This window comes from Mytilus californianus, unplaced genomic scaffold (genome assembly GCF_021869535.1).
Source record: "Mytilus californianus isolate M0D057914Y unplaced genomic scaffold, xbMytCali1.0.p SCAF_3, whole genome shotgun sequence".
NCBI classification, from domain to species: domain Eukaryota; kingdom Metazoa; phylum Mollusca; class Bivalvia; order Mytilida; family Mytilidae; genus Mytilus; species Mytilus californianus.
In genome coordinates this window covers 44,972,245-45,106,839 of record NW_026262679.1, presented here as the reverse complement: position 1 = coordinate 45,106,839, position 134,595 = coordinate 44,972,245, and the positions used below count along the sequence as shown (strand labels likewise).

Below are 134,595 nucleotides of genomic sequence, written 5' to 3'. Positions count from 1 at the left end.
TTCATGGACATGAGCAGCTATAGGTCACTGTATGGCCTTTAGCACTGAGCAAAACCAGTACCATAATGGAAGCAATGAGATGCCCCTACATGGCAAAATTTAAGGGCCTCTTCAAATGAGAAAACCAACAGCCTGATTTATGTACAAAACCATAAAAGAAAAAAAAAACTAATATATAAAGCAACCAACAGCAACCACTGAATTACAGACACATACAAAATGTGGGGTTAAACATGATTGTGGATGCTCAACACTCATCTAACCTAGGAAAGTGATATACCAGCACAACATAAAGAACAAAAGTGGATTGATGAAATTGCAATAATTAATCTTGCATTTTTGTCCAATCCTACAAAAATAGCAATAAGAAATGCATGCAATAATTTCTGAATTTACAGTAACCAAAAGACTAAATGAACCCTGCTTTGTACTTAACTGACACACTGATCCAGAATTTTAACATACTAGTTCACAACAGTCCTCATGAAGACCTCTGGTAGTGTAGATTGACCCTTATTTCTAGTGAGGCATACGTTTCGAGGCTAGGGAGTCTAGCCTTATATATACAAGTTTGAGCTTTCTAAAAAGCTGTGGACTGCTTCGCTCTATCCTAATTTAAGGTAATATGTGTGCATGTGGTTGTTAAATTAGTATTCTGGAGGTGTGCCTAGATTGGCAGAAGGTTATAAAATACAGATAATGCATTTTTGTTAACATTGTATAGAAACATATGCATATTGCAGATTAACAAAGCAAATAAACACCTATTAATAATTGATATTTCAATATTGAATTTCAGTGTGCAATATATGCATAATAAAACGAACATGAATTAATGACAGTTGATCGGATCTGAAATACACATAGTTAATTTTCCGGCATTTGATGTCTTATCCCGAGACGAGAAAAGTCTGTAATTCTTTATATCATTTAAGCCAATAGCTGTTGCTGTATTTCAGCCGCATCATAAAGCAACCAATCAGAATCTATATGTGATTAGTAATTATTTCAAGATGGCGTGTATATCGAGTGAAACTAATATCTCCGCACCGTGATGCGAAGCAAATACAGGGATGAATGGAGTTTTTGGCTTGTATCTCAAAAATTTCGGAGACAAAGAAGCTGTGAAATATCTATCATCTCTTCATGATACATATGTTGTTGTTCCTGCGGACAAAGCTTCAACTAATATTGTCTTTGTATGTAAATTGTACTACTACTAGTGTCTTGTAAAAGAATTAGATATAAATGAGCACTCAGGTAATCCCACATACAAAAACATATCATTTTGACAAGGATGAGATCTTGGCAAATCATAAGTCCTTCATGGCTTCAATGAACATTACATTGAATCGCAAATCTGAGGACTTACCTTGTTTGTATTGGATACCTAAGCTTCACAAAATTCCGTACAAACAACGGTACATTGCCGGCTCATCTGCATGTTCTACAAGGGAATTGTCCATTACATTGACAAAAATTCTGTCCGCAGTGAAAGAGGGTCTTCAGAAATACTGTGGAACTGTTTACTCGCGTAGTGGTATTAACCATATGTGGATTCTAAATTTCTCTAAAGAACTTCTGGATAATTTTAAATCTCGATCTTTCTCTGGAATTAATTCTATCAAACCTTTTGATTTTTCAACCCTGTATACCACCATTCCACATGTGAAATTAAAAAATCGTCTAAAAGAAATAATCCATAATGCTTTTCAATATAAAAATGGTAGCATACGCTATAAATTACTTTGGGATACCATACGGTATATTTTGTTAATAGTGAACAAAAAGGTAAAACATGCTACACAGAGGAACAAGTGATCAGTATGCTGGAGTTTCTTATGGACAACATATTTGTTGAATTTGGAGGTCGACTTTTTCAACAAATTGTCGGCATTCCTATGGGGATGAACTGTGCGCCTCTCCTTGCCGACCTCTCCTTATTTTCATATGAGTCGAAGTTCCTTTAGACACTTGTCAAAAACAAGAAGATCAAAGAAGCCAGATTATTTAATTTCACGTACAGATATATTAATGATGTTCTTTCGATTAACAATCCAAACTTTTCTGATTGGGTTCCATTAATATATTCTCCAGAACTAGAAATAAAAGAAACAACAGACACGGCTTCATCCGTCTCATTTTTGTCGAGCCTTCGACTTTTGTCGAAAAAGCGAGACATAGCGATCCTACATTCCGTCGGCGTCGTCGTCGTCGGCGTCGTCGTCGTCGTCGTCGTCGGCGTCGTCGTCGTCGTCGTCGGCGGCGTCCACAAATATTCACTCTGGTTAAAGTTTTTGAAATTTTAATAACTTTCTTAAACTATCCTGGATTTCTACCAAACTTGGACAGAAGCTTGTTTATGATCATAAGATAATATTCAAAAGTAAATTTTGTAAAAAAAAAATTCCATTTTTTCCGTATTTTACTTATAAATGGACTTAGTTTTTCTACCAAGAAACATTACATTCACTCTGTGGTTAAAGTTTTTGAAATTTTAATAACTTTCTTAAACGATCCTGGATTTCTACCAAACTTGGAAAGAAGCTTGTTTATGATCATAAGATAGTATCCAGAAGTAAATTTTGTAAAAAAAAATCCATTTTTTCCCGTATTTTACTTATAAATGGACTTAGTTTTTCTGCCAGTTAACATTACATTCACTCTGTGGTTAAAGTTTTTAAAATTTTAACAACTTTCTTAAACTATCCTGGATTTGTACCAAACTTGGACAGAAGCTTGTTTATGATTAAAAGCTAGTATCTAGAAGGAAATTTTGTTAAAATTTTGTTCGATTTTTTTCTGTATTTTACTTATAAATGGACTTGGTTTTTCTTCCAGTTAACATTACATACAGTCTGCAGTTTAAGTTTTTAAAACATTTATTAGATTCAGAAACTATCCTGGATTTTTACCAAACTTGGACAGAAGCTACTTACAATCAAAAGATAGTATAGAGAGGAATATTTTTATTTATTTTTTTCCTCATTTTTGTTGAGCCTGCGATTAACAGCAAAAGTAGGCGAGACACTGGGTTCCGCGGAAGCCTTACGAATTTTTAGACTTATACCTCAAATTTGACATAAGCGGTCATCTCAGTACCAGAATCTATGACAAACGAGACGATTTTAATTTTGAAAATATCAATTTCCCTCACCTTAGTAGCAATATACCAACTTCACATGCATATGGGATATACATTTCCCAACTCATTCCAGTGGCGGATCCAGGGGGGGGGGGGGGGTCCGGGAGTTGGACCCCCCTTTTTTTGACGATCAATGCATTTGAATGGGGACATATAGTTAGAACACCCCTGCATTCGGTATTCAAGAGCTTGCAGCTGCTACTCAGACTTTATAAAACGTCACCAGTGTCTGAGCAGCAAGTTGATGAACCAGGGTTATGTCAAAGAACGTCTCGTCCTTTTTCTTAAAAAGTTCATCGGTAGATACCAAGATCTTGTTGATAAATATTCCGTATCAACTTCACAAATAATGCATGATGGTCTTAAAGTATAGATTCTAGGTACTGACGTTGTTTATCATCTTAATTACGTGTTATAGTGTTCTTTTATTTGTCTTTGTAAATTATAAACCTTTACTGTTTAGTCCATTTTTGGTAATATCCTTTTGGCGTGGCTCGGTACTTATACATCCCGCCATTGTGTTATTGTGCTATGGTCATTTTTTGTATTCCTGTCTTTCATTTTTGCTTATGTGCTTTGTCTATATGCCTTTTTGTTTTGCTTTGTTGACATACTTGTTTGTTTTTATAGTGATTAAGATCATAACACAATGTTGACTGCAGTTCCCCTATTTTTGACATCATTACCGATTATATCTGTTTGTTTTGTTCACACATTGTTGTCAATATAATGGAATTATATGCGACTGTCATACAAGTGAGAGGTTAAGCTAGCTATAAAACCATTTTTTACATAAAGAAATGCCTGTTGCAAGTAAGGAATATGACAGTTGTTTTCCATTCGTTTGATGTGTTTGAGCTTTTGATTTTGCCATTTGATAAGGGACTTTCCGTTTTGAATTTTCCTTGGAGTTCGGTATTTTTGTTATTTTACTTTTTGATGTATTTTTTTTGTAGAAACTAATAGATAGAGAGAAACAATTTATTGAAACTACAAATAAGTCAACATGTGGGAAATAGTTACTTTATCCCTTAGTGGAGTTATTGCCCTTGAAAGATGATGTTTACCAATTTAGTATTTTTTGCAGAAAGTATAATAGATAAAGAGAAACAATAATTAGCAAAAAATTTCAGCACAAAAAGATCTACAATGAAGTCAATATTGCCGATATTGTCGATGGACTCTAGCCTGGGGTCCTGGCTCAACTTGTCAGTATTGCGACGCGAAGATAGATTGGACCGGGATGCCAGGCTAAATGGACTCCCGATAGGAACTATCTCCCCTGAATGATGAATTTTATCGTTTTTGCATTTTTGTCAAAAACATTAGTAGATAGAGACGATTTTTTAAGAGGGAATTAAGATCTACAAGTAATTCAATATGGCTCCATTCTTCAGAGGGGGTCTCATTGGGGTGGGGGAGAGGGGGGTGAAACCGGACCCCGCTTATTGTTTTGTCAGAATCCCGTTTCCCGCTTATCATTTTAATAATAGCGTTTGTAATTTCACGTGTCCCGCCCGACTTCGTTTCCCGTTTTCACGCAAAAATAATTTGACTTTCACGTGTCACGCTTGTCACGCTTACAAAAAATCGGCCAATCCCAGATCACGCTTACACCCCAATGAGACCCACTTCAGAAAACTAACAGGATTTATTGCCCTTTAATGATGATTTTTTATTGTCGAGCCTGCGACTTTTGTCGCAGAAAGCTCGACATAGGGATAGTGATCCGGCGGCGGCGGCGGCGGCGTTAGCTAACTTCTTAAAAGCTTTATATTTTAGAAGGTAGAAGATCTGGATGCTTCATACTTTGTATATGGATGCCTCATGTTACGAAGTTTCCGTCAGTCACATGTCCAATGTCCTTGACCTCATTTTCATGGTTCAGTGACTACTTGAAAAAAAAGTTAAGATTTATTGTAATGTTAAATTCTCTCTTATTATAAGTAATATGATAACTATATTTGGTATGTGCGTACCTTGCAAGGTCCTCATGCCCGTCAGACAGTTTTCACTTGACCTCGACCTCATTTCATGGATCAGTGAACAAGGTTAAGTTTTCGTGGTCAAGTCCATATCTCAGATACTATAAGCAATAGGTCTAGTATATTCAGTGTATGGAAGGACTGTAAGGTGTACATGTCCAACTGGCAGGTGTCATCTGACCTTGACCTCATTTTCATGGTTCAGTGGTTATAGTTAAGTTTTTGTGTTTTGGTCTGTTTTTCTTATACTGTATGCAATAGGTCTACTATATTTGGTGTATGGAATGATTGTAAGGTGTACATGTCCAACTGGCAGGTGTCATCTGACCTTGACCTCATTTTCATGGTTCAGTGGTTATAGTTAAGTTTTTGTGTTTTGGTCTGTTTTTCTTATACTGTATGCAATAGGTCTACTATATTTGGTGTATGGAATGATTGTAAAGTGTACATGTCTAGCTGGCAGGTGTCATCTGACCTTGACCTCATTTTCATGGTTCAGTGGTCAAAGTTAAGTTTTTGAGTTTTGGTCTTTTTTTCTAATACTATATATGCAATAGTTCAACTATATTTGGTGCATGGAAATATTTTATGATCTATATGTCAGTCACGCAGGTTTTATTTGACCTTGACCTCATTTTCAAGGTTCATTGCTCAGTGTTAAGTTTTTGTGTTTTGGTCTGTTTTTCTTAAACTATAAGCAATAGGTCAACTATATTTGTTGTATGGAAGATTTGTTAGCTGTACATGCCTGCCTAGCATGGTTTATCTGACCTTGACCTCATTTTCATGGTTCATTGGTCAATGTTTAGTTTACTTGGTTAATGTTAAGTTTATGTGGCAGTTGTAATAAAGCTTTATATTTAGGACTATCAACATAATATCAATGATAAGTAAAGAAGGCGAGACATTTCAGCGTGTGCACTCTTGTTAATTTTTATATTTATGACAATTATCTTGAAAACATTAATGGATAGGTATCAACTGTTAACAGAGACAATGGTCAACAGATTAAGACCTACAAAAATAGCACTAAATAAGATTTACAATTAGCAAACAAAACTGATTGCAGTAAAGGTAAAAATACATAGTGTTACCAAGTGGGCCTCTTGATTGACAATGTGTTGTCTGTCGACTTGTAATTATGATTGACCCTTTAGTATCTTCTGAATATTTTCAAAATAGACTTATAATTCAAGCATTTGTAAAATAGTCAATTCGTCAGTTTTTAGTTCTCTTTCACGGATAAAGATAAAAAGAATTAAAAGAATGGAAAAATTTGGGTTTTGTTCGCTGTTTATGACAATTATATCAAATATTAAAGGGAGGAAAGACTCTCACAGTAAAGAAGCTTGGTAATGACTTAAGCACACACACATAAATATATATGAATGAATAATATCATAATATATAATAAGCAACATGATTTAATATAAAAATGTGGACTGAAATCTTAAATTATACGAAATAGGCTATTAAATTTCATTTTATTTACACAGTTTCAAATTTCTCAGATGTAATTGCTGAATGAAATTTTTCTATTAACAGAGTTGTATATGTTAAACAGTTTCAATTGAATAAAGGGCGAACAACTTCACCGGAGTGTGATACCTAATTCTTTTGATTTATACCTAAAATTTTAACAACTTTCTTAAACTATCCTGGATTTGTACCAAACTTGGACAGAAGCTTGTTTATGATTAAAAGCTAGTATCTAGAAGGAAATTTTGTTAAAATTTTGTTCGATTTTTTTCTGTATTTTACTTATAAATGGACTTGGTTTTTCTTCCAGTTAACATTACATACAGTCTGCAGTTTAAGTTTTTAAAACATTTATTAGATTCAGAAACTATCCTGGATTTTTACCAAACTTGGACAGAAGCTACTTACAATCAAAAGATAGTATAGAGAGGAATATTTTTATTTATTTTTTTCCTCATTTTTGTTGAGCCTGCGATTAACAGCAAAAGTAGGCGAGACACTGGGTTCCGCGGAAGCCTTACGAATTTTTAGACTTATACCTCAAATTTGACATAAGCGGTCATCTCAGTACCAGAATCTATGACAAACGAGACGATTTTAATTTTGAAAATATCAATTTCCCTCACCTTAGTAGCAATATACCAACTTCACATGCATATGGGATATACATTTCCCAACTCATTCCAGTGGCGGATCCAGGGGGGGGGGGGGGGGTCCGGGAGTTGGACCCCCCTTTTTTTGACGATCAATGCATTTGAATGGGGACATATAGTAAGAACACCCCTGCATTCGGTATTCAAGAGCTTGCAGCTGCTACTCAGACTTTATAAAACGTCACCAGTGTCTGAGCAGCAAGTTGATGAACCAGGGTTATGTCAAAGAACGTCTCGTCCTTTTTCTTAAAAAGTTCATCGGTAGATACCAAGATCTTGTTGATAAATATTCCGTATCAACTTCACAAATAATGCATGATGGTCTTAAAGTATAGATTCTAGGTACTGACGTTGTTTATCATCTTAATTACGTGTTATAGTGTTCTTTTATTTGTCTTTGTAAATTATAAACCTTTACTGTTTAGTCCATTTTTGGTAATATCCTTTTGGCGTGGCTCGGTACTTATACATCCCGCCATTGTGTTATTGTGCTATGGTCATTTTTTGTATTCCTGTCTTTCATTTTTGCTTATGTGCTTTGTCTATATGCCTTTTTGTTTTGCTTTGTTGACATATTTGTTTGTTTTTATAGTGATTAAGATCATAACACAATGTTGACTGCAGTTCCCCTATTTTTGACATCATTACCGATTATATCTGTTTGTTTTGTTCACACATTGTTGTCAATATAATGGAATTATATGCGACTGTCATACAAGTGAGAGGTTAAGCTAGCTATAAAACCATTTTTTACATAAAGAAATGCCTGTTGCAAGTAAGGAATATGACAGTTGTTTTCCATTCGTTTGATGTGTTTGAGCTTTTGATTTTGCCATTTGATAAGGGACTTTCCGTTTTGAATTTTCCTTGGAGTTCGGTATTTTTGTTATTTTACTTTTTGATGTATTTTTTTTGTAGAAACTAATAGATAGAGAGAAACAATTTATTGAAACTACAAATAAGTCAACATGTGGGAAATAGTTACTTTATCCCTTAGTGGAGTTATTGCCCTTGAAAGATGATGTTTACCAATTTAGTATTTTTTGCAGAAAGTATAATAGATAAAGAGAAACAATAATTAGCAAAAAATTTCAGCACAAAAAGATCTACAATGAAGTCAATATTGCCGATATTGTCGATGGACTCTAGCCTGGGGTCCTGGCTCAACTTGTCAGTATTGCGACGCGAAGATAGATTGGACCGGGATGCCAGGCTAAATGGACTCCCGATAGGAACTATCTCCCCTGAATGATGAATTTTATCGTTTTTGCATTTTTGTCAAAAACATTAGTAGATAGAGACGATTTTTTAAGAGGGAATTAAGATCTACAAGTAATTCAATATGGCTCCATTCTTCAGAGGGGGTCTCATTGGGGTGGGGGAGAGGGGGGTGAAACCGGACCCCGCTTATTGTTTTGTCAGAATCCCGTTTCCCGCTTATCATTTTAATAATAGCGTTTGTAATTTCACGTGTCCCGCCCGACTTCGTTTCCCGTTTTCACGCAAAAATAATTTGACTTTCACGTGTCACGCTTGTCACGCTTACAAAAAATCGGCCAATCCCAGATCACGCTTACACCCCAATGCGACCCACTTCAGAAAACTAACAGGATTTATTGCCCTTTAATGATGATTTTTTATTGTCGAGCCTGCGACTTTTGTCGCAGAAAGCTCGACATAGGGATAGTGATCCGGCGGCGGCGGCGGCGGCGTTAGCTAACTTCTTAAAAGCTTTATATTTTAGAAGGTAGAAGATCTGGATGCTTCATACTTTGTATATGGATGCCTCATGTTACGAAGTTTCCGTCAGTCACATGTCCAATGTCCTTGACCTCATTTTCATGGTTCAGTGACTACTTGAAAAAAAAGTTAAGATTTATTGTAATGTTAAATTCTCTCTTATTATAAGTAATATGATAACTATATTTGGTATGTGCGTACCTTGCAAGGTCCTCATGCCCGTCAGACAGTTTTCACTTGACCTCGACCTCATTTCATGGATCAGTGAACAAGGTTAAGTTTTCGTGGTCAAGTCCATATCTCAGATACTATAAGCAATAGGTCTAGTATATTCAGTGTATGGAAGGACTGTAAGGTGTACATGTCCAACTGGCAGGTGTCATCTGACCTTGACCTCATTTTCATGGTTCAGTGGTTATAGTTAAGTTTTTGTGTTTTGGTCTGTTTTTCTTATACTGTATGCAATAGGTCTACTATATTTGGTGTATGGAATGATTGTAAGGTGTACATGTCCAACTGGCAGGTGTCATCTGACCTTGACCTCATTTTCATGGTTCAGTGGTTATAGTTAAGTTTTTGTGTTTTGGTCTGTTTTTCTTATACTGTATGCAATAGGTCTACTATATTTGGTGTATGGAATGATTGTAAAGTGTACATGTCTAGCTGGCAGGTGTCATCTGACCTTGACCTCATTTTCATGGTTCAGTGGTCAAAGTTAAGTTTTTGAGTTTTGGTCTTTTTTTCTAATACTATATATGCAATAGTTCAACTATATTTGGTGCATGGAAATATTTTATGATCTATATGTCAGTCACGCAGGTTTTATTTGACCTTGACCTCATTTTCAAGGTTCATTGCTCAGTGTTAAGTTTTTGTGTTTTGGTCTGTTTTTCTTAAACTATAAGCAATAGGTCAACTATATTTGTTGTATGGAAGATTTGTTAGCTGTACATGCCTGCCTAGCATGGTTTATCTGACCTTGACCTCATTTTCATGGTTCATTGGTCAATGTTTAGTTTACTTGGTTAATGTTAAGTTTATGTGGCAGTTGTAATAAAGCTTTATATTTAGGACTATCAACATAATATCAATGATAAGTAAAGAAGGCGAGACATTTCAGCGTGTGCACTCTTGTTAATTTTTATATTTATGACAATTATCTTGAAAACATTAATGGATAGGTATCAACTGTTAACAGAGACAATGGTCAACAGATTAAGACCTACAAAAATAGCACTAAATAAGATTTACAATTAGCAAACAAAACTGATTGCAGTAAAGGTAAAAATACATAGTGTTACCAAGTGGGCCTCTTGATTGACAATGTGTTGTCTGTCGACTTGTAATTATGATTGACCCTTTAGTATCTTCTGAATATTTTCAAAATAGACTTATAATTCAAGCATTTGTAAAATAGTCAATTCGTCAGTTTTTAGTTCTCTTTCACGGATAAAGATAAAAAGAATTAAAAGAATGGAAAAATTTGGGTTTTGTTCGCTGTTTATGACAATTATATCAAATATTAAAGGGAGGAAAGACTCTCACAGTAAAGAAGCTTGGTAATGACTTAAGCACACACACATAAATATATATGAATGAATAATATCATAATATATAATTAGCAACATGATTTAATATAAAAATGTGGACTGAAATCTTAAATTATACGAAATAGGCTATTAAATTTCATTTTATTTACACAGTTTCAAATTTCTCAGATGTAATTGTTGAATGAAATTTTTCTATTAACAGAGTTGTATATGTTAAACAGTTTCAATTGAATAAAGGGCGAACAACTTCACCGGAGTGTGATACCTAATTCTTTTGATTTATACCTAAAATTTTAACAACTTTCTTAAACTATCCTGGATTTGTACCAAACTTGGACAGAAGCTTGTTTATGATTAAAAGCTAGTATCTAGAAGGAAATTTTGTTAAAATTTTGTTCGATTTTTTTCTGTATTTTACTTATAAATGGACTTGGTTTTTCTTCCAGTTAACATTACATACAGTCTGCAGTTTAAGTTTTTAAAACATTTATTAGATTCAGAAACTATCCTGGATTTTTACCAAACTTGGACAGAAGCTACTTACAATCAAAAGATAGTATAGAGAGGAATATTTTTATTTATTTTTTTGCTCATTTTTGTTGAGCCTGCGATTAACAGCAAAAGTAGGCGAGACACTGGGTTCCGCGGAAGCCTTACGAATTTTTAGACTTATACCTCAAATTTGACATAAGCGGTCATCTCAGTACCAGAATCTATGACAAACGAGACGATTTTAATTTTGAAAATATCAATTTCCCTCACCTTAGTAGCAATATACCAACTTCACATGCATATGGGATATACATTTCCCAACTCATTCCAGTGGCGGATCCAGGGGAGGGGGGGGGGGGTCCGGGAGTTGGACCCCCCTTTTTTTGACGATCAATGCATTTGAATGGGGACATATAGTAAGAACACCCCTGCATTCGGTATTCAAGAGCTTGCAGCTGCTACTCAGACTTTATAAAACGTCACCAGTGTCTGAGCAGCAAGTTGATGAACCAGGGTTATGTCAAAGAACGTCTCGTCCTTTTTCTTAAAAAGTTCATCGGTAGATACCAAGATCTTGTTGATAAATATTCCGTATCAACTTCACAAATAATGCATGATGGTCTTAAAGTATAGATTCTAGGTACTGACGTTGTTTATCATCTTAATTACGTGTTATAGTGTTCTTTTATTTGTCTTTGTAAATTATAAACCTTTACTGTTTAGTCCATTTTTGGTAATATCCTTTTGGCGTGGCTCGGTACTTATACATCCCGCCATTGTGTTATTGTGCTATGGTCATTTTTTGTATTCCTGTCTTTCATTTTTGCTTATGTGCTTTGTCTATATGCCTTTTTGTTTTGCTTTGTTGACATATTTGTTTGTTTTTATAGTGATTAAGATCATAACACAATGTTGACTGCAGTTCCCCTATTTTTGACATCATTACCGATTATATCTGTTTGTTTTGTTCACACATTGTTGTCAATATAATGGAATTATATGCGACTGTCATACAAGTGAGAGGTTAAGCTAGCTATAAAACCATTTTTTACATAAAGAAATGCCTGTTGCAAGTAAGGAATATGACAGTTGTTTTCCATTCGTTTGATGTGTTTGAGCTTTTGATTTTGCCATTTGATAAGGGACTTTCCGTTTTGAATTTTCCTTGGAGTTCGGTATTTTTGTTATTTTACTTTTTGATGTATTTTTTTTGTAGAAACTAATAGATAGAGAGAAACAATTTATTGAAACTACAAATAAGTCAACATGTGGGAAATAGTTACTTTATCCCTTAGTGGAGTTATTGCCCTTGAAAGATGATGTTTACCAATTTAGTATTTTTTGCAGAAAGTATAATAGATAAAGAGAAACAATAATTAGCAAAAAATTTCAGCACAAAAAGATCTACAATGAAGTCAATATTGCCGATATTGTCGATGGACTCTAGCCTGGGGTCCTGGCTCAACTTGTCAGTATTGCGACGCGAAGATAGATTGGACCGGGATGCCAGGCTAAATGGACTCCCGATAGGAACTATCTCCCCTGAATGATGAATTTTATCGTTTTTGCATTTTTGTCAAAAACATTAGTAGATAGAGACGATTTTTTAAGAGGGAATTAAGATCTACAAGTAATTCAATATGGCTCCATTCTTCAGAGGGGGTCTCATTGGGGTGGGGGAGAGGGGGGTGAAACCGGACCCCGCTTATTGTTTTGTCAGAATCCCGTTTCCCGCTTATCATTTTAATAATAGCGTTTGTAATTTCACGTGTCCCGCCCGACTTCGTTTCCCGTTTTCACGCAAAAATAATTTGACTTTCACGTGTCACGCTTGTCACGCTTACAAAAAATCGGCCAATCCCAGATCACGCTTACACCCCAATGAGACCCACTTCAGAAAACTAACAGGATTTATTGCCCTTTAATGATGATTTTTTATTGTCGAGCCTGCGACTTTTGTCGCAGAAAGCTCGACATAGGGATAGTGATCCGGCGGCGGCGGCGGCGGCGTTAGCTAACTTCTTAAAAGCTTTATATTTTAGAAGGTAGAAGATCTGGATGCTTCATACTTTGTATATGGATGCCTCATGTTACGAAGTTTCCGTCAGTCACATGTCCAATGTCCTTGACCTCATTTTCATGGTTCAGTGACTACTTGAAAAAAAAGTTAAGATTTATTGTAATGTTAAATTCTCTCTTATTATAAGTAATATGATAACTATATTTGGTATGTGCGTACCTTGCAAGGTCCTCATGCCCGTCAGACAGTTTTCACTTGACCTCGACCTCATTTCATGGATCAGTGAACAAGGTTAAGTTTTCGTGGTCAAGTCCATATCTCAGATACTATAAGCAATAGGTCTAGTATATTCAGTGTATGGAAGGACTGTAAGGTGTACATGTCCAACTGGCAGGTGTCATCTGACCTTGACCTCATTTTCATGGTTCAGTGGTTATAGTTAAGTTTTTGTGTTTTGGTCTGTTTTTCTTATACTGTATGCAATAGGTCTACCATATTTGGTGTATGGAATGATTGTAAGGTGTACATGTCCAACTGGCAGGTGTCATCTGACCTTGACCTCATTTTCATGGTTCAGTGGTTATAGTTAAGTTTTTGTGTTTTGGTCTGTTTTTCTTATACTGTATGCAATAGGTCTACTATATTTGGTGTATGGAATGATTGTAAAGTGTACATGTCTAGCTGGCAGGTGTCATCTGACCTTGACCTCATTTTCATGGTTCAGTGGTCAAAGTTAAGTTTTTGAGTTTTGGTCTTTTTTTCTAATACTATATATGCAATAGTTCAACTATATTTGGTGCATGGAAATATTTTATGATCTATATGTCAGTCACGCAGGTTTTATTTGACCTTGACCTCATTTTCAAGGTTCATTGCTCAGTGTTAAGTTTTTGTGTTTTGGTCTGTTTTTCTTAAACTATAAGCAATAGGTCAACTATATTTGTTGTATGGAAGATTTGTTAGCTGTACATGCCTGCCTAGCATGGTTTATCTGACCTTGACCTCATTTTCATGGTTCATTGGTCAATGTTTAGTTTACTTGGTTAATGTTAAGTTTATGTGGCAGTTGTAATAAAGCTTTATATTTAGGACTATCAACATAATATCAATGATAAGTAAAGAAGGCGAGACATTTCAGCGTGTGCACTCTTGTTAATTTTTATATTTATGACAATTATCTTGAAAACATTAATGGATAGGTATCAACTGTTAACAGAGACAATGGTCAACAGATTAAGACCTACAAAAATAGCACTAAATAAGATTTACAATTAGCAAACAAAACTGATTGCAGTAAAGGTAAAAATACATAGTGTTACCAAGTGGGCCTCTTGATTGACAATGTGTTGTCTGTCGACTTGTAATTATGATTGACCCTTTAGTATCTTCTGAATATTTTCAAAATAGACTTATAATTCAAGCATTTGTAAAATAGTCAATTCGTCAGTTTTTAGTTCTCTTTCACGGATAAAGATAAAAAGAATTAAAAGAATGGAAAAATTTGGGTTTTGTTCGCTGTTTATGACAATTATATCAAATATTAAAGGGAGGAAAGACTCTCACAGTAAAGAAGCTTGGTAATGACTTAAGCACACACACATAAATATATATGAATGAATGAATATTTTATTGCAGAAGCAAACACCGTGAATGCTATAGCAAAATAACATTCTATCAAATATATAAATTTGGTGTCACAGAAGGTTAAGATGGTCTTTAATACAGGAAATATTGGATTCAAATTCAAATTGAGTTTAATTGAAAATGTGTCCTCTTTGTCAATCTTTTAGACTATAGAATGAATAATTCTTTATAAGTCCGTGTACCATACGGTTTTGTACTTTTAATTCAGTCAAATAAAATGTGATTTATTTTATTTAATTTCATCTTTTATCGTGAACATGTGAATGACGAGATCATATAATACTAGTGAATACCCTAGTGAACTACGGAAACATTTCATTTTATTTACATAAAATCGACATATTGATTGATATGTTCACATGTTTATAGCCCCTAAAACTTTTAATACAGTTGTACCAAAATACCCGGAAATAACAAATAATATTGATTGAACTCGTTAAAACGTCCAAACATTGGTCAGGAACTGTGATCATCTATCTCAAGTGTTTGTTACGGTTAATTGAATGTGTTGTAATAGACCAACAAACGACTTGTGGATAGCTCTATCATAGAGATCTTGACAGAGGAACGGAACGTGCCCGAGATATCACTCGTAAAAACTTTATTGTGTTGACTCAACAATCCGATTATACGAATCTCAATACATTTTAAGATAATATTTACTTTCTTTACTTTATTTAAGTGTTGGTTTTACAAGAGTTACATGTGATATTTGTCCTAGGAGTATCTAGCTACTATAGCTGACACTGTGAAAATGATTTAACTTATTGTTGGATATATTATTCTATAGCTTAGTTATGTCACACAACATCGTGGCTCATCTAACTCCCACAAACTTACTCCCGAGAATACGTGCGGAACAGGAACATGTCTTAGAAGAGAACTTTCAGAGGAATAGAAATCCTAATGATTTGGATCTTACGATAATATCAGCAGAGGCTGGTCTTTCTGAAGATAATGTTAGGGTAAGGAGTGCATTTATTTATTTCAATTACAACTGACCCTCCCCCTTTTCTTTAAATGGAATAAGCAATTATAGTTAATAATATATTCAACTTAACTTAAGCAAATTGAAATTATCGATCTTCTGTTTGCTTTAGTTAATCCCCAGGTGGCCCGAATTGATTTTAATTTCATAATTTATTAACTTTCAATGTTAATGCTTGTTACGGTTTACGAAATTTTAAGGTCTATTAGTATGATGAGTTTTTCTCACTGATACACATTTTTATTAAATCCATATAAATTTTATGGACTTGTATTTACTTTGTTCTGTGCCTATCCAAACTTCAATCAACTTTAATGGCATTTCTTCTTGAAAGTATAAGTTCACACGCTTTTACGATACAGAGTTAGTGACTGGAAACATGGGAATTAAATAGTAAAATGGAAAATACATTAATGTATCTGAATTATTAAGCAACAAGCTCTGGAAAATTTCTGTTATAGTCAATTGTTTGTATTCTAATATCACATAATAGCAAACATATGTTCAACTAACATGACGAAGTCACATATAGATTGAACAAAACACACAAGCACTGGAAAATTGTTACTTTGTTTTAGATAAAACAATTTGGCATATCAGAGATTTCGTGACCAGTTATCATTTATTATGTCGACGGACAGGCGGTATTAAACGAATTAATTAATTTATTATTTATAATGAAGATAGTCAAACATATATCGCAGACAAGGACACCGGCTGTGTTAATGCAGACTTTAATTATCATTCACTTGGCTTATGTGTTGGCGGAGGACCAATACGTTTCTACAATCAATAACACACATTCTACGATAATCACCCACTATTTCCATTACGATGATAATTTTCTGGGACACTTTCTCATCATCTTTACGAACTTAAACATTAGAATCAACATATGTGTTGTTTTTTTTTTTTCTATGCGATAGTTCTATCCAATATTATTAATGTATATATTTAGTATACAAAAAAATAATTCGTTGCAATAAATTGTATTCTTGAACCTGTTGAATATGATGCCTCCGTTTGATCGTATTGCAGGGAAGGTCCAATCGATACGTCCTTAATAGAGCTTTACATTACATTACATTACAACCCCCCAATTGACGAGAAATCGGATGTATGCAAAATTTGAATGACCCGTTTAAACGAGAAAAAAAACATAATTATTTATTTATTCTGATTTCTTGATAAGTAAAGTAATATAAATGGACATTTTAGATGATACAGAAATTAATCAAAAAGATCAAATATTCATAAGAATGTTGATTTTGTTTGAACTTTTCTGAATTAATCTGAAAGTACGAATAAATTTTCTTTTTTTTTTATCAGCAAACACTCTCACTATTTTTTTTATCATGCCCCCCCCCTCCAATAGCTAGTGATTGGCCATAAGCGGATCCAGGGGGGGGGGGGCCTGGGGGGCCCGGGCCCCCCCTTTTGTGGGAAAAATTTGGTTGATTATATAGGGAATCACTGAAGCATGACTGGAGCGGGCCCCCCTTAGGTCAGTCAGTGGGTCCCCCTTATGAAACGTTCTGGATCCGCCACTATTGGCATAAGGATATAGATCCAAGAGGCAAAGCGACCAATACTTGGTTTATCTAACCTTTATTTATATCGACTGTGTTGTTTCTAACGGTTAGTGTCATCTGACCATATTTTACTGTGTTGTTTCTAACGGTTAGTCTTGTCAATCTTTTGTCCTGACAACCGGGTTTTCATTCAAATTTTCACATCGGTAGACAGGAGGATGGGGAAGGGGACCCCTCTTTTTTTTTTAAATATATATATTATTTTGTGTTTTAATTTTATTCAGTAAATATTTTTTTATATTTTTAATGTGTTCTTGCTCTTATCCATACGAAATTACGATAAGAGAAGTTTATACAAGATACCCCTCTATTCTTATTTGTGGAAAAGCATCATATTTGATTAGGTTTAAAATTTTCCTATGTCGACGGTTTATGAGTGTTGTGGTATGTAAGGGTTTTAAGAGAGACATACACCAAACTGCAATCATTAGATACATAATCACCAGATACAATTAACGCATTTAAACACAAGTAACACGGCGGGTGTCACTCCTGGAGCAGGAACTGCTTATCCTTCCGGTGTACCTGAGTTCACATCAGCTTTAGTGGGGTTTGTGTTGTCCAATCTTTTGTTTTCTGTATAGGGTTTTGTAATTGTTGTTTGTCTTTTCGTCGTTTTTCCTTTTGGCCACAGCTGTTGTCTACTTTCATTGGACTTGTGATTTATTTTTCCCTTGGTATCTTCTCTCTCTCTCTCTCTCTCTCTCTCTCTCTCTTTAACCATTAACCAACTATAGGACACGATCAGTCCTCTCTCCTAGCCACTGTCTCGTATAATTACAGATCTATTAAGAAATGCATGTTTTAAGTGGAAGTGATTTTTTTACGCAACTGAATTCACTACATATAATTTGGGGTATTTGGTGCAAATATGAACCTTGATGAAAGGTCGAAGTTGTATTGCTTGATAACAGTTGAAGCGAGGTTAGGAGAACGGTCATCCTAGTTTGTGTAGATATGCAAAATTATTTGAATCGATTTTTTATTCTGAATCCCCGTTACGGGGAGAGGGGAGAGAATATGAAACATGCTTTATTTAAAGTCCTGTATTCTTTCACCTTTTTTTTTCAAGACCAAATTCAGTCAGCGTGAACTGCAAAACATGGATTAAAGTGAACAATTTTATAATTTAATTTCTTGTGAAGTGAGAATCATAATATATAATAAGCAACATGATTTAATATAAAAATGAGGACTGAAATCTTAAATTATACGAAATAGGCTATTAAATTTCATTTTATTTACACAGTTTCAAATTTCTCAGATGTAATACTGAATGAAATTTTTCTATTAACAGAGTTGTATATGTTAAACAGTTTCAATTGAATAAAGGGCGAACAACTTCACCGGAGTGTGATACCTAATTCTTTTGATTTATACCTAAAATGTACAAAAAAAGTATGAGTTTAATGTTCCTTATCATGCTGTATTCGATGTCATTATCGTTTTTTATTCTCGTTAAATGCACATTTGAGGTCACTGATACAATCTTTGACGGTACAAATATACATGTATAGATAAAGGGTTGTAGGCATGATTTACAGTTGTACGTAATGAATTTCAAAAGTTGTGTTTCCTTTGATTATACCGTGATGAAGTTATATCAGAAATATGATATATTTTCCCAAACAGAAAAAAAAAAAATGAATACTAACAATCTACTTGAAAATGTTTACAAGTTAATGAGTATATTAAGTATACAGTTAGATTTATGACGCCTCAACCAAGTCTGAAAAAGAAATGTGATCTTTAATTAATCGAAATATACAAAAAAAATCGTCTTGAAACCATTAGTTCATAGCAGGTACACAATAAGAAGGGAAAGTATTAACCCGCAATAACTTTTGTTAAAGGGTTTGTAGGAGGTCTTTTTGAAAGTAAAATGTCTGTCTCTACCCGACTTACCCTCCTCTTTTTTAAATAATCAGTCTGTGCACTGGTTATCGTGGCTGTTTACCACCATATATTCGGCAATAGATTTTCAACAACCAAAAACGTCCTTCTAGCAAAAATAGTTGATCAACAACAAAAACCAAGACAACGAGATTCACTATGGTTTTCGTAGTAATACAAATCCATACCAGAAGACGAGAAATCGCTCCTCAAAAAGAGAGATTGGAGCGTTAGCTACGAAATAATGGCTGCGTTCATTATTATCTTACGTATCGTCATGATCATAGGTACTTGGAGACAGGACATTTTATTTTTCACCCTCCCCCTTTTTCCGAAATCCGTTATTTTTTGTTTTCTGTTAATTTCAATTATTTTCGTGTTTTTCTGTGTTTAACTTACATAAATGTAATAGAAACAACATTTGTTTACGATTTACTATATCGCTTGCTAGTTTACTATCCACAGCGGTCACTGATAAACATATGGACCCGGCGCTGTGGATAGTAAACTCAGAGCAAGTGATAGTTAATCGCAAACAAATGTTGTTTCTAGTATATGTATGGATTAAAGTATTATATAACTTCCTTGGTATAACACAGAAAAACACGAACATAATTGAAAGTAAAAAACACAACAACATAAAGAAAAGGATTATGGAAAAACGGGGATGGCGAAAAAAATTGTCCTGCCCCCAAGTACCTATTTGCGTATGGGTAAATTTTAACCACAAAAAATACGTTAACATGGTAATGTTGAAATAAAATGATTGTCACAGTTTAAAGACATTAACTGTCACGTATTAGATACATTTACATTAAACTCGCCCCTATTAACTAAAATAAATGAGTACATTTATCTTAAAATTGGCCATGCGTGTTTTCATGTCAACAAGAGCATGTTATTTCCTATTGAATTTAAATACTCCTTTCCGGAGGTCGTTTGACCTCTGATGGGATCAGCCCATAAATTAAGATCCCATTAAATAAATATCTATGCGAGGATTTAATAGTTAGTATCCGCCTAATGTATATCTCTTGATGAATTTCTGAAGGCCATGTCAGTAATATAATGTATTATGTCTTTCGTTGAGTTCACAATTGTTCATAATCCTTGAATATCATAGACCTCTATCACCATGCAGTTATGTCAGACTAAAAGACTCCAAATTTCACGTTCATGTCAGAATAGAAATTAGTCTGTGTAATATCATTCTGAAAGTTTATGAAATAGTTCTATTTCGTCTGTAAAATTACAACTAAGATTTAAAGTATACTTTTTATGGATTTTTCTATGGCTAAAGTCGACAGAACATTTAATCATCGTTTTTGCTATGATTTTAGTCAGTTTCAAAACTGATTTCAGATTTTACATAAAACAAATCAAAATAACTAATGACTACTTTGGAAGTGGTGTTAATCCTGTTTACTTTTTATTTTTTATCAGAAAAAACAAGTTTGTTCAAAAACTCATGGGGTAGCTCTGGCGTGAATCAGATGTGGATACTAACAAATTCCAAAGATCTTTTAGAGTTCATACAATCTAAGACTCTTTCATCTTGCAATAGTATTCAAACATTTGACTTTTCTACACGTTACATAAGTATTCCTCATTCCAAACTAAAAGACAAATTGAAAGAGTTAGTCCTGCTTTGTTTCATAAAAAAAGAATGACCAACGTGAATACAAGTATCTTGTCAGAGGGATAAATCGTACTTTGTAAAAAATCTGACAAAAAATTCTCTGAAACTGACATTATCAAGATGCTTGATTTCTTGATTGACAACATATTTGTTACGTTTGGAAGATATGTTTTTCAACAAACAATTGGCATTCCCATGGGAACCAACTGTGCTCCTTTTCTTGCCGACTTGGCCGCCTCCGTGGTCTCATGGTTAGCGTGTGCGCCACAAGTGCGAGATGTCGTAGGTTCGAACCCTGTTCGGGTCAAACCAAAGACCTTAAAATTTGTATTTGCTGCTTCTCCGCTAAGCACGCAATATTAAGGAGTAAGAGCAAAGACTGGTCGTCTCGGAGTCAAAATAATGTGTCCGGGTAAGGTGACATGTCTACCGGCGGACTGTTACTTTGTGAACTAGCACGTTAAAAATCCTGCTCAGTGTGTCGGTCTAGTACAAAGCATTGTAAATATATTCATTTTACATTAACATGTACTCGTCCTGAATATGCATATAGATAATTTGCCGCTGGACGTTAATCAGCCATTCATCATCATCATCTTACCGAGTTGTTCCTTTATTCATATGAGGCTGATTTCATACAGGAACTTCTTAGGTAGAAAGAAAAGAAGACAGCAGTACCCTTAACCACACTTTTCGCTATATAGATGATGTTCTCTCACTAAATAATTCAAAATTTGGTGTCTATGTTGAACGCATCTATCCCATCGAATTTGAGATAAATGATACAACAGAAACAGTTAAATCTGCCTCATATCTTGACTTACATCCAGAAAGAAATTGACAATGAGGGTCGGTTGAAAACAAAACTTTACGACAAAAGAGATTTCAGCTTCCCAATTGTGAACTTTCCATTTTTATGTATATTTAGCAATATTCCAGCAGCTCCTGCATACGAAATATACATCTCCCAGTTGATACGATATCCCAGGGCTTGTATTTCCTATCATGATTTCCTTGATAAAGGGTTGCTGCTCACATGGGAGCTATTAAACAAAGAGTTTAAGTTGAAATCATCCTTTCGTAAATTTTTTTCGGACGCCATCACGAGTTGGTTGACCGTTATGGAATATATCTGTTTCACAGATGACAACGGATATGTTCCAATTGTCGTAACTACAATCCCGTCCCCTTTTCCCCGAATGTGACCCACCGAATTAGATTTATCACCGGGTTTGTACTAACATGAGCAACACGACGGGTGCCACATGTGGAACAGGATCTGCTTACCCTTCCGGAGCACCTGAGATCACCCCCAGTTTTTGGTGGGGTTCGTGTTGCTTAGTCGTTAGTTTCCTCTGTTGTGTTTTATGTACTGTTGTTTGTCTGTTTCTTTTTTAACCATGGCGTTGTCTGTTTATTTTCGATTTGTGGGTTTGAGTATTCCTTTAGTATCTTTAGCCTCTCTTTCACTATAAATGATGAATTTCTTTAGTGGCATATCACGGTTTAAAACCATACAATCACAAGAAGATCACCATAACGTATATAGAAACATCAGATTATATCCTGCTTTACAATATATAAGTAGCACATGAGGTATATAACATAACTTCTTTGAACCCCTTATGAAGTCTAGTTAGTACATATGAATCGTGTGTTCTGCTTCACACAGAATGTACACGATTAATACGAAAACGCAATTGCAAAACTTCATTAGAAAGAACAGAACAATATTCTTAGTGATTTCTTTCAAATTTATAGGGAGATGTTCAAAAGACGGCGAACTTTTTAGAGAGCTCAATTTGTTCAAAATGAATGGTTGATTTAGAGATGACCAGCGACAAATATTACAAAAATTCAAGGATGATAAAATGTTAATGAGATATAAATATACCATCCTTTGTTCTTTTAACGTGCAAGCTCACCAGATAAGAAATCACCGATTCGGAGCCGACGCGTAAAAAATATGTCGCGCGTTTCCTCTCCGTCAAACTCAGTGGCGCTCGACTAAAAAAAAATAGAAGGCCAAAGAAAATACGAAATAAGAAAACGACTGTTGAAAACCAAAAATTCTAATAAGTTGTGACAAAAACGGCTATCTATTCCTGGGTCCGCAGAAAATCAAGTTTTTCGAATAAGTCAACATTTTTATAAACAGTAAATTTGCAGAACCGAACTTATCAATAATAATACTTTATTGTCATATAAACATATGGTTGTTTTTGACAAAGAATAAAAACAAAATGTAACAAAAAAACACCAATTCAACTAATTGATACCGGGTATTTCATGAAGTGTTGTTTCAAAAAATGACTCTGCTGGTGATACCCTCGGGACGAACCTGGAATAAAACGGCAAAATGCAATGTTATAAAAAAACACTAAAATCTATATTAACTTTGTGTTTGTATAACTGATGTAAAATAGATAATAACAATTCTGTACAGCGCAGATGCACAAAATTACACCATTACTTATGAACGTAATTACCATCTGACGAGAAAATCAGCATAATGAATGATTGCATTTGTTTTACAGACATGGTATCAACACAGATTGGCATGCTGGAGACAGCAACAAGGACTTCCTGCAAATAGTGGTTCTGTCAAGGACTAATCAAGGTCATTCAAAAGTCACACTGTCCTATATATTTACTCAGGAAAGACTGGATTGTTCTTGATACGTGTAGTGTTAATTTCCAAATTTGTTGTTGTGTTGTGAAGTTATTTCTGTCTCTGAGATTGAAATGTTTAATACTATTATAATGAAACTAATGATAGTATTGATATACATCAGTGACAACCCAGAAATGTGAGCAATGAATCAAATCTACTGTGATTTCCACACGTGGCTAAAGTCGTTCTGAATATGTGTACATTTCTTTCAAGAAATAGTTCAGAGTCATTCCAGATAAAAAAGAAGAGCTGCCCACCACAGAAAACAAGCCTTAAAAAGCTTCCAAATCTGACTTGTATACTTTCTATTCATATAATGTATATATATATATATATTTAAGGAAACGAATATAATTACCAGTCCATGAAATATCAAGCATACAAGCGAATTTTAATTCAGTTCCATGTTTAAATTCTACTATCTGTCTCATTGGTCGATCGCATTACTATTTAAAAGCTAATATTTTTGCGAGTATTTTTGCCAGACATTTATAGTGTCGTAGTAATAAAGTTACAGCATAAATCATACATGTGTTAATCAGTATTATTATTAAAGAAATGGCAGGCACCACCCCCCCTCCAAAATAAATCATTTTGGACACCTGTAAATCTTAACCATCGAATTAAGCCGGGTTTTTTTTTATTGATTTCAGTTGTTTAATAATTTAACGAATAGCACAGGGGGGAAGTTAATTTGAATTGTCCAGGGCAAGATTATTTTTAACACATATATGGTTTATGCTGCAAGACAAGAAAAAATGGCTAAGAAACTATGTATGTGCAATATATTAAATTATTTTTCTGTATACATGTTTTATATATATATTAATGTAGCAATGTAATTAATATGATTATGTTTGCTTTACAAAAAGATCAAAATTAAGGAAATATTGATTGATAACTTGATAATTTTCACAAATGTTTTGAATGGCAATTTTTAACAAATTACCATGACGTTCTTCAGCTGCATTTTAAAATGCTTTTAAATTTGCAGGGCAATAATGTTGGTTAAAAATTTGCAGAAATGAATATATGAATGTCGAGGTCTCCAGTAATTCTGCAGAGTCCAGAAGTTAGTGTATTTTTATAAATGCACATCCTCATTGTTGATCAGGGATTTGTAAAGGCATGGCAGCATATATCTATGTTGTCTTGTGAAGTTGTTTATGTATCAGCATATTCCCCATGTTGTTTTTACACTATTTTGCTTTGTGTTATTATTTCAGATATTTATTAAACTGTTATGAAAATGTATGCCTTTCTTAGTCATTTAAAATTTTCTTAGGCCACATATCTCATGGTGTAAATCAATTTTTAAAAGATAGACAATTCATTATTAAAAAAAATGCTGAAAGGGATATGAAATTGGGAGAAAAATATGACGAAAATATTTGTTGGACGAAAGGAGGGACAAGGTGATTACTATACACCGGTAGCCCCAAATTTTGGAGTGGCGGTATAATAAACTAATATCAGACGTAAGAGTATTATCAGCTAACACATACATCTGGAAAACAGTTGTTTTAAAATAAGAAGGCATGATAAGGCCACTTTTTTGGACAATATGTCTCTGGTTATACTGATTTCCTAGAATTTGAATTTAAAGTATACAAGAAGTCTTTAACAATGTTCTCACACGACACAGGTAAGTAGAGAATACCTTTCATTACATAATACTTCATGTCACATTTCTGTTTACAATTCAGAAAAAAATATTACTGTTCTATTTCTTGACCTCGTAGCAAAAGTATTTGACAAATAAGAGATAAGAAATAGTTAATATTGAAATCATACATGTCTTTATTTTCTTTATGAGATACAAAGCCCATATAAACTGACATACTTATATGAAACTAAAATCTGTAAGAGGACTTAACATGTAAGTACAAAATAAACAAAAGGATTTCATTTAATGGATAAAAGCTAGAATCAATCAACACAGAGAGGTACTTCTGGATAATAAATGTTAGAGTAAATATAAGTGATTAGAAACAATCAATAATTGAAGTTCATTTACTATAGCTAGTGTCTGCATGGGGTCCTTCATTTCTGTATTCTTCAATTTTCTAGTTAATTTTTCTCTATTCTTTATATTTTTTGCCCATGATCCTCTTTCTTTTTATCTTAGTACATGTACCCAATTATTCTCTATTCTTTATTTTTTTGCCCCATTATTATCTATTCTTTATTTTTTTGAGTCCATTTTTCTGTAGATTTGGCCCATTATTCTCTAGTCTTTAAACCCCATCCAACCCATCATTTACTTCTGTATTCTAAATACTGATTTATCTACCATGTATCCCTTTAGAAAATAGGAAGGCTAATGGGTTTCCCTTTTTTACTGTGTTCCAAATACAAGAAAGCTACTGAGCTTTCTGATTTCAAACATGTTTTTCACACAAAAACCCTATTTTATCGTTATTCTTGTTTTTATCATGGGATTGCTGACACACCCCTACATCTCCTTTTATTCATATTGATGTAGAACATATTTCAATTATTTCCAAATTTTAGTCGTTTTTCTGAATTTTTTGTATCAACATTCAAATAAAAAAACTGAAGAGTGAGTACTCTCAGATCTATACTTGGTGTCTTTTTTGTTGTGGGGATTTATAAATACCCTACCATGCCGGTCTATGTTTTTATTACTTGTTTTTCTGCTTTGTATCAATCTGATGAGTTCGGCCCTTTTCAACTGATTTTTTTTATAGTTTGTGCATATTTTGTGCTGTTACACCACGGTCCCAGGATAGGGGAGGGTTGGGTACCTGCAAACATGTTTAACAAAACTTTTTGCTGTTTACCATATTTGTTTTTCGTTAAGGGCCTTTCATAGCTGACTATGCCATATGGGTTTTTCTCATTGTTGAAGGCCGTATGGTGACCTATAGTTGTTAACTTCTATGTCATTTGGTCTGTAGTGGAGAGTTGTCTCATTGGCATTCATACCACATCTTATTTTAATAAAATAACTTAGGTAGCTTGGACATTTATATTTATATGTGTATTTGCTCTCATCCTGATCAAGTATGAAATATTTGCCTCTGGATTTTAAGCACTGTCATGAAAAAATCAATCAATATATTGTGAAAACAAAAAAATATTTTTACATCAAAATTGTCAATTTCTACAGACCAAATTGTCATAATATGGGGATAGTGGGACAAATGTTGGGATTTTCAACCAGCCAAATGGGCAATTTTAAAAACTTCCATACTGTAAGATCACTTAAATCCTTCTAAAATAATTTAAGAGTGGTCTCCTAAATAATAAGTATAAAACATTTGTGTCAATACTTTATTTCCATATTTATTCTGTATGAAAACATCAACATATGATATGATTTCACATCAATGGTTACTGATTAATGATATTTCTAGTGTAATAAAAGAGAAATTAAAAGATAAATCACAATTACATGGAAATTGGATGTAATTTTCTTCAATTACTCGCAATCCCAATTTAAAGCTGATCAATGTTTAGCATAATTATTTGAAAAAGTATGAATTTCGTTGTGCTTAAAATTGTCTATTTTGATTGACAACAATACTTATCAAAAACTGGTACTACATCAATAAAAATACTAAAAATAAGTATGTGTACCATAGCTGGATGATGAAATTGCTCATAAATAACTCGCTCTTTAAATCATGAAATTATGCTGAACGATGTATAAAAGGGATTGTTTAATGAAGAACACATGTTTTAAATGTTCATGCTTAAAACCTGCAATTTGCTATTCTGTCTGAACACTGCTTATCAAAGCAGTCGCTCATTTTCTTTTAAAAAATTGTTAAAGCCTTATTGTGATACATTAGCAAATTGTACCCTGAAGTAAACATGTGAAATACAAATGATACACAATCAACTGGTGTGGTAAATTTTTCAAGCAGAAATTTAGTTGACTAACAAATAGCATTTTCGTTAAAACATATCCAGTAATTGGTCAGGACATATCCTTTACCTTTGTCCACCATATTTAAAATAACGATAATACAAATATTCTTATACAAAATCTCATAGCCATGATCAATTGTAGATGTCAAATCATATTTCTTTCACCATGCTTCAGACAAAATATGTCAGCATTTTAGAAAAAAAACAAAACAAAGGCTTAACAATTATTTCTTTACAGAAAAGAAAGACTTAATAATATGTCTTGTAGACATGGAAGCACTGACTTTACCAAAACATGCTAAACATATTACTGATATCAAAAGGATTTCTGTAACACTGACACAAATCTTATTTTATCAAATCTAAGTTGAAGATTCATGTATCTATGTAAAGAGAGACAAGACTAAACCTACATTACAGGCCATTAAAAGGTGCAGATTCTTCATCATGAAACCTATTTCAGTCCAGTATCAATATTTATATTGTTAGCTAAAGCATCTTAATTATTTCTTTTAAACAACTCTACTATTCTAAACCAAGTCTGTGCTGCATTTAACCTTTTAAACTGACATTAATTTCAAACTTCAATAATGAATTTCTATCTTATACAATATACATCAATAAAAAAGCATCAACTTGTATAAAGTTCATCTACGACCACTTCGGCAAATAATGTCTTTCAGACAACTTTCTTAAATGAACTTTCAAATCACAAATATATCAGTATATCAGGCAGTTTGTATCAACCAATAGGTTGTGTTTCTTTCATCATCCACTTTAAGGCCTCTTGTTTTCCTTGTCGTTTCAGTTCAGCACCCACTTCATCTCTACATTGTGTATGATAATCATTAATCCAGTTTATCTGTAAAACAACAACTCAGTTACTATTTCTATATTTCAAATAATATTTGACTTACTAAATTATCTCCCCTAATGCAATATTTCAATTATTTCAACAATCAATGAACTGTAAAACTAGAGTCAAGGTCAAGCACTTTGGTGACTGACTGCGGTTTTCTACAACAGTTGGCTAAAATTTCTGACCAGTTGAAGTATTGGGTTTGATAAAAACAAATTGCAAATGGGTCAGAATTTTGAATGGACTGCAACAGGTTGAGAGAGCAACATCTACAATCAAGTCTCAGTAACATATCTATAATATTTTTTTAGATACAGATATAACTTAGTTACTTAGGAACTGAGCCAGTCCTTAAAACTTAACCTAACCAATATAGTAAGAAAATGTGGTCCAGACAATATGACAGAAATTTACATGCTTCACCAAATCCACTTACCAAATAATGTTGCCATGTCATGCATTGTTAAAGAGAATACTACTGACCACTCAAGCCCCAAAATTAGGACAAGGTCAAATGTCATATGTTAGAAGGATATGTACTTGTTAAACTTCACTTTGCCGGACTACTAGACCATGAAAATGTCCAAGGTTGCAATTACTCGCTGAAATTGGCTTATAAAAAAAATATTCCTACAAATCATTTTCAACATGAATTTTTTTGTACAGTAAAAGGAAAATAAACTGTTAACACAGAGATATGTCTTGCCTATCGGCATAAAATTCAGCCAAAAACAATCTGATGGACAGCAACATTGCTTATTAATTCAGTCACTGGACTATGATCTAGTGGGTAGGGCATACCTGCCAACCCTCCCGTTTTGAGCGGGAGACTCCCGCTCAAATGGCGAAATTCAGGAAATTTCCTACTTGCCGGTACCCTCCCGCGCGGGAGTATAGAATCTCCCGCTTTCGGATAATTTCCACCTTGAATGACAAGTCAACAATAATTACGTTTTTGTGTCACTGATGAGGGTTGTTTTTACCTGTAAATCACAGACCATGTGAAATTAAATGGCTTCACTTGACAGCTTGGGTGTCAAACATAATACTAATTAACGATCATTAACGACTTTTGCTTCAAGCTTTGTGATATACTTCAAAGAAGTTTCGGGTTACTTCCCCTGTTTAATTCTGTTTTTTTAAAAGTTATTCTTCTTAAAATAATCTGTTTTGATAAAACAATATAAACTAAATACAAATTAAACAAAGAATCATAAAGGATGGCAATTAAAAGATTTTGTATGCCTTAAGACAAAAAAATTATTATATTTTAAAAATATCTTAAAAGATCTATACTTCTATTCAATGTTTATATTGAAATTTATAAGATATGTATTGAACCAAAATTGGTGAAATATACGAATGCACACACTTAATGCACTATTTGAGACAACATGATTGCACTCAGTATCACACAGAGGTATCTGGGGTGAAAAGTTGTCCTGATGGATTCATATGTCAAAGATGATGAAATAGAAAAGAAACAAACAACACACATTCTGTAGGATATAACCATATTTAAAGAAACAAAGTGTATCTATTAAATCTTATATGTGTTTCGTAGATGAATAAATTAACATGTCATATATTTCACTTGAAAATGTCGTTCTCGCAAAATCTCCCCCTCAGCTGTCATAGCTGAGAGGGAGGTCTCCCTCTTTGAAGATTTCAGAGGTTGGCAGGTATGGGGTAGGGCCTGAAAATGGTAGACAAACTGATATGTACCGACAGTAATGTAACTTAACTGAAAATATCGTCGTTTATTGTAAGTAGATCCTATCAATATAACTTAAGCAGAAAAAATTAACATTGAAAATTGCTAATTAATTCAAAGTCACTGGACCATGTCCTAGAGGGCAGGGCCTCAAAATAGTCGTCAAACTGATATGCACTGATAGTAATGCAACTTCATACAAAATATCAATGATCTTTCACAAGTAGTTCTTACCAAACTGACTTAAGCAGAACAACTTAACATTGAAAATTGCTAATTAATTTAAAGTCACTGGACCATGAACTATAGGGCAGGGCCTTGAAATAGTCATCAAACTGATATGAACTGATAGCAATGCAACTTCATACAAAATATCATTGATCTATCACAAGTAGACTTTTGTCGCAGGCGAGACAATAAAATTAGAAATTTCATAGGTATATTCCTATGGTTTCTTGGGATATAACAAGTTGAATTGTGAACCATACTAATGTTACCCTGCTATAAGTATTTGGTAAGCTGGCAGTTAATGAGGGATGGGTGTGAAAATACATCAAATGAAGCTTATTCTGAATTTCAAAAAGCCTCTTTTTGTTGTTCCTGTAAAAAAACGAAAACCCTAACCCTAACCCTTTTCAAAAATTTCATATATGGCCATTATATATAATAATATATAAGTATTTAGTAAGCAAGAAGATGATGAGCAATGAATCTTAAAATGCATTTCAAAGTAATTTTTTATTTTGTAGTTCCTCAGAAAAATACCAACCAAAATGTTAAGGGATGGATGGATAAATGTAAACTAGTATACACTCTACCTCTGGAGTGATGGTATAAAAATATCAGACATTCTATTATGAAACTCAAATGTAATACTATACCAGATGATTATATTGACAAATTTCACACTGATCTACCATTGTAAGTTTTGTAGATATGCACTTATACACAAACCTTGTCAAATCTGGACACAAATCTCCAACACACTTTCTTGGATGAGAAGATAAAGTTAAACTACCAACCAAGGCAGTGGTGACAAATCCAAATAAATGAATAAAAAATAACTTTTGACCTGTCATCAGTTTTTTATTAACTTTACAAATATTATGAACGTGTGATCCATCATCTTCCAAGACTTGCCTAAATCTATCTTTTATTCAAAATTCCAGAAAAAGAAAGGTAAAGGGACTTAATCAGATTATAACTGTTATCACTATATCTTTTTCAGCAAGATTCTAAACATTGAAGTGTGAATGTGAACACTGACATTATTTGATAACAAGTAAATATACTGGATAATACCGGTACCTACCTCTTTTTCTGTGAGTAATGATGGAACAATCATTTTATTCTGGATTGGAACTAGGGTGATTGTTTCAAATGTTAGAAATCCTTTGTTCTTAAAGTTATGCTGAAAAAATTAAAAGGGAGTTAAGCATAGTTATTTTACATTTCTATTTTTAAAATTTAGTTACTTTTAAACAAACACAACAGAAAGTAAAAAGTAAGTAGTAAACACAATTTTGGGTGTATTTAACCCTGACAAATTGTTTAAAACTTACAATTTAAATAGTTTACCATATAATTTTTATTTCCTAACCTCCTGAAATCAATACTTTAAAGGAAAACTAGATGTGTTGGTATGACAAATTGCAGCTTAAGTTTTAAATTAAAATAACCCTTTATCAATTGTGTGCTGCTTTGAACTGAATCTGAACTGCTTTTCTGGATTTAAATCCAAACAATGTGAAGAGCTATATGGCAAAAGGGACCAAATAGATAGCCAACTTCATCTAAGGTCAACTTTGCCTGAGGTAGTTGGAACCTTAGTTTCTTCATATAGATTTATCAACAAATTATGTACATTTCTGGGAATTCAAATAAATGTGAGGTATATCAAGATGTATACTGTAAAAACTGTGTACATGGGATTATATTGTGGCTGATACCACAACAAAACTGAGAAATTCATTATGTATTTGTTAAATGGGAAAAGTTGTTAAAACCATATGGCATATATTTAACATCAAAACTGAAATTCAAACTTGAAAATCTCCAAAAAGTCAGTCAAAAGGTAAAAAATGTAAACTCAATCTGTGAGTCATCATTATTAATTATTGTACCAAAAAACACCTCAAGATCTGCAGAAGTCCAGACAAGTACAATTTTGATGATTTTCTAAAGTCCAAATGCTGGAATGCCACCAAAAAAAATTAGCCAATCATATTAAATGCAACTTCAATCAAACTCAATTGGTAAGTAATATCTACAGGCATAATGAAAAATCTGGACAAAACTATTTGTGCAATTAATTTTATTTTGGTTTCTGTAACAAATAAACAGAGATATGTATCGCCTTTATGTATTTTTGATAATTTAAAGCAATTGTTGATACTTGAACTATGCAGCACATTCAAAGTCAATAAACCATAGCTGAAGGTGCAGGGTCAAATACCCATTGTGGAAATGCCAACTGTATACTAAATACCATTGATATATCATAAGTGGGTCCCTTTAAACTGACCTTAAAGAAAAACTTAAACATGTTAACTTGCAAACGTTTCAAAGTCAATATCATAACTGAGGGGTGGGGACAAATAATCTTCATGGAAATGCTTATACAACTACAAATGTCAATGACTACCACCAGTGTTTCCCCTTAATCTGACCTTATCACAAACTTCAACATGTAAACTTAGGAAAAGTTTCAGTCAATAGACCATGTCTGAGGGGAATGGACCAAATAATCTAAATTGAAATAAGATGTGACAATGTTAATACAACTGCATACCAAATATCATTGACCTACAGTTAGTAATTCCCCTTAAACTGACCTAACAACAAACTAATACATTGTTGACGCACACACTACCGGAAACAGCATGCCTAAATCTGGATTTTTTCGACTTCCTCGAGGTGAGAGAAAAATTAAAATATGACTAAAAGTGTCCAAACCAAAAACAAAAATTGCTGAGCAACTACTTTGGTAAAACCACTAAAATATCCCAATTTACATAGCATCAGACAAAAATTGTTTTTATCTATTGTTTCTTTTATACTTTTAAAATAACAAACCTGTGTGTCTGCTTTCTTGACAAGGGCCAAGTTTTCTATTCTGACACCAAACTTTCCATCGTCATAATAACCTGGCTCTGTATGAAGAATTATAACATTTAAAGTTTAATTGCAAATAAAATGCTCCGCTGGAGCAGCTTGATACGACCGCAGAGGTTGAACCCTGAACAGTTTGGGCAAGTATGGACACAACATTCAAGCTTGATACAGCTCTGAATTTGGATTGTGATTAAATGTTTGACACAGCATAGGTTTCTGACACAGAATGAATGTGGTCTAAGAACTTAAAATTTTTTAATTTACCTACTATGGTCCAATATCCAAAATCTTAATACATACACGGTTAGATTCAGTATATCATAGAACCCCAAGAATTCAATTTTTGTTAAAATCAAACTAAGTTTAATTTTGGACCCTTTGGACCTTAATGTAGACCAATTTGAAAACAGGACCAAAAATTAAGAATCTAAATACACGGTTAAATTCAGCATATCAAAGAACCCCAATATTTCAATTTTTGATGAAATCAAACCATATCATTATTATTTGCTTTTATATATAAATAAAAAATAACCAACTTAAAATGGAAAATTTTAAAGAAAAAAAAAGGGAAAAAAAGGAAAAAAAATCCCCCCCCCCCCAATTTTTTGAACCCCCTTATGATTCATCACCCCCAAACTCAATCCCAGCCTTCCCTTTGTGGTATGGTACCTTGCAGTACAATTTCAGATAGATCCATACACTTGAACACAAGTTATTGTCTGGAAACTGTAATAAACTGCTTCGCTGAGCGCAGCTGGATACGCCCGCAGAGGTCCAACCCTGAACAGTTGGGGCAAAAATGGACACAATATTCAAGCTTGATACAGGTCTGAATTTGGATTGTATTAAAAAAGTTGACATATTATAGGTTTCTGAATAAATGTAGTCAAAGAACTTGAAATTGGTTATATGAATTGAATTTATTTTCAATTAATTATTTCTTGCTGTTGTGCAATACACTGTGCTGTTACGCAATACTTAGTAAATCTGTTGTCAGACTATAAACAAATAAAGTTCAATTTATTCTCAATGTCATATTAGAAATTTATGAAAATGTAAAGGGAGCTTACATCAATAGATATAAACAATTCACTTGCTGACAGCATTTTTGAGTTATTGTCTGAAAACATGAAAATCCCCTCTTTTTTAATGAATAAAACCCTATAACTCAGAAATGAAAAATGCAAAATTTATAAAATTCTAAATGGAGCTTACATCAATATATATAAACAATTTACCAAAGTTTCATACAAACTTCTGAAAGCATTTTTGATTTTTTGTCTGAAAACTGGAAAATCCCCCTTTTTTTATGAGTAAAACCCTGTAACTCGGAAACGTAAAATTTAAAATATATAAAAATCGAAAGGGAGCTCATGTCAACAGATATAAACAATTCACCAAAGTTTTATGCAAATTGGTTAAAGCATTTTTGAGTTAATGTCTGACATGTTGACGACAGACGGACGGACAGACGGACAGATGGACGGACGGACAGACGGACAACAGTATACCATAATACGTCCCGTAAACGGGCGTATAAAAATGCTTGTTTTTTGGCCTCTTTTTGGTCTCAATTCCTATACATTTAGGGCAATTACCCCCAAACTCAAACCCAGCTTTCCCTTTGTGATATGGAACCTTGTAGTACAATTTCAGAAAGTCCATACACTTACACACAAGTTATTGTCATGAAACTAGAAAAATGCTTGTTTTTTGCCCCTTTTTTTGCCCCTAATTCCTAAAATTTGGAGGCAATTACCCCCAAAATCAATCCCAGAATTCCCTTTGTGATATGGAACCTTGTGGTACAATGTCAGAGAGATCAATACACTAACACACAAGTTATTGTCTGGAAGTTACAAAAATGCTTATTTTTGGCCCCTTTTTGGCCCCTAATTCCTTAACTGTTGGTACCATAACCCCCAAAATCAATCCCAACCTTCCTTTTGTGGTATTGAACCTTATGGTAAAATTTCATAGAGATCCATTCACTTAAACTAAAGTTATTGTGCGAAAACCAATGTGTCTTCGGACGACGATGACGCTGGACGACGACGCCAATGTCATACCAATATATGACCGCAAAAATTTTTTACTGTCGTATAAAAAATTTGGAGAAAATTTGGGATACATTTTTTAAATTAAACTGACAAATTATTTTCTACAGAACAATTGTAATATACTTATAGCATATATAAAAGCAAATCTGTAGTTACCATGTTTGTGTTAGATTTTGGTAGTTGTTTACAGCCTCGCTCTTTGATCTCTGGTGGATAGTTGTCTCATTGGCAATTATACTAAATCTCAGAAAACACAAATACTTATAATAGGCCACCCTTAAAAAATTCTTTGTTTGATGTTGCCTACCCATGCCTTGGAAAGAGAGGGACAAAAGATACCAGAGGGACAGTCAAACTCATAGATCGAAAACAAACTGACAGCGCCATGGCCAAAAATAAAAAGACAAACAGACAAATAATAGTACAGATGACACCAAATAGAAAACTAAAGACTAAGCGACACGAACCCCACCAAAAGCTGGGGGTGATCTCAGGTGCTCCGGAAGGGTAAGCAGATCCTGCTCCACATGTGGCACCCGTCATGTTGCTTGTTATTACAAATCCGGTAAATAGTCTAATTCGGTAGGTCACATTCGTGAAAAGGGAAGGGTATTGTAGTTACGACATAAGGAACATATCCTATATCATCTGTGAAACGGTTATTCCATAATGGTCAACCAACTCGTGATGGCGTCCATAAAATTTACGAAGGGATGATTTCAACTTCACCATTTGGAACTCTTGGTTTAATAGCTTCCTTGTGAGCAGGAATCCTCTATCAAGGAAATCATGATAGGAAAAACAAGCCCGGGGATATCGTATCAATTGGGAGATATATACTCCGTATGCAGGCGCTGCTGGAATGTTGCTACATAGAAATGGAAAGTTCACAATTGGGAAGCAGAAATCATCTCTTTTGTCGTAAAGTTTTGTTTTCAACCGACCCTCATTGTCAATTTCTAGATGTAAGTCAAGATATGAGGCAGACTTAACTGTATCTGTAGTATCCTTTATCTCTAGTTCGATGGGATAGATTCGTTCAACATTGAAGGGTTGGGTAGGGAGGTAGGGATTTTTTTTGTTATTGTTTTTGGGGCAACAACATAAGTTACATGTTTTAGACAAGAAAACAACATTAGAGCAGGAAAATATCTTTAAAAAAAAAAAATTGAAATGATTTGTGTCATAAAATTTTTCTGCTAGGCTGCTTTTCAGTTGGTAGGTAGGCAACATTAAACAATTTAAGTTTTATTTTTGGCCTGAGATGTGGTGAGAGAAGATGTGGTACAGCAAAATAAGTTCCAAAATGTTCCACTTACCATCTGATAAGATCATTCCCTCTTCTAATGGCACATCTGTTAATGAAACTCTGGGACTTATACCACATGGACCTGTAATCATCACAATACAACACAGTGTAAAGGAACTACATATTTCTCAATTGCTGAAAAAGATTCTGGAATTGCACTTATCTTTTTTTGAATCTTTCATAACTTGACTGAACCATGTTAAAGTGTTGATTTTAAATAAAGAGCTGTGTCATGAGCATATGATACCCTAATTGCCCTTTTATCTCATCTTTATGCTTTAAATTCATTTACATTCATTCACTGCTTGAAAATGTATTATTCCAGAAAAAGGGAAGCTAAAAAATGAACTGCTTGTAAGAAATATACTGTCCAAGGAAAGGAAAATAAAAGAAGAAAACCAATAGATAATCACATTATTGAAATTAGCCTTAGTCCTACATTCCTCCTCTATATATAGAAGACCTTGGAATTCATGCACATTTCATGCATTTCCCGTACATTTCTGTTACAATGCTTATGTTATTACATCACAGTAAGAACCGATTGTTCAATGATGTCAACTGGTGTAACAACTTGAGATTGGTGTATAACTTTAAATGTTGAAGCATTAAAAGAGATGTGCTCCTTACAGAGATAAATGTTAGGTGATAGTTTTATAAATACTGCGTGTTATTCAGAACATTCTTTAAGAATATCTATGCTTGAAAATTCAAAAATATTTAAGAATGTTCCAAGACAATAACTTGCATCAAGTCAACAATGTACATACCTTCATGAACATTAAGGAAAGCTCCCACACCATGGCCAGTACCATGTAAATAATCTAAACCAACATTCCATAGTGATGTCCTAGCTAGTGTGTCTAACATGTGTCCTATAACAGAATATCAGTATAAAGAGAACATTTGTAAAAACACCAGAAATTATGTTATCTATTATCATAAAATATATAAACATGAAACAATATACTTCTTAAAAAAAAAAAATCTATAAATTGCATACTCTTATACTATTCACGTCAAATTTAATCAATTAACAAACAAGTGGTGCAGTACTCTTTTCTGTCAAGTTTGCTTGGTTTCTGTAAAAGTGGTTTCGGGCAGTTGCAGAAAATATGTGCATGCAACTTCTCTAAAGTCATACAAAAGCCTCTACTTGGCAAAGGGAGCCCTTATATTCATTAACAATAAAAATGTCTGTGTTATACTACACTTCATGATTATAATATATTGAGACCATAAAGAAAAGGGGACTAGTTAAAATTACTGTGTGAAATATATAAAAAGTTGAAGAAGACTGGTAAAATAAAATGTTTATATATTTCACTAACCTTTGACTCCTTGTGGGAAAACAGCTGTACACAGGTTGATATTTCCTTTCAGAACTCTTGTAAAACATTCCTACATTAATGAAATAATCATAATAAATTACTTAATAACAATAAATCAGTTTTTTAATTAGATTTAGGTTAATGCCGGGTTAATTATTCTTAGGACTTGATACTGGAAGATACACATGCAAATTCTTTAAGTAATGACATGCTTAATCTACAAAACATAACATTTTCTGAGAGAGCAATAACATTTTTCTATCAAAGACCATTGAAAAAGTTACAAATTATGTGTAAATTATAAAATTCAATATTGTGCTCCTCTATATTTTCATGCATATCATTGATTTAAAGGAAAACAAAAGACTTCATTCATTACAGAAAATTATTAATAACTTCTAAATTTGTGGATAGAATCACAAAAAAATGGTTTAATTTATATATTTTAATCTCATCTTGCTACAAAATACACATTAAATCTTAACTAGAGGTACTGTTAGCAAAAAGATCCCCAAAAACAGTTCTGCCAATGATCAGGTACCTTTTCAAAATCAGTTGGTGTTCCAAAGTGCATTGTTCTTGTAACATCTGTTGTTCCATCTCTACAACAAAGTATTCAATAATTATCAGATACAAAGGACTAGGCTTTATCAACTGAAAGGGACTTTTTAATTTGTCATCCTAATTAAAAAGAAATAATTTTTGATACAGTAAGCAATACCATATAATACTGACTCCTTTATTTCAGCTAAAATATTATAAAAATATAAAAATAATATGCATGGTTCTTGTTGATTTTGAAACTATGGCAGGAATAAAACTTTCTACAACATAATATTTTCAAAAATGTTTAGGCTATTTAAGAAAAATGTTTCCTTATGTGCCAAATCAATATATACAGCAAAACTTACTTGTACTGAGCTCCTGAGTCACATAAATATATCTCTGATGTACTCAATGGAAGATCTGTTTCTTCTGAGGGTCTGATAAAATAAGGTATTTAGATATTTAAATACATCATGTGTGTACTCACTTATTATGTATAAAAACATGTGCGTACTTATGTCTAAGAGATGACATAAAAAAATATACTCACTTTTAATGTTTGACACTGTGTGTACTTAACTGTAATGCATGACTGAATGTGTACACTCATTTCTTTTGTTTGAAAATGTGTGTGTATTCAGATGTTATGTATGACATAATGAGTGTACTCTGTTGTAATGTATATACCATATGTGTAATCCCTTGTAATGCATGACACCCTGAATGCATTTAAGTATATTGCAACAGCATGTATATACTCACTTGTAATGTATACACCATGTACTCACTTGTAATGTATGACAGCACCATGTGCCCCTGTACTGGATATGGTATCAAAACTTAAACTGATATAATCTTCCTGGCCTCTGAAATAATTCACATATCACATTAGGATATAGCTTTGTTAAGCATGCATATTTAAAAAAAATATATAAACCGAAAAATTAAATAGTAAAAAATTAGTACAAGGTTCTGCAGATACCCTGTGTCTCACCTGCAATGCTGCTGTCAATGTTAAAGTGTAATGTTGACTATAAAGTGAGACTTTTAATCAATAAAATACAGAATTTAAAAAAAAAATCTACCTTTTCTTTAGATGTTATTTCTTGGTCTTGAAAATAGCTTCTGTCCAAGTTCATAATAGTCCATGAAGGTTTATGAATTTATCATATCAAAAAATTTTAATCAAAATTTTGCTCTGGATCATGTCTTTAGGTCATAAAAAAACTTCTATCTAAATTCTATAAAATTCCATGAAGACTTGACAAAGTCATTGATGTCTAAAAAAACTTCAACCACACTCAACCTAAAAGTGGATGCCGACGACGACAATGCTGACGACAACACCTAGGTTCACTATGTCATGCTTTTGCAACATACATGTATGTCAGAGGTTCAATAAGAATGAAAATATTGAAAATTGCACTTTTTACACAACTTAAAGGGACTCTATGCCTTTCCGCCTCTACACAATTTCTTTTACCCAAAATGAAAGTTGTATTATTTATTTTTAGAAAATGTTGAATTTTTGTCCTTGAATTTTGATTGATTGATTTTTGGTGTTTAGTGCCACTTTTAGTAGACTTGGCTACATGTTAGTAGCCATTTAAGGGTGGAGGATACAACAGTACCCACAGAGAATTACCAACCTTTGACAGTATAACTGGCAACCCTTGTCAATTTGAATCCAAGTTTTTATTGGTGGAGGAAGCTGGAGTGCCCTGAGAGAACCACTGTCCTTTGGCAGGAAATATGTAATTCCTAGTTAATTGATATTGAGATGAACCCACCTGCCATGAGCAATGTTCAAAATGTTCAAAATCACAATCTCAGTGTTCATTGATTTCTGGATTGTTGGTGTTTTATGCCACTTTTAGCAATACATGTATTGACTATATTGTGGTGTTCAGTTTGTATTAATGGAGGGAGGTAGTGCCCAGAGAGAACCATGACCTTCGGTAGGAAAACTGACAATCCCAGTCAATTATAATTGGAGTCAAACACACCTGCCATGTTAGGGGTTCAAACTCACAACCTCAGTGTTGTCATGCTAGTGATACTGTTAGTGGGCTCAGCAACCGAGGCCCCATACCTTGCTGAAGCCTGGTTTGAAACTCGCAACTACAGTGTTGACCAGCCAGTGATCACTGCAGCTGAACAACTTACAACTTTCAGTCACAGAGGTCAATCCTTGCTGCTAAATTGCATTTTGAATGGTACTTATATAAAAAAACAAAAATCATACAAAAAAACAAAAATCACAGCCAGAATATTTTTTACATGTTATTCATTTTTGATATGAATAAACAGAGACATGGGATACATATTGGTGAAACAAAACAAATTGTTCAGAGTTGGGAATTGAAAGTCAGTTTATTTGACTTTTGGTATTCATCTTCACTTTTTACACTGGCACATTTTTATGGCTGTAAATTTTAATGGAGGAAACTGGACTGCCAGGGGTATACAATTAACTTTCAACCAACATGTGAAAATACTTTTAGTGTTTTATATCTTACGGACAAAAACATTATCAATCAATCAAACGTCATAGCTTTTTGTAAATTTGATATGGTGCATTCTCTTGAAATTACACAATTGAAAATTACTTTACCTTTTGATATTTTCCAATTTTTCTGCAGCAGACACTTCAGTAACTGTTCCTTTTGGGACCTAAAAAATAAAATAAACAACAATTTTGAAATATAATTGTATGATATCAATTAGTGTGCTCAACAGATGCTTCTAGAAAAAGATCATCCTTCATTGAACACACAAAGTCAGATTGTAAATGGTGTGAGACATATAAACACATTTTTAAGCATTTTTAAAAAATTGCTTCTTTCTAACATTAAGTACAAGATGTTTTTTTTTTATTTGATAATTATTGTTTAACCTTAATGCTTGAAATAACATTGCTACAAGATGGACAAGCTGTTGATATATTTAAGCAAATAATTTCCTCTTTATAAAAAATAGTTCAAGTTCTGTGGAAATCTTTCAATTTCAATTTTTTCAACTTTCTTTTTCCTGCAACAAATCCAATGGACTTTTAACTATAGTAACAACTACAATTAATACAAAAATAAACTTACTTCTGTTTCTAACCAGCAGAAATATTCACAAAGTGTAACTGCATCCTTCAGCTGCAACATAAAAAAAAACATGTTATTTCAAGGGTTTATGTTTAAGAATGTTTGATGATCTTGTTTTTGACTTTTGTCAGATATTCAGTATCCTCTGGTTTTATTCATTTTGTGCTATCAAAAAATTTTGACCGCTAACCCCTACTTTTCTTTTTATTATTTTATAACATATAGTTTAAAAAGCCATTTTTTTAAATTCTTATAAATTCTTATTTTTTCATACAATTTGAAAGAAAAAAAGTGGCAATGTAAAATGTGTGAAAAATCTAAAAAAAATTCAGTTCCCGACTGTCAATGGTCGATGATCTATTGAAACCTCGATTCATTTTAAATAATCATTGATGCTTAAAAAGATTTCAAAAGTCATATCTATGTTAAAATATAAAAAAAATGTGCTCTCTTGAATTTTAAACGTCTTAATGCCACTGACAACTTACATGTGCTCGCCTCATACCAGCTATTTCTGTAGCATTTTTGACAGCTTTCATGGCAGTAACAGGTGATGGCTGAACATATCTTCTGTTCTAAAATACATTTTATCTATCATCAAATATATATATATAAAAAAAATATATTTCATTCAATATACACTACTTAAATTTCTCTTTTGCTTTAAATAATAACATCCAAAAATGGTTCATTCTTTTTTATTGAGGAACATTGATAATGAAACTCCAGAAATTGATAGCCATATATGGAATTACTTTGGAAACTTTTCAGTTTAAACTGAAATTTGGTTTTCTCAGGGTTCAGTTTTCATAGTTTCACTGTATTTCTTTGTAAGTAAATGTTGTTAATTGATGGGTGTACATTTATCTTACCTATTTCAAAACAAAATTTCGGAGTAGTGAAAACTAAATGTTATTAACGCCTTCATTTTAGAAAGCAATAGTGTAATTTATGTAACTTTCACATTTTGTTTCATTCTATTATATTCTCATTAATATTCTCATTTGAATAGTCTTTTTTGTGATGCACTTATTTATCGAATATGTGACATTGCGATTAAACATTTATATATAGTATTGTGAGAGTCTTGAGAAAGTAACATTTTCCAAATTGTCTGCAATAGAAATTTCAGTTAACACATTAAGCTACATAGTTTTTTTTCATTTGTGTCAGAAATTAAACAAATTAATATAAAAAATTATGTTTATATTTTCTTGATCAGCTACTAAATTTTGTTCATTAAGCAAATTGATTGCAACTTACTTTTGGAACTGCATTAAACACAGCAAAACTTGACTTTGGATTGATCTACAATAATACATTATTTTTAATTTGCATGAGCATAAAATGTATATACTAAAAACTTTATATTAGAATTTATGAAAAATGATAAAGGAAATGAAAGAATATAATAATTTTAAAGAATTTTTTTTTTAAATTGACATTGGAAATGTTGTGTTTGTATTTTGCATTAAATTTTAAGAAAATAATCTTCTTTAATTGTAATTCATTTTCAAAGACAACATTTCTTGACAGCATTCTGTGTGCAATAAAATAAATCTGCAGAATGATTTTTAGGCAAAGACTTGGATCATTTTTGATTCCTTTATTAATTAAAAACTCCAGCAATCTTATAGTACTTTTTAATATACATACCCAGATTTTACCTTCCACTTTATCCACAAGCTCAGCCACAAACTTTCCTACATCTCCATATGGATGTATTGTAACAGCAACTTTACCACCAGATGAGCCATTTAGACGTAAGTGATCTTTTACACTACTTACTAACCTCTCCTCATCTATAAACAGACTGAAAAGATATCAAAAGTATAGTTATCATGTTTTAGCTTAGATCATGCTGTGATACTGAGCTATAACCTCTGACCTAGATACTAAAAAAATTATGATAAAGCTTAGGATTATACCCAGTTTGATGCAGTTTGGATGAAAGATTCAAAGTTCTACTTTTCCTATATGAATGCAATGAACACATATTTCTTATATTCTTACTTATCAGTTTTATATATTTTTTTTTGTAAAAGCTTCTAATGGGTTGCATGCAAATTTATTTAGATTTTTAAAGTAACTCCTGCAAAGTTTTGTTGTTTCATACACAAATGTTATTATAGAATACTAAAATATTCTCAATCTATACAAATAAAAAATTCAAATTCAAATCTAAAAATAACTTTCTGTGCAGTGATACACATCCTTGCCAAAAAAAACAAGCATGCAGAGCAACTTCAGGAATATTCATGATTGCTCAATTAACATTATCACAAATCTAGTGCCCAGTGAGGAAAACTTAAAACATTTCGAATAGAACAGCATTTTCATGCTAAAAAATGAACGCAAAAAAAAAACACCATGAAATTGGGAAGGACTATTTTTATAAATCCTATTCATAATCATATTGTTAGCCCTTGACACAAAACATATCAATATAATAAATATAACATGCCAATATTAAGATTTTCACTTAATATAATTTCTTTTTTTCTTTGCCTACCTCAGTATCTTCTCTGAAAGATCTACATTTTCTTTTCATTAAGAATAAATATGTAGACTGGTAGTTTATCTCCCTTATCTTACTGAAACATCACAGTTCACATTATTGCAAAGTTACTTTATTCAAGCTTCTTTCTAAAAGTGTTTTGTAAATTTCTGATGAGTCCTCAAAGTACTGAACATGGTACTTTTTTTCCCAAAGCTAGAGTAAATGTTTATTAGACCAATTAGGTGACATACTCAACTGTTTCCTTGGTAACAACAACATAACCAAAGAAAACTGGATTATACTGAATGTCTGAACCTCTCAAATTAAACAGCCCTGAAAAGAATGTATACTACAAATGAAGAAAAATCCTATCAAAGTTCAATGTTTCAATTAAGAATTGAATGCTTCTTTTTGTAACTTCATTGGGGTGTAAAAGCGCTGACCGAAGTACATTTTGTATGAAGCGCCGAAGCGCTTCATTCTAAAAATGTAGGCACGGTCAACGCTTTTACAACCCTATGAAGTTACTAAAAGAAGCATTCAATACTTATAATTACATTTTTTCGCTATGATCATGAAAATACGATTACTATCAAGTTTTTTCTTTTATTTACCTGTGCACTTTATTGTAGAAGCACATGTCATCATGAATGTTACAATTCATTTTGAAATGAAGTTGATTAAGGAATAACACAAGATTGCAGTTAGCCCATCAGAATAACGTATTATAATGAAACATACATCTAATGTAATTATTTAATCAAAAAATGTAACTTAAATATATATGTTGAGACAAAAAAGCATTAGAAAATTAGCTGTAGTTGCAATGCAAATATATAATTATAAAAATAAGTGTAAAAAGTGCAGAAGTTAACTGAATATAAAGAAGGCTAGCAATATCAACTTCATCATCTTAAATTGGCTAAAAAATATAAAAAAATATCTGACAAAAACATTTTATATTCTTGTAAATTAAAATTCAAATCAGAAAAAAGGAAAGCAGGCTTTACTCTACTCTACAATGTTGACATTTTTCTTATCATTTTGAATATGCATGTACTAATTGGCACTGAATGTTAAGCAGCTGCAACCAATCATATGTGTTTGTGTGATCAAATTTTGTGTGTTTGTTGTTCACTCCACAGAACAGCTTGTTTACCTAAATTAGATTTGCCTAGTCCATATAAAATACTTAATACTTTCTTACATGCTAATTCATCAAGAGGTGTTACAACGAAGGCACCACAGTTCTTGGACTTCATTTTTTCTCTTACTTTCAGCACTTTGTCTTCCCATTTCTGTCCTGTAACATAATTTTTCCTATGGTGATGTAGTTTGATCAAATTTACAATCAAATTTCATGTAGTTGCCTTATCTCTTTTACCATCCACACTTTACCATGTTTCCCACTTCAGAAAAAGTTAACATAGGCAAGAATTTCTCAATACATGTAATTACTGACTACTGATTTCTCTCAACAAAATAAAATATGAATTTACAATATTAAAATGCATTTTTTGCTGTCATGTGTTGCTGAACTGGTGTCACACTACATTACTTTTTTTTTTATCTATACATGAATTCAAATTAGCGAAGACTCATTTTGTGTTGTTACATCAGCCTCTAATTTCTTAAGAAACTATTACAATGACAAAAAATAGATATGAAATGAAAATTTTATACCATATGGGAACACGAAATAAATATATATACAACATTCTGGATGGTGTGAGCATACAGAAATAAAAGAACATTAATATGCAATTCACATCATTTATTTCAATTAAAAATGAAGGCCTGCAACTCATTTATAAAATCTGAGGAGAAAAGTACTTATGAGTCATGAACATTTCAGTATATGTTATATAATTCTTGTGAAGAGAGCACCTAACCTCCAAAAATGGTTGACCCTTATAAAAAACAATAGGGAAGTTTTAAGTATGGAAACTAATGTCTATCCTTTGACAGGAGGGCTTGTGTCTGTAACTGTGTAACATTTGTTTTCTCTTCGTGTCTGTTTTAATGCCATTTTGTTGTTTTCTCATTGACATTTGTTTCATTACCTTTTGTCAAAGATGTTAGTTATGGGGATTCCTGCATGCTTTTTTTTCTGTATTGTGGCCTTTTATTACTTTACTAATGATACCTGTGTACGAATCAGGAAGGACCATCAATGGATTCTGTGGAGGAGATGGTCTATCCTCCCAAGCAAGATCTACTAAGTTCTGTGATACAGGGACTAACATATGTCCAGCCTCTTTTAAAACTTTATCCATTGGTTTCCAAGTCTCTGAAAAGTTATTTTATTGTAAAAAATTATAAATTACTTTAAACTCAGGCCTGTTCAAGAAAATTTAACATATATCAATCACTGAAGACAAAACACTGAAATTACATCAATAGGTAAATGGGTTTCTAAAATACCTCTTTTTTACAAACCACCTCTGTGGTCTCATGGTAGCATGCTTGCCTCAAGTGAGGGAGTTCATGGGTTCGAACCCCAGCCAGGTCAAACCAAAGACTTGAAAATTGGTATATGCTATTTTTCCCCTAAGCAGGCGGCATTTAGAAGTAAGAGCAGACTGGTCAGCTTGGAGTCAGAATAATGTGTACGGGTAGGGTGACATGTCTTCCTGCAGACTCTTACCTTGTGAACTAGTAAATTAAAAATACAGCTCAGCATGTCAGTCTAGTACAAAGCAGGGTTTATATTCATATCATATATGTTCTTGTCCTGAATATACATTTAATTTGCCACTGGACATAAAACAGCCATCCATCCATCCATCTATTTACAAAGATGGCAAGACATCATTCTGTGGGTAATATTTATGGCAAATGGTAATCCTTCACATCATTTGTCCAAATGAAATTGTATCTGTTAAGTCAATTGAAGACATTCACTGTGGATTGTTTTGACCTTACTGATTAATTGATTGAATTTTGCTGGAATAATGTCCACTGGCAATTGTTCCTTTGACTTATGTGAATGCATTAAGTAAGGCAAAATGTGTTAAGATGACTTTCAACAGGACATTATATGATGACTTACCAGAAGACATTAGGTAAGGATCAACTCCAACTCTGCCACCAACAGGTAATTCCTATCAATATAAAGTTTTTGAATTTTCAAATGAGTTGGAATACAATTCCATATAACTATAAAGTCTAATCATTTACAATATATGATTAAACCCAGGAAATTAAATTCTGTATGCAATGCAGCTTATAAAAATGTTAATAAATGTTTATTTCAAATTACGTTCTCTTGGTCATACCATTAAGTATTAAATCCATCCGGTTAAAACATTTTTTTCTCTTGAGTGATAAAATATTTAAGAAATAATTATGTCATCCAGACCTATAATACACATTCAAAAGGCAGCCATTTTGATTTGATGAAACCAAAATGTTAAACAAAATCAACCGTTTCACGATTTGCGGTCGTATAAAAATGAACTGATACATGTAATCATACCACATCTTTTTATTTTTACAAGAATGATTTTATTTACTTTACTAGAAAGCAACACCAACACAAATGTCCATTTTGATCCCCGGCCCTGTTCAAAATACAACAGACGTTGCAATTTCAATTGTGACGTAAATCATGTGCAGCCCATGTTCTATCGGAATTAGAACATGGCTTTGTTTCCAAAGCGAAAGAAGAACGTCTTATAAAAATGGTAGTTTTTGCATATTTGTTTGTTGATCTTTTTACTTCAGCCATTTTGAGTACTAATTCATGGCAAAGTATTGTATATATAAAACTGTAAATATAAGTATCTCTCAATAATCTATATACCTTTGACAGCCATTCTGCTTGTGATAAAGTGTCTGGTAAACCTAGAATACACAAAAAACTATTACAATATTAATGTATAGACATCCAAAATTATAATATAAATCAGATTGATTATTATTTAATTCCAAACATCTGTTTAAAAAAACCTGTTACAAAATCCGGCAGAAAAAATGGTAGGTGATACTAAAATACTGGATGCAGAATTAAAAACTTCAAACTACATTGTATGTCCCCAATTTGTATATATATATAGCAAAGTTAAAATTTTGTCACAGGAAACATTAAAAATAATATAAATTGATTAAAAAATAAATAAATAATAAAAACTGCAGTATTAAATTGAGTTATAAAGATTCACTGACATATTCATTGAAATTCATGAACTGGTTAAGAAGTAGTGGTAACTATAACGTACAGAGGGACAAAGGAATGAGCAGACACATAATAAATCTTGCCTCAGCAAGTGGGGTATTAATATAAACCAAAAACTATCACGAATCTGAATAGATCATTGGGGATTTGAGTAAAGATGAGTCAGTGCCTCACAAAGATCTACCAACCACATTTAGTTTCAACTTGTTTTACATTCTAAAAAGAAAAATATATAATTCTACATACAAGTATTTCCTAAAGAAGTCTATTTAAAATGAAGTCCCCTGCTTCTGACAATATTGACTGGCTAATAAATTAGCATCACAGTAACAACTTATCATGTGACACCTTACTAAAAAATCTTTGTTACGTTTGTATTCAATTAGTGTAGTGCTTTTCAAGAAAAAGATCTTTATTTTTTACATTTCCCATACATATTCTAGTGTAAAAATAAGTCCCTAATAGTAACCATATTGGCGAGCATCAAAGTAGAAGCAAGCAATACGTACCAAATAGGGAATCTTTCTGTCATATTTGGTTTCATTCTTACTAACCAGTAACTTTATTATTCTACCCCATGCGCTCTTAATTTTGAAATTCTTGTTCATGTATCTGCCAAGTTGGTTTCTTAGCTGAGTCGATAATTTAGGTTAATATTCTTTAAAGTTCTTTGGGCAAGGTGAGCTTGAATTAAAATGGAGTAAAGGAATACCATCTTTCATAAGGATCCAGTTTGCATCAATTTGTTTCTCTGCCTGGAGATAATATCGCCCATCTGTCCAAAGTGCTGCTTTATCACTGGTTATTACAGCTGTTCCTGGTAAAATAAAAATAGAAAATCTTACATATGTATTTTATTTATATAGCCAAAACAGCTATTTAAAAAAAAACAATCAGTATAAACAGACAGTTCCATTTAGACACATGCACTCAAGTTTGTCTAGTAAAAGCAATGAATGATGCATTCATAAAATCAGCTGTTTCTACAATAACAACTAGAGGCTCTCAAGAGCCTGTGTCACTCACCTGTATTTACTGATGCTTTGGAAATCATGTAAAATAAGGTTAAAATCATAATAAATAGTATTAGATATTAGATATTATAATGATAACTAAGATATTAACAAAACACTGTAAAATTACTAGCTCAGGGGCAGCAACCCAACAATGGGTTGTCGGATTCGTCTAAAAATTTCAGGGCAGATAAATCTAAATCTGATGAACATTTTTGCCCCCTGTCAGATTTGCTCTAAATGCTTTAGTTTCAGAGATATAAACCAAAAACTGCATTTTACACTAAAAAAAAATCTGATGAACATTTTTGCCACCTGTCAGATTTGCTCTAAATGCTTTAGTTTTAGAGATATAAACCAAAAACTGCATTTTACACCTATGTTCTATTTTTAATCATGTCGGCCATGATGGTTGGAAGGCGGGGTCATCGGACAAATTTTTTAAACTAGATACCCTAATACTGATTAAGGCCAAGTATGGTTAAATTTGTCTCAGTAGTTTCAGAGAAAATTTTTGTAAAAGATTATAAAAATTTACGAAAATTGTTAAAAATTGACTATAAAGGGCAATAACTCCTAAAGGGATCGACTGACAATTTTGGTCATGGCGACTTATTTGTAGATCTTACTCTGGAGAACATTATTGCTGTTTACAGTTTATCTCTATCTATAATAATATTCAAGATAATAACCAAAAACTGCCAAATTTCCTTAAAATTACCAATTCAGGGGCAGCTACCCAACAACGGGTTGTCAGATTTGTCTGAAAATTTCAGGGCAGATAGATCTTGACCTGACAATCAGTTTTACCCTCAGATTTACTCTAAATGCTTTGGTTTCAGAGATATAAGCCAAAATCTACATTTTACCCCTATGTTCTATTTTTAGCCATGGCGGCCATCTTGATTGGTTGGCGGGGTCATCGGACACATTTTTTAAACAAGATACCCTAATGATGATTGTGGCCAAGTTTGGTTAAATTTGACCCAGTGGTTTCAGAGGAGAAGATTTTTTTAAAAGCTAACAAGTGATGAGAAAAGCTCACTTGGCCCTTCGGGCCAGGTGAGCTAAAAACAAACTTTATACCTAATCTTACATATAAAGGAGAAATATTGTTTTAATGTTTTATATTCTTTGAATAGGCAGGTAACAAATCGATGAATTCATTAAACAATATTGTATTATTATCAATCAATTCATTAAATGTTATTGTATTATTATCCATCAATTCATTAAACATTATTGTATTACTATCCATCAAATCATTAAACATTATTGTATTATTATCCATCAATTCATTAAACATTATTGTATTATTATCCATCAATTCATTAATTTCTGTATTAAAAATTAAGTGGACCTTGTCATCCCAAATCTAATAATCATACCTGCTGATCCAGAAAATCCTGATACAAATTCTCTTCTACAATCACATGGGGCTATGTATTCACTCTGAAATAAAAAAAAATGTTGTGTATCTACCAAAACTGAAACTATCAAATAAAGCTAAAAGGGAGATCAGATGACTAAGTGTTGACTCAGTACAATCAATGTTTTCACTCAGTGTTGTCAGATTTGCATGGAAGATGACTAAGGGTTAACTCAAAATAGATAAGTTGACAAGGAAGATGACTACGTATTGACTCAGTATAGTCAGGTTGACAAGGAAAATGACTATGTATTGACTCAGTATAGTCAGGTTGACAAGGAAGATGACTATGTATTGACTCAGTATAGTCAGGTTGACAAGAAATATGACTTAGTGTTGACTCAGTATAGTCATGTTGACAATGAAGATGACTTAGTGTTACCCAGTGTAGTTAGATTGACAAGTAAGATGACTTAGTGTTAACTCAGTACAGTTAAGTTTACAAGGCAGATCCATCACTTAGTGTTGACTCAGTACAGTCAAGTTGACAAGGAACATGACTTAGTGTTGACTCAGTATAGTCATGTTGACAAGGAAGCTGACTTAGTGTTACCCAGTGTAGTCAGATTGACAAGTAAGATGACTTAGTGTTAAGTCAGTACAGTTAAGTTTACAAGGCAGATCCATCACTTAGTGTTGTCTCAGTAGTCAAGTTGACAAGGAACATGACTTAGTGTTGACTCAGTATAGTCATGTTGACTAGGAAGATGACTTAGTGTTGACTCATTATAGTCAGGTTGACAAGGAAGATTACTTTGTGTTGACTCAGTGTCCGGGTTAAAAAGGGAGATGACTTAATGTTGTCTCAGTATAGTCAGGTTGACAAGGAAGATGCCTTTGTGATGACTCAGTATAGTCAGGTTGACAAGGAAGATGACTTATTATTGACTCAGTATAGTTAGGTTGACAAGGAAGATGACTTAAGTCTTAATTATTGTTGAATCAGTAGTCAGATTGACAAGGAAGATGACTAATTTTTGACTCAGTGTCCATGTTGACAAGGAGGATGACTTGAGTCTTAATTATTGTTGAATCAGTTGTCAGGTTGACAAGGAATATGACTTAGTACTGACTCAGTATAGTCAGGTTGAAAAGGAAGATAACTACGTGTTGACTCAGTGTCCAGGTTGACAAGGAGGATGACTTAATGCTGACTCAGTATAGTCAAGTTGACAAGGAAGATGACTTAGTACTGACTCAGTATAGTCAGGTTGAAAAGGAAGATAACAATGTATTGACTCAGTGTCTAGGTTGACAAGGAAGATGACTTAGATCTGACTCAGTATAGTCAGATTGACAAGGAAGATGAATAATTTTTGACTCAGTATAGTCAGGTTGACAAGGAAGATGACTAATTTTTGACTCAGTATAGTCAGGTTAACAAGGAAGATGACCTAGTGTTGATTTATTAAAGTCAGGTTGAGGAGGAAAATGTTTGTGTACCTTACATGTCCACATTTGAGCTGGGCAGCATATCTTGGATAAATGAAATGTATAACATTTTAATACTCAGGATACTCATTAAAATCTTTCCTCAAAAGTTTGCAACTAGCATGATTCCTGTTTTCTAAATTAGTTACACGCATTTCAAATAACACCCTTTACAGTCATGACATATTACTAGATTGAAGAATAAATAGTACCTGATGGGCATCTCCTGATGGTACAATATATGCATGTATTTGTTCCGTAACATATGTTGTGTTCTTCAACAGAGCTCTCAGTCTCTTGAGAATGGTTGTTGTATTTTTCACCACCATGTTTACTGCAAAACAATAACATCATGAATAACCCCAATTATACATTCTAATATTTGATACACTATATACAATGATATATTGAATATTAAATGCATTAAACTAGATGTCAAAATAAAAATGTTTTGAAATACAATATGTTATGTTCAATATACAGACATGTTTAACTTGACAATTTATTCAAATCTAGACTTTGTTTTCTTTAGGAGGCATTTGAGAATTTGAGAATGCTAATCTTTTAGAAATGAGAATTAATTTCGACCATTTGTTGATATTAAACTTGTAGACAAGGATCTATTATAAATTAAAACAAGAATGTGTCCATAGTACACGGATGCCCAACTCGCACTATCATTTTCTATGTTCAGTTGACTGTGAAATTGGGGTCAAAACTCTAATTTGGCATTAAAATTAGAAAGAACATATCACAGGGAACGTCATGTGTACTAATTTTCAAGCTGATTGGACTTGAACTTCATCAAAAACTACCTTGACCAAAAACTTACCTGAAGCGACCAAAAACTTCAACCTGAAGTGGGACAGAGGAACGGATGCACAGACCGAAAAACATAATGCCCCTAGGTGGCGCATAAAAAATATGTGTATCAAAATGAAGACCATTATTTTTAGTCAAATAGTTTTCTGTGTGGTCAAATTTGTGTTCCAACTGACAAGGTCTGTATTTAAGGAAAAAAAATGAAGAAGAAAAACATAAAAAGACTAAACACTTCCATTAAATTATGGTGAAAAATTATCTAGGCAAATTATTTTCATGATTTAAGCAATCAGAATTTTTTTATTCAAAACGATGACCAGAAAATTTAACTTCTATATACATTTGTACACTACTGCTATCTGTAAAACCTGTATGAAATCAAGGTCTTACAAACATGTACTGTTGATTAATCAAAATCAGTATAGTGATATTACCTGTATATAACAGTTATTTGTATTTCACATGTGCTATATATATGGTTCATTCATTCATTCGTAAAACCTGTATGAAATCAAGTATTTTCAAACATTATAAAAATAAAGAGATGTGGTATGATGGCCAATGAGACAACTATCCACCAATAGTACTGTTGATTAATTAAAATCTGTATAGTTCTTTTTACATATATTACCTGTTGGTTTGGGGGCAATCAATCACAGAAGAAAACAAATCTTTGACACGTACCTACATGTGTTATTGTCAAGTGATTGCTTGTTTAATTCAGAACCAGACACAAAGAGAATCCATAGCTAGAAGCAGCATTTCCTGTTGTGTCTTCCAATATTGCAAAACATTAACACTGTTGATTGCCTGTATCCCCAGTTATAAGCAAAAATTTTGCTCTATCAATATTTGATTTGATAAAGGAATGATAAAGGAATTAAATTGTAAATTAAGCCGTGTTTCTGCTAACATGCTGAAAAAATAAGGGTAGGTAGGCAAGCAAACAATTTTATCGTTTAAAATGTTTGACAGGTTTAAACAGGGGAAACAGTGCGACTTTAATAGTGCTTGTTCAAAACAGACAAATAAAAAAATTAAGGGTAGGTAGGGTTAGCAGAAACACAATTTTTTTTTTAATAGGCCTTATTTTATATAATTTACCAGCATTTCAGGTTTTTTCTTGCACTTAGGATTTTGAGTTCTATATATATGTATAGACACTGGTTTATTGTTGTTTAGTTATACTTGGCTTTGGGTTCCTGTCTCTGCACATATACCCTTCATCTGTTTTCATACACATTATTAATAAAACACAAAAAAAGAATGTTAACAAAATAAATTAAAAGTATAGAACACGTTACTCCTAATATTTTTCCAATAAAGGAAAAGTTAAATAAACTGTTAACACAGAGATATGTCTCGCCTATTTGTTATTTTGATAATGCAAATGTTGAAATTAAAATAGCAATACTTTAACATGTAAGTTATGCAAATATTCAAAGTCAATGAACCATGACTGAAGGTACAGGGCTAAACAATCTCCATGGAAATGAGATGTGCCAATGCTAATACAACTGCAAACCAAGTACCATTGACTTTTTTCATAAGTCGTTCCCTTTAAACAAACCTAAAAACAAACATTAACTTGTAAACTATGTAAAAGTTACAAAGTCAATGAACCATAATTAGGTGGTTGGGTTATATAATCTCCATGGAAATGAGATATGCCAATGCTTATACAACTGAATATCAATTATCATTGACCTACACTAACAGTTCCCCTTAAACTGACCTAATCACAAACTAATACATGTAAACTAAGCAAAGTTTCAAAGTCAATAGACCTTGACTGAGGGGGCGGGGCCAAATAATCTCCATGGAAATGAGATATGCCAATGCTTATACAACTGCATACCAAATATTATTGACCTACCACTAGTGGTTCCCAATAAACTGACCTAATCACAAACTAATACATGTATACTAAGCAAAGTTTCAAGGTCAATAGATCTTGACTGAGGGGGCGGGGCCAAATAATCTCCATGGTAATGAGATGTGCCAATGCTAATACAACTGCGTACCAAATATCATTGACTTAATATTAGTGGTTCATCTTAAACTGACCTAATCACAAACTAATACATGTAAACTAGGTAAAGTTTCAAAGTCAATAGACCTTGACTGAGGGGGCGGGGCCAAATAATAATCCGATGAGCATACAGTTCGCCGAGAGATAGTGAACAAAATGATGAAAAGCATTGCATTATTATGTGTAGTGTAAATGTATTGAGTATGAAAATGTGTATACGTCTATATACGTGTATATACGATGTCCTCTTGTACACCTATGTGTCTGAGGTTTAATAATAAAGTATTGTCTATAAAAAAAAAAAAACAAAAAAAGAAGAAAAATTTTTTAACATCGAATGTCTTTTGAATTTTGCAAAAAAAAAGTATTTCATTAAACAGAAAAAAACTCATATCAAATAAGTTTAAATAATTTTTTTTATTTTTATTTTCTGAAGAAAAATTTTATTATTTTAAATAATCAAAAATTCTTTGTGAAACAATAAAGCTTATTACACTTTTACAGAAGATATAGTTAGGAAATACATATATTGTATATAGTTGTAAATATTTATTTCTGTTCTTTTTTCTTAATTATTATTATTGGTTTTGGTAATGCAGCCTTGGTATACCAAGACAGTCACAAGCCTGTTTAATGCAGAGTGTCCATACCGTAATATAATTTCATTATCATTTAATGATTAATTATGTAATGGGCACGTGTCAGTAAACAACAATCTAATTAACAATATGATAGAATTGTAAGGTAATAAATATTTTCATTATTGGGAACTTGGCATTATCACAATTAAATTATCTAATTGGCAAAAAATATTTCATTATTAAACTTAATTTAAGGTATTAAAATGAAATTGAATATACAAATGTATATTGCCAAAGAAATTAAATATGTGAAAATTCTTAATTACGTTTCATTCAATATTGAGTAAATCGTTAAGAAAACTAATTGGTGATTGGAGTAATTGCATGGCTTTGATGTACTTGTTAACTTTTCGAAACCTTACTGAAAAACAATTATTGGACAATACTCTGTATATACAGTACATTATTTAATATTTTATTTTCATAGCTTTTCCCTTTGTATGCATATGCAATCATTCTTTTAATCTTCCCATTGTGTTTTCCTTGGTCGCCATGTTGGATGTACACACTAATATTTAAAGCGATCTTTATGAACTTACCTGCTTTCTATAAATCATTTTTAAGTTATAAAATACACTTATAATACAATATTATTTAATAATCAATGTTTAAATGTCACCAATATGTGCTAATATTAAAATTTCAAGTGTTATTCGGTGATTACAAGTGTTATTTGGCTAATAACGGTGTTATTCGGTGATTCGAGGTACCGTGTTATCGTAGGAAAAAAACCAAGGAGTCCAAACATCTGACACAAATTCCTAAACCTCACCTAAGTACATCCTCAAGTGTTTGTTTTTCTTAACTTTTGACTGGGACCAATAAATCATGTATCGGTCCAAGCTATGGAAAAGTTATTTTTTCATTTTTACAAGCATTATTAAATACTTTTTGGTACCAATGGTCTTGTTATAAGCTAAGCTACAAAAGAGAAAATTTTAAGGTAGATTAACTTTACTTATTAGAAATCGTGCAATAATATTGTGGAAGAAACAATTCCTAAGATTATTAAAGGGGGTGTTGTCCTTTCGAAGTCGAGAACTTAAACTAGTGACACAGCGGGCCAGGCAGGCTATTTGATTTTTAAACATGCTAAATATATTGTCATTCATACTTTCGTTCTACAAACAGTAATCTTTACAAACCGGCAAATCGATCGTCAACTGAAATCTTTTCTATTTGAATAATGCAGTAGCAGAAAAAATCTTAAGGTAACAGGGAACCTGTCAAGTCAATGTCAAATAAACTCTTGAAAGTGTAAAAAATTAAAGAAAACAGTTTCGTGCCCGTTTCTTTTTGCCACGATTTTGTCAGTCTTCCTTCGATTCATAATGAGTTTTGATTCCCTTTCGCCCCTTTTTTTTACAAACAACATTTTTAAATGTAATTTTTAAAAAATCATCCAGATCTGAGACTTCTATAACATATAGTAGTCTCAATCCAAATCAACGGAATAACAATCTCTTGGTCAACCCAAAATGAGCTAACGAGTTATCTCCTGTTACCAGAATTGTATATGTACAAAAGCAGTTTAAGCTTCTCTTAAATGATTAATTACCTCTAACTTCTGCAATTTTAAAATATATATTTTATATATTAAGTTATACGTTCTCTTCCCAGGATAAAGTAACTTTTCGAAATTCATACAAACTGTATCCTAGAAATAATATGTCCCCAGTCTCCTATTGCAGAACATGATTTTGGGTATAAGTTAAAGCATATCTTATATGGTCGAAGCAAAAAGGATCAACCACAAGTAAAACATACTTATGTTAAGGCCGTAAGGTTGCCTATAATTGCTTACATCCACTTTATTTGAACTTTGGTGGATAGTTGTCTCATTGGCAATCATCACGGCTGTCATTCGGTATATCGAGAAAACCGATTGAGATTGGATCGTGAAAGACCTGGTATAGGATCGTGAAGGAAATCTTATCGAGAGGACACATGCAAGGTCAATAAAAAATCTAAATTTAATGAGCTATATAATGACAAATTTCGGAAAAATAAAACTGTCTGTCAAAATGGTTCAACATTATGATCAGTATCTGAGAAAACTCAAAGTTCAAAAGTACACAGTTCTTACAACACTACAAAAGGCAAATTGCTCATCGACATTTCAATGACAAAAAAGTAAACAAACATGGTTTTTTGTCATATATTGAATGCATATACTACTTTTCTTTCAAAAATATCGTTCCATATTACTGTTTTAAATGGTTCTTTAAGTTATTTTGTTTTAGTTTAATCAGAATCTTTGAAAAAATGGGAATATTTGTAAAAGTTTGATATTTCGGATCGTGAAAGATCGGGTACCGCTTTTTGATGATCGTGAAAGATCTGTTGTCGCTCATTCGTTATTGTTAAATTCCACGAAAACGATCCAAACATTCTTTGAAGGGGTGACATGATAATTTATATTTGTAATTGGTATAACAAAAGATTGGATTTGCATGACTTATTCAGCTTCACTTTTGTTTGTGAATAGGGCTATGATGGTTCAATGCCATTGGATCTGATTATTTGATAATACCACACCGAGTAGTTGCCCTTTTAATAATATACCCGTCTACCCGTCCTGCATAAGTTTTATGTCGTATAAAAAGTTCAGATTGTTTCATCTAATTTCCATTTATTTTTATGCACAGTCATATTTATAAAACGAAGATCCTTATTGATTCAGTTTGTAAAAATTGAAAAATAAAACATTGTTTAGAAAAAAAAAAAGCAGGAAAACAACGGGCATATTCTTGACTTGGCACAGGCATTTTTCTTAGAAAATGGTGGGTTAAACAAGGTTTTCTAGCTAGCTAAAACGCCCACTTATATGACAGGTTTTTTTTTATGTTCCGTAATATTGCCAAATTGGGTGAGCAACCCAAACAGACATAATTGGTTATCGTTGCCATTACTAAGATCCATCAGCCAAAAACACCAAAGAAATACAACACAACTTAATTAAACGTTAAAACACAGTTACAATTAAATCAAACAAAGACGTCAACATAAAAGTTTTTGTTGTTGAGAATGCAGTCAGTATAGTCAAGTTTAATGACATATAATTTCCCTATAAAATACAAAATAAGTAAAATATAAATACAGCGGTACTAAACAAAATGAAAACAACACTATAATACCTCATGTGCCCGAATCGCATCTCTGGACTCACTCGCACAAGGAACACCAAAAGCAAAAAACCTGAAAGCTGGATGCACATATATCGAAACACGTCAAGAGTCATACGACCAAATGGAACATACTAGTACAAAAACAAATAAAGTTAGAACTGTAAAGTAGATAAAATTCTACACAGAGTCAGCAGCACATAGAATCTATAACTCAAGACCATCCTGTACTATTTGTGTAGTAGACACTGAGTATTTGTCTATTAGGTCTTGGTACTTTCCAATAAACTTTTTGAGAAAAAGGACGAGACATTCTTTCACAAAACCCTGGCTCATTATTTTTTTGCTCAGACACTAATGACGTTTTACAAATTATGAGAAGCAGCTGCAAGCTCCTGAATATCGTATAAATTGAAAAATGTATAATCCATACGCGAATGAAGTTGGTTAATTGCTGCTAAGATGAGGAAAATTTATAATTTCAAATTTGAAATCATCTCGTTCGTCATAGATTCAGGTATTGAGATGACTGCTGTAGTCAAATTCGGGGTATATAAGTCTAAATATGAGGCTTAGGACGATGTGGTGTCTGTAATATCTAGTTCAGGACTATTAATAGGACCCAATCAGAAAAGCTTGTATTGTTTATGGAAAAAACATCTTCAATATACCTGGATGTAAAATTAAATGACATAGCTTCTTTGATATAACCCTTACCAAAACAAAAACATACACATTAAGATATTTCCAGGGGAAGACCATCAGACCCCATCTCGCACCATACATTCTCGGGTGCATTTTCTACATAAGGAAATGCCTGCACCAAGTAAGGAATATGACAGTTGTTTTCCATTCGTTTGATGCGTTTGAGCTTTTGATTTTGTCATTTGATAAGGGACTTTCCATTTTGAATTTTCCTGGGAGTATTTTTGTTACTTAACTTTCTAGCATTATAAATACAAAGATATTTACTTAACGACAATTTGCGCTCTTGGAGGTCTTATCTTGGATTCATAGTTAGCATTGCCTCTTAAATGAAAACAGGCCTAGATATGGGTCTACATGTATACACGTATATATATTTCACAAAAAAAAAAGCATTAATTTACGTTCTTAGTAAGTGATTACACGCTTCAACCAACTACAAGTATATCAATTAGTAAAAGAAATGTTGTTTCCTGATCATTAAGCCTGGTCATGCCTTGCCTTTCACGATCAAAATAATGCGTTGCCTGATCTTTCACGATCAATTTTGATTAATAATCAACATAATTATACTTTTTTTCAAAAATAATATGATTTATTTCAAGTAATAACATACTTTTATTTACTAGACTATCTGACACACTAAAGATTTAGATAAAATATATAAAGATATATTGGAATGTGACCATTATAGATACAAAACGTGATTTTTTTCTAATGATTCTCGTTTGATCGTGTCTCGCCTTTTGTGTTTTCTTAAAAAGTACTTCATTTTTAAAGCAGTGCACAGTATTATTAAGGAAGTTGAACTATTTTGAAATGCATAATTTTTTTTCTGATTTGTTCCACCTTTTGAAAACACAGCAGATTTTTCACACATTTTGAAGTAGAATTACACTTAATTGCATTCACGGTCCAATCGCAATGCTTGACCACCGTTAGTTAGTCTTTCACGATCATTTTTCTCGATATACCGAATGACACCCGTGATCATACCTCATCTACTTATTTTTATATTACTCGGGTACAACAATGACATGCATGAATGATCAACTGTGTCCGTTTAATTCTTTTTTATATTTACATGTAAAGCTACCTAGCGGATCAGTCATGGTGTCAGAAACAGTACCAAAGGAAAAGGTAGCTAGACACGGCTGACCTGTCTCAATCTAATTAAATCCGAGATCTATATTTTAATTAGATTGGACCTGTCTATATGATTGGTTGTCGCCGGGTTGCCCTCTAGATGCATTTTTGTTATATTTGGTCGCTAGGTTGCTGTATCATTCAAGAATACATAACATCTTCTTTATTCATATGAGTAATGCCATTATATTGGTTCATTATAATCGAAAATCGACGAGTATTATGATCCTAACAAATAAAAACTTTCCAAAGTTTTGTAGACATTAGTCTGCCGATTTGATCATTGACATTTTTGAGTTGTGTCTTATACATTTGGGTCAAGGCTCCACACTTATTGCATTTAACTCGGCAAAACTGCCATGAGACCCTGTCAATAATATTTAGATATGGGCTAATAATATATATAAAAAAAGAAACAAGATGCATTTTCAAATATGAAAATCTAAGGTAACATTTTTTTTTCTGTTTGTGTAAGGCATTGACCCATAAAAAGAGTGACAAGATGCCAAGGGCCATGAAAAAAAACAGACTACAACTGGTCCATGACAAAAATAACCCAAGAAAACAAGATAAAAAAAAAACAATATTCCACTGAACAATAAAAAGAAACTAAAATAATGAGTAACACAAACAATACTAGGACCGCAGGTGAACTCGTGTACTCCGGATGGGTAAGTAGAGAGACAGCCAGTATTTGCTCCAGATGGGTAAGTAGAGAGGCAGACAGTTCAGTTCCGGATTGGTAAGTAGAGAGGCAGCCAATTCCTGTTCCGGATGGATAAGTAGAGAGACAGCCAGTTCCTGCTCCTGATGGGTAAGTAGAGAGACAGCCAGTTCATGTTCCGGATGGGTAAGTAGAGAGACAGCCAGTTCATGTTCCGGATGGGTAAGTAGAGAGGCAGCCAGTTCCTGTTCCGGATGGGTAAGTAGAGAGACAGCCAGTTCATGTTCCGGATGGGTAAGTAGAGAGACAGCCAGTTCCTGTTCCGGATGGGTAAGTAGAGAGACAGCTAGTTCCTGCTCCAACAGTGCCGTGCCACTCTTGTTAAATACGGAATGAGGCATATCCAGTGATTATGTATCTTACAATAGCGGATTGATAAATGTCTCTAAAAACCATCTAGTATATATATATACTAGTATATAAATTATCTAACCATAAATCTTGATCGAATGTTTAATATTTGTATATTTCGAAGGCCGATACTGAATATCATACGGAGGGAACCAGCCTAATTATAATACAGTCTATTTAAAAGCCCAAGAGATTTCAATCATCCTTGCTATAGAGATCCTTGAATTCAGGACAAGAAATAACTAAAAGAGAATTTCGAAAGATTTGGTAGAGTGCATTTTCAGGGTCTAAATAATGGTTTTTATCATACCTCTTAATTTATGTTAAGATTTATTTGTCACTGTTCTATATTCTGTAAATCCAAGCAAATATTTTGAACATATTGAGGTGTTTTTTTTTAACATTCTAATTTGTAACGAAACTAAAAGACTGATTACGGTACGTAAGTACATCTTTTTAAAAGCTAAACAGTCAAAGTCAGGAAAACGTTTAAGATAAATCAGGAACGATAAGCCCATACAAATTATCCAGTTTGCAGCTTGCAAAGTAGTTTTCGTTTTATCAAATGGTCCTCTTATATTGCATGATAACAATGCATAAATACAATATGAGTTAAAATTTTGTACATAATTTTCAGATTTCAAACAGAAAATTGCAGGTCAAGAAGCAATTTAACAAAAAGTTACAGGTTAAATTTAGTCCCCTCTATTGAATATCTTCAGGTTCATCAGAAGGAATTGAAAAATATGGCCGTGTTTACACCACAAAATATACCATGAATACAGACAAACCTGTGCATCTAGTAAAGTTTTAAGGCATGACAGGAACTAGATAATTACATTTCAAATGCATTTTATGTGTCAGAAAAATTATGTATATAACTTGCTTTGATTTTGAGATTCCCTTTTTTTTTGTTTCCACAGGAGTGCCAAAATAAACACACTCCTGAATTCCATTTGATACGGTTCACTCAATTACACTGTTAAAGTTTATATCGCTTATTGTTGTGCAGGTATCTATTGTCCATCTATTTTCCATGTCAATTTAAACAACTCGCTTATATTATTACATAGAGGAACACCTCAAATATTTTTTCAAACTTAGTTTATTTTGGCACCTTCTGTGGGAACGGATTCAACGGGAAAAAAAAGAATCTCAAAATCCATAAAAGTTTATAATTTTCTGAAATATAAAATGCATTTAAAATGTAATTATCTAGTTCCTGCCATGCCTTAAAACTTTACCAGGTGCACAGGTTTGTCTGTACTCAGAACAAAATTTGTGATGTAGATCCGGCCATATTTTCCAAAAATTTATGATGAACCCTCAATCAACCAAATTACCTCACTTCTGTGTTAGATAATTTAGCAGATACTTTTTTACACAATTCAATACACATCTCAACACTCTGTAATTCTTGACATCAAGAGATATAAAGAAATGATTCGATTTAATTATATATCTATTACTTTTGAATTACACTACATTCATGAATTAAAATATTCTGTAAATTACATTTCACAGAGGAACGATAAGGGCTTCATATTAAAGATGTATATTTTTCAAAGAAAAGACAAAAAATAAAATGTGTTTATTTAAAAAATGCAAGAAGAATTTGTTTTACTTGTAAAATTGATTAGTACCAAAATAATCTGTAATTAATTCATAAATTATGTTACACATTATTGATGAATTGCTTGAAACAATAGAAATTGCAAAAAAAGTTAACTTGAGCAGACTGCTTGTGTTTACTCCCATTATATTTTGATTTTTTAACTGTGTAAGGTATTTTTATTTATTTGTATACAAGAAGAGTATTTTTTACAAGAAAATCTGAAATTAAATATGAAAAAAAAACTTTGAAAATTCATCTTTTTGTTTATTATGTCCATATCAAAATCATTAATGGCAAATGTTCAGAAAAAAGATAAGCATATCAGCATGATCAGTGCACTTCAAAAATAAAAATGTTGAAAACAAATTCCTAAATTTCCTTTTCCATCTTTGGACTATTTAATAAATTTATTATGGTAAGATTATGAAACTGAAAATTTCCCTTTGCCACTTTTACAGCAATTTATCTTCATTGTCATATACTTTTTTCATTTACCAAATTCAGTAAGCAATCCTTAAGAGTTAGGAAAATAGTATACCTATGTTTGAACTTTGAACATGTAATGTCCTAAAAAAAACAGCATTTACCGAAAATCTTGAGGCAAAGTATAAGTTTCAAGTCTCTCTCTCTATTGGCTTATGGTTTACTATTAAAGGAACTAAAATGATAAAAACTTTTTTTGAGGAATCTTTATGTGGTTATTTCATCTGTTTCAAATACATGTAATATAAACTTAAAACTTGAGAACATGACTTTATGAAATTTTAAATTGTAGTTTTTAAAGAACTTGTAATTCAAATTTAGTGGTCTGACATTGGCACACATTTAGCTTGTTTAATCTATTGATAAAAAAAGCTTATCTTTCTAAATATCTGATGTAATGCAACTACAATGTATATGCAATAGTGCTATATCAAAGTTTCTTTGTCAACTACATACCCTACCTCAATGGAAGACTCAATATTTGATTGAAATTATGCACCAACTCTTCCAATCTTTCTACCAGTTATTTAAATCACTTTGATTTTCCTCTTAATCCGATATACTTTTCTTTTTATTTATAATATATTCATACACACAATTTCATATATAATAGATATAAACATATTAATATCCAAATCTTTCAAGTTGAGGTTAATAACAAAAACTTTTCAGAGATCTTAAGAGTTTTTGTTATACATTAATATATATATACATTATTGTTTGATGATAATGCACTATGTGTGTTGGCCTCAAGCATACAAGATCAGATGGTTGCTGCCTGAATGACCTAAATTTATTCCTCCCATCTGCTTTTATTAATAAGCATACACATATTAATTATGTTAAAATAAACACAACTCCAAACAATATAAAAAAAATCATAAATAATGTGGCCAAATTAATTTTTGCAGGTTGAAATGGGTGTTGCATGGTACATGACGAGGTAATAAGATGTTCATAACAGCAGGATATTTGTATTTATATGCAGTCCACTGGTTACGTCGGACACGTAAACATACACTGTATAGAAAGACAATCACTGACATTTTCCAACGAGGTTCAGTATTAGCCCATAAATATGGCACTTTTGACACGCTCACTGATCAACTGCTGAAAGATGTGTCTTATATTCAGCGTGTCAATCACATTCGTGATTCCAGGATTATTCTATCAGAAATAACTCCAAAGGTAAGGTCAGCATTGGTCACTTTATAAAAACATGACAGCGCTTACATTCACTATTAATCTCTTCCCTAAATCTAGTGTAATTAGATCCTTACAAGCATCTTATGAGGGTTTGTCTCTTTGACAACCCTAAGTAACAGTTATAAATCACTGAGGTGAAATATTCTATATATAAGTAAAACTATATTATCAAAAAATATTTTAAAAAGTTGAATTTTCTTTATCAGCTTTCGATAAATGTCCAGTATTAAATGCTAACATTTTTAAACTGAATTAAATTCGTTTATAAAAATGAAATTTTAAGAGAACTTGTATATAGGAATAAGGTGATTTGGTATGAATGATGGCCAACTTTTCACAGGAGACCAAAGTACGTGGATGTAAACAAATAAATGTTACTGTACAGCCTTCAACAATGAGAATAAACCCATATTGTAAAAGAAGCTTTCAACATGTTAAAAGATAGCGGCATGACATCGGTCTGATTTATGCTAAAAACAATAAACATAAACAAATGTAACAGACAGCAACCAACCACAATCACCGATTACAGGCTCCTGACTTGGGACAGGCACATAAAGAATGTGGCAGGATTAAAATGGTAGTGAGGGCTCAGTTTAAGTTTTGTTCTTATTACTTCTAGTAGTTACCGTAGTAGGAAAAGAAGTTCTAGAAAATAAATTCATTTTTCAGTTACTATGGTTACCAATGAAGGCTTATCAATAATCATGTTAATATTCCACCATTTCTATGTGTTTACACAACACTAATATTCCACCATTTCTATGTGTTTACACAACACTAATATTCCACCATTTCTATGTGTTTACACAACACTAATATTCCACCATTTCTATGTGTTTACACAACACTATATATAACTATAAGTAGACCTTAGAATGTCAAATATACACAAGTTCTTGTAAAAGACAAATCTTCTATACTTAATTTAATATAACCTACATTTAGTGCCTCAGTGTTTGGTTATCTATGATATTAGTACTTCATTGATATTTCACCACTGTATTCCTGAAATATAATATAAGAACATAGATCTAATATTACTTATTATACCCTGCTTTAAAAAAGTGGGGGTATACTGTTTTACCTCTGTCTGTCTATCCATCCATCCGTCTGTCCATTCATTGGTCCGTCCATCCCATGAATATTTTTTGTCACATCTTTCTCAGGAACTACACTACAAGGATTTCTGAAATTTGGCGTCAGGGTTTATATGAGTCAGCTATACCGTGTGATGCATTTTCAGATTCATCACTCAACAACTTCCTGTTTACTGAACACTTACATCATTTTACACATGACATCCAAATTGAAAATTTTTCGTCACATTTTTCTCAGGAACTACATTACAATGATTTATGAAATTTGGTTTCAAGGTTTATATGAGTCAGCTATACCGTGTGATGCATTTTCAGATTCATCACTCAACAACTTCCTGTTTACTGAACACTTCCATATTTTTACACTATTAAAATGATCCAGTTGTGGCGGGGGTATCATCAGTGAGCAGTAGCTCGCAGTTTCACTTGTTTTAAATTACCATGGTCTATATGTTAGGCTTGAGTAATTGTTAGAGCTCCAAATTCAAGATTTTCTTGTTTTTTTCTGGGACTGGTCATCTATATCACTTTTTCTAATTTTTTTTTAAATGATGGAACCCCTTGTGTGGTTTGTACAATTAGGGCCATACCACTTTTTTGCTATGGTTATAGAAATTACTATGATTACATGAAAACAATGCCACTTGTTACATCAGTGTAATTTGAGTACATAGGAAAATTTCGATGATATCTTGATACCTGTATTATATCTAGAAAAAAACATTTAGAGGAAGCCTTTTGAAAGTTTGTTTTATTCCTGCAGGTAAAAATAAACTTGAACGAATGGACTACATACTTTGCCTTAGAACCCCATCAGTATGATACAACATCAGAAGATGTGTGGGTATTAGTTGAGTCTATCAGACCTGAAAGTGCTCAAGAATATGTGGAGGAAGAAGCCAAATACCAGACCACTAATGTAAGAAAAAGAGGGCCAGTTGTATAGAAACAGCTTGGTTATTTTCTAGAAAAATATTTTTTTTTGGAGCAAGAAAATTTATTTGTGGGAAATAAAAGCTAGTAAACATTGTGTATTATTTTAAATATGCATATTTTTTTTTATATTTAGAATATGATTGCTTTGTCAACAGGGAATAGAAATTCACAATGGGTAAATATTATAGATTTGGAAAGTTTTTGTGTGGAAGTAAAATTTCAAGAATTGAATAATTGTACATGTATCTTGAATCTCCTGCTTGAATTAAGTTTTCTGATTAGATTGTATTTTATAGAAGTACTTATGATAGACTATTGATATTTATTGAATTAAGTTTCTGATTAGATTGTATTTTATAGAAGTACTCATGATATTTATTGTGTTGTTGCATTATTATTCCTACATTATAGCTTCCAGCAAAATATGAGACTGCTACCTTTTTTTGTGCTTAATTGCATGCAGACTTTTTGAATTGTTTATAAGCATAAGCATTCTTTCATTCCAGTTTCAAGTTTTAGGCTGTTACCATTAGTCATACTTCAGTAACGTTTGAATTTTTTACCATTTTTCAATTTTTGTCTCGCCTGCTTAAATTAGTTTCATAGGTAAAACTTGTGATAGATCAATGATATTTTGTATAAAGTTGCATTACTTACAGTACATATCAGTAACTTTTTAGAGGCCCTGCCTGGTAGATCATGGTCCAGTGACAAGGAATTGATTAGCAATTTTCAATGTTAGGTTTTCTGCTTAAGTCAGTTTGATAGGAACTACATGTGATAGATCAATGATATGTTCTGTAGAGTTGCATTACTATCAGTACATATCAGTTTGACAACTATTTTGAGGCCTTGTCCCCTAGGTCATGGTCCAGTGACTTTGAATTAATTAGCAATTTTCAATGTTAAGTTTTCTGCTTGAGTCAGTTTGATAGGAACTACTTAAGATTGACAATGATATGTTCTGTAAAATTGCATTACTACCAGTACATCTTAGTTTGACAATCATTTCAAGGCCCTGCCCTCTATTTCATGGTCAAGCGTCTTTGAATTAAGTAGCAATGGTGCTGTCCATCAGATTGATTTTTTTAGAATTTTCTGCCGACAGGCAAGACATATCTCTGTGTCAACAGTTTATTTTTTTATTTAATAGTCATTTTTTTTTTTGGGGTCTTTGCAAGAAACCATTAATATTTTGAATTTAATTTTTAAATCTTAAAATTGGATTAGGTACTATCCGGTACCAGGTATATCATTTACAAGAATATTGTGATGCCAATGATTCTAGGTTGATAGATAGTTAGGTATATATTTGAAGAACAAACATAATCAAGTTTCTGCAAACATAGAAACCAGAACCTACGTCTAACCATGAACTTTTTTACAATGAAACATTCATTAATTTGTATATTGTCATTCTTTGACAAACCTTTAGCATGCATTGTATGTTATTATAAGTTGGTACACTATATACATCTACCTAGAAAACTTTACTAAATGTATAGCTTTTTTCCATATAATTTTAGATGTTGGACCTAGGCAGGCCAATAGCTTGGAAGACAGGACCTCCTTTTGGTATAATAATGAAGTGTTCTCAAGAGAATTTTGTAGCCATGTGTGTGGCCTTCTCAGACTATGCCTTGTCCACAGATGAAGAGCTTATTGTACAGAAAGTACTCAGTATGTATAATTTGTACTGATTTATGTATTTAATGGTATACAAATTAAATAAATTAAAGTAAAATTGTTGCCCAAAGACCCCATATTCCTTTATTTTCTTTTCAAATAAAATCTCTAATATAATTTTGGTAAAATATCTTTAAATTTCAATTTATTTCTTATGTAGTTTGACATCATTTTCTCCGATAGCTTTCATATGGAAAATCTATAGGCATCCTTTTCCCATCAAAAATTCTTATTCTATAAATATCTGTTTCTCAAAAATAAATAAAAGTATATATAGTAAGATCCTATATCCTTATTTTTACATAATTTTGATGTGTTAGACACTGAAAAAGATACCTTTGATGTAAATGATTAGGCCAATTAAAGTTATATGTATGGTTCTGGTTCCATTGTTGAAAAAAAAGCAATTTTCTGAGTTTTTATATTTTTTTATATATAATTTACCAATAACACATTGTGACTTTAACAGAGCTTTAATTTTTTCCATATTGACACCACTCATGAAAAGTTAAATCCCAACATTTAGCACTAAATACTATTGAATGTAAAATACTGTAAATTCAGAAATTATTGCAAATTTTGAAGAATGAACAAAAATGTGAGATAAATTATTGTGATTATAGGAAAAGCTGCATAACAATACATGTATCAGATAAATGAATGTGAGTTTTTATTGCCATACTGACCCAGACCCATTATTTGCATTACCGGTAATAAAAACCTCACAATAATTTCTAAATTTACAGTATATGATTGGTAAGATAGATAAAATCGTTTAGAAATGCAGTTCATTCAGATACTGTTATTTAATAACAAAAATTCTAATTTTGTTAATGCTGAAAGTATTGATAAATATATCGTATTTTCAACATAAAAAAAAATTCATTAAAAATCATAAATATTCAGGTATAGATGTAGAAGGCCATGCCAGCAACTTGGTACAGAAAACTGATGAGGAATCTAGTATGATGAATAATTTTGATGAGACTACAGAAGTTGGAAGGTGTTCAAATGAATCAATGGCATCATCGAGAAGTGTTGGTAACATAGAAGAAGTATTAGATGGTGCTGACAATGACGAAATCGACTCTATGACAACAAACGAAGATGATATGCAAAGGATGATGGGAGAGAGTGGTTATGGTGAAGCATTAAGTGAAATGATTCCTATGCCAGCTGTTTTTATTCCTCCCGACCAAAGTCATACATCAAAACCTCCAAATGTTTTAGTTTATGCAGGAAAGAAAGACTCTGCCAGAAAATTTCAAAATATTAAATCAGTATTTGAACAATGTATAAATACAAACTGCTACATCTTGTATCATTTGAAACATGACCAGGTGTCCTCCATTCCATGGGCAGATAACTGCGCATTACTAGTTGTATCATGTGACAATTTGTATGACAGGGTAGATGATGCTTTTCTCCAGTTTATTGAGCAGGGTGGTAAAGTGATAAGCTTTGGCAGTTCTCTAGATTCTGATTTCGTACCTAGAAGAGAACTTCGTACTCATCCGGATATTTCTGTCGTAGATTATGAGAAATGGAAGAAAGTTACACTATTATGTGGTCGTTACTGCTATCTGCCACAGGAGTCTGTTAAAGATTTGATGTGTATTCAGTCCCTATGTCAAGATAAAGATGGACAAGCTATGATTGTTGACATTAAACCAAAAGCTGAAGGTCAAGGAAGAGCAATTCTGTCACAGGTTTGTTCTAGTTTTACAGTTTATCTCAAAGATGATTTATAAGAATCTTAACTGCTAAGCCTTCTTACATTTGTGTTTATTATTAATGGAAAAGAAATGATATGGTATAGTTTTTAATGAGACATCACTACACAATTAGAAAAAAAACAAAAGAAAATGAAAAAAGCTTTTTTTGATGTCCATCATCTCAAAGTCATAAGGCAAAAGCTCATTGCTCACTGCAAGTTCAAAACGAACCCCAGCAACAGTTAGAGTGGAATTCTCAGCTAGATGTTGATGTTGCTATATCTGTGCATTGAACACAGCTGCAGGGTAACATCAATAAAATATATAAAAGTGTATGAATAGGGCAAATAGCTTGGATAACCATATCAGATTATTCCACTGTACATATTATTACTTCATTGTATATAAAAATTTCTGTTCAAAATTTTAAAATTCAATTGATTTTATTATAGATTTCTTTATTTATAATGAATTGATGAATTCAAATTTTTGTTAGAATCATTTCATGTACATATGATTACAATTGTTTTGGTGAACTCCCAGGCTTGTTTATTGGATATTCATATTTACCTTTTATATTATTGGGATACTTAACATTTATATTTCTTATATTTTGGATGTGGGATCATTTGGGATATTTCTTTTTTAAGGATATAAACACTTGAATTATTTTGGAGAAATGGAATACTTTTGATATTTAGTGTGATATGAGATAACAGGTAGACCCTACTATGGTATGTGTCAGAAATAGCATATATACATTACAACACATTTTAATAGTAAATAACAATATAAAAAATAAAGATAAATAAACATCTTTTATAGTCACCAAGCAATTTTATGCTATTTCAGTAAAATTTATACTAATGATGGTATTTTTAGGTTTTACTAGACCAAGATCCGACTGATATAGCAGCCACTGTAGAGATGTTTAACATCCTGAAGGATTCTAATTCAGTCAGATTAGAGATGTTAACATCCCTACTGAAACGAATGGGATATAATTGTGATAGAGACCAGACACCTATATTTACACCAGCCTACCTCTTATCTAAAACCAAGGTAAATTTCGCATCAGCTTATCTGCTAGTAAACTATGGTAACTCATTCGCTATCCTACCTCTTAGCTTAAACTAACTTACATCTCACATCAGCCTATCTGCTAGCTAAAATAAGGTAAATCTCTCAACATCCTACCTCTTAGCTAAACTGAGGTCCATCTCACAGCAGCCTACCTTATAGCTAAACTTAGATCCATCTCACAGCAGCCTACCTCATAGCTAAACCAATATAAATCTTTCACCATCATACCTCATTGCTAAAACTAATGTCCATCTCACAGTAGCCTACCTCATAGCTAAACTAAGGTCCATCTCACTGCAGCCGACCTCATAGCTAAACTAAGGTAAATCTATCACCAACTTAACTCCTAGTAAAACTAAGGTCCATATCACAGCAGCCTACCTCCTAGCTAAACTAAGGTAAATCTTTCACCATCCTACGTCCTAACTTAACTAAAGGTTATTATTTCACCATCCTACCACTGAGCATAAACTATAGTACATCTCACAGCAGCTTAGGTCCAAGCTAATCTAAGCAAAATATTTTACCATCCTACCTCCTAGCTAAACTAAGGTAAATCTTTCACCATCCTACCTCTAAGCTAAAAGTAAGGTACATCTCACAGCAGCTTACCTCCAAGCTAAGTTAAGGATAAATATTCATCAACCTGCCTTCAAGCTTAAAATTCCAGTAAGTGTTATACCATCTTATTGTCTAGGTAAAATTTTAATAGGTAAATATTACCTTTCTTGCTTCTTGCTAAAACTGAAATCACTCACCAGCTTTATTCTTAGAACAACCCAAAGTAAATTCCACACAAGCCTGATTCAAACCTAAATCTAAGGAAAAACTTACTTCAACAAATATTTTCTAGATAAAACTACTTCATATCACACACTTCTTGGCAAAAACAAAGTTAAATATTACACAAGAATATCTTTTGGCTTCAACTGGTGTTAATCTAACACCTGCTTGTTTCTCCGCTAAAAGTAATGTAATTCTTGTACTAGCCTATTTTAATGCCCCACCTATGTTTTTCGGTCTGTTTGTTCGTCCGTCCGTTCGTCCATCTGTCTGTCCAGCTTCAAGTTAAAGTTTTTGTTCAAGGTAGTTTTTGATGAAGTTGAAGTCCAATCAACTTGAAACTTAGTACACATGTTTCCTATGATATGATCTTTCTAATTTTAATGCCAAATTAGAGTTTTGACCACAATTTCACAGTCCACTGAACATAGAAAATGATAGTGCCCGCTTCAGGTTAAAGTTTTTGGTCGCTTCAGGTTAAAGTTTTTGGTCAAGTTAGTTTTTGATGAAGTTGAAGTCCAATCAACTTGAGACTTAGTACACATGTTTCCTATGATATGATCTTTCTAATTTTAATGCCAAATTAGAGTTTTGACCCCAATTTCACGGTCCACTGAACATAGAAAATGATAGTGCGAGTGGGGCATCCGTGTACTATGGACACATTCTTGTTAACTTAAATATTACATTAGCCTTCATTCAAGCTGACACTGAAGCAATCTCATACCAGCATCCCTCCTAGCTTTAACTTTGAACTTAAATTTATAAAAAATACAAGACCTAGAAATCTCTGACACCTAAGATTTAGATCAGATGTCATTGACAATGCTCATTACAGGGTTAAATAGAAGTAATCAGATTGTGTCTAAGATTTCTCGTCTTGTACTCTTGGTAGTATTTGATTCTTTTTTATGCCCCACCTAGGGGCATTATGTTTTTCGGTCTGTGCATCCATTTGTCTGTCTGTCCCGCTTCAGGTTAAAGTTTTTGGTCAAGGTAGTTTTTGATGAAGTTGAAGTCCAATCAACTTGAAACATAGTACACATGTTCCCTATGATATGATCTTTCTAATTTTAATGCCAAATTAGAGTTTTGACCCCAATTTCACGGTCCACTGAATATAGAAAATGATAGTGCGAGTGGGGTGTCCTGCTTCAGGGTAAAGTTTTTGGTCAAGGTAGTTTTTGATGAAGTTGAAGTCCAATCAACTTGAAACATAGTACACATGTTCCCTATGATATGATCATGCTCATTAAGAACTTCGTATGCTTTTGTTTACTCTATATACAAAATGTATTTGATGTTTTGTTTTATTTCATCTACCACACATCTACTCATTTTACTATTCTTACTTTAAAATTTGGTAAATTTTCCATCATATCTTTTCATTGAAATATACTCAATCTCACATCAATCTTTAAGCTAAAATTGTATAAATGTTCACACTAGAATGCTTAGTAATTAGAAATAACAATATTCCTGCATATTACACATGTACCTCTTTTAAGGCTATGAGAACAAAAACCAAAGAACCTAATAGAATAACCAAAACTACAAAATTTGTAAAATCGTCAACATCTTGGAAAAAGAAAAAAATGTTTTGGAAAATGAACAAAAATATTTCCCTTTTTGTTATGTAGGATCTTAAGTCTTCCCTCATGTCAAGTATTGAGAAGCGTCTGACTGAAGGAAAACTTAAATCTGCCAGTTTGACCTTGAAATTCATCTCATCAGGAGAGGTTGTTATGGCAACAAAGGATTTACTTCCTGTTGTTTCCAGTGACTCAGGGAAAATTCCATTCAATGAGGCTTTGTACTGGAAGAATTTGTCGACAAAAAGATTGGGAAACACTATGTTCTATACAGATGTTATACATTCTACAATGCCTGTGTTAGAAAGGTATCTTTTTTTCTTAGATTTTAATGTCGTCTGCAAGATGTGTGGTGTACATAAAGATAGAGATATTAATTGCTATTCAGGTATCACTGTAATCACCATTACCAGAAGTTGTTTTATTCTAATTCACAGAATGGGAGGTATACAGCAATCATCTTGTCCGTCCATTTGTCTGTCAATGTTCTCTCCAGGGCCTGATATCACCAAAGTACCATAGAATTTATTATGAATGTGGTGCTATTATTTTAGTGAAACAGTGCTATTTCAAATCCCAAAGCACCAAAAAACATATTACTGGGCTTCTATGTTGAGAAAGATTTGATATTTGGTCTGGAACAATATAATGTTAAGCTAGTGATTTCAGATACAAGAGAGTAGTCACTTCCTGTTTGAAGAATCACTTTGAATTTTTTATGCAACTGAACATCGATCATTTTTGTCAATTTCCTATATAGAGTGGGGGTTAATTTGCATGACATTGTCTGCAACATGTTGTTAAGATTTCTTATTAGTTCAGTTTTGTAAGAAGCACAATTGATTAAAAAAAATGAGGCCCTTGCTTTTTTAGTTATTTTTCATTTAATTACTGATTAGATCCTTTAATATAGGAGTACCTGCGATATTCAATGGACATTTGATATTTCTACTAATGTATCTCTTTTCAATCAAAATAGACACAATGATTTCTGGTGAAATTTCACAATTCAGTCAGTCAGGGGTAATACTTATACAAGTGTTTTTTTTAATTACTGATACAAGTAACTGAAATTTTTTTAAAGGAAACTGGATTCTTTTACCAGAAATACAAACATACTATGTCACAAACTTTTTTCAGTATCCATGTACATTGGTCTCTTGTGGATAGTTGCCTCATTGGAAATCATTCCACATCACCTTATTTATATATATATGGATATTTGTCTTTATATTGTACAATCTTTGCACCAGGTGATCACCATTTTGAATTTCTATATTTGCTAGAAAGTCATACCACTGTGCTTTTAAGAGTTTTTTCTCGAGTCGTTTATTTATATCTTTTTTCACAGTACAACAATAATATTCTATTCACATTGTGCCACTGGACGTTAAGCAACCAACAATCAATCAATCTATTCACATTGTTCAGTTCTTTATTTAAATGGTGGCAGTTATCTTTCTTTGGATAAGATTGTGTATGCATCAGTAAAATAGGGGAGGGGAATGAGTTTATTAATTTCAGTAAATGTGATTGTATCTTTGAATGAGCTTTCATGTCAGTTTGAAATTGAATGATTTTGTCTTCTAAAAGTTTGAAAATTTAAATCCTTATATAGCCAGACACAACGGCAATAACAAAAATAAAATTGCCTGCTTTAAATTATATAGGCTATATTGGAATAGCCATAGTACATTGGGTAGAATTGTTATGATGTTCAATTTCATGCAGTGAAATTAAGATGTGAGGTAAACTTCAATGCAACAGCAACCCACCAATTCAAAACTAAAACTGCAATACTTTACAGAGAAATTTATTCTGTCAATTGTAATTGATTTATTTTATTTAAATGATATATCTCCCTTCACAACTCAAACTGGGGAAAAAAGGGGGAGGGATAATTGCAATAAAATCAAAATGGCAATCATAGAGTAAAAGTAATTAATGATTATGTATGGTTGATTTCAGCTTACAGTTTTCCTGTGGAGACAACATAGGTCTGATAGCTATTTCAAATGTCCAGACAAATGGCAAAGGTAATATTGGTTTTCTGTATAGTAAATCTTTTGAGTACAACAACATTCAAAATTTCTCAAGGACATGTACAACCCAAACTTCACACAATTTCAAATACAGTTATCTGATGTATGGTGTTTAATAAAAATATTTTATAGGAAAAATATTAGTGAAGGGGACTGGGCAGATCCAGGGTTTGAGGAAAAGTGTTGCATAACTGTCTTTAATAATGAAATTAAAAGCAGGGCGAAACCAAGATGAGATTTGTTGACAATTTTATGCCATAAAAGAATATTTTTTCAAATCAAGGGGTTGGGGGGAGGTGGTGTACAAAAATTGCATTTGAACATTACTGTCTTTGATCTCAGGTTAATCTCTTACCTCTAATTTTGATAATCAATAGGTCATCCACTTTTCATGATTATGTACATGAAAAATGATTGGTCTGTATCAAGTTGATAACTAAGTTATTGATCTTGACCTCAGATTCACTTTGAAGTTTGATTTTCAACTTTGTAAATGAATAGGGTTATTTTTTTAAAGACCAAGTTCGACTTTGGGTGGCGTCACTTTTACAGTTCTCTAGTTATGCCCCTTTTATAACATTATAACATTATATGCAAGCGTGGGCATCATCTGTGTCCCATGGACACATTCTCCATTTTTTTAAAATTTTCATTTAGAGTTCAACATGCAAAATTTCACCAAATCTTATCTGCAGCAAATGTGGGAGAATGTCAAAGTTTAAAAGAGAACACTCTTCTGCCAGCAGCAACATCAGTAACTAATTGGATAAAGGTCAATGATTCTAAAGGTGTAAAAGCTAAATTTTCTACGAAGATTGCTTATGGTCTGAAGTTTTCTTGTGGTGTATTGTAGTTGACTTTGATCTCATTTTCATGGTTCAATGACTTACTCATATCAGTGTTTTAAAAGGTCACTCTTTCATTCATTATAGGTTATATCTATTTGATCTATATAATGACCATCAGTTGTACATTTCATATAACATTTGTCACCTACCTAGATTTGACTTTATTTCATAATTCAGTGATCGATGTTAAATTTCCATGCTTGTCATAGTTTTTGTCTCGCCTTCCACTAAAGTCGCAGTATGCGAGACATAGTATTACTATCCGGCGGCGGTTGTGGCGGTGGCGTAAACTATTTGTATAAAGCTTTATATTTCAGAAGCTAGAAGACCTGGATGCTTCATACCTTGTATGCATATACCTTGTGTTACGAAGTTTCCGTCTGTCATATGCCCATTGTCCTTGACCTCATTTTCATGGTTCAGTGACTGCTTGAAAAAAAATTACAGCTTTTTTGTCAGTGAACTTCTCACTTATTATGAGTAATAGGATAACTATATTTCGTATATGGGTTCCTTGCAACGTCTACTTGTCTGTCAGACAGGGTTAACCTGACCTCAACCTCAATTCATGGATCAGTGATCAAGGTTAAAATTAAGTGATTAGGTCCGTTTCTCAGATACTACAAACAGCAGATCAACTATATGTGGTGTATGGAATGATTGTAAGGGGTACATGTCAGACTGGCAGGTTTCATCTGACCTTGACCTCATTTTCATGGTTCATTGGTCATTGTTAATTTTTTGTGTTTTGGTCTGTTTTTCAAGTACTGTAAGCAATAGGTCAACTATATTTGGTCTATGGAATGATTATAAGGTGTAAATGTCTGTCTAGCTGGTGTCATCTGACCTTGACCTCATTTTAATGGTTCATTGGTCAATGTTAAGTTTTTGTGTTTTGGTCTGTTTTTCAAATACTAATAGCAATAGGTCAACTATAATTGGTGTATGGAATGATTGTAAGGTGTACACATCTGTCTAGCCAGTATCATCTGACCTTGACCTCATTTCCGTGGTTCATTGGTTAACATTAAGTTGATGTGTTTTGGTCTGTTTTTCAATGACCATAAGCAATGGGTCAACTTTATTCGGTGTATGGGATAATTGTTAGGTGTACATGTCTGTGTGACAGTTTTTATCTGACCTTGACCTCATTGTCATGGATCTTTAAAAATGTTAAGTTTATGTGATACTTGTAGTAAAACCTTTATCTTTAAGACTTTCAACATGAAATCAATGGTCAGTAAAACAGGCGAGACATTTCAGCATGTGCACTCTTGTTTCATGCTTAGATCAGTTTCTACTTTGATATGAATAACAGGTTAACTAGTTTTGGTTTTGAGAATGGTTTTAAGGTGAACATGCTTGTCTGACAAGGTTACCCGACCTTGATCACATTTTCATAGGTTTTCTTAATGTTTAATGTTTAGTTTTCTGAATACATGTAGTAGCAAGGCCTTTTTCTCAAATTCTGTCAATTTAATTTCTGTTTTAATCAATTAAGCAGACAAGACATAAGAGTGTGCACTTTTTCAACTTTATGTAAAGATGCATCCAGTTAAGAATTACAGGACTGTACCAAAAATAGGTATATAAATCTTCAATGTATGATTTTATTTTGTTTAATCTTGGATGTTAAGTTTATACTTAAAACTGTTGATATTTGTACCTTTTTTCTTTAGGAAGAGGAGATAATTTTTGGTTGAGTCCTGCTGGATGTGCTATGTTTACTATTACTTTTAAATCTGTTGATTTCTTTTTTCTTCAGGAAAGGGAGATAATTTTTGGTTGAGTCCTGCTGGCTGTGCTATGTTTACTATTTCTTTTATTTCTGTTGATTTCTGTTATCTTTAGGAAGGGGAGATAATGTTTGGTTGAGTCCTGCTGGATATGCTGTGTTTACCATTACCTTTAATTCTGTTGATTTCTTTCCTCTTCAGGAAAGGGGATATAATTTTTGTTTAGGTTCTGCTGGTTGTGCATTGTTTACTATTATCTAATTCTGGTGATTTCTTTTATTTTTCGGAAGGGGAGATAATTTTTGTTTAGGTCCTGCTGGTTGTGTATTATTTGCTATTATCTAATTCTGGTGATTTCTTTTATTTTTCGGAAGGGGAGATAATTTTTGTTTAGGTCCTGCTGGCAGTGTATTATTTACTATTATCTAATTCTGGTGATTTCTTTTATTTTTCAGAAGGGGAGATAATTTTTGTTTAGGTCCTGCTGGTTGTGTATTGTTTACAATTTCCTTTAAATCTGTTGATTCCTTCTATCTTTAGGAAGGGGAGATAATTTTTGGTTGAGTCCTGCTGGATGTGCTATGTTTACAATCCACGTGTGCCTTCCATTAGGGAGCCATTTAGGAAAGGCAGCATCCTACTTGCAACACCTGACATCCCTGGCTGTGGTGGAGGGAATCAGAACACTGCCAGACTATCAGGTAAGAAAGACATAATGTTTCATAATTAAATCATCATATTTCTGTCTAGTGGGAGAGAACCAGTTCACTGTCAGATTATCAGGTAAGATAGACTGGATCCTTCCAATGACATCTGAGATGCCTGGTTGTGTAAAGGGAAACCAGAACACTACTTAGCCATTAAATAAGTGAAACAACATCACTAAGTCAGCATATGACATCACTGTCTGTGTTATTTTGGACAGTTAGGAAGCTACTGGGCCTTTTTGCTATTTAAGAAGATTCTGTCAGTCAGCATTTGGCATCCCTTCTGTTAAGGGGGAAAATAGGACACTACTAGGAAGCAGCACATGTCCTTGAGCATCTGAAATCCTTGTCTCTATTTTGGGAACCAGACAACTTTCAAGTATGCTACCAGGAAAGGACTTGGGATCATAACTTACCTGGATTCAAATTAATAAATAAATAAAAGTGACCAGGCTTGTATTTTATAAAACCTTTTGAGAAACATAGACTTAATTCCTTAAAAGTAAAATGAAAGTTCAAATATCCCAAAAGGATGATTATACCCCAGCTCCCAAAGGAGGAGGGAGGTGTAAAAAGCCAAGATTTCAATATCTAAACTAGTTTCTATTTAATGGCAATAACAGTACCATACCTTACACTTATTTTAAGCTATCATACAACAATACTGGTATCTTTCCAACAAGAATAATTGTATCATAACTTGCATTAAGACTTGGATATCCTATGGCAATACTGGTATTTTTATCCTATAGGAATAACTGTGCCATATTTTACACCAAGATTAAGATATCTCTTAGACATGCTAGTACATTTTGTATTTATCCTATATCAATAATTGTATCATACTTGTAGTTTCAGAATAATTATAAATGTTGTTATTTGTGGAATTCCAAGTTAATGAATCTGTTATATAGAAAGTATATTGTCTTACTTTGTAAATAACTTATTGTACATACATCCCTGTATAGGAGGTAAGGGGTTATATAAGTATCACATTGTCCAGCTATATGTCTGTCCCGTGTCCTATGTTCCTTTTTCATTTATGGAAATTATTTCATAGTTTCTGCTTTGGTAAAAGTACTATGAGTACCATGAGTCAATGGTGAGTCACACATTGACTCAATGGCACAAAAGGTCAAGGTCATTTGACGGATGGTGTTGCAGACATATTTTTTTGTTCTGCATACTAGGATCTGAGTTATACTTTACACAGTTGTTGCCCAAATAAGGTCATATCTTGAAGGTTAAAATCACATACGGTAAATACAATGTATATATATATATATATTTGGCAATCGCCAATGGCAGTCAGCAGGGTTTAAGAACATCCGTTGTTCGACCTGATAGTCAAATGCGTTTTGTTAAAATATACTTTTTCACTTTTTAGGTCTTTTTGAAAATGTTGTTTGTGCTGTATTTAGACCCCTCTACCAAGAAATTTGTTTTGCATGCACACGTATAAAAATTGCGGTTTTTATCCAACGCAATCATAGGTTTGAACGTTGTTTTCAATTTAGACTTGTTTATATATATACTGTCTTACACATATCTTGGTAATGAACTTTTAGGTCCAAGAGGTCCAAGAGGTACTTCTAAGTTGGGTTTATATTCCAGGTGTCACACCTTCCATATGATAAAAGCATGCTCATAGTCAGCGACGCTATCAAAATGGCTGATAATAAATTATTTTCAACTGGCTTGTAATGGTCTATGACTGCTCTAGCCACAAGGTTTTTTCGCAAGTGATGATGCACATTATGGCTTCTACTTGCTGTGACAAGGTAGATATATTACCAGTAACATCTCAAACTCCTCACATCGCTGTTGCCACCAGGGTATAAACCCATCTTATCACAATTTAAATTATAACCCAAAGGTTTGTCATGACCTTGACCATAGCTCAAATTTGTATTTAGAAATTTGTATTGTGGAAGACATGTCGTCAGATTAACATAACACATTATGATATACCAAAGTGTGAATAAAACAGTGAACCTTTTACATTGATTTGCTGTTTCCTTTTGAATGAAAAAGACTAGTGTTGGAATTCCATGACAAATCTGCCATACCGTTTTATTTCCTTAGAAATATACTTGGGTTTTTAGAAAATTCTACATGCAAGAATGAAAGAATGCTTACATAACTAAACAGTTTGGTATGGATTAATAATCTTACTGTGGATTGACTGTAACATTCGTACTGCAAGTACATTAATACTTAAAAGTACTTAAATCATATCATTTTTATTATGGTACAAATATATTAAATCATTCATAACCAGAAAATTTAATGTCCTTCAAAAGAAATAATGTTGATTTAAACTTTCCAATAAAATATCCATAGATATACTATAATGGAAAATTAACAACATTCATAAAGTTGACTTATTACTCCTGGAGATAATCACAAGAGTTAGTTTAACTATTTTTGATATCATAACCCATATCTGAATATTTTCAATAAAATATCTGTATAGCATTTCTTCTTTGGGGAATATTGATAACGCAAGAGTCATCCATTACCATATTTGCAACATATGCAGTTTATTCTAGTGAAGAATGATTAGTTGCTCCTCTGATAGTACTTGTCATGGGTTGTCTGACGTAGATGATACATATTTAATAGTCTTGATTACCAGATGGCACCATTTTAAATTGGATTTATGACAAGTAAGATATCTGTACTACATTGACCTGTCTGGTAGCATCCCTCAGTAATCCTAGTACAATATGTTTAATATATATCATTTCCATTACCAGAAATACTCTTTTACTATACTCTGATTTCTCATGTATTTTAAACATTTTATGGGCTAACTGGATCCCTGCATCTTTGAACTGATAAAGTAATTGTGACAGCTTGACATTTTTCAAACACCCATCTTTATTCTTATGTACATAATCCGACCCTGCCTAAAGAAATATATTAATTTTATCATTTAAAAACAGTTATAGAAGCAGTCATATGGAATTTATCCCCATTAAAATATTTGTCCCTTAGCTCAAAGTACTGACGTAGATTTTATGCCCAACAAACGCACAAATGACGTCAAATAATGTCACCTAAAACCAAACACATTGACGGAAAGATAACGATTGGAATCAAGCATATTAACCTAAATATGCTTTTAAGTGTTCAATGATTGTTGGTTTGTCAATCTGGTTTAAAATTTGTATCCAATGCTGATGAAGGAATTTTACTTTTCAGAGGTCATCTATCTTTTTATAAAGATTAGAAGATATAATATGATTGCCAATAAGACAACTATCCACAATATTCCAAATGGCCTTATGTTTGTACTATCTACTTTCTACAACTCCTGTTTGAGAGAAGACTAAGATACTAAGTTGTAAAACTTGTGTCTGATCCATTTGTTATTTAAACAAGATATGGATAAAACCCCCGTCCCTCTGCTCTGCCATATATAGATATAAGAAGATGTGGTATGAGTGCCAATGAGACAACTCTCCATCCAAGTCACAATGCATGAATATAGTTCTACATACTTTAGATTTGACAAACAGTGATGCTGAAGTACAACTTGAAATTGTTGCGCTGTCTGTTAGACAAAAATGATGCCCCTACCTGACCATAAGAAATTATAAATTTAACACTGTGTATGATGATCTATCTTTTACTTTTTATTCTAAATAAAATTGAGAATGGAAATGGGGAATGTGTCAAAGAGACAACGACCCGACCATAGAGCAGACAACAGCCGAAGGCCACCAATGGGTCTTCAATGCATCGAGAAACTCCCGCACCCGGAGGCGTCCTTCAGCTGGCCCCTAAACAAATATGTATACTAGTTCAGTGATAATGGATGTCATCCTAAACTCCAAATTATACACAGGAAACTAAAATTAAAAATGATACAAGACTAACAAAGGCCAGACTTGCAGGACTGAATGACCAGCCAAAAGGTTTCAACTTTCCAGTTTTAGTAGTCACCAAGTTCAACTTTCTATTTCCAGTATTGATTACGTATTTAACAACACTAAAAAATCTTATTATGCATTAGGGACATTAAACTATAGTAGTACAAACCATGTTTTCAATTATATAGCAAGTGAGAAGGAAATGAAGTGCAACTACCCGTTTTTGTGAATATCTATCACTCCACTTTCTGACATTTAGTTAAAAAAAATATGACTAAGTCCAAATACCTGGCATTTTGAGAATATTTGAAAAAAAATCAAAATCCTGTTGACATGCACACCTCTATTACGTGTAGAAACATCTTACAAAATATTAAAGCTGAAGCTCAATAACTGTAGGGGGAGATAGCCGGACAAATCATGTATCTATATCCAGACCGATGGATAGGGATAAATTAATATGCCCCTCAACGTTTTGTCGTGGGGCATAAAAAACAAAAGTTTGGTATTAGAAAATCTAATTCACTATCATAATATATAGAGGTCAATATACTTGAAACCTTTGGTGTATTTGTGCCGTTGGGTTGCTGTTTAATTGTTGTTTATCCTACATCCCCCTATTTTTTGTATATTTTTCATTTTAGGACTTGGTCTATGGAGAAAACTTTCATCAGTCTGTTAATTGTCATAAATTGAATAATTTTACTAAGTTCATGGGCTGTTTTACAGTACTCACAAATCAAATGTATAAGCTTTATATTGGAGTAGGAACTGCTTGCCCCTCTAGAGCACCTGTGTTCATCCCTGGTTTTTGTTTGGTTTGTGCTGTCTCAGTTATTGGTGTAGTGTTTTGTCAAGCGTGGTTTGTTTGGCAATGTGTTGTCTTTTTTTCAGCAACTTATGTTTTAATGTATTGCCCCATTAGTATCATCTTTTTTCCTGAAGTTATTTATAGATTTTGTACTTATGCTTACTTATCTGTTAAATTATCATTTCATCAAGTTATTGGTATGGATTCCTGAGCAAAATTAAGATATAATTAACACAAGTCTTTTAAACAATTGATTTGTGACATGATACCTAGAACTTTAGTACCATATATATTTATGTGAAAAAATATTTTTTTCAACCATATCAGACCAAAAATTTAATTTACCAGTTCATTTCATATTTTGGTGGTTATTAAAATCCTAATCTAGTTGACCCACCTGTATTGAACTAGGTGTAAGGTTAGATTTAGTATGCTAAACCAGCTGTAGTGGAAACATTTACCTCATGAATTAATAGTACAAAGCTTTATTCATTCTGACTATGCAAAATTATTATTGCACTTTTTTGCCACAGCCAAAAGTGTAAAAGTTAATGACCGGCATTTTCCATTACAACAAATATTGAATGTAAAATTATTCTATTAATTAGACTACTAATTATGCAAGCACTGTCATATGTTTAGGGATTGACATTATTTTATGATCTGGCTTTTGGGCTCTGTCATACTAATCTCCTAGTTATTAGTTTTTTTGTCATAAAAACATGCCAAATTCAATTAAGAATCATTTATTTCACCTTAATATTCTGTCCAGTAATGTGTCTGACACTTACTTAGGATGACAATGTCTGTTTTTTATATAACCTTTATCTACCCATGCTTAATGAAACTAAATAAAGCACTTTAATAACCAAGATGACCAAGATGGTAGATCTTGCATCAATGAAAACGTGTCACAGTGGATTCCTCACAATTGATAAAACCTAATATCAAAAATGTATTCAATTAACACGAATTGACAGAAAATTTGTTATCATGAAAAATAAAGATATTTTAAATGAAAAGAATGTGTGTTGGTATATAAACATTCCTGACTAAGTTGAGGCACCAATGAAGGACACTTGATTCGAATTCTAATACATACAGTTTGATGAGAAAGTATAGAATAATTTTCTTGTTAGAATTGTTATACTTTATTTCCCAAGACCATGTATATTCATTTCAAAAGAGATTAAAACATTTGTACTGGTAATGTTGATTCAGTTATTTTTTGTGGATACTGATTTTCATGGATTGAAGAGCAATTGTATTTTCATGGATATTTAGTCCCCTACCCATGAAGTTGAAGGGGACTTTAGGTTTGCACTCCGTCCGTCTGTCCATCCGTCAGTCCGGCAAATCAGCTTTCCACACTTTTTAAGCTCACCTGGCCCGAAGGGCCAAGTGAGCTTTTCTCCTCACTTGGCGGCTGTCGTCGTCGTCCGTCGTCGTCGTTAACTTTTTACATTTTGAACTTCTTCTAGAGAACCACTGAATGGAATGAAACCAAACATGGCATGAATGTTTCTTATCAGGTGCTGACCAAGTGTTGTTACTTTAAAGCCGATCCATCATCCAGGACGGCCACCAGCGGGGGACTTAGTTTAACATATGACCCTATGGGGAAATACATACAAATGTCTTCTTTTAGAGAACCACTGAATGGAATGAAACCAAACATGGCATGAATGTTCCTTATGAGGTGCTGACCAAGTGTTGTTACTTTGAAGCCGATCCATCATCCAAGATGGCCGCCAGGGGGGACTTAGTTTAACATAGGACCCTATGGGAAATACATACAAATGTCTTCTTTTAGAGAACCACTGAATGGAGTAAAACCAAACATGGCATGAATGTTCCTTATGAGGTGCTGACCAAGTGTTGTTACTTTGAAGCCGATCCATCATCCAAGATGGCCGCCTGCGGGGGGCTTAGTTTAACATAGGACTCTATGGGAAATATTTACAAATGTCTTCTTTTAGAGAACCACTGAATGGAATCAAACCAAACATGGCATGAATGTTCCTTATGAGGTTCTGACCAAGTGTTGTTACTTTGAATCCAATCCATCATCCAAGATGGCCGCCAGCGGGGGACTTAGTTTAACATAGGACCCTATGGGAAATACATACAAATGTCTTCTTTTAAAGAACCACTGAATGGAATGAAACCAAACATGGCATGAATATTCCTTTTGAGGTGCTGACCAAGTGTTGTTACTTTGAAGCCGATCCATCATCGAAGATGGCAGCCAGTGGGGGACTTAGTTTAACATAGGACCCTATGGGAAATACATACGAATGTCTTCCACTAGAGAACCACTGAATGGAATGAAACCAAACATGGCATGAATGTTCCTTATGAAGTGCTGACCAAGTGTTGTTACTTTGAAGCCGATCCATCATCCAAGATGGCCACCAGCTGGGGACAGTGTTTAACAAAGGACCCTAAGGACAATACATACAAATGTCTTCTTTTAGAGAACCACTGAATGGATTGAAATTAAACATCGCATGAATGTTCCTTATGAGGTGCTGACTAAGTGTTATTACTTTGAAGCTGATCCTTCATCCACGATGGCCGCCAGCGGGGGACTTCCTTTAGCAGAAGATCCTATTGGAAATACATACAAATGCTTCTTCTAGAGGTGCACTGAATGGAATGAAACCAAACATGGCATAAATGTTTCTTATGAGGTGCTGATGAAGTGTTGCTACTTTGTTGCTGATTTACTGTACAAGATGGCCACCAGGATTTTTTATTAAATTACAGGGCCAATATTAAACCAAATTTGGCCTCACTCATTATTAGGGTATCTGTTATGATTTTAATCTATTTTAACATGATTTCCAAAACAAAAGTAGAATCAGGTGAGCGACACAGGCTCTTGAGAGCCTCTAGTTTCTTTGTTCTTGAAGATATTGATTTGATATTTGGTATATAGTTTTATCATGACAAGTTATAGATCAAGTTCAAATTTTGTTCCAGTCTGATGATTTAGTCCAGAGTTATGGACCATATCTAATGTTAGAGTACTATGTTAAACCATATTTTTTGTACAAAGGGAGATAACTCATTTTTTAAAAGACATTCTTCGTTAAATTATTTGAAGAATTTTTTGGCAGGTTTGTTTGTTATTTAGTATAAATTAATTTTCTGAATCCTATATATATATATAAAAATGATGAAGAGAAATCCTTTAATTAGATAATAATCTATTTTTATTAATGTATATATTTCAATACATTACATTGTGTAGATAAAAGTTGTTGTCTTTTTATAGATAAGTTACAAATCTATATTAGTTTGTGACAAATGAAAGAAAAAATATTTGGAACTATTAATTATATTTGATTATAATTTGAAAATAGATATACACTGTATTACATCATATCTAATTTTAGAGAACTATTAATCACATCTAATGTTTTTTTCACTCATATAATCATTTTTCTATACTGTTTTTAGTCATGCTTGAAGATATTGACATGATATTTACTTTTTGTTTACACCATGACAAGTTATAGAACAAGTTAGCATTTTGTTCCAGTAAAATGATTTTTTTACCGGTAGGGGACTATGTATTGCCATGCAATACTCTCAGAATGCTTGTTGATTTCAAGGTTATGCCAAAGTCTTCATACAAGCCTATAGAAAATTTGTTGTTTGTTGAACATTTGAATTTAGGGTTGACCCATGCCCACAAAATCCATGAAAATTGAAATTCTACAAAAAATAACATAATGAACCCACAGTAATCTAATGTAAAAATTTTCGTGTATGGATATGCTGCAATTTGTGATAAAGAGTGATTGGCTGGTTCATAGCATTTATGTTGCTTTGATAAAATGTAGTTGGCATATTAAACTAAAATTTTCTCTTGTATTGGAATTTTGAAACAAGAATAAAATTCTCTCATTCATTTCAGAAATAAGGCTGCATACAATGCTCAACATCATAAACATGTAATCCCAATCAAAATAGTGAAAAAACTTTTAGTTTGTATACGACCGCAAAAAATTTGGGGTCGTATAATGCTTTCATGTCGTCATCTGTGTCGTCGTCGTAGTCAGAAGACATTTGGTTTCCTGACAATAACTTAAGTTTAAGTGTATGGATCTCTTTGAAATTTAACCAGAAGGTTCAATCCCACAAAAGGAAGGTTGGAATTGTTTTTGGGGGTGATTGTTCCAACCGTTTAGGAATTAGGGGCCAAAAAGGGCTCAACAAGCATTTTTGTCTCGCCTTGACAGAGTCAAAAAGCGAGACATAGGTATGCTGTTTCTGGTGTCGGCGGCGGCGGCGTCAACAATGTATTAGTTTGTGATTAGGTCTAGTTCATGGTGAACCACTAGTGGTAGGTCAATGATATTTGGTATGCAGTTGTATTAGCATTGGCACATCTCATTACCATAGAGATTATTTGGCACCGCCCCCTCAGTCAAGGTCTATTGACTTTGAAACTTTTCATAGTTTACATGTATTAGTTTGTGATTAGGTCAATTTATGGGGAACCACTAGTGGTAGGTAATTGATATTTGGTATGCAGTTGTATAAGCATTGGCATATCTCATTTCCATGGAGATTATTTGGCTACGCCCCCTCAGTCATGGTCTATAGACTTTGAAAATTTTGCTAAGTTAACATGTATTAGTTTGTGATTAGGTCAGTTCAAGGGGAACCATTAGTGGTAGGCCAATGTTAATTGGTGTTCAGTTGTATAAGCATTAGCACATCTCATTTCCATGGAGAATATTTGGCCCCGCTCCCTCAGTCATGGTCTATTTACTTTGAAACTTTTGCTTAGTTTACATGTATTAGTTTGTGATTAGATAAGTTTAAGATGAACTGCTAATGTTAAGTCAATGATATTTGGTATGCAAATTTATTGGCATTTGCAAGTATCGTTTCCATGGAGATTATATAGCCCCACCCCTGATCTTGGTTCATTGACTTAGAAACTTTTACATATTTTTACAAGTTAATGTAAATAAAAATTATGGGGAGTCAATTTTTTTCTTCAAGATTTAAGAAATTATCAATTTTCCAAAGAAACAATTGATTTAATTCTTTGTATATAGTTTGAAAACAGATTTACTAATTATTGTGCAACAGCACAGTGTATTGCACAAAAGCAAGAAATCTTCAATTGAATATAATTCAAATCATATAACCAATTTTAAGTTCTTTGACTACATTTATTCTGTGTCTGAAACCTATAATGTGTCAAATATTTAATTACAATACAAATTCAGACCTGTATCAAGCTTGAATATTGTGTTCATTTTTGCCCTTACTGTTCAGGGTTGGACCCCTGTGGTCGAATCCAGCTGCGCTCAGTGAAGCAGTTTATTTAGATTTAAATTCATTAGAAAAGAAATATATCATGAATCAGTATTCTAAAAAACTTGACTAGAAATATTTTTGGTCCTGGTGTACTTTTTCAATAGTAAATGTATAACTTTGAATGTTACTTATTTGATCTTACACCCATAAATGCCATACCATAAGAGCATGAATTTGTAAATATAAATGCCAATATAGTAAGTGTAAATTTTCCATTAGAAGGATACAATCCCAGTAGTGAATAATTTCCTTACAAGTAAATACCAATTATATACACCATATTTTGATGGAATTATGCAGCGTTTTGAAGAAATCCCTAGATAATTTTTTGATTGAACTATAAATTATAGCATGCATTAGGATATTATATTGGTGTTACACCATCTTAACTTTGCTGATTATTTGATATAAGGACTATTATACAGGAAGCCTGTGTTGATTGTGTAATTCACAGAAATAATGGCATATCACAATTTATGGCACTGTGGCACAGGACAATCTGACAATTTATTTCATTTATTTCCAACTATTTGATAATGTTTGTATATTTAAAGGTCAACCCAGGGATATTTTATAAAAAACAAATTGCAAAAAAATTGTATTTTGAAGTTTTAGCAATTTATTGTTCTTGTAATTTTTGTCGAGCCTGCCACTTCTGCCGCAGAAAGCTTGACATAGATAGTGATCCGACAGCAGCAGCTGTGGCGTTAACTAACTACTTAAAAACTTAATATTTCAGAAAGTAGAAGACCTGGATGCTTCATACTTTGTATATTGATGCCTTATGTTATGAAGTTTCCCTCTGTTTTATGTCCTGTGTCCTTGACCTCATTTTCATTGTTCAGTGACTACTTGAAAAAAAGTTGAGATTTTTTGTAATGTTAATTTCTCTTTTATGATGAGTAATAGGATAACTATATTTGGTATGTGCATTTAAACTGAGTTTTACTGTGCGTATTGCTATGTGTTTCTTTATTCTACATTGGCTAGAGGTATAGGGGGAGGGTTGAGATCTCACAAAACATGTTTAACCCCGCCGTATTTTTGCACCTGTCCCAAGTCAGGAGCCTCTGGTCTTTGTTAGTCTTGTATGTTTTTTTAATTTTAGTTCATTTATATGTTTTGGAGTTGAGTGTGACGTCCATTTTCACTGAACTAATACGCAATTTTATTTAGGGGCCAGCTGAGGACCACCTGCGGGTGCAGGATTTTCTTGCTGCGTTGAAGACCCATTGGTTGCCTTCGGCTGTTGTCTGCTCTTTGGTCGGGTTGTTGTCTCTTTGACATATTCCCCATTTCCATTCTCAATTTTATACCTTGTATGGTCCTCATGCCTGTCAGACAGTTTTCATTTGACCTCGACCTCTTCTCATGAATCATTGAACAAGGTTAAGTTTTCACGGTCAAATCCATATCTCAGATACTATAAGCAATAGGTCTACTATATTTGGTGTATGGAATGATTGTAAGGTGTACATGTCCAACTGGCAGGTGTCAACTGACCTTGACCTCATTTTCATGGTTCAGTGGTTAAAGTTAAGTTTTTGTCTAGCCTTCGACTTTTGTCGAAAAAGCGAGACATAGCGATCTTACATTCCGTCGTCGGCAGCGGCGCCGTCCACAAATATTCACTCTGTGGTTAAAGTTTTTGAAATTTTAATTACTTTCTTAAACTATCCTGGATTTCTACCATACTTGGACAGAAGCTTGTTTATGATCATAAGATAGTATCCAGAAGTAAATTTTGTAAAAAAAAATATCCTGTTTTTCTGTATTTTACTTATAAATGGACTTAGTTTTTCTGCCAGGAAACATTACATTCACTCTGTGGTTAAAGTTTTTAAAATTTTAATAACTTTCTTAAACTATCCTGGATCTCTACCAAACTTGGACAGAAGCCTGTTTATGATCATAAGATAGTATCCAGAAGTGAATTTAAAAAAAACAAAATTCCATTTTTTCCGTATTTAACTTATAAATGGACTTAGTTTTTCTGCCAGGAAACATTACATTCACTCTGTGGTTAACTTTCTTAAACTATCCTGGATTTGTACCAAACTTGGTCAGAAGCTTGTTTTTGATCAAAAGCTAGTATCTAGAAGGAAAATTTGTTAAAATTTTGTAACTGTTTATCTGTATTTTACTTATAATTGGACTTAGTTTTTCTTCCAGTTAACATTACATACAGTCTGCAGTTAAAGATTTAAAACATTTATTAGATTCATAAACTATCCTGGATTTTTACCAAACTTGGACAGAAGCTTCTTACAATCAAAAGATAGTATTGAAAGGAATATTGTTATTATTTTTTTTCCTCATTTTTGTTGAGCCTTCGATTAACAACAAAAGTAGGCGAGACACTGGGTTCCGCGGAACCCTTACAAATTTTTGTGTTTTGGACTGTTTTTCTAATACTGTATGCAATAGGTCAGCTACATATGGTGTATGGAAATATTTTACAATGTACATATCAGTCTGGCAGGTTTTATTTGACCTTGACCTCGTTTTCACAGTTCATTGCTCAATGTTAAGTTTTTGTGTTTTGGTCTGTTTTTTTTAATCTATAAGCAATAGGTCAACTATATTTGGTGTATGGAATGATTGTAAGGTTTATATGTCTGTCTGGCAGGTATCATCTGACCTTGACCTCATTTTCATGGTTCCATGGTCAATATTAAGTTTTCTCAGTTAAGTTTGTTTCTTAGATACTATATTTAATACGTCAACTATATTTGATAGTAAAGTGTACATGTCTGTCTGGCAGGGTTCATCTGACCTTGACCTGATATTCGTAGTTCATTTGTCAATATAAAGTTTTCATGGTTTGGTCTGTTTCTTGTATACTATGAGCAATAGGTCAACTATATTCAATGTATGGAATGATTGTAAGGTGTACATGTATTTCTGGCTTGGTTTAACTGACCTAGACCTCATTTTCTTGGATCATGATATTTGTAGTAAAAACTTTTTATTAGGGCTATCAACATAAAATCAATGGTAGTAAAGCAGGCAAGACATTTCAGTGTGTGCACACTTGTAATTAATAAAGAGATTTTTGCCAATGAGACAACTATCCATCAGAGTCCAAATGATGTAGGTGTATTAAAAAAATCATGCCATGTTTATAGATTATATGTTTAATGGCAAAGAACAATCTAAAAAATTATTGCAATCATTTTAGACCTTTAAGTGATACTTGTATATTTAAATGTTATAAGCTTAGGAATACTACCGGTAATAAAATAAAATTATTTAAAAAATATATTTGGAAAACATCCATTTTCTTCAAATATATAGAACAATTATTTTGTACTTAAAAGTGTTTTTTATAATATTGAGCTTCCACCCAGTTTAAGATTTCAAAATGAACACAGTCTATCAAGATATTATAGAATATAATGATTTTCACTTTTTTTCATGATATTATGGTATATTATAGAATATAATCATTTATCACCTGCTGAGAAGCAGACAGTAAAAATTCCAGACACTTTGAAATGGTAGGATTTCCCAAATTTGGCATGGGGTTTTACTTTCATTGAAATATGACCCAATTGACCATTGGGGTTAAAGGTCACTGGTCAAAACCCAAAAGTGTATTAGAAAAATTGAATCCAATAAATGTTTTTGTGTCCAGTTATAGAAATAAAAATATTAAAGACTTAAGCAGGGTCTCACAGGATAGGCTGATATTAAGAATACCCTCCTGAGGTTCAAATAAGCATAGAAATTCAATTAATAGCATTTCATTGGTTTGAACAATTGTAAACATTTTGTACAGCCTCAAATTTACATGACATTGTCAGAAGCAGCTTGAGTGTATTTAATTTTTTCATTATACTCCTTTTAATTTACTGATTTATTCAATTTTTGCTCTAATTGGCTGACAACAGAGAGCTAATAATGGTAAACTGTAAAATGAGCTGTTCACATCTTTGTCCTTTGATATTTGTGGATAGTTGTCTGATTAGCAACAAAAAATACTACATTTCCTTACCTTTTTTTTTATTGGTGAATTTTGTCTTTGACTTTCAAAAGTTAGTTTGTGATTTCACAAATTTGTATTACTCTCCACCATTCTTAATTTGACTTTCCAAAGTCAGAATCTGTAATCCATGGTTTGTTTGTTTTTCGCTTTATAATTGTTTCACATTTTGTCTACCAGGACTCTTATAATGTACTATACAGTATAAGTTTTGCTCATCATTGAAAGTGATCTGTAATTGTTTACATCTTTGCCCTTTGACCTTTATGGGTACTTGACTCATTGGCAATCTTACCACATCTTCTTATTTCTAATTTAAGGTTTAACTTATTTTCTTCTATTCCCCATTGCTGATACTTTATCTAGATAGGTAGTTTTTAATGTGTTGATTACTGTTTAATTTCTTTTAGAAACAGATTTTTATACTTTATACCATTAACTACCTCTACAATTACTCTAACTCTTTCTTATTGCCATGAAGTATCAAGCAAAAGGTTCCTAATGGTGATAATACCTTTATTAAGATCCAAAGATCTTGGTAAGCCCTGTTGAAATCATTCACACCTCTCTAGACTGTAGCTTAACATATGTACAGACACTTTTCTATAATTGAAAAACTCATCATAGATACCAGGATTGAAATTTTATATTTACGCCAGACATGTATGAAATGATGTTGTTTTTGTTTATTTGTGAAACTAGGTCCCTGTCTTACTGACATTAACCCCTTCAAAAGATACATGCATAGGGAAAGCTAATATCAGTAGAGCTCACAGTTAATATACCCCATAAGGAGATTGAGAGTTTTGTACCACTAACACACCTAACAATTGGGATTCCATGCAACACTTGTGATGAAATTCTATTAAGTTTTCTTTATTCATTTTATTAAAGAGAAATATTTTTGCTACACTTATTCATATATCTTATCAAATTACCAGTAAATTCAACCAGAAAAGCTTTTTAATAAGCTAGTACTTTTAATTTTTACTTAATTTGGTCAAAACTTAGGATCGGCCATGTCTGCTTTGAGAACAAGTCTAGATATTTTTACACTAATGAAAAGACAAAGATCCAGTTATGACATGACAATATGTGGTTTGTGCAAAAAACAAAACAATTACTACCAGGATTACCCAGCATGGCGCTTAACGAGAAATTTGCCGTTAAATGGCTTTCTTTATATAAAGACAATTTGAGACAGTATAAAATTATTGTTGACAAAAGAATGACATTTTTAATTTTCACAATAATTTTTGATAATGATTTAAGAAATCTCTCAGCAGTGCAATATATAATATCGTTAGTCACCTGCAGTGTGATTGGTAATAAGCTACAATGAGAAACATGCTTCATGACATAGACACGCAGTACTATCTCTGCATGTTAGCTGATTATTCTAGTTCAGCACAATATTTTCCATTCAATATTGAACTGTTTCTGACATGTGAATAAAATAGTAGAATAGTAAGTCATATTTCAGAATATTTCTGAACACAATCTCTTCTATTAATTTGAATTATGGTTATTATAGAATGCAGAGATTTGCAAAAACATAAATCTAGTCATTCCTAATGTTTTATAAGTTTTGAGGCACTGGGTGACATTATCCCTGTAGCAATCCTTTAATTTTTATACAACCGCAAAAAATTTTTGTGGTCGTATATTGGTATGACGTTGGCGTCAAAGGCTTTGTTGTTGTTGTCGTTGTTCGAAGACACATTGGTTTTCGCACAATAACTTTAGTTTAAGTGAATGGATTTCTATGAAATTTTACCATAAGGTTCAATACCACAAAAGGAAGGTTGGGATTGATTTTTGGGGTTATGGTACCAACAGTAAAGGAATTAGGGGCCAAAAAGGGGCCAAAAATAAGCATTTTTCTAGTTTCCAGACAATAACTTGTGGAATGGTGTATGGATCTCTCTGAAATTATACCACAAGTTCCCATACCACAAAGGGATGGTTAGAATTAGGGGCAAAAAAGGGGGAAAAACAAGGGTGTCCTGGTTAATGGACAAATACTTTAGTACAAAACATAATTTAAAGCAGTGTAAGGGAGGGAATTCAAATACATCATTTGAATTACCTCCCTTACACTGCTTTTAAATAATGTATAAAGTATTGGTTAATGAACAATTAAGACAATTTAAAAGCAGTGTAAGGGAGGTAATCCAAATACAACGATTACCTCCCTTACACTGCTTTTAAATCATGTTTAAAGAAATGCATATTTATAAAGGAAGACCAGTAAAAATATCTGCAACTGTTGCATCTATTTTTTTTACAAAAAAATCCATATGAAAGATTTGACACCATATTTTAAATTCTATTATAAAATAGATTAAGTTAGCACTTTGCGAAATTTAAATTGGTAATTATGGTTGCAAACTCCATTGGAAATTTGAATTGAGATTATGACCATATCTTGAGGGAAATACTTTTTTGGGGGGAATAAGGGGGGGGGGGTCAAAAGAAATTGTGGGGGGTCATTTTTTCTCATTTCAGATTTCAGAAATTAAAAAAAAAAAAATTCTTCAAATATTATTTTTTTTGCAAAAAAAAGTGTGGGTTGGGTTGGGTTGGGGGGGGGGGGGGGGTGTTTATACGCAACAGCATAGTATATTGCACAAAAGCAAAAAAAAGGGGGGGTAAATTTTTTATTTTTTTTTGTGGGGGGAGGGGAGGGGGGGTAAATTCTGAACAGCAAAGTGTATTGCACAAAAGCAAAAAATTGAATATAAATTCAAATCATATAACCAATTCTAAGTTCTTTGATTACAGTTATTCTGTGTCAGAAACCTTTTATGTGTCAAATATTTAATTACAATCCAAATTCAGACCTGTATCAAGTGCAAATATTGCGTCCATTTTTGCCCCAACTGTTCAGGGTTAGACCTCTGCGGTCATATCCAGCTGCGCTGGGTGAAGCAATTTATTCAATAAGATATACAGAATAGATTATGATTACAAATTTTTAGATTCACAGTCCATTTTAAGTAAAATTGAAAAGAGAAATTCAGTCATTTTAAGATCCTAAATCATTTCCAGACTGGATAACAGTTTGTAATTTTTTTCTGATATTCTGCAAGAGAACAGCCCTCATCTGAATATTTCATAGATGTGAATGGACTCGTGATAGCTTGCTCTTCTCAAAGGCAGGTGGCTGGGTCAAATAAAAGACTTGAAAATTAGTATTTGCCACTTCTCCAATATTCAAAACAGCATTTAGGAGTAAGAACATAGACTGGTCACCTCAGTGAAGCAAAGTGTATTGCACAAAAACAAAAAATTGAATATAAATTCAAATCATATAACCAATTCTAAGTTCTTTGATTACAGTTATTCTGTGTCAGAAACCTTTTATGTGTCAAATATTTAATTACAATCCAAATTCAGACCTGTATCAAGTGCAAATATTGCGTCCATTTTTGCCCCAACTGTTCAGGGTTGGACCTCTGCGGTCGTATCCAGCTGCGCTCGGTGAATCAATTTATTCAATAAGATATACAGAATAGATTATGATTACAAATTTTTAGATTCACAGTCCATTTTAAATAAAATTGAAAAGAGAAATTCAGTCATTTTAAGATCCTAAATCATTTCCAGACTGGAGAACAGTTTGTAATTTTTTTCTGATATTCTGCAAGAGAACAGCCCTCATCTGAATATTTCATAGATGTGAATGGACTCGTGATAGCTTGCTCTTCTCAAAGGCAGGTGGCTGGGTCAAATAAAAGACTTGAAAATTAGTATTTGCCACTTCTCCAATATTCAAAACAGCATTTAGGAGTAAGAACATAGACTGGTCACCTCAGTGAAGCAAAGTGTATTGCACAAAAGCAAAAAATTGAATATAAATTCAAATCATATAACCAATTCTAAGTTCTTTGATTACAGTTATTCTGTGTCAGAAACCTTTTATGTGTCAAATATTTAATTACAATCCAAATTCAGACCTGTATCAAGCGCAAATATTGCGTCCATTTTTGCCCCAACTGTTCAGGGTTGGACCTCTGCAGTCGTATCCAGCTGCGCTCGGTGAAGCAATTTATTCAATAAGATATACAGAATAGATTATGATTACAAATTTTTAGATTCACAGTCCATTTTAAGTAAAATTGAAAAGAGAAATTCAGTCATTTTAAGATCCTAAATCATTTCCAGACTGAAGAACAGTTTGTAGTTATTTTCTGATATTCTGCAAGAGAACAGCCCTCATCTGAATATTTCATAGATGCGAATGGACTCGTGATAGCTTGCTCTTCTCAAAGGCAGGTGAATGGGTCAAATAAAAGACTTGAAAATCAGTATTTGCCACTTCTCCAATATTCAAACAGCATTTAGGAGTAAGAACATAGACTGGTCACCTCAGAGTCTAAATGAATAATGCATCTGTGAATGGTGACATGGTCTTCTGCAGACTGTTAACTTGTGAACAAGCATATTAAAGATTGGGTCCAGTGTGTTGGTCAACTTACAAGGCAGGGTTCATATTCATATCGAATTAACATGTTTTTATCGAAATATGCATTTATTTATTTATATTGCCACTGGGCTTTGGATAACAATCCATTCATCCATCTAATTTGAGAATTATTGATGAAAGATTATGAAAGATTGTAATTTTGATTTAAACTCACAAGGAGCCTTTATATTCTATTTTGTTATATTGTAAAGTAATAGAACAAGTTTTTAGATCCAAGAATCAAAGTTTGGACAGTAAAACCTGTCTAATGAGAACTTTACAAAGTCAGATCTAGAAACCTGTGTAAACTGAAGTAATATTCTAGTGTAAAACCTGTGTAAACTGAATTCTTGTCTAATCTAAACAATACATGATGTGGCTTAGACAGGTTTTTCGTATTAGAAATCTTATTAATAGGACCTGTTGTCAAGGAATAGGAAGCACTATATGTTCTCTGAACAAAGATTTATTTTTTTGTCAAAGACTTTAGAATAATACAGGTCTAGAAGACAATTTCCTCTCTTTCACCAGAATCTGCATGTTGAATAGTAGTACTCTTTTGCTCATCTAAAATTGAACCCGATTCTTTTTACCAGTTAAAAGAGTTAAAAGGTCAAGTTCAAGGACATTGTGTTTGGTGTTGTTAGTTTGTGTAAAGGTAGTTCACACTTGACAGTCAGGTTTTCTATGATCCATAACTTTTTCTCCTTCTTGTACACATGTGTGTTTTAGTTATTATCCTGTTCAGTATATTAAATGTATAAAGACTTACTTGGAAACAAGCTTCTGTGAAAACACATCTTCAGTACAAATTTGCAAAAAGCTAATACAAATACAAATAGTTAATCAAGATATTTTTTGGTTATACATTTATATACTTTAATTGATATCAGAATGTTAATAGAATTTATCCTTTTATGATTACTCAAATGAATGCAGGTTAGATACTAGATATCAAATTTATTGCTTTGCTATTGACATGAAACGTGATTTATGTAGGGTATTTGCTTTGTACTTATTTAATTACAGATTTATACTTATATTATGATGATTATAGAGTCTGTCTAATAAATAATGGGAGAGTGAATATAAATCACCATGGGAAATGGTAATGTGTTCATCCTCAGAATCTTCTCCATATTAGTAGTGTTTATATAGAGGTTTGTTTAGAGAGAAATAAAATCAATTGATATAACCAAACCCTTTTCCTGTTTATACTTTTAGATAGAGTGTTCATAGTATTTTTTATCATCATGTTAGTTAACCCATAATCGTAAGCAATATTATTCAGTTATATAGCAAATTTGTTAACCACTAAATATGAAAAATTACGTTCAGACACGGAAGTCTGCATGTTTTTTGTCATGTATCTCTCTAGAAATATCCATATTTTTGTTTCTCTGACAATTATTACCAATTAAGTGGCTAAATTAGTTTGTATAGTGACATTTTATTTACTATTGAGGGATGGACGTACTTAAATTTGTAGGAAGATAACCTTGAACTCACCTTTCCAAAGTCAAACTGATTTTGAAAACAAATTGAGGCAGACCTGCCAACTATCCTGATTTATGGGGGATATCCCCCATGAGAGATGTTGACCTGAATTTTGAAATTCTTTATTTTATAAACTGAACACCTTAAAACAGGCATTTAAAGGAGTTAAAAGGATATTTAAGTACGTACATACTCATTCAAACAATATAGTAGTAGACTAAAAACACTTATGGCAATAAAAGAGGAGGATATATTCCTCTTCTGCTTTAAATCCCCCATGGAGATTTTGAAATGTTGGCAGGTATGTTGAGGGATTTGATTGCACTTTTATTCTTCCCATGCCTTCTAGTATTTTTAATTATAATATTTCAGAAAACTTCAGTGGTAGATCACTAGTTGTACTGTTACATTTGTATTTCTTAGTAAACTGCACCTCTTTTTGTCTCACCTAGGTCCAAAGTTGCTGTTTCATTGACATAAACTCAAAATTTCCTTTTATTAGCTCACCTGACCTGAAAGGTCAAGTGAGCTTTTCTCATCACTTTGCGTCCGTCGTCCGTCATCCGTCGTCCGTAAACTTTTACAAAAATCTTCTCCTCTGAAACTACTGGGCCAAATTTGACCAAACTTGGCCACAATCATCATTGGGGTATCTAGTTTAAAAAATGTGTCCGGTGACCCGGCCAACCAACCAAGATGGCCGCCATGGCTAAAAATAGAACATAGGGGTAAAATGTAGATTTTGGCTTATATCTCTGAAACCAAAGCATTTAGAGCAAATCTGACATGGGGTAAAATTGTTCATTAGGTCAAGATCTATCTGCCCTGAAATTTTCAGATGAATCGGACAATCTGTTGTTGGGTTGCTGCCCCTGAATTGGTAATTTTAAGGAAATTTTGCCGTTTTTGGTTATCATCTTGAATATTATTATAGATAGAGATAAACTGTAAACAGCAATAATGTTCAGCAAAGTAAGATCTACAAATAAGTCAACTTGACCAAAATGGTCAGTTGACCCCTTAAGGAGTTATTGCCCTTTATAGTCAATTTTTAACCATTTTTCGTAAATTTTTGTAATCTTTTACAAAAATCTTCTCCTCTGAAACTACTAAGACAAATTTAACCAAACTTGTCCACAATCATCATTAGGGTATCTTGTTTAAAAAATGTGTCCGATGACCCCGCCCGTGAACCAAGATGGCCGACATGGCTAAAAAATAGTACATAGGGTAAAATGCAGTTTTTGGCTCATATCTCTGAAACCAAAGCATTTAGAGCAAATCTGATGGTATAAAATTGTTCATTAGGTCAAGATCTATCTGCCCTGAAATTTTCTTACCAATCAGGCAACCCGTTGTTGGGTTGCTGCCCCTGAATTGGTAATTTTAAGGAAATTTTGCCGTTTTTGGTTATTATCTTGAATACTATTATAGATAGAGATAAACTGTAAACAGCAATAATGTTCAGCAAAGTAAGATCTACAAATAAGTCAACTTGACCAAAATTGTCAGTTGACCCCTTAAGGAGTTATTGCCCTTTATAGTCAATTTTTAACCATTTTTCGTAAATTTTTGTAATTTTTTACAAAAATCTTCTCCTCTGAAACTACTAAGACAAATTTAACCAAACTTGTCCACAATCATCATTAGGGTATCTTGTTTAAAAAATGTGTCCGATGACCCCGCCCGCGAACCAAGATGGCCGACATGGCTAAAAAATAATACATAGGGTAAAATGCAGTTTTTGGCTCATATCTCTGAAACCAAAGCATTTAGAGCAAATCTGACATGGGAGTAAAATTGTTCATTAGGTCAAGATCTATCTGCCCTGAAATTTTCAGACCAATCAGGCAACACATTGTTGGGTTGCTGCCCCTGAATTGGTAATTTTAAGAAAATTTTGCAGCTTTTGGTTATTATCTTGAATATTATTATAGATAGAGATAAACTGTAAACAGCAATAATGTACAGCAAAGTTAGATCTACAAATAAGGCAACATGACCAAAATTGTCAATTGACCCCTTAAGGAGTTATTGCCCTTTATAGTCAATTTTTTACAATTTTCATAAATTTTGTAAATTTTTGTAAATTTTTACAAAGTATTTTCCACTGTATCTACCGGGCCAAGTTCATTATAGATAGAGATAATAGTAAGGAGCAAGAATGTTCAGTAAAGTAAGATCTACAAACACATCACCATCACCAAAACACATCACCATCACCAAAACACAATTTTGTCATGAATCCATCTGTGTCCTTTGTTTAATATGCACATAGACCAAGGTGAGCGACACAGGCTGTTTAGAGCCTCTAGTTACAATTTTCATAAATTTTGTAAATTTTTGTAAATTTTTACAAAGTATTTTCCACTGTATCTACCGGGCCAAGTTCATTATAAATAGAGATAATAGTAAGGAGCAAGAATGTTCAGTAAAGTAAGATCTACAAACACATCACCATCACCAAAACACATCACCATCACCAAAACACAATTTTGTCATGAATCCATCTGTGTCCTTTGTTTAATATGCACATAGACCAAGGTGAGCGACACAGGCTCTTTAGAGCCTCTAGTTAAGCTCCTCGAAAAAATATTTCTGGGCCATATTGGCTTTGCTTTGTCTGTCTTTTTTAGTCTGTCCCTCTGTGGTTCTGAAACAAATGCTTTCAGATGAAATCATCAGTTTCACTTTCTTAATTGGAATAAAACTTATACCAGTTGAAGATATAGGTAAGGGGGAGAAGCCATTTAATTTTTGAGTTAATAGGTCTAAGTTTGGGATCACTGTCATTTTTATACGACCGCAAAAAAATTTTGAGGTCGTATATTGGTATGACGTTGGCGTCGTCGTCGTCGTCGTCGTTGTCGTCGTCGTCCAAATACACAATGGTTTTCGCACTCTAACTTTAGTTTAAGTGAATGGATCTCTATGAAATTTTACCATAAGGTTCAATACCACAATAGGAAGGTGGGGATTGATTTTGGGGGTTATGGTACCAACAGTTAAGGAATTAGGGGCCAAAAAGGGGCCGAAAATAAGCATTTTTGTAACTTCCAGACATAACTTGTGTGTTAGCATATGGATCTCTTTGACATTGTACCACAAGATTCCATATCACAAAGGGTCAATGCTGGGATTGATTTTGGGGTTAATTGCCTCAAAATTTTAGGAATAAGGGGCCAAAAGGGGGCAAAAAACACGCATTTTTCTAGTTTCATGACAATAACTTGTGTGTAAGTGTATGGATCTTTCTGAAATTTTACTACAAGGTTCCATTTCACAAAGGGAAAGCTGGAATTGAGTGTTGTGGTAATTGCCCAAAACGTTTAGTAATAAGGGGCCTAAAAAGGGGTTTAAAATAAGCATTTTTTAGTTTCTAGACAATAACTTGTGTTCAAGTGTATGGATCTCTCTAAAATTGTATTACAAGGTACCATACCACAAAGGCAAGGCTGTTATTGAGCTTGGTTTGGGGGGAAAGGGGGGTGGGGGTGATGAATCATAAGGGGGGCGGGGGTCAAAAAAGGGGTAATTTTTTTTTTTCCTTTTTTTTTTATTTAAAATTTACATTTTAAGTTAGTTATTTTTTATCACGAAGAGAAAGTAGGAATTGAGTTTTGGGGTTAATTGCTCAAACATTTATGAATAAGGGGCCAAATATTGGTCGAAAATAAGGATTGTTTTAGTTTGCAACAAAAACTTGTGTTCAAGTGTATGGATCTCTGTGAAATTGTATTGCAATGTACCATACCACAAATTGAAGGTTGTGATTGAGGTGGGGGATGATGAATCAAAAGGGGGTTGAAAAAATGTGTGGGGGGTAGGATTTTTTTTTTTTCCTTTTTTTTTTCTTTAAAATTTTCCATTTAAAGATGGTTGTTTCAGATTTATATATGAAAGAAAATAATAATGATACGGTTATATATCATGAGGAATTGAAATTTAAAATTATGTATATTGGAAATTTAGGTTACATTGGAAAGTAATAATTGGCTTTGAGGGGGGGGGGGGGGGGGTGGGGGTGGGGGGTGGTTATGGCTCTAATGTTTAAGGAATAAGGGGAAAAAAGGTTAAAAAACAAGGGTTTCCATTTTAATAGACAAATAATTGAGTAAAGAACATTATTTAAAAGCAGTGTAAGGTTGGTAATTCAAACTCATTTAAATATCTCATCTACACTGCTTTTAAATTATGTAAATTGGAAATTTGCCAATAACTTTATTGTTAATAAATGCATTGGAAATTTGCCAACAATTTTAGTGTAATAAACTTCATTGGAAATTTGCCAATATAAAATTTTGCTGATGAAGGTTTTTTGTTTACCTTTAGCCTTGACTATGAAGTCATTTTCTATTTTTATAGCCTTATGATGTAGTTGAATTATTTAATACTTTTATGATGTGTTTAAATGGGGTTTTATCATGTTTATGGTTGCAAATTTATTATTTTAGTATAATAAACTCCATTTAAAATTTGCCAATAAAAAAATTTTTGTTTATTTTTAGCTATGATTATGATGTCATTTTCTATTTTACTTTTATGGTTGCAAAGAAATTTTTATTTTTAGATATTACTGTTAAATAATGCTGATTAAGGTTTTTGCTATGTTTAGCCATGACTATGATGTCATTTTCTATTTTAATATCTGTTATGATGTATTTAAATGGGCTTTTATGGTTACAAAGGAATTTTATTTTTAGATATTACTATAAAATGTTGCTGATGCTGATTAAGGATTTTGTTTATTTTTAGCCATGAATATGATGTCATTTTCTATTTTAATACCTTTATGATGTAATTTCCACTTTTAGATATTACTGTTAAATGATGCTGATTAAGGGTTTTTTGCTATATTTAGCCATGACTATGATGTCATTTTCTATTTTAATATCTTTATGATGTATTTAAATGGGCTTTTATGGTTACAAAGGAATTTTATTTTTAGATATTACTTTAAATGTTGCTGATTAAGGATTTTTGTTTATTTTTAGCCATGACTATGATGTCACTTTCTATTTTAATACCTTTATGATGTATTTAAATGGGCTCCCATGTATTTAGATTTTTGATTATTTATACATGTTACCAAATTGGTCCACATTGAACAAAAACGGTCCAAATTTCAACTTTATTACATTACATCAAACATTGAATTCTACATATTCTTTGATATATTGAAATTAACAAACAATTTAGTTTATGGTATTCCACCATAATAGGTAAATTAAATTTTTTCCAGTTCTTACACCACATTCATCCTGTGTCAGAAACCTATGCTGTGTCAAATATTTAATGACAATCCAAAGTCATAGCTGTATCAAGCTTGAATTTTGTGTCCATACTTGCCCCAACTGTTCAGGGTTCGACCTCTGCGGTCGTATCAAGCTGCGCCCCAGCGAAGCATTTTATTTTAGGATAGGGGCAAAGCCTATTGAATTTGAAGTCAATAGGTCAAAGGTTAAGGTCTCAGTTACAAAAATAGACATAGACATATGGTATAAAATTTATGATATGTATTTATTTTTTACATACTGGTATATTTATATTGGGCATTAGCCTCCCAGAACTGTTGGTTAGCCAAGGTTAGGAGAATCCCTGGGCAATTTTTTTCCTCTGTGGTAGCTATGTTAACAATGTGGAAATTATTTAGTCTTAAGTTTGATTTTGAGAATTGTGATGCAGTTACATCTGAGAAAGTCTTTTTTCTTGTGTCTGTTTGTTTTATTTTTTATTTTACATGTTTTATATTATATTGAATAAAAGCACTCTGGGAAGAGGATGCACTTTCAAAATATCAGAAAAGCTTATATCTTTAATTACAAATATAAAGGTACTAATCTGTTAAACACTTATATGGGAAAACTCAATGTGCATTTTATAAGTGACTAAATCATGCTCTTCTCAAATATTTTTGAAGTTTGTAGATTTTAAATACTGTACGAGTATTGCAAGATTATACTTTACATTGTATATGGATGTAATGCCAAACCTTTTTTTGGAAGGTCTCATTTGTTGGGCCTTCTAAGGACATTGGTCATATAATATGATCTTTTATGTGTTCAGATTTAGATTTCTTAGACGTGCTTCTGTTATGTATAGTTATATATTATAGTTTTATAACATACTATTTGTAGAACATATACTTCTGTTATGTATAGTTATATATTATAGTTTTATAACATACTATTTGTAGAACATATAATTATTTCATAAAAATGTATATATATATATAGTTTTTATGGATTTATATATATTTATGGACTTATGGACAACTGCACACATGAAGTTCAAAGAATTAATTTTGTTTGTTCTGTCATATGTTAACTAGGCATGTATATTTAGATAAGGTTTTATCAAGATATCTTTTTTTTCATTTTAAGAAACTTATTAGTCTCTCGATGTAAAGTGATTAGAGGTAAAATTACCATATCTCATTATAACAAGGAATTATTTGAATCTGGAATAATCTTGAATTCTGGAAAATTGATAAAAATGTATGATGAATACTAACCCAATTTAGGAGGGTTAGCCATGCATGCATGGCTAAGGGGGGTTAATGAGTTCATACTGAAATATTAGTGAAAGTAACCTGAACCTTAGCCATGCGCCATGGCTAACCCTATTTAGTTGGGTTAGTTTGTATTATACAATTCTGATCAATTTTCAAAAATTCAAAATTATCCAAGATTCAAATAATTCCTTGGTTTATGTGTTTTAAGCTTTGTCATATTTATGCCCCTGCTTTGTAAGATCCATTCCACAACATTTTCCTGTGTACTCAATTCTTATATATGCTTGAACATAATGACCATGTATAAACATTTTCCTCACTTATTCCTCAGAAACTGTGATTCACTGAATGTGGATCAGAGCTTTCTGAAATTTGGTATCGGATTCATGTGAGAATGCTATTCCATGTGATGTATTTTCACATCCATTATTCATTAACTTCCTGTTTACAGAATATATCAATAATAAGCAAGAGCTCACAGTGCAACTTGTTTTCTCAGAGGTAGAAGTTGTGACTAGGGAAAAAATACAAAAGTCATGTGATGTTAGCTTTTAGCTCTGAAAATGTTGAATGTGCTTCATGATTTGAAAGTAAATAATAAAGCTAATTGCAACTTATTTTCATAAATAATTTAGGAATGAATATTATCAAAAATGGAATTAAAATTTTTAAGGTGTACTAAAAAAAAATTTAAATTGAGGGATATTATAAATAAAGTTTTCATCACTCTTAACTAAACATTAAAACTAGACAGATAAAACACCTTCTGTTCAATGATACTTGTTTGAATTCTCTAGGGGTTTTTGATAAACAAAAGTTGCTGAAGAATAAGAAATTAATTCAGTAGGGTTATTCTATTATTGATGCAGAATCATGGTCATTCCTGATATACCAGCATCTTGCTGAAGTCATGCATAGTGCTAAATATTTGATCCTTTATTGATGAAAAATCTGACTGCCCTTTTGAAAGTTTTTATCTAGGTTTTGTGGATGAAATATTTATTGATTCAGTTTAAAATTTTACTTTAGGCTAAATAAAGATCTTATCATTTGCATCTGGTCATTGTCAGCTTTGTTCATATTATTGGATATTCCTGTTGGGTTTATTGATAAAAAGATCTGTTGATAAATAGTTCAGACTTCAGGCCAAGTCTGCATTAAATATGTCATTGGACTTTAGGCCAAGTCTGCATTTAACAGGTCATTGATGTAAAATTCTGAAAGGATTGTTGAATGCAAATCAACTAATTTTTTAAAACATATAGATATTTTACTACAAAAATAATCAATTTACAAAAAATACATGTATATGGGAAATGATTTAACAGTGACAAATATCATAAACAAAGAATGCACCACTAAGGTAGAAACTTCACTAAGCAAATACTATGATAAGAACAACAACTGTTATAACTATCACAGCACCTAAGATAGCGGCACATATAAATTTCTTTTTTCTTGCTTTTGACTTGTACTCTTTGGCCTGCCTTAATACTTTATTTGTTTTTGTCACATGTACAACAGCGTCCTCTACATTTTTTTCGATATTATTTAACATGTCTCCTTGTTCACCAACTAAAACATTCATCTCCTTGAATAATTGATTAACTTCATGGATTTGATTTTCTAACTGATGGAGTTCTTTCTCCCTATCTTCCAACTCTTGTAGATCAGATTTGGCTGTTTGCATTTGAATTATGATATTATCGGTAAAAACTGAATGAGTTTGGAAGTCTACTTGGTTCATGTCAATATCGGGGTTATCCTCCTTGGAGACAATCTCCACCTTCCTCTGGAATCTTGTCCTAGTTTTGTCTATATAATCTGCCTGATTTGATCTGAAAGTATTCATAATCTCGCGAAGCTGATGAGACAATCTCTCAATTTGATTCACACATACTTTCTGATATGCGTCAGGTTCTGATATTTCATTATTGTTGTTAGATAAAGCTTCAATTTCTTTACGTATTTTCACAGATTTGGTTAAAATATGATCAGATAATTTTTCCATGTTTTTTAATTCGGTCTGTGTGACAAATGGAGAACAATAGAGATTATTTTGAAGTTTTGTGACTTCAGTTACATGGCTTTGTATCTCAATAAGGTCATTTTCTATACACTTCACTTTCTTCATTAAGATATCCATTGGTGTATTTTTCTTCTTGAATGAAAATCTCTTGCTGTTTCTCCCAAGTTCTTCACGTTTCTTTTGCATTTCCAAAGTCCTGTCTTTAACCACCATTTTGTATTGATTTCCTGATAGTCACAGACTCAGAATATTTATGGTAGATACTTGAAACTACCTGTAATAACCTAGTTATATCCAGACACTAATTCTCCTTATGAAAACTCAAATTTTTGTAACTTTCTTCACAAATTTTTAGTGTTAATGATTTTTACAATAACATGTAATCCAAATCTGTCATCCACTAATTAACTACATCAATACCTGTACTACCAAACAGGTAACTTTCTACTTAGTATCCTTTCTATCACGTATTATTATTCTATAATGTATCACCTCAGGAAAATGTTAAAGTATTCAGTGGTGTGAGAGAAGATTTATATATATATGATGTTTAAATTAAATTTTGTGATTCAGAATTATTTCCATTACTCATGATACCTGATTGTTTACAAATAATTGATTCATGGTGCTACAGTGAAAACAAAATGGGTTATCTCTTAAAAACTGGTATTTTTAAATATTTAGTCAACATTTGACCAGTCAGTATGATGACATTTAATTTGAAATCTTAGTTGTTTTTAAGTGTTTTAGGGGAATTCATTATTGAAATATTTCTGTTATTTACATATGACGTAAATTACACAAAATGTGACAGTACGAAATAAATTAGTTGTAAGATTCAGGATGTGGAAAGATAAATTATTTTATATATTGTATTGGATCCTATATTTAAAGATTACAATTACTGACTAAATGTAAATATCCTTTTATTATAAATAAATTAGAAGTTTTATGTAAAATTAACCTAAGCTGAATATATCAGAACAAACAGGTTTTACTGTACAGGTGTGTGTATTGATTTTCTCTGTTATTTTTACCTGAGAGGCCACCAATAAGGAACTTATTGATAAGCATTGCATGACATTTAGGATGCTTTCCTTGAAAATTTTTACTGTCTCTCCTTAATTTAGGGGTTTTTCTCTAAAAAATAATTAGGCAAATCCAAATTATTTTGAAAAATATTTAAGTGTTTTTAATAAGTCGACAGTTGGTTTGATTAAAATTTGTTGAATTAGTAATGAAATGTACAATAAGTAGTTTTAACCTGTTGGTTGCAGAGGTATTTCTACATATACTTCAGTTTCTTCATGAACAAAACTACAAATGAAAATATTGATAAGCCCGTACAAGCACACAATAAAATCGTAATCCATGTAAACCATGTTTTACTATGCAAATAAAGATAAAAAAGGGGGAGAAGATAAAAAGTAAGGCAATTAAAAACAATAAGTTAAAGAAAGACATACATTACCATGCCAAAAAGGAAGAAAAAACCAACAGACAATAGTTTACAAAAGCACACACAAAAAAAGTTTGGAGCAAAAAGAAGCCTACCAGAAAAACCAAGGGTCAATAACTTAAATGGTCAGGATTTGTATGCAGTTTTCTGCACCACTGGTGGCACCCATTCTGTAGAAAGTATATGACTTTCCTTGATGATATTCGTCATTATTGAAAGAGCTTAGTAAAAAATAGTAAAAAACATAAACAAAAAATATGTCAGCTTGCAAAGAGCAGACATGAGAAACCAAGTTATGCAATTCAAGGGGAGATAATTTCATTCAGTATCATTTCTCTCTTTGTTTTCATCATATTTTCCATTAAATCCAACTTATTGCTTTTAATTAAAGTGTAAAGATTTTTAAGGAAACATTAATCTAAAACTAGTCGTTAAAAAAAAAATAAAATATCAGAATCTGAGTTTATTATTACAGTGTTTTAGAAATATTGTTTTTATGTGCAACTACATTTCTGTTTCATGCCCACATACCAAAATTTCTTTTGTTTTTCATGCCAATTTTATCAATAATTATTGAATATTTGACAATAAATAAAAGTGCATATTAGCTCTTCACAATCTCTATACAATTATTTTATTTTAGACAATATAATAGTTATGATAAATTACAATAATGATACTAATTTTATAAATCTGTAGCCATTGTTTACAAGTAACAGGAGTGCTGGGAAAACTGCCCTATTGTTGTACTATGGTATTACAAGGAAATATTCGGTTCCCATTTAAATTCTATTTTAGATAATTTTCTGTCAGATATATTGATGTTCAAGCAGTTACATAAACAATTTTTATTTTAAAACTTGTGAGTGGGATATAATTATCTTCAAAAACAAAACAAAAAATGTGAAGGAATAAGAGTACTCTTTAAGAAATAGAACAGATATTTATTATTTATTTCATATTGCACTTTTGCAAGAAAAAGATAAATATATTTTGCACATTTTCCCATGCTAAGTATAAAAACATGTGAAACTTACACATGCAGATCTGGATTTGCTTATCCTTCAAAGGCACCTGAGATCACCCCCTGTTTTTAATGGGGTTCGTGTTGCTCATTCTTTAGTTTTCTATGTTGTATTTTATATACTGTTGTTTGTCTTTTGGTCGTTTTTGTTTTTGTTTTTTCCCATGGCAATGTCAGTTAATTTTCGTTTTGTGAGTTTGAATATCCCTTTGGTATCTTTTGCCTCTCTTTTACATATGTTTGTTCCAGGGTGGAGTGGCTTTATAAAGTTTAGTGCCAATATTGATTTAGTTAGTATATTGCTTCAAATATTCATACCCTGCTCTGATAAAAATCTGTGCTAGTCATGTCCAAGAGTATAACAATACCATCAATCAAGCATCTGGTTCTGTGAACAAATAACTATTATTCGCCTCATGTAAACCATTCTTATATAAAATAAGGAGACATGGTATGATTGCCAATGTAAGACAACTGTCCACCAGAGTCCAAGTGGTGTGGATGTAAATGTCTTTAGGACACTAACTGTACAACCTTCAATAATGAGCAAATCCAAGGGTGTTGTACTTAATATTCCAATTCCCTTTTTTCCAAATCCAAGAGTGTTATATTTTATATGTTTTAATTGCCCTTTTCCCCAGATTTTCTGCCCTGTATTTTTATCAATATGAAGTAAATATAGATTGATTAGCAATATAAGAATAAGGAGATGTGGTATGATTGCCAATGAGACAACTATCTACCAAAGTTAAAATGAAGTGGATCGGTGTAAACCTATTTTATGTTTTATTTTGCATGATTTATGTTAGAAATACTAGGAGATGTGGGTATATTTCAATGAAAGGGCAACATAACAACTAATTAAAAACTTTTTTGTTTATTTTTCAGGATATAGATTTGAGGTTGAAATGGCCTAACGATATCTACTACAGTGATAAAATGAAATTAGGAGGAGTTATTGTTAAATCTACAACTATGAATGGAAATCTACACGCCCTTATTGGTAAGATCATTGAAAAAATTATTTAAAGGGGCATTGGATGTCAAATTCATGTTCACTGATTTGACTCAAATTCTCATATTTAATCATTTCATACTAAAACAACTTTCCAAATTACAAAAAGTCTAAAATAAACAATTAACAATGCATGGACTCGATAATATATATCAGCCTTTTGTGTGTATTTTTGTCTAGATGCCATCCAATTAACCATGCTGACGGTCATATAAACTCGATATAAACATGAATATAAATATAAATAGATAGCGACAACATGCAATTGGATTTTTCTAGGTCTGTTTGATTTCATGTTGAAGGTTAAAGATTTATGTTAATCATTGTTTTTACCTGTATAAGAATGATTTTTTGTGGATAGAATCAGTCAACCAAATGGTTCACCCTTGTTTCACTTTCAATGTTGACATTCTTTTCCTATCAATAGCTGAACGCCTAGTACATGTGTAACCCATTTCCAGATAAGAGGTTAAATTGAAGTCCACATAAATATGGATTCACATGAGGTCGATTTATTCACTTGCAAGTCAATAATACATCAGAGATGTTTTTGAGCTGATTTTGACAAATTATTGGCCAAACTAACTGCATATAACTAAACTATTATTTCAAAATTCCACTTGAATTGAAACAAAAAGAATCTTATTTTAAATTTTTGTCTAAATCGTAGCTAATGCCCCTTTAATGAACATATATATTGATCAAATAAAATAAAATTCATTCAGTCTTTTCTTGGGGCTCTTCCTATCACAGTCATATATCAGATATTGATGGAACAGAAGTATGTATTAGAATCATCTAACGTGGTGAAAGATAAAGCTACAGTCAGAGGTCAAATTTTTTCACCATTTGAAAATTCTGCTATATATTTCATATAAAATACATTTTTAATAAAAATTCTCATTAAGTTATTTCTTGACAGAACTGAATGAAATTTTTACCTTTAAATACAGAAATATCTACAGTTTCTTGTAGTGATTATGAAAGATATTTTTAGGTCATCACTTTTTAAAGACAAATATGAATTTCTGCATGACAAAAAAATAGCTATATAGGACAAAATGAAAATTAATTTGAATATTTGTGTATGAATATTTGTATGTGCATGATGATTTCTCAGTAATGACATGTCATAAAAATAATTCATAACCATAAAAAACTGTACACATTTATGAGTTAAACAGTAAAAATTTAATCAAGGTCGGACCTGCAATAAGTTTTTGACAATGAGATATGTAGGGGAATATCCGTGTTGTGAAACCCTTTTGACCTAAGAATGTGAATGTTCTTGTCACATCATTAGTTTTTTGTTGTTTTTCACTTAAAAGTAGATATTTCTGTCATTTGCAGATTATATCTTTTCCACTGAAAAAATAATTATATGAACAACTTGACAAAAGGATACATTTTAGTCCCATCTTATTTTGTATTTATAGAAACACTTTTTTTCACCAAAACGTTATTTAATTTTGTTTTTGGTGACAATAAATTGTCCAAATTGTGGATGAATGTCTATGCTTAATAAATCTAACCAACAGTAAAAATGTGATCTTTGAAATATGGAAATAGACGACTGAAGGGTCATTTAAATACAGTAGAGAACTCTGTGGTGAGAGAAATATATAAATAGAGGACTTAGTGGTGAAAGAAATATATAAATAGAGAACTGAGTGGTGAGAGAAATATATAAATAGAGAACTGAGTGGTGAGAGAAATATATAAATAGAGGCCTTAGTGGTTAGTAAAATATATAAATAGAGGACTATGTGGTCAGTGAAATATATAAAAAGAGGACTGAGTGGTCAGATAAATATAGTAGATGAGTGATGACTGATCAGTTCAGATCACTGCATTTTACCACCACTGTGGTATAGCTGTTTGACTCCTGTCATTTGCAAAACTGGCAAATTTCATTCTTTCTACTGGCATGAAAAAAAGAGTGTTAGTTATTCTTGGAAGGTCCTTACTTTATTCGTGGAATTCTGGTTATACCCTACAGTAAAACTGAAAATTGACACACTGAAAGTAAGCCTAAAGAATTTGATGTATCTATACAACTAAAATTACGACGTCCAATTTGGAAGCCGGCATAACGTAAAAACGATGAATCAAAGAATTCAACTTTATATATAACTGATATAGGACAATGGTGTTGATTTTAAAATTACACCATTCCAGGCCCTATTGTTTTCCACATAATTAATATTACCAATAATTAACAAGTTCCGGGTCGATGGGTTCAAACAGATCAATTTTGAAAGCAGAGGATACTGTGCACCTTATAATCAGCATGATGTAATCAGATGACAATACGAATACTAAAAATCCGGGCTGAAAATAAGGTATAGGTTCTTTAAATTAGTCAGGGACCTGCGATGTCGCGGGTGTGTTCTAGTAGATGCTAAATATTCAGCAGACAATAATTCAACCATAATCAGGATGAGACCATGTTGACATGAAAATCAACCATGCTTTGTACTAGATGGTCCATTGATTGGTTGCTTCTAATTTCCAACAGTAATACTACCAGTACATGCATTTCAGGACAATAACACACTACCAGTAACTCAGATTTTTAACATGCTGGACTCTCAAAGTAATTGTACCCTGGAAGACATATTATTCTGACTCCCACTCGACCAGTCTTTGCCCCCATTCAAATTTGCCACTGCTTGACAGAGAAGCAGCAAATATAGCAATTTTAGAGTCTTTTGTTTGATGTTGCTGGGGATCAAACTCACAACCTCCTTCCTTTAAGATGAGCAATCTTCCACAACACCCCATGAGGTTGTTGTGTACTAGATTGACAAGCTGAGTCTAACTTGTTAATTCAAAAGAATTCAGTTTGAATTGATACATTATCCCAACACCTTATTTTGACCCTGAGTTGACCGTTATATACTCTATTTCTTTAATGTTGATTTCTTAAAAGAAAAGCAGCATATTTTAGTCTTTTTGATGACCTTTAGGGATTTAGTCTTGTTTGAGGCAAGCATGCTACTTTCAGACCACTGAGTTGTATGAAAGTACAGTAAATTCAGAAATTATTGCATGCATTTATTATTGCGATTTTTGAAGAATTAACAAAAATGCAAGTTTAATTATTGCGATTTTGGGAAAAGCTACATACACTCATACAGATGTATGTATCAGATATCAAAATGCGAGTTCTTACTATTGCGATACTCAAGGAGTTTATAAAAAACCTCACAATAATCATGATAATTTTTTAATTTACAGTAGATTAAACAAATTTCAATTACTGTAAATTCAGAAATTATTGTGTGCATTTATTATTGCCATTTTTGAAAAATGGACAAAAATGAAAGATTAATTATTGCAATTTCAGGAAAATCTGCATACAGATATATGTATCAGATATCTGAATGCAAGTTCTTTTTATAGCGATATTCACACAGTTGCATTATTCGCACTAATAAAAACCTCGCAATAATTTTTTAATTTACAGTAATCTTTTTTTATAATTTTCAGGTTGTGGATATAATGTTAGCAACAAAAATCCAACAATCTGTGTCAATGATGTGATAAATAGTTACAACAATGACAAGAAAACAAAATTACCAGAAATATCAGTAGAACAGTCTATAGCCAGGACAGTCACTGTCATGGAGGAACTCATTGACCAGTTCCAACACGAAGGTTATGACAGTTTCTGTAAATCTTATTACAAAAGATGGTTACATAGGTAAGATAAACTTTTATTTAATATGGTACTCAGCTGTAAAATTCTGTTGATAGGAAATATTACCCATAAATCTGTCCAAAAGTTGTTCTTGGGAGAAGTAAAGGAACTGAAGAAATTCGAAAAGATTCAGGCAATCTAAATCTGTTATATGTATGTTAAGTTCTGCACCAAAATGAAAGAAAAAAAAATAGGTAGCAAAAGTTTTCATATTGAAATGTTTAGTACTAACAACTTCACTAAAGTAGAGGCATAATGAAATAATCTCTACCTAAAAAGTGTAAAATAATTTTTGATTACTTACAACAATGATGGTTATCAACTGATAAAAAAAGGACATGTCACATTCTATGTGAGCTTAAAATTTTTGAAGCTTATTTGTGAGGGATTGAAATCTCTAGATTGTCATTGTTAAAGCAATTAAGGGACATAACTTCTGAACAGCATAAGTTGAAATTGTAAAAACCACACTTGACCTCCATTTTGTTAAAAAAACAACATAATTATTGGGCCTGTTATAGCTTACTTTATTAAATGATATGATTAAATCTTCCCTAATAGAGTTAAATTGGCATTTGTAATACTGATGAGCTTGCTTGCTGATATTCATACAGCTTTTCTGCCTATGGGTAATACAGAATAAAGCTGTATTGGCACATGGATTAATACAGGACTGTCACTCTGGGTAGCAATGTTTTATTGTTCACCAAACATTTTTTGATGCATATGAAACATTTTTTTTCTTGCCTGCAACATGTGACATATAGGTTTGCTAATTCTGTAGCGATGACAGCGCATAAAGCTATTTTTTTTATATCAAACTTTTTATTTTAGAAAGTAGAAGACCTGGATGCTTTATACCTTTTATAATGATTTTTTTATGTTACAAAGTTTTCGGCAATCATATGTCCTTTTTCCTTAACTTCATTTTTATGGTTCAGTGACTGCTTATTGAACTTTCAAATTTGAAAATAAATGCGTTGATTGGTTTTCAGGTTCTCAAGTTGTGACACTTTACTTCTTATCTCACTAAGTATTGAAGTAAACTGATCGCTTAGAATTTACACTTCTGATAATGAGCTCAATCCATTAGCAAATTTTGACATTTTGCTAGAGAAATTCAATAGGGAAAGTAGAGATTATACTACCCACAGTTTTCCATATATGTAACTGCTAACTGATCATGATGAGAACGCCAACCATTTTATGTATTTTCGGGGGGTTTGATATAGGTGTGAATTTCAAAGATCACTTATCTCATTTTAGTAACCAACATGAAACATTGCTGTTATAAGTCAAAGTAATTTTTTGTCATTTGATCTGTGTGTTTACGTAAATGGTGTAGAAAATTAACCTCAGCTATTCTTGTTTTGCACCCAATATTCTTGAAAGGTCATCACATAGGTCCTAAATTGTAGAATCTATGATGTATATTGACACACTAATCTGTCTTTGACAGTTTTCAAGCCATAAGTTTGTTTATTTCATGCAAAAATTTTTGTTTTGAGGATAATTTAAACTATAAGGGATTGGTATTCCAATGGGAACTAACTATGCCCCTTTTATTGCAGATTTATTCCTTTCATTTTTAGAATCACAATTATGGCTTAACTTCATATATTTAGCAAATCCCACATGATAAATATTGTTAACCATACCTGCAGTTATTTTGATGAAATATTCTCTTAAATATCCAGATTTTTCTGAATTTACAAATGATTTTCATACCACACCATGCACTTTTACCAAATTTAATAACTGATTGATAATACAATTCATTATGTGTGGAGGCTGATCTATATATTTTACTATGATTTTATAGACTGAAATCGACATAAAGAACTCAATTTTCCTTTTGTTGTAAAAACTACAATATCTGTCATAAATCATCAGTTATTTTATTACTCAATTAAAATCTTTGCCCAGTTTTATTCCCTTGTGTAATAAATGCTTTGCGGGGTACATGGAATTACCGGGCATCCGTCCGTCCTTCCGTCTTGTTAGCGCTCTCACGTGTACAGTTCTTGCCAGATTTTTATGAAACTTATATCATAGGTTTATATCAGCAATGTCTTGGACAAGCTCGAAAATCAGTGCCGATCAATTATTTTTAAAAGAGTTATGCCCCTTGGATACATTAATTTTATGGAAAATTGCATCCTTAGCGCTCTCATGTGTACAATTCTTGCCAGATTTTTATGAAACTTATATCATAGGTTTATATTAGCAATGTCTTGGAAGAGTTCGAAAAATCAGTGCTGATCAATTATTTTTAAAAGAGTTATGCCCCTTGGAAACATTAATTGTATTGAAAATTGCATTGTTAGCGCTCTCATTTGTACAGTTCTTGCCAGATTTTTATGAAACTTATATCATAGGTTTATATTAGCAATGTCTTGGATGAGTTTGAAAATCAGTGCCGATCAATTATTTTTAAAAGAGTTATGCCCTTGGAAAAACAAATTATACGGAGAATTGCATTGTTAGCGCTCTCACGTGTACAGTTCTTGCCAGATTTTTATGAAACTTATATCATAGGTTTATATCAGCAATGTCTTGGACAAGCTCGAAAATCAGTGCCGATCAATTATTTTTAAAAGAGTTATGCCCCTTGGATACATTAATTTTATGGAAAATTGCATCCTTAGCGCTCTCATGTGTACAATTCTTGCCAGATTTTTATGAAACTTATATCATAGGTTTATATTAGCAATGTCTTGGAAGAGTTCGAAAAATCAGTGCTGATCAATTATTTTTAAAAGAGTTATGCCCCTTGGAAACATTAATTGTATTGAAAATTGCATTGTTAGTGCTCTCATTTGTACAGTTCTTGCCAGATTTTTATGAAACTTATATCATAGGTTTATATTAGCAATGTCTTGGAAGGGTATGAAAATCAGTGCCAATCAATAATTTTTAAAAGAGTTATGCCCCTTGGAAATATTAATTATATGGAAAATTGCCTTATGAGCGCTCTAATGTGTACAATTCTTGCCAGTTTTTTATGAAATCCATATAAAATGTTTATATCATCAATGTTCCTGAAGAGTTCAAAAATCAGTGCTGATCAGTTATTTTTAAAAGAGTTATGCCCTTTGAAAATATTGATTATATGGAAAATTGCAATGTCATCGCTCTCATGTGATCAATTCTTGCCAGAATTTTATGAAACTTATATCATAGGTTTATATCAGCAATGTCTGTGACACTTTCAAAAATATGTTCTGATCAAATATTTTTAACTAATTATGCCCCTTGGAAATATAAATTATAATGGAAATCACATTGCATTTGCTCTGAAGCCTTCATTTCTCTTAAGATATTAATAAAAAGTTTTAAAGAAAAAAAAAGTGCTTTTTTTAGTTATTGCCCTTGTACCTTGGATAGATAAAATATGTGCACTGTGGGGGACATTGGAACTCTGTTCTTTTATTTTTTTTAAATAGCTTAATTTTTGGTATAATTTAAATAAAACTACCATTTAATCAATTCCTTAGTCTAAACGTACTTAATGCACACTAGTATCTCTTATGTATTATTAATCTGTCTGTTACCCAGTAATAAAAGTTTATGGTGGTGAATTTCAGATTGTGCAAACCACAGAATCTTATTCAGCGTTTTATGAAAGCCTTTCTTGTTTACGGATTTAGAAATATTAGATATCGTTAACTTATTGATAATGTGAAAGACAGTGAATAATACCAAGTTTCACAGTGTTACATAAAAAGTCATAAACTGAGATCAACCTTGAAAAGTAATCAGACTAAATATTTGATAGTCGAAAATTGAAGCAAGATATTCAAGATCATTGGCATGTTCTTTTTTTTTAAGAGAAAATAAAGGGGTCATCAAATCATGTTTTTTTTTGACAGATTTGAAAATCATTTAATGGAGAAACTTTTGAATCAATATCAGAGGTTTCCATCTTTGTTTTCTAAGTTACTTGTACTTTGCATTGATTAAGAGGTGCTGCAGACCTGAAACTTTTCCATGCTTTAATAATTGCAACTGTTAGACAGTGGGCAAAAGTGTAAAATTGAATAATTATTACGATTTTGGGAGATGTTGCTTACAAATAATACTTTCAAAATGCTTTGAGTTTTGTTTTTGGCAAAACCTTTACCATGGTGAACTTTGCAAAAATGCAGAACACAGCCAACATTTCTGAATTTACCCTAAATGAATTGTCTAACAAGGTGTGATATAAATATTTATTATATACTTAGTAGTAAATACAGATAAATTGTATATGTAATACAATCATTGTCAAGCGTGCTGTATCAGCTACCCATGATGATATCGATATCAGCACGGTTGCAAAGGCTTTATCACACCTTTAATCTGTATGACGTCACGTCATCGATTGCAGTCACTGTTGCAAAAGCTTTATCAAACCCCTAATCTGTATGACGTCATGTCAAACCTGTAATCTGTATGACGTCATTTCAAACCTCTTTATCTGTATGACGTCATGTCACATAAAAAAACATCTACGTGAGGTATATGTATATAATAAAGTGTATATGATATGGCTTATTCAATATCACACACCGTATCAACCCTCCACCGATGTAATCCCTCGAGTGAGCTCTTGGGATTATATTGGTGTCTCGGGTTGATACGGATGTGATATTGAAAAAGCAATATGATATTCTCTATAAATCTACTTTTGTTTGTTATTTCAGCAACACTAAGGTGCGATTACAGATGGAAAAAGGGAAGGAGGTGACAATAGTTGGTCTAGATGAATTTGGATATCTAAAGACAATTGATGAAAATAAAAAGACAATCATAGTACATGATGATGGAAACAGCTTTGATATGATGCACAACCTCATTAAGATGAAATAGATATGTTGTAAACTTTGAATTCTATTTGTGTGGTTGCTGGATATCATTATGTTGAAAATAAAAATAGATAAAGACAAATTGATTACTGAGAACTAGAGAGACATTTTTGTATAATGAATTTTAAGTATGCATAATAGTAAATACCCGGTAAGCATAATATGTACTGTTATGCAGAAAATGACAATGAAAGATATGACTATGGTAAACTGTAAATTCAGGAATTATTGTGTACATTTATTTTTGGGATTTTTGAAGAATGAACAAAAATGGGAGTTTAATTATTCAATTATTGCGAATTTAAGAAAAGCTACATACAGATATATGTATTTGATATCAGAATGCGAGTTCTTATTATTGCGACACTCAAGTAGTTACATTATTTACATTAATTAAAACTTCGCAATAATTTCTGAATTTACAGTATTTAATATGTAAAAATTATATGACATCCTAACTTTTACAGATATGATAAATACTGTTAGTATGGAAAATTCACATAAGATAAGAGTTTACTTAGTAGCATTTTTTTTATTTGTAGTTATTTAATGGCTGTTGTTTGTGTATTTTGTTGATTTTTCCATTATAATTTGCTACTTTTGTACTAATAAACTGTGTTTTTTTTTTGATATTGCAGTAAGTGTGTTCAATAAAAACCTTTGATAATTACCTCTTATAGGGTATTTGCATTTTACAAACATGTGGTAGTGTACCAAAGTACTCAAGTAGTTTAATTTTTCACCTTTTGAAGTGTGTAAGATTTTAGATATTTTTTATAATTCATGATCATATAAACATTCCATTTTACAACATGAAATCTATAGTCAAGTCAGTTGGATACTATTCAACAATTGTGATCTTTGACAAGCAAGATCATGATATGCTCAGGAGAAAAATATGTAAGTGTGAATGAAATATCAATGCAGATTACAGATCAAACTCAGACTACTTCAATTCACATAGAATCCAAAATGTAACTGAAGTTTTGAAGAAATAAAAAATATAAATTATTATGGATATGTGATTTTTTTTCTGTTGATGTAAACATTATAACATAAAAAATAATTTTCTAAATATGACATAATCAAATAAAATTTTCCATGTTTTTATTTGTGACCAGTATGCGATTTGAAATTTGACTTGCACATGCAAGACTCTTTATTTGTATAGATATATACTTCAAAACTGTGAAACATTTTATTATGCTTTTCAGTTGAATTTCAGCATTCTTAGGATTAGAAAAACATATGTTAAATGTATTGTTGTCTATGCAAAACTTGCCAATTCCAAAGAAAAATAAGGACAATTAACAATATTCATTCAAAAGCAAAAAGCTGATTTGACAGTAAATAATTTTGTAAAAAGCAGAAACTTGGTTTGACATGAATAATAATTGTTTTAAGCCAACAATAAATTTTATTAAAGCAGAAAACCTGTTTGACATTGAATAATGTTTGATCAAGGCAGAAACTTTGATTAAGAATGAAAATTATATATATAAAGCAGACATAAGCTATTCACAGATTTGTAATATATATTTAAAGAAGAATATAGGTTTATCAATGAATAATATTCTGAACAAAGCAAAAACTAGTATTGTCAACAAATAAAATTTGTACCAAGCAGAGATTTGATAAACAATAATTATTACTTATGCAAATTATAAATATTGTTTATGATAATCAACAAATAGTTCATGACTGTGAAGCCCTAATGCTGTTTATGTTTGGGAGTCACCTTAAAAAATAAACAGACGAAAGCCATGTATAATATAATACCATTATGGTCAAACAACTGTCTCAACCTACTGTCTCAGCCCATATACAGTATATGGATTTGTTCATGTTCAAGTGATTGGTAGGTGGTAAATTAGCACAAAGGAAAATATACAAATTAAAACAGGGATTTGACAATAAATAAATTTTGGGTTAGCATTCATTCATTTACATATTGAGTAAGATTTTAATTGAAATTTGAAATAGCTAGATGTAACATTCTGACATAATTCCAAAAATTATAATAGTATAATTGTACAATACACAAAATAGTGCTAAATAATGCTGTCAGTGATGGTTTTCTCCTGCTTTGAAAATTTATATTACATATAATTAATTTAATATTATTATTATATATAATTCAAATTATATAAATTGTGTAATGTTTTTCCAATTTGTGTTGATTAATTAAAGTGCCATACATATTTGTTTTTGTTGACTCTTCTTTTTTACTTCATTTTTCAAATGCTCAAATTCTGACTAAGTAGAAGTATCATTATAATTTTGACAAGTTGAGGTTTTATTTTTTCTGGATTTCAAAAACTAATATTGGTTTTTATACAGTGTATGAGAAATCCTTTGTTATGTCTGAAGTATCAATATACATGCTAAATGTTTTTAATACAATTAATGATGTGAACAAATATTACTTTTACCTATGCTTATATATACACTGTAGGTAAATTTTATTCCTAATTGTAACAATCATGACAGTTGTAATTCAAATAGATGGTTGTGAATTGTGAGAAATCTAAGCAAAACAAATGAGTTTTATCCAGGTATGGATTTTTTGTTCTTTTTGTATTACATGGAAGCCAAGTTATTAAAGATGTTATGCACAATATTTCATTATTTTTTCTGTTAGCCAGTTACATGTTTCCTGAGTAGGATTTTGAAAAAATGCATTGTATATTATTAATATTGCTGCCAGCAAAAAATGAAAAATTTGGTACCTAAATAATTTCCAAATTTAAATATTTTGAAAATCGTAATCCTCGTGTACTTTAATCATGATATAATCTATATTTTGCAATGTGGATATGGTAAATTAGATAAGATTGAAGCAATACTATTGAGGGAATAAACTGCAGGTCCTATCTATCTTTGAAAAAGATATGAAAGTATCCAATATTAGTAATGGAAATGTGTTTAATAATCCAATAAGTTAAATTGTCTGTGAATAACTTTTTAATTCAAAGTACTATTTTCTTAGTATTTTAAAAAGAGTTATAAAAACTCAGATGACTGATTCCTTATCCAATAAACAACACTATTTTGTAAAAATCTTGATCCAATAGGAAAGATGAGGAAAAGTAAGATAAGAAAATGCACTATAATGCTAGTATATACTACTAATGAATAAAACATATTTGGTATACATCAGTGAGACTTCAACAGTAGTTCTTTCTGATAGAGTTACTCCTACAGCAAAGTTAACATGAACTTATGAATGATAAAAAAGAGAGGCGAAAGATACCAAAGGGATAATCAAACTCATAAGTCAAACATGAACTGACAACGCCATGGCAAAAAAAACGAAAAACGACCAAAATACAAACACCAGTATACAAAACACAAAACAGAAAACTGAAGACTGAGCTACACAATGGTCTATGGTGAGGACTACATGGAAAGGAAAGTTCTTCAGAACAATTAAAATAACCGGATGAAAGCAGTGATCTATGTTTATGAAGACCATCTTAGTAGGGATCTATTTCAGATTAAGGTTTTGTTGATATGTTAAATATATGCATGAATTACATTTTGCACTGCAGAACAGGTATTGGGTTCTAAGAAGAAAAGATAACTTAATATTATGCATTAATATGCTAGAATATACTTATATATTGTAAGCAAAGAGACAAGTAGTACATATATATATAATGGTATAACAGAGTTTATTCTAAAGAAAGGAGATATAGTTAAGTTACAAAGTATTAAAAAAGGTTATGATATTCAAGAAAGCAGAACACTGATATGTAGTAATAATGATATGATATTGTATTGAAATAGACATTGTGTATTTGTCTATGATGATTTTGTTAACTGCAACTATACTGCAAGTGTTTTCATTTTATTGTGGTTCATAAAATTCTTGTCCAATAACAGTTTGTATCATTAACCCAGGAGTGCCAGGGGTGTACCACCGACCATAAAATAATATCAATCACAGTGAATCGGTATTATATCCCATTAGATAAGATTGCTGTATCATTAACCCATGAGTGCCAGGGGTGTACCACCAACCATAAAAGAAAATCAATCACAGTGAATTGGTATTATATCCAATTAGATTTAGATTGCCCATTTAGATAAGATTGCATCTTTTAATTTGTGATAAAACTTTTATTTGTGAGTTTTACCCTTCCGGAGCACCTAAGATCACCCCCAGTTTTTGGTGGGGTTCGTGTTGCTCAATCTTTAGTTTTCTATGTTGTGTTTTGTGAACTATTGTTTGTCTGTTGGTCTTTTTCTTTTTTAGCCATGACGTTGTCAGTTTATTTTTCGACTTATGGGTTGGAATGTCCTTTGGTATCTTTCGCCTCTCTCTTATGAGTAAGTATCACTGCATAGAAAATTTTATTTAACAGTAACGAAGCAAACAAAAAATATCCCCAAAAGACTTACTCATGCTGTAGAAAAGGCAACAGAATTAAAAGAATTCCATTTGATACAAGTCTTAATCTAGTGCTCTTCAGAAACATAAAGCATGCTTTAAAAAATAAAAAAAAACCCATAGCTAATTGATGTAGTAGAAGGGACTTTAACCTATCTTAAGGTATGAGTATGACTAAGGGGAGAATTTCCTAAACAATGTAGAGTGTAGCTGTTGACATTGTCTGAATGTTGTATAGATTTATTAGTAGATACTTATAATATCATATACTCCTCACACCATTATGGTAGGATTGATGTACATATGATGATTGTTGTCAATATGTACATTAGTGATACTGATGGAAAATTGTTAAAAAAACATACATTTTGTATCTGAAAATGTTTATGAAGTTAGTATTGTATTTACCTGCTATTGGCAGTGCTTTTGGACAATTTAACAAATTGCATAAGAATTTTGTATTTTTGTTTATTCTATTTTTGTACAACCCATTCTAATTGGTATGTAATTCAAATACCACTAAGAAAACAGTTGTCTTATCTGTTTTGATATCGAATTATTAATAACACCTTTTTGATTGGAGCATCACTGACGAGTCTTATGTAGACGAAATAGGCGTGTTTTGTACACAATTTTAATCCTGGTTTCTATTCTGAGTTTATCAAATGGCATATCCAGATATTTTTGGCTTATTAAACACTCCTGAATAAAATGAGATCTAGCATGAATGTCAATTAGAAGTAAAAACATATAAGAAAAATGTCAATGAAACAACAATTAATGGCATGAGCCTATATATAGCCTAATGGATTCTAAAATGTAAATTATAAGTTTATTTTTACCTTTTTATTTGTTTTTAAACATTTAATGTATTATATAATTAATCCATCTTCCTCATGTACTTTGATTATCCATGACAAAAAATATAGAATTGCTTATTGATTGATGTTGGTAGCTAGAATATGTGACCTTTAGAGCACCTATGTTTTATATCCTTATTTGCCAAATATTTTCATGGTGACTGTCTCTGAGAAAAAGAAAAAAAAAATTGTAGGTGAAAAAAACCTTTATTAATGTTTATTTATGACTTAATAATTATGACATTTTGACTGAGTGTAAAAGAGTATAGCCAGTAACCACAATAAACAGCCCTATAAGTGTGGTTTTTGAAATTCAATTGTTTGAGTAGACTTTATGTGTATGTATTGCTAAATATATTATTTTTGATTGATTGATAGATTGTTGGTTGCTTAACATCCAGTGGCAACATTATTTTTGAAAAGTTAATAAAAATAATTGTATATCAGCTTCATATTTGTAAATGTATTTGCCTGAAATAGGTATAGATTTCATTGAAGATCCATTTCTTTAGGCATGCGTCAACTTTTTCTACCTTTTTTCATGATTTTATATGTGGCACCACCCCTCCCCAACTGAAATTTTGGGTGAAAAGTAAAGAATAGGGTACATATAGAATATTTCAGAATACATTTTTTTATGTCGAGGGTGGCACAACTTTTAATTTTCTAGAAAACTGTCTTAAATTTTTTGCAAAATTATGCAAAAAATCAGGTTTAAACAAAATTCACTTACATTTATGACGACACAAATACATCTGTAATGACACAATTGGTGCAATTTTTTTTAAACGAATATTTTTGGGATTTACTTGAAGTTTTCATAAAATTTCCATATCATTATCGCAGTTAAAAAATTTCAGACAAAAGAGTTACTCATCCTGTCGATGCACCAAGTCTCCCTCCTATTGTAGTTCTTATGATTCCCTAATTTTTTCTATCCTTGATTTGTATCTTCTTAAAGGATTTATGAGATTTATTTTGAACACAGATAAAGTACTGTTGCCTGTAATTTGATAAAACTTTTTACATGAAAATTCTGTATTATTTTCATAATAAAATAAAAAAACATGAAAATGAAAATAACATTTTATTGCAAAAATAAATAGGAGGAACAAAAACAAACAAAAAATAAAGTATTAAATGAAGGAATCAAACTAATTGTGTAGAATGATTTATTTCCTTATTGGCCTATTAAGATTTGATTTTTCCTTTTCAATTAGTGTAACTCATTAATGTACGGAAATTTATTAGCAGAATTTCTGGTTTCTTCAAACTGATCACAAGTCATGTAGGAGTTTATATCTGTGTTAATGAAAATATTGCTATATGAGTGCTGTTTAAAAATTGGTTAGGATATTTATAATTTATTGTCTGTGTATGAACTATCATTAAACTGTTTTAGCCCCAGAGTGATAAACTAATGTTGTTTTTTTTATTATAATACGGATATTGCCTTTAAGCTATTTTTTCTTATACTACAAGTTCTACATATTAAAATTAAATGTAAATGGAAGAGTCCTTGTCTTTTGCCATAGAGATTGTATTTTACACTAAATATATTCATGTCTATCAGAAAAAACCTACTCTTGATTAGACACTGACGTTATTGTTCGTTTATGATTAAGTTCGGATTTATAAGAACACTTTGGAGATAGCTGTCTAGCTGCTAAACACTGAATTCAAAAGGGAACAGATTCAATCAACATAGTCACAAACATTTGAATTATTTTATGAGACTATTTCATCTTTATTGCAGTACTTGAAGTTTAAAGATAATGCTATCTTTTTCATTCTTCTTGCCAAAATCTGTATGAAGTATGCCTTATTTTGTGAAAAAAAAACAGTCAGCAAAAAGAATGCAGTTCATAGGAATACCGACTGTTGAAAGACAAGACTACAAAATGTATAAAACATACCAATCATACATTGGTTATTGCACTATTAATTGCATGAGGAAAAGGACGTAACAGGTCTTACGATTTTTTTTAGTTTCTATATCTGATTGATATGCCCCCAAGAGAATGTAGTTTCACAGTTATCGCAACTTCTTTTTTGATTTATGATGATTTAATCATTTCTCTTCAAGAGAATCCTTGAAAACACAACATAAAAAAAACTCCAGTAACACCATGCGTTCCACAGGGCACAGCACTAGGACCGAGACTCTTTCTCATTTACATGAATAAGAATTTTGGCAGACGTTAGCATCATTTACCGGGCTATTACCTGCCAAAAACGATTACAGTAAGCTTCAAGAAGACATCGCCACATAATTTAAAATGAGAGAAAGACAGGCTCATGTAACATTTTCAGAGTCTCAACTAAGAAACACACTTAGATTTCTACTACAATATGTGTGGTCACATTCAGAACAAGTCCAATCAGCAAAGTATCTAGGCAGTACACACTCTGAAGATCTAAAATGGAACACACATGTACAACACAAATCGATTTCCATCATTTAGCAGGCGAAAACTCGAAGTTAACCCAAAATTAGTAAAAGATAACATAACAATTGTCAGACAAAGACTTTAATGTTGCTGCACAGTTTGGGATCCACACACATCAGATAATATAAACATTGGAGCAAGTGCAAAGAAAAGCTGCACTATATGCCTGCAACAGATATTACAACACTAGCAGTGTATCTAAAATACCTCATAATCTAAACGTGCAAATCTTACAAGAACGACGTTCCATAAAGTAATAATCAATGCAATAGCAATAAAATCGCAAGACATCCTCATACAAAGTAATTCTAAAATAAGATCGACCCATTTACAAACACACAGACAACTTTAATGCAACAAAGACTGTTTCAAATTTCGTTCGTTTGCCACCAGAAATCTCCAACCAAAATTTCTCCAAACTTTAAGGATGCACTCACTCATAGAGCCATCATTAACACATTCTCTCATCTAAACTAAACGTGCTTTTTGTCTTTTCATCTCTCGTGACGTTACCACTAACAACGTTTATTTTGTGACATTGTATATATGTTTACCATGAATATCTTCCGTGAGGAGTGATACCGGTAGGAACAATGTGAAAATGAAAATTATATCCGAACTTTGTAAAAGAGGGTGAAGATACCAATGGTACATTCAAAAGTAGAGAAAGAAAACTGACAGCGCCGTGTCAAAAACAAAAAACGACAAAAAGACATGTCCACAATATAGAAAACAAAACACAGACCAACACGGACCCCACGAAAAACCGGAGGTGATCTCTAATGGAAGAGGATAATATGCCAAGGTGCAATAAAGAAGAAAGATACTGTGACAAACTCAAATTTGTATTAGCACATTGAACATAACACTGCATGTTAAATGTAAGTCCTCGAGGGTATCATCAGCTCAGTAGTCAGACATGAGTTACTGGCATGATTTATAACATATTTCTCTACCATTAATAAATTAATAAATTGTGAAAAAAACTAAGGTTAAGATTCAATAAGGCGTAGACCTTTGAAGGATTTGACTTTTTCATTTAGGTAGCATTAGACCATATAGCTCCTAACGTTCTACGTGTTTATACATCCCAAGTCTCAATTTTTTTTCGGTTTGAGCGTTTCTGATGAAGGTATATAACAAAAAAGTGCTTCGAGCTTACGAAATTCTTAAAGTGTAAATTTCATTCCTCTGTACAGCACCGTTTTCTTTTGTGTTTTTGACCAGCAGTGATAGTATTACCAGTAATGACGTTAGCCACCAAACGACAAAAACAAAAGCAGAAGATAGTCAAACAGCAGTACATAAAACACTATACGCATACATAAGGGGCAACTGTAGTTTAACGATGTTAAAGCTCATAAAGCCATTAAGAATATACAAATTAAGCAAGGCAAAAAGAAAAACATAGAGGGAATGGCATGAACTCCAAAAGGAACGAGACTGAGTGAGTCATTGTGATGTTATGCCGTTATTCAGTTGATTTGAAAGGGTCTTTTTTTCACTATTTTCAAAAGAAATTAATTGTTAGTACTTTATAACTAGCTATTTTATATTCAGATAATAATGAGCCTCCTCATGGGGTTTTTGATTATGTGATTACTTGGCCGTTTTTATAGTGATTATTTGATTACCAGACCAAATATTTCATGATTATTTGATTATTTGTTAATCTAGGACTGTATTTTGGATTATTTGATTATCTTGTTTAACAAAATAATTAATGATTATGTGATTATATTGGCAAAAAAATTGTGATTATGTGATTACTTGGACACCCCCATGAGGGGCCTCAATAATAATGACAAATATCTATATACAATAACTAATCTAGATTGTTACAGGTTCTGATAGGCACGATGACCAATTTTGATATTTAATGTAAATACAAGTCATGTTATAAATTAAAATTCAACAAATTTGTAACCTTATTGTAATACTTTCCATGCCTTTGTCTTAAAATGGAAACGTATGTCTTATGTGTGGTTTTCCGACACTGGAAAACATAATTTTTTTAGCGCGGTCAAGGGTTAGATAAATTTGTAACGCAGATCTTTGTGCATATTTGTTAGTTGTAATGTCACTAAGACTTCATAAGTATGTTGAAATTGACATATTGAAAAAAAGAGACCATTCAAGACATACATTTTGGCAAACATTAAATGTTGAATATTTTATCAACAATTCTGTATAAAACATCAAAACACCTTATTTATAAAGACTGTTACATTTATCTAAATAATAATTACGAGATCACAAAAAGAATTTGAATGCTTGAAAGAAATGTGCAAGACGAAATTCTAAAAGTGTAATTATTTTATTTGACAGTCATATATCGTGTGAACAACTGAAGGGTGTTATATCTTAATTTTTAAAACTTTTTTTTTCGGATTCAAGGGAGCAAAAGTGGCCTTATAGCATAATGAATAATTTTTTACAACAACTGTGTGCCCAATCTCTCAAGTAACGTCGATCGACATTTGAGGATTTTGGCTTTAATTCTTTTAAAGCCCCATTTGATTAACCTGATTTTTTTTGTTCGAGTTTCTATACATTTAGTTTCGAGCGTTTTCACAGTAGAAAAGTTCTACAAGCGACGTATTATGTCAAACGTGGCTCAAATACGGGGACATAAAATTAAATATTCATTCATCAATTGTTTTAAGATATACGGACAATATACATTCAAAATATTTTTAATGTTTTTTCTTTCCTATAAGACACATAATCGGTGTTCATTTTTTTCTCGTATGTTAGAATTTTATTTCAGGTGTCAGTACTTTCGTAATACCTCAGTTAAAATATCTTCTAACGGAAATATAATAATATCTGCAAAATATAGTTCTATTTTATTTAATTCGATCACAGACCTAAACGATGTATGACACTTCTTTCTAGAAAACATAGAAGTTGAAATTAAAGAGTAGTAAACCCAGAAAGAGAAGATATTTTACTACTTTAAGAGTACAAAGCTATCATGAACACGCATCCAGTATCCGTTTGGAGCTCATTGTTGTAAATCTTAATTCTTTTCTAAAAAATAGATTTACAAAATTCGAATATTGGTATACTGTTGCCGCTTATATTAACCGAATACGGTTTTAAATCTGAGGGGTCTAAACCCATTATCATATAATCTGATAATAATATAGAACTTTTCACTGTAGAACTAAAAATTTCAAATTTTGTTACAAAACGCCGTTGTATATGGCATTTGACACTTGTACTCAAAAGCTGAATTTAATACTAACTAATACCTATACTAATACGATATTTGATTTCTTTTGGTTGATCCTGACACTAAACTTTATCGTTTTAAAGCGAACTTTTATCCTTTTAATCATCTATACAACCACTGGATATCTGTTTTATAACTTTTATCAATGTAGTTGAAAAGCTTGAAATAGACCTGTTAGCAAAATCAGTACATGATTCAATAGCTTTTTAGAAGTTCTAAGTCTAAAACATATAATCACAACTGAAAGCATGGAATTATGACCTCCTTTTTGGAAATGTATTGCAGGACATTTAATAAAGTTGAATTAATTTTTCCACTAAATATCCACACACATAGTATTGTCTTGTATATCCAATATATTTTTTTAAATCATAGGTAAATCAACAAACGACCCTAGATTAAGTACGCACTATCGCTTACAAGAGTATAATTCTGAATTCGAGAATTTGTGCATTGTGAGTGATGCATGCATAACAACAGCCTATTAGGATTTTCTATTTTTTTAATTTATGTAAATCATCTATGTAGGGAAAATTATTAGCAGAATGTCGATTCATGAACGAGTTTTCCTGTTGAAAAGTTGTTTTGGATATTTATAATTTATTTTTTGGGTATGATATAGTATCTAACTGTTATAGTTCCAGATTGATTGAGTAATGTATTGTAATGGTATGGACATTGCATTGAAGCTTCTTTTTTTAAACCACCTGGATTATATGTTACACTTAATGTCCATATCTACTATAGAAGACGACTTTTGATTTGACAAAATGTCGGCTGATATTTCAGATAGCGACAAGATTTATAACAATTTATTTCAAATCACCCTTTGAAATATTAAAACCATCATGACTCACAATCAGTCGACTATTATGTAATATCTGTGTCACATATCACCATGGTTATGGGCAATTTATCCTAACAAATCATAACATCCCTTCCTCATTTCCTCGTTTATAAATATCATCAAATGTGACTTACCGCCTGGTATTTATATGACATAACCAACACAACAGGTGCCTCTAACGGAACAGGAACTTCATATCATTTTGAGCAGTTATGACAGATATCCCTTTACAGCCAACCTAACCATAGTAGTATTTGTAAAACGTATTTCAACTGGATACATAGATGCGATAAACATAGTCAGTACAATTTAAATTATTCAATTATAGTATATCCTCTATGTACAAGAACACCATGTGTCAAGTATGCCTTATTAAAAAATAAGAAACAGTAAGCGAGAAGAAGAACACAGTTGATTCCCATAGGAATACCGACTTTTGACAGACGTAAAACTTATGTCAATAATAAAATAAAGCATCTTAATGAAGTCAGTTTCTACGAACTTTTTGTTTTATTCATATTAGATTTTTACAAAGTATGATATGTTCCAAAAGAAGATATTTGTGTCTACTTTGGCTATTGCACGTTTGCACAGGAGAGGGATTTATATTATAATTACTTGAACAAATATTTTGAATAAGTTAGTATCTACATCTGATTCCTACCGTCCCGTAGAGATTGTAGTCTCACAGTTATCTCCATCCCTGTTTTGATTGATGATAAAATAGCTGTTAGTTATTTGAAAAAAAAATCGTGGAGGATTTAGCAGATCAAGATTGAAAGCACAGTAATCTTATTTTGGGTATCAAGGAGAAAAACGGAAGATCTTGTTAGTTTTTCATCTTTGATTAAAAGTCCAAACGAACATTAAAGAGACCTAAATGTATGATTGTCCACAAAACATAAAGAGACCAATGATTATATTTATTAAATCAAGATGTCATACTTCGGAAATCCATGACTTGATGATTCATTTTTGTAATTATGAAAATGAGTTATGATTGTCACAAAGGATCTCTGTGGAATGACCAAGAATGAATGTTCTCACTAGAGTAACATAAATAATTAAAAAAAAAACGAATTTGTATGAAAATCTTTTTATGTCATTCATAACCAGGATTGCTAATGTTTTGGTAAGCAAATTGTATAAATACAATTAACCCTTTGTATCATCGCCTCCTTTCTTGGAGGTTCAGCTATAGCTTTTATACAGCTGTATGTAGTATCTCTTTGTTTTTACACTTTCTTTTTCAACCCGATTAGTGGACAATAACAAAATTAAAAGAAAAACAGACAGACAATACTAACACCAAATAAAATGGTATAAACTGTTCTTTATTGTTCGTTCTGCTTTGTACCATTTGTTAGTCCACTAATCGGGTTGAAAAGGAAAGTGTTCAGTACTTAACAAAATAATGAACTGGGCAACATGCTATTCTAATGTAAAGTTGCAAGGCAGAATTATTGTCAGTAATTTTCTTTAGATGTAATAACCTTTTGTGGTTTATATGGTTACAAATTGTTACCCTTTACAAACTCATGATTTCAAATTTAACTACCCTTCTTCATCAAGGGCTAAATCACTTAGAAATTGGTAAAAATTGATAGATTTTGATGTTTTATGTATCATTTATATTATATTTATTACAAATTAGGAGTTTAAATGAAAAGAACACTTTATAAATGTTATGCGCCCCAAGTGTTTTTCGGTATTTTACTGCACCAGTAACAATCAAACCCAAACATTCAAAAGCCAGGGATGTATGAATACTTAGAAAAATTAGGAGCTCTATGAACAAAGGGACATGAAATGTATAGCCAAATGCAGCTAAGGTCAACTTTGCCTGAAGGAGTTGGAACCTTAGTTTCTGAATTTTTCCTTAATTGTCAATAATTTTTACTTTTGTAATCTTTCAAAAAGTTTCATGCTTTAGAATTTTATCTTTCGAATTTCTATATTCTGTCTCCCAACCTTGCATAGAGCTAACTATCCAACTTAAGCGTATTAGATAATGACACCTGTCCCGGCTTAAAGCAATGAATTGCTGTTTAGAACCTAAAACACCAACTATTGAACCATAATGATCTACCACGCTTAATTTGCACTGCATTGGTTTTGTGGTTTAATGCTAGCACATGCTGTAGATTAAAACAAAAGCTGCAATTGAGAATGTTAGGTTTTTTTTGCGATTAGCTTATACAACATACTTTTTTGTATCCCCATACACAACTCAGAAGTGGTAGGGATATTGTGATGGTGATTGAGGTACATGCATATGTCTGTACTTATTGTCCAGGATAATATCAACAACCACAAATCACAGAATCTTGAAACCTTAGGTAATGTTAACACCTGATTCCAGATTTATAGGCGAAAATGGTTTTTGGTATAACCACTAAATTTTTTTGCTGAACTACTAAGTATGTGAAGTTGAAACTTGAATCACCAGTCACAAGTATGAATTGTCTTGTGACAAACACGATACAGCGATTAACTTTGATCGTCTCTCACACCATATGAGACAGGATCATGAAATAGGTATGCAGTGAACATTGTGACGTTTTACCACGATTCAGTTGTTTTGAAAGGGTGTTATTTTTTTATTCACCATTTTAACCGAAAATAAAGTATTTATGGTTTTCCATTTTATATCCAGATAGCTACAAATATTTATATGAAGAGATGACTGTAACATGTATTGACAGGCACAATGACAAATTTTGATCTTTAATTAATGTAAATATAAGTCAAACAAACAAACAAACAAACAAATATAAACGTCAAATGATCTGACATAACACATAATCTACAAAAGATAATATTAATATCAGTAATATATTCAAATCCACAATTCAAATTAGAATACAAAGTACAGTCGAACTAGTCACAGGCCTATGATTCATGAAACACGTGGTAATTCTTAAACCGATTTCACTTGCTATGTATAATAACAAATCCTGAAATAAAATTCCTACGCAAATCGAAGACAAATATATCTAAAATATATGTTTTAAAAAGAATTCAAATCGTACCAAATTTTACTTTTTGAAACACTTAATATGCCTTTGTTTAACGATGGACACATATATTCTTAACGAAGTATCGTCCTGATAATGTATGAAATATTTACCACTGGACGTTACGCAACCAATAATCTATCAATCAATATTAGCGCAGCCTTCCG

The 134,595-nt window shown here is 32.2% G+C and overlaps 3 protein-coding genes across 4 annotated transcripts; 1 reads left to right on the top strand and 2 right to left on the bottom strand.

The window, feature by feature from the left end:
• Window positions 1-26,774: 26,774 nt before the first annotated feature.
• Window positions 26,775-56,664, bottom strand: LOC127734664 (xaa-Pro aminopeptidase 1-like). 2 transcript variants are annotated; one of them, XM_052244656.1, is made up of 23 exons: window positions 56,613-56,664; window positions 52,185-52,306; window positions 50,501-50,564; window positions 48,812-48,916; window positions 47,728-47,768; window positions 46,975-47,026; window positions 46,069-46,212; window positions 45,130-45,225; window positions 44,174-44,255; window positions 43,079-43,235; window positions 42,686-42,730; window positions 41,911-41,997; window positions 41,423-41,473; window positions 40,942-41,000; window positions 39,116-39,193; window positions 38,693-38,764; window positions 38,323-38,383; window positions 37,782-37,851; window positions 37,221-37,325; window positions 36,461-36,532; window positions 33,040-33,116; window positions 31,277-31,375; window positions 26,775-28,253 (listed from the first exon to the last, which is right to left on the bottom strand). In XM_052244656.1, exons 2-23 carry the CDS (start codon window positions 52,299-52,301, stop codon window positions 28,134-28,136), a joined length of 1,854 nt encoding a protein of 617 aa, XP_052100616.1. In that variant the 5' UTR covers window positions 52,302-52,306; window positions 56,613-56,664; the 3' UTR covers window positions 26,775-28,133. The 2 variants fall into 2 exon arrangements, with proteins under 2 accessions (XP_052100616.1, XP_052100615.1); XM_052244655.1 differs by having other exon boundaries at window positions 56,582-56,646.
• Window positions 56,665-62,021: 5,357 nt separating this feature from the next.
• Window positions 62,022-122,243, top strand: LOC127734662 (biotin--protein ligase-like). Its single transcript, XM_052244653.1, has 12 exons — window positions 62,022-62,064; window positions 64,528-64,804; window positions 66,686-66,841; window positions 68,385-68,538; window positions 69,451-70,253; window positions 71,142-71,321; window positions 73,766-74,025; window positions 75,686-75,753; window positions 78,884-79,044; window positions 110,947-111,061; window positions 114,566-114,779; window positions 119,462-122,243. Exons 2-12 carry the CDS (start codon window positions 64,568-64,570, stop codon window positions 119,625-119,627), a joined length of 2,514 nt encoding a protein of 837 aa, XP_052100613.1. The 5' UTR covers window positions 62,022-62,064; window positions 64,528-64,567; the 3' UTR covers window positions 119,628-122,243.
• Window positions 106,511-108,220, bottom strand: LOC127734663 (syntaxin-3-like). The gene has a single exon (XM_052244654.1). The coding sequence runs from the start codon at window positions 107,786-107,788 to the stop codon at window positions 106,922-106,924; it is 867 nt and encodes a 288-aa protein (XP_052100614.1). The 5' UTR covers window positions 107,789-108,220; the 3' UTR covers window positions 106,511-106,921.
• Window positions 122,244-134,595: the final 12,352 nt, after the last annotated feature.

Excerpts from the sequence above, each read along its gene's own strand:
- LOC127734663 (XM_052244654.1), bottom strand. The coding sequence starts at position 107,788 with ATGGTGGTTAAAGACAGGACTTTGGAAATGCAAAAGAAACGTGAAGAA.
- LOC127734664 (XM_052244656.1), bottom strand. The coding sequence starts at position 52,301 with ATGGTGGTGAAAAATACAACAACCATTCTCAAGAGACTGAGAGCTCTG. Across the intron at positions 39,194-40,941 it reads AAATTGGAAAATATCAAAAG|AGGCCAGGAAGATTATATCA; the intron begins GTAAAGTAATTT and ends GAATTATTTCAG. Across the intron at positions 28,254-31,276 it reads CATTACTCACAGAAAAAGAG|ATAAACTGGATTAATGATTA; the intron begins GTAGGTACCGGT and ends GTTGTTTTACAG.
- LOC127734662 (XM_052244653.1), top strand. The coding sequence starts at position 64,568 with ATGTTCATAACAGCAGGATATTTGTATTTATATGCAGTCCACTGGTTA. Across the intron at positions 75,754-78,883 it reads TGTCCAGACAAATGGCAAAG|GAAGGGGAGATAATTTTTGG; the intron begins GTAATATTGGTT and ends TTCTATCTTTAG. Across the intron at positions 79,045-110,946 it reads GAACACTGCCAGACTATCAG|GATATAGATTTGAGGTTGAA; the intron begins GTAAGAAAGACA and ends TTTATTTTTCAG.